The 143,341-nt window shown below is 45.4% G+C and overlaps 3 protein-coding genes and 3 pseudogenes across 3 annotated transcripts in view; 3 read left to right on the forward strand and 3 right to left on the reverse strand.

Moving 5' to 3' along the window:
- The window catches only part of LOC103346840 (uncharacterized), a 14,373-nt gene extending 10,497 nt beyond the window's left edge, over nucleotides 1-3,876 (forward strand). Inside the window, exon 2 of the mRNA XM_070047158.1 lies at nucleotides 3,244-3,876. Within this exon, the coding sequence (XP_069903259.1) occupies nucleotides 3,244-3,726 (483 nt within the window). The 3' untranslated portion in view covers nucleotides 3,727-3,876. The remainder of the gene's footprint in view (nucleotides 1-3,243) is intronic.
- Nucleotides 3,877-14,156: 10,280 nt separating this feature from the next.
- Nucleotides 14,157-14,480, reverse strand: LOC127489937 (U6 snRNA-associated Sm-like protein LSm3 pseudogene; annotated as a pseudogene).
- A 27,301-nt stretch (nucleotides 14,481-41,781) lies between these two features.
- Nucleotides 41,782-54,442, reverse strand: LOC138843582 (histone-lysine N-methyltransferase SETD7-like). Its single transcript, XM_070048206.1, has 4 exons — nucleotides 54,211-54,442; nucleotides 50,703-50,820; nucleotides 46,974-47,131; nucleotides 41,782-42,331 (listed from the first exon to the last, which is right to left on the reverse strand). Exons 2-4 carry the CDS (start codon nucleotides 50,739-50,741, stop codon nucleotides 42,151-42,153), a joined length of 378 nt encoding a protein of 125 aa, XP_069904307.1. The 5' UTR covers nucleotides 50,742-50,820; nucleotides 54,211-54,442; the 3' UTR covers nucleotides 41,782-42,150.
- A 21,182-nt stretch (nucleotides 54,443-75,624) lies between these two features.
- Nucleotides 75,625-98,415, forward strand: LOC108176236 (carboxypeptidase E-like; annotated as a pseudogene).
- Nucleotides 98,416-98,767: 352 nt separating this feature from the next.
- Nucleotides 98,768-107,375, forward strand: LOC127486013 (interferon-stimulated 20 kDa exonuclease-like 2 pseudogene; annotated as a pseudogene).
- A 20,636-nt stretch (nucleotides 107,376-128,011) lies between these two features.
- On the reverse strand, nucleotides 128,012-129,311 carry LOC100343368 (transforming protein RhoA-like). Its single transcript, XM_070047264.1, has 2 exons — nucleotides 128,619-129,311; nucleotides 128,012-128,512 (listed from the first exon to the last, which is right to left on the reverse strand). The coding sequence occupies exons 1-2, from the start codon at nucleotides 129,176-129,178 to the stop codon at nucleotides 128,464-128,466; spliced, it is 609 nt and encodes a 202-aa protein (XP_069903365.1). The 5' UTR covers nucleotides 129,179-129,311; the 3' UTR covers nucleotides 128,012-128,463.
- Between the last annotated feature and the right edge of the window lie 14,030 nt (nucleotides 129,312-143,341).

Consider the following 143,341-nt stretch of genomic DNA (forward strand, 5'->3'; position numbering starts at 1 on the left):
GATTTGGTCCTGGGACCTACAGAGTACAAACAAGGTTCATTTTCACAGACCTGGGCCTTCCCATAGTGTGAAGGGTCCCTGGCACCAGGTCAGAGCTCCCATTGTTCTTCCAGCCCATTTCAGAAGGGTGGTTCTTGGACCACTTAAAAAGATGCTAGCATTAGTGTGTGTGCTCAGAGGTGGTGAGAAGAGAGAGAATTATTTACTTCCCTGGAATCTTTCATCAGTGGGAAACCCCATGCTTTAGAATTCTGTGTTAGGACTCTGTGCAAATTTGTTGAAGCAACATGGGAATTTTCTCATTTCACATAACTGAAAACCCTGCAGTTGGTTCCTGCTGGCCAGTTCCAGCAACATCCTACATGCCCATTCCTAAACTATAGTTGCTGTGGGGAGTGCCATGTTCTGATTGGCTAGACCTTGGTCACATGCCCAGGGGTTCGCATGGGTGGTAAGCAGGGAGGGTGGTTTCCCCAGAGTGATGGGCTGCTGCTAACAGAAGTGGGACTGGATGTTAGAGTGGCTGGAGCAGGAAGTGTTCCCTAGAGAATCAGGCAGCCCAGGTTTAAATCCTGGCCTAAACACTTACTAGTTTTATGAGAACTATTTTTTCTTTTGGTATGTAGAGTAGAAATGTATATATCTGATATATGGAACCAAGTGCAAATTTTTAAAATAAATTGTGGCTTCCTGGGAGCTCACTGAACCTACACTGGTTCTGAATGCTACCAGTTCATGAATCATTGTTTGCTCGATTCAACTCTATTAAATTTTTTATTTTTGCCGGTGCCGCAGCTTACTAGGCTAATCCTCCGCCTTGCAGCGCTGGCACACCAGGTTCTAGTCCTGGTCGGGGTGCCGGATTCTGTCCTGGTTGCCCCTCTTCCAGGCCAGCTCTCTGCTGTGGCCAGGGAGTGCAGTGGAGGATGGCCCAAGTGCTTGGGCCCTGCACCCCATGGGAGACCAGGATAAGTACCTGGCTCCTGCCATCGGATCAGTGCGGTGGCCATTGGAGGGTGAACCAACGGCAAAGGAAAACCTTTCTCTCTGTCTCTCTCTCTCACTGTCCACTCTGCCTGTCAAAAAAATTTTTTTTTATTTTTAAGGTATTTTAATTTCTTTTTAAAGATTTATTTTATTGGGCCGGCGCTGTGGCTCACTTGGTTAATCCTCCGCCTTGCAGAGCCGGCATCCTATATGGACACTGGGTTTTAGTCCCGGCTACTCCTCTTCCAGTCCAGCTCTCTGCTGTGGCCAGGGAGTGCAGTGGAGGATGGCCCAAGTCCTTGGGCCCTGCACCCACATGGGAGACCAGGAGGAAGCACCTGGCTCCTGGCTTCGGATCGGCACAGCACCGGCCATAGCGGCCATTTGGGGAGTGAACCAACGGAAGGAAGACCTTTTTCTCTGTCTCTCTCACTGTCTATAGCTCTACCTGTCAAAAAAAAAGAGATTTATTTTATGTATTTATTTGAAAGAGTTACAGAGAGAGAGAGAGAGAGATAGAGAGAGAGAAAGGTCTTCCATCCAATGGTTCCCCAATTGGCGGCAATGGCCAGAGCTGCGCCAATCCAAAGCCAGGAGCCAAGAGCTTCTTCTGGGTCTCCCATGTGGGTGCAGGGGCCCAAAGACTTGGCCCATCTTCTACTGCTTTGCCAGTAGAAGTCGGAGTTAGAGAGAAAGGGAAAGACAGAGAAAGAGAGATGTTCCATTCGCTGGTTCATTCCCCAGATGGTTACAATGACCAGCGCTGGTCCAGGCTGAAGCAAGGATCCAGAAGCTTCCTCTGGGTCTCCCACGTGAGTGCAGGGGCCCAAAGCTTGGGCTCTCTTCTGCTGCTTTCCCAGGCCATTAGTCTGGAGCTGGATTTATTTTTATTTATTTGAAAGGGAGAAATGGAAAGATTGATCTTCCACCCACTGCTTTACTCCCCAAATGTCCACAAATAGCCAGGGCTGGGCCAGGCCAAAGCAAGGAGCCAGGGAATCTATCTGGATCTCGCAAGTGAATGGCAGGAATTCAAGAACTTGGGTCATCTGCTGTTTCCCCAGGCATGTTAGCAGGAAGCTGGATCAGAAGCGGAGTAGCCAGGACTTGAACCAGGATTTCAGTATGGGATGCAGGCATCCCACATGGTGGCTTGACTCTCAGTGCCACAAAGCTGCCCCCATGGGCATGTTCTGACAACCTCAAAAAAAAATTTTTTTTTTTTTGACAGGCAGAGTGGACAGTGAGAGAGAGAGAGACAGAGAGAAAGGTCTTCTTTTGCCGATGGCAGGAGCCAGGTACTTATCCTGATCTCCCATGGGGTACAGGGCCCAAGTACTTGGGCCATCCTCCACTGCACTCCCTGGTCACAGCAGAGAGCTGGCCTGGAAGAGGGGCAACCGGGACAGAATCCGGCGCCCCAACTGGGACTAGAACCCGGTGTGCCAGCGCCGCAAGGCGGAGGATTAGCCTAGTGAGCCGCGGCACCGGCCAACCTCAAATCTTACATCTACTTTTTGGGCTATCTTCAGTATCCCCCTGAATTTCCATCTACTTTGTACTGTTGTATGAGGAGGCACCAGGTTAGGCATCCAGTTACTATGTTGAACATCTGTAGATAGCATAAGCCTTTCAGTTTAAAGTTATCTAAGCAAATCTGTCTCTAGTCTTTCCCACTCTGACAGAACTGCTCATGATTCAACTTTTATTTTTAAGAAATTAAACAAAGGTTGGATAATTATCTAGTGGATAATTCTAAATATGATGAGTTATATTTATCTTTATTCCTCAAATTCCCCATATTTCTACTAGGAGACATTGGAATAGTGTGTGTGTGTGTGTGTGTGTATTTGGAGGCTGGGCCTCATAACTATGACAATCTTTCCTACATCTAATATTTTAGATTATACTACTGAAAGGTAGAGTAACATTTAGTAACCAAATTTATAGGAATTAAGCGCTTAAGGTATTGCAAGAACCTGATATATGTATATATTTTCTGTTAACATCTTAAAATAAGTTTTGGAAGTATAGTTTTATCCAAACAAACTTGATTTACTGACACTTAGTAAATTGAAATACTTTTTCTGGCCCTTGTTTTACAATTTAACAATAATGAGACTAGTATGCATATCCCATAGGCAGCACTGACAAAGACAGTTCTATAGAAGGGAACAGAACAAAGTATAAGTGAAGAAGTACTGAGGCTCATACAAAGGTAATTCAATGTCTCAATCTGTATAATTGGAATAAAAGTTTCAGTTTTCCTCTTTTTTAAAAAAAAAATTTCATTTTCAGATCCAGTTATGGGACACAGCAGGACAAGAGCGATTCAGAAAGAGCATGGTGCAGCACTACTACAGGAATGTCCACGCTGTTGTCTTCGTGTATGACATGACAAACATGGCCAGTTTCCACAGCCTGCCATCTTGGATAGAGGAATGCAAGCAGCATTTGCTAGCCAATGACATACCACGGATCCTTGTGGGAAACAAATGTGACTTGAGAAGTGCCATTCAGGTTCCCACAGACTTGGCACAAAAGTTTGCCGATACACACAGTATGCCTTTGTTTGAAACTTCTGCTAAAAACCCCAATGACAATGATCATGTGGAAGCTATATTTATGACCTTGGCTCATAAGCTTAAGAGCCATAAACCATTAATGCTTAGTCAACCCCCTGATAATGGAATTATCCTGAAGCCTGAACCAAAGCCTGCAATGATGTGCTGGTGCTAAATATCTCTTGATTATACTACCAATTTTGACTTAAAGAAATACTTTTGAAGTATGACAGTGATAATCGTAAGATTAACTCTCAAATATAATGGCTCATCCTGACACTTTAGTATACATCATTGTCATGCTTTTTATTTTGTATCTACTTAAGAAGTTTGTCACTGTGACAACACAAGGAAAAAGTTGGTTTCAGATGTCATTGAAATGATGAGTTGAATCAGAATATTTTTTCTTTGTTTTTATTTTTTTATTTATTTTTTTTTTTATTTTTGACAGGCAGAGTGGACAGTGAGAGAGAGAGACAGAGAGAAAGGTCTTCCTTTGCCGTTGGTTCACCCTCCAATGGCCGCCGCGGCCGGCACGCTGCGGCCGGCGCACCGCGCTGATCCGATGGCAGGAGCCAGGAGCCAGGTGCTTTTCCTGGTCTCCCATGGGGTGCAGGGCCCAAGCATCTGGGCCATCCTCCACTGCACTCCCTGGCCACAGCAGAGGGCTGGCCTGGAAGAGGGGCAACCGGGACAGAATCCGGAGCCCCGACCGGGACTAGAACCCGGTGTGCTGGCGCCGCTAGGCGGAGGATTAGCCTAGTGAGCCGCGGCGCTGGCCTATTTTTTCTTTGGAAGTCCAGTGAAGGAAGCTTCAAATGAGAGCATGGTGGGATTTTAAGAATCAGTACCTGTTCATTCTGTGTTCCTGGGACTGAAAAAAAAAAAAAGTAAGAAGTTAGTACACACCTACTGTTACCTTCCTTGGGAAGTGTTCTTTTAGGATAGAAATTCGTATTTGCCTCTTCCCTGAGTTCCTTCTTTGTTTTATCAAGGTATTTCGGTATGTTATTATGGAGTCAAGACTTTGGTCTAGTGGGGAGAAGAAGGCATAGAATATTTTCTGTGTCTCAGTACATAAAGAATGACTTTTCTACTGGTTCTAGAAGCTTGATAGTTCTAATTGATCAGATCAGATCTATAAAAATCATTATTTTCAAAAGAATAAATTATTATCTTTACTAAGTTCTAGTAAAATATGCAAGTATAAGTCAGATTTTAAGCCAGATGAAGTGGCAAGGAAAGATGCTTTGTATTTTGTTTTGGTGTCTTTAAGTGAGGAGAACAAATTGGGAGTATTTGGAGGAGTTGTGATTTGGAGGAGAGGTCAACATGAACCTGGCTCCTGGCTACCACAGGGGAGCTTATTTTTAGGTTTTAGTAATTTCAAGTCCTGTATCTCATTCTCTCCTCTTCCCCAATCAATTTAATGATTAGATGCTAAATTAACAAATCAACTTCTAGTTGGATTATAGCTCTGAGGGTGTGCCTGATTACTATGAGTTGACATGTGTTTCTGTAATAGTATTGTGTTATATTGATTTTTTTTAAAGTGTTTAAATTTTGTGGCCACAACGAGCTATTCCTCCTTGGTATGGGAAATAAATTAGATATTGAAAAATATCTTGTCTGTTCCTTGGTAATGGGAAGCATATTTCCAAGTTTTTTTCACCCTATATACTTTCATTGTGAATTGAAGACTTTGCACATAGAAAATAGCACACTTGCTGTGAAGCTATTTACATAAATGGAATGTAAGCCATGTCTTTCACTGAGGTGTGCACCTTCCCAGTTCTGACAGATGGCTCTCCTTGATCATTTCAGAGGAAATGAAGCCAAAAGATGATTGTACTTAGCGTATTTTCACAACGTGGGAAACCAGCTAAACATTTAATCTAATCTAGTTTAGGGATCTTGTTCTGGCATTATCGTGGTCTTGACTGGAACACTTCATTAGAAAAACCAGGTAATTCTATTAAACAAGCTCACCTGACACTAATAATTATAAGAAACAATTAGTTTTAAATATTAGAGTTTGTATTGGCTTAACATGCATCTAGGGAGAGAAACCCATTTTTCTTAATCATGCCAGAATTAAAAAGTAAAAATTGTTTACTTTTATCTAAATTAACATTGGTTTGTAACTATTTTTATAGTCCAACAATGACTGCTGTAGTAAATGTGAAAGGTATAATAGTTTTTCTAAAGAAGGGACTGTTGTTTTTCAAAACATTTTCTAAAGTGGAGAAGAAAGTTTACAGACTTTAGAAGCATACTTATGTTTTTTTCAGTATTGTTACCATGATTTTAAAAAAATAAATCAACTTTCTTTTTCTAAGAAGTTAATAGTATTCTTTACAGTTCTGCAAGAGGAGTTATTTTTTCACTTTAATATTTATTAATTTAAAAATATTTGTATCTCATTTGTAACAACTTATTTTAATTTTTTTGTATGTATCTTTTTATTCTTAAAAAGAACATACTTAGTTCATGGGGATAAAGCTTTTAGGTATATTCCAAAATATTTATAAAACACCTCATTGATTGTTGAGAAATCACTTCCAAAATGGTGGGACATGCCTATTTAATTTTTTTGAGCACATAATTGCACAGTTTATGTACATATATATATATATGAATTTATTTTATCTGTGACCTTTAGTTGAAAATATCAGATGTGTTTTGGAAAAGTCAGTTAATTTGAGAACACCAAAGGAAACGACCCCAGAGCCTGATGTGCTGATTACAATGCTTTATGGAAAGTACGTTGTTGATAGATGTTTCCTCATGAAGTCTCAACGGAAGTTACGTTTGTTGTGGAATAGTGTCATGGTTACATTTTCCCCATGAAGTTCAATAAAACAGCTTTGCCACAAAGAAATTGTCTTATGTCCTTCATTTGCTTAGGGGCATACAATCTTTTCTCCCTTGGATTTTTGCATATTATATAATTTAAGGGTACTTCAAAAGATTTATGAAACAGTTAAAACTTAAGTCTGTCTCAGTGCATTTTTTGAAATCCCATGGATAGTGTTTTCATGATACACATTTTCCATGAACTTTTTCAAAACTCTGTACATTTTAAAAAAGAAATTAAGAAAATTGCAACTCACTGGAAATTTATTTTCCTCTATTACATTGGGGCAAAAAACGAGTAAAAAAATAAAACTAGATACTAAAATTAGCTGATAGGGTAGCTGTTGTGTTTGTGAGGCTTAGTGATCCAGAATTTAAGAATGCTTCAGTGCAAATGGCAAATACTACAAGAGGTGATTGACATCTAGACACAAAAGGATTTAGCAGGGGGCCGGGGCTGTGGCATAGCAGGAGGAGCCCAAGGACTTGGGCTGCAGCACCAGCATCCCATATGGGCGCCAATTCGAGTCCTGGCTGTTTCACTTCCAATCCAGCTCCCTGCTGTGGCCTGGGAAAGCATTAGAAGATGGCCCAAGTCCTTCAGTCCCTGCACTCTCGTGGGAGACCTGGAAAAAGCTCCTGGCTCCTGGCTTCGGATTGCACAGCTCCAGCTGTTGCAACCATCTAGGGAGTGAACCAGCAGATGGGAGAGCTTTCTCTCTGCCTCTGCCTCTCTCTGTAATTCTGCCTTTCAAATAAATAAATCTTTAAAAAAGCAGGGAACTTGATCGGAAGAGGAGCAGCTGGGACTTGAACCGGCGCCCATATAGGATTCTGGTGCCGCAGCCCAAGTCCTTGGGCTCCTGCACCAACATGGTAGACCTGGAGGAAGCTCCTGGCTCCTGGCTTCAGATCGGCGCAGCTCCAGCCGTTGTGGCCAGCTGGGGAGTGAACTAGCAGATAGAACACCTCTCTGTCTCTCTCTCTTTTTTATTTATTTATTTATTTATTTATTTATTTTTTGACAGAGTGGACGGAGAGAGAGAGAGAGAAAGGTCTTCCTTTTCCATTGGCTCACTCCTCAATGGCTGCTGTGGCCGTCGCACCATGCTGATCCAAAGCCAGGAGCCATGTGCTTCTCCTGGTCTCCCATGCGGGTGCAGGGCCCCAGCACTTGGGCCATCCTCCACTGCACTCCCGGGCCACATCAGAGAGCTGGACTGGAAGAGGAGCAACCGGGACAGAATCCGGCGCCCCAACTGGGACTAGAACCCCGTGTGCCGGCGCTGCAGGCAGAGGATTAGCCTATTGAGCCGTGGCGCCGGCCTAGAACACCTCACTCTCTCTCTCTGCCCCTGCCTCCCTGTAACTCTGCCTTTCTAATAAATACTTAAAAACAAAACAAAACAAAAAAAAAGAGAGAGAGAGAGAGAGAGAAGATGGTAGGGCAGAGATGGGAATGTGGCAGCTCAGGAAACAATCATAAATAACACAATGGTAGAAAACCATGCAATGTTTAAAAAAAAAAAAAAAAAACAAAGAAAGGAGGTATCAAGCCATGGGAAGAGACAGTATCAAAAGGCTACAGACTGGTTGGTTCCCACTCTGTGACATTCTAGAAAAGGCAAAACTGTGGGGAGTGTAAGAAGTTGCCAAGGGTAAAGGGGAGGGAAACACAACTGGATGGAGCACCGAGGAAGAAACTGTTGTGGTGGAATCTTGTCCTTATCCCCTGGTCAACACCCACACAGTGTGCACCACCAAGAGTGAGCCTGTCGTGCACTTGGGACTTTGATGGTGATGTTGTGTTAGAGGAAGCTCATCGACTGCTGTGGACAGCAGGGGAGGCTGAGTGTGCACAGAAGGGCTGAGGCTCTGGGGAAACTCTGCTTGCTCTTCAGCTGTGCTGTGAACCTACACCTGCCCCTAAGATACAGCCTATTTTAAAGAGACTGCAAGCTGCCCACCCAATTTTTCTGTGCTCTCTTCTGTTAGTTTCCTAGGGCTGGCCATAACCAAGTCCCACAAACCTAAACCAGAGAGATGGATCACATCCAAGTTCTGGAGGCTGGAAGCCTCGGCAGAGTTGCTGTCCTTTGAGGGTTGGGAGAGAGAGTGCCTCGCATGTTTCTTCTGGCTTCCTAGCCTTGGGCATTCTTGGCTCATAGATGGTTGTATTAGAACATTTTCCATTGCTATAATGAAGTGCCTGAGGCTGGGTACATTATAAAGAAAAGAGGTTTATTTAGCTCATAGTTTCTGAGACTGGACATTCAAAGTGCACGGCACTGGCTCTCAAGAGAACCCCTGGCTGCCCCCCTCACAAGTGATGCAGACAGCATCATGGTGGGAGCACATGTAAGGACAGCTCCTGTCGGGGGCCAGGAAGCCAGAGAGCAGGGAGGGGCCTGATTTTTCTTTGATAACCAACTCAGTCCCCCTAAGAACTACCTAATTCCTCCCAAGAACAGTGCTCCCGTGATCCTGTCACCGCCCACTAGGCCCCATCTCCTGTAGAATTCGCACCGCTTCCCAAATGGCCACACTGGGTATCAGACTTCCAACACACGAACCTCTGTGACACAAGCCACATGCAAACCATAGCACTGAGGTTCTTCTGGTCAGTTCACACTGCCTTCTCTCTGCAGGCACACCCTGCTCACCAAGCCTTTGGGATGTGACAGTGGACCCATATGATTGGGTCACCTGGTGATATTGGAGGCATCTTAGTTTGTGGTGTTCACACGATGATGGAATTGCCTAGTGACATGTTCAGTGACACACGACTGTGTTTTTCTGTCTCTGTGTCCTGATTTCCTCTTGTAAGAACACTGGTCATACTGCATTGGGTCCAATCTGATGACTTCACTTTAACTTGGTGACATCTGTAAGTACCCCATCTCCAAATAAAGTCTCATTCTGAGATGCTAGGGCCCAGGACTCCAACATGCCATTTTTTGGGTGGAATACAATTCAGCCCATAACACCTCCCTTCCTTTTTTCTTGGTAACAGACCCCTGGGTTTGTCTGGCCTCCACCAGTTGCCTTTACAGGTAGGTGTGGACATAGGGTACAACACTGGCCAAAGAGATGTAAGCAGATTTCTTCCAGGGCTGCATGTTCCTCTGGCTGCCTCTATCCTTTCTATCCCTGTCTGGCATGGGAGGGAGCTTAGAGTTGGCCTGGACTGGATGCCCAGACATTACAAGATGACTTGAAGAATGGCATCCCACAGCCTCTACTCCAGCAGGGATTGCTTTCTTTCTTTCTTTCTTTCTTTCTTTCTTTCTTTCTTTCTTTCTTTCTTTCTTTCTTTCTTAGATTTATTTATTTATTTATTTGAAAGTCAGAGTTACACAGAGAGAGGAGAGGCAGAGAGAGAGAGAGAGAGAGGTCTTCCATCCGATGGTTGACTCCCCAATTGCCCACAATGGCTGGAGCTGCGCTGATCCAAAGCCAGGAGCCAAGAGCTTCTTCTGGGTCTCCCACGCAGGTGCAGGGGCCCAAGGACTTGGGCCATCTTCCACTGCTTTCCCAGGCCATAGCAGAGAGCTGGATCTAGAACCAGCATGCATATGGAATGCTGGAGCTGCAGTCTGGGGCGTTAACCTGCTGCGCCACAGCACCAGCCCTGGGGACTGCTTATATCAGGACTTTGGTGAGCAAAATAATCCCATACTGAGGGGATTTGGAGAACCCTCAGCTGAACTCAGCCCTAATGGGAAGAAACCTTTGGATGAAAGACAAAGGAGACTTGAGGACATTGGGATGAGGGCTTTTGAACAGAGATTGCACCAACTCTGCCTGGGGACTGCTGTGTGGGCAGAGCCGCCTCATGCTACCTGACGCACCTGCCCTCCATGGGCTAGAACTTTGTGGGAGAGCCCGAGTTAGTGCCATTCAGCCTCTCTCTCCACCTGCCCCAAGGAAAAGCTCTCTTGTAGGGAGTTGAGTGGGAGCCATAGAAACAATCATTTGCTAGGCCACGTCCTAGGAGTGGCAGAGCAACAGAAGAGAAGGGACTTGGGCCCAGATTCCATGCAGCTGCTGTCTTGGCCTGCACCTCTGTGTAGTGTGATTTGGGGTTAATATGTCATCTGAGTTATCCTAGGAAGCACCTCTAGCTTCAAACCAGCAGCCCACTACACAGTGACAGTACACAGGTTTACTCCTGAAAGTAAAACAGTGTTTGTATAAAGTCTGACATAGAATCTGCATACTTTTGTGATCTCTTCTAGTCCATCTCAGAAGAAAAGGACTCGGGGCCAGCATCGTGGTACAGCAGACTAAGCTGCCTCCCGCGAAGCCAGCATCCCAGATGAGCAGCAGTTCGAGTCCTGGCTGCTCCACTTCCTATCCGGTACTCTACAAGTACTCCTGGCAAAGGAGCCGAATATGCCCCTAGTGCTTGGGCTCCTGCCACCCACGTGGGAGACCCACTGGTCCCCATCTGAGCATTTTAAAAGAATTTTCCATCCTGTACAAAAATCTTGCAAACTGAAATTTATACCAGGCTTTGGATCCATTTATTAAAAATAGAAATGCAATACTAGTTAGTTTGCAAGAACAATATTAGGAGGTGGCACCCCAGTGAATGAATTCCAGTACAACTTTCCTGTAGCTGGGGCGTGGATTGGATGAGTCAGGACTGGAGTTTCCTGAGTCTGGCTGACGTTTGGGTCTGAGGATCTGTGTAAGGGTGGGTTCTAGCTTTGAAGGTCATTGATGCAAGCCTCAGCATAAAATGGATTTAGAAACAGACCTTCACCCTTGCTTTTTCATGAAGTGTGAAATGAAGATTCTCAAAATAGTGAAACATTTAATCCCACTGCTTTTACTGAAAAATGAGTATACTTCAAAAAGTTCATGGACAAATGATATTATGAAAAAAGTATGAATTTCAAAATTTTTACATCAAAATGAACCATTTGGGGTGGACGTTTAGTGCTGGGGTTAAAATGCTGTTTGGGACACCTGCAACCCGTATCAGAGCGCCTGGTTTGGATCCCGGCTCCTCTTGTCCAATCCAGCTTTCTGTTAATGTGCACCCTGGGAGGTAGCAGGTGACAACTCAAGCTTCGGGGTCCCTGTCACCCATGTGGGAGACCTGGTTCACTCCCCAGATGGCTGCAACAGAGCTGCCTGAAGCCAGAAGCTTCCTCCAGGTCTCCCCCACGGGTGCAGGGGCCCAAGGACTTGGGCCATCTTCTACTGCTTTCCCAGGCCACAGCAGAGAGCTGGATTGGAAGAGCAGCAGCCGGGACTAGAACTGGTACCCATATGGGATGATGGCCCTGCAGGCGGAGGATTAACCTACTGCACCTCAGTGCCGAGCCCTGGATGGGATTCTTGACTCCTGTCTTTGGCCTGGCCCAGCCTCGGCTGTTGCAGGCATTTGACAAGTGCTCTGCAGATGGAAGATCTTTCTCTGGGTCTCTCTGTTTTTTTGTCTTTCAAATAAAGTGGAAATAAATAAAAATGTTTAAATAAACTTGTCTTTTAATTCTATTTTCCACAATTTTTGTGAGTACCTCTGTGTTAGCAGCTAAATAGACAGACATGTGTGTGTGTGTGTGTGTGTGTGTGTGTGAATAAAAAAATTTTTAGGAGTAAGAAGAAATAAAATTATCTAAAAATTATTTCATCTCTTCCTTTTAAATTTTGTTTGGGTGTTTCTTAATGTACTTAATATGGCTAGTAGTTTGTAATTATTTTTATTTATTTTTTATTTAAGAAGCAGAGAGACACAGACAGAGAGAGCTCCTATCTGGTGATTTGTTCCCCAAATGCCTGAAATCGCCAGGTGAGGCTGAAACTGGAAGCGAGGAACTCAGTCAAGGGCTCCCACCTGAGGAGCAGGGACAAGTCAGGAGTTAAGTCATCCCTGGTGCCTCCCAGGGTCCTCATTAGCAGGAAGCTGGAGCCAGAGCTGGGAATTGAACCCAGGCATTCTCATGGGGACGTTGGTATTTCAACCAGAGTCTTAACGGCTCTGTCAGACACCTGCTCCACAGTTATCGTTTTATTTTATTGATTGATTGATTTTATTTGAGAGGTAGTTACAGACACAGAGAGGGAGAGACAGAGAGGTCTTCCATTTGCTGGTTCACTCCCCAAGTGGCTGCAATGGCCAGAGCTGGGCCCATCTGAAGCCAGGAGCCAGGAGCCTCTTGTGGGTCTCCTGCAAGGATGCAGGGCCTGAGCACTTCAACCATCTTTTGTTGCTTTCCCAGGCCATAAACAGAGAGCTGGATCAGAAGCAGAGTAGCCGGGACTTGAACCAGCGCCCATATGGGATGCCAGCACCACAGGCAGAGGCTTAGCTTAGTATGCATTGCACCGGCCCCTACTGTTTTAGATGAATCCATGCAAGTACATTGGGATTCTTGCTGAACTATTCTTTCTGAGAAATGTGTGTGATCTAAAGAGCTTGAAGCCTGCTGACATAAATGCATGGTCAGTGGTCTGTGAAGGCTGCTTCACAGACAACAGGTGTCTTCAGCTTTGTGGGTTCGTGGTTTTATGACCTGATGTCTCTGTGCCTTTTCAATGTGTGGAACGAGGCAGAGGCAGGAGCCACTGCTTGAGAATTCACAGAGCATCTTTCTCGCTGGGGCAAGAGGTGGAGGAGGAGCCAGTAGTCTCATCAGTTCTGTTTATCGTAGCCTGGGTTGTACACATCAGTCTCCCTATCTTTGCAGTCAGCGTCTTATATTTGGATGCTGTTTGTTTTCTACGCAAGCAGCTTCTTCCCCAAAGTATTTGGCGTTTGAAAATCACTCATATCCTTAAAAGACGCTTCTTGATTCTTTACCAACTTGGCTCCAAGGACTTTAGAAGGGAAGCGATTTTTTTTTTTTTGACAGGCAGAGTGGACAGTGAGAGAGAGAGAGAGAGAGACAGAGAGAAAGGTCTTTCTTTTCCGTTGGTTCACCACTTAATGGCCGCTGCGGCCAGAGCGCTGCGGCCGGTGCACCGCGCTGATCCGAAGCCAGGATCCAGGTGCTTCTCCTGGTCTCCCATGAGGGTGCAGGGCCCACGGACCTGGGCTATCCTCCACTGCACTCCCGGGCCATAGTAGAGAGCTGGACTGGAAGAGGAGCAACTGGGACAGAATCCATTGCCCCGATCAGGACTAGAACCCAGTGTGCCGGTGCTGCAGGCGGAGGATTAGCCTATTGAGCCGTGGCGCCGGCCAGGGAAATGATTCTTGACATGATGGTTGAGTCAGGCTTCGTGAAAGCCAGCAACTGTGCCTAGTACGATGCCACAGTGATGTCCCTCTGAGACTGCCGGGAACGTGCGCCTTCTGAGAGTTTTGTTGCATGAAAGTGCAAACAGAGACCTTCTGCTTTGGACTTCCTGACCAAGCTTAACAAAACAGCATTTCCTAATTTTAAAAAGGCAAGGAATTTAAAGTGTTGAACTTGTTTTCTTTTCTTTTTTTTTTTTAAATAAAGTCAGAAAGGAAACATCAACTTTATTTTAAAGGAAAAAAAAATCAGAGTGCATTTATACAATGGAGCAAACCAACTCCAGAAAGAGTTCTACATGTCTCCCACGTTGACTGGAAGGGCTGAGGGAAAATAGAACTGTCCTTCAGCTTCAGAGGTTCTAAGTTGCAAATCAACTCATTTCAGGAGTGGAAGAATCCCTGGGTCATCTCTCAGTATCAAATTGTACACAAATTTCTCCTGTGAATGTCCTGTCCCTTTAAAGAGGCAGTTGTATGAAGTCTACTTCCCACACAGGGTCAGTTCTTTGTTTCAGTCACCTCTCAGTGGAGGGGCAGCCAGCACAACACCACCTGTCCAGACAAAGCGCATTAGGATGTTCCGTTTTGTTGACCTATGTCTCTCTTCCCATGTTTCTGCACCAATTTCTGTGGCCGTCACTGTTCCTTCCACATCTCCCAGCATCACGTTTCAGTGCTGATCATAAGCATAATCTGCCTTGAAGCTCTCAGCACTTTCTCATTTTCACATCGGTTTGTTCACCCGGGCTGAGCCTGAGGAGTCCCAGGGGCTCTTCAAAGGTGTTGGTAGTTTGTTGCTGCTCCGCGTCGTCGGCCATGTTTCAAATCCTGCCCTGAATGCCTTTTATTTTCCTCTTGTGTCCTGATGACAGCCAAGGTCTGGTTCTGCCAGCTGAATCTCAGCAAGACGCTTACACCACGTTACAGCTCTCTCAGACTCAGTTTCCTCACCTGCAAAGTGGGGACAATGACAACTGCTTCCTTAAGATGCTTGTTTATTATCAGATTAGCCTGCAGTAATCTTGCAGTCATTTGGGGAGTGAACCAGCGGATGGAAGATTCTCTCCCTCTCTCCTCTCTCTGCAACTCTGCCTTTCAAACAAATAAAAAATAAATCTTAAAAAAAGAATTGCCGGCACTGCAGCTCACTAGGCTAATCCTCGCCTGCGGTGCCGGCACACCGGGTTCTAGTCCCGGTTGGGGCGTCGGATTCTGTCCCGGTTGCTCCTCTTCCAGTCCAGCTCTCTGCTGTGGCCTGGGAAGGCAGTGGAGGATGGCCCAAGTGCTTGGGCCCTGCACTCACGTGGGAGATCAGGAGGAAGCACCTGGCTCCTGGCTTTGGATCGGCACAGCGCTGGCTGTAGCGGCCATTTGGGGAGTGAACCAACAGAAGAAAGACCTTTCTCTCTGTCTCTCTCTCTCTCACTGTCTAACTCTGCCTGTCCAAAAAAAAAAAAAAAAAAAAAAAAAGCATCACTGACTCTTCTTCTCCTTTTGAAATAAATACATAAGTAAATAAATAAACATAAAAACATCTTGAAATTTAATCCCCACTCATGGGGGCTCAGCCCTCAAGGTAGATTAATCCACTCCTGGATCAACAGATAAGTAGGTTAATGAGCCATCTCAGCAGTGGCTCTGCTGTAAGAGCAAGTCCTCCGCGGCTTCCGTGTTCCAAGAAGGCCTGCAGAGGTACCAGCACCATGATCTTGGACTTGGCCAACTTCCAGAACTGTGAGCCAAATAGAACTCTGTGCCTTATGAAGGCCCCAAGCTTCGGGCTTCAGTTCTAGCAATAGAAAACGGCTAAGAGAACAACTCAGCAGAAACAAGGGAAAAAGCTACGGGTCCTTCCCAGTGCGGGTTTGCTCAGATCACATCCTGTTGCCTAGGGACTTGCTGTTTCCGTCCCAGATGACACAGTCTTATTTCACAGGCAGGAAGCCAGCGTCTCCTGGAAGCCGCTTTTCCTCTCACCCTGTCTTCATCTCAGAGTCTCCAGACTTCTCATGTCCTCCAGGTTTTTGAACCTGCTGTCCAGGTTTTGGACTTAGGACCACTGCAGATGTCTTAAGCGGGAAGTGGCTCCGGGCTTGAGTCAGTTTCTATACTGAACGCGTTGCTGGGCTCTTTATTCTATTCTAGCTCCTGCCCTCAGCAAGGTCTCTGTCTGTTAAGAAGGCTCTGTGTTGGGGCTGGTGCTGTGGCACAGCGGGTTAACGCCCTGACTTGAAGTGCTGGCATCCCATATGGGCGCCGGTTCGAGACCCAGCTGCTCCTCTTCCGATCCAGCTCTCTGTTGTGGCCTGGGAATGCAGTGGAAGATGGCCCACGTCCTTGGGCCCCTCCACCCATGTGGGAGACCCGGAAGAGGCTCCTGGCTTCGGATCAGCACAGCTCTGGCTGTTGAGCCTTCAAATGACTCCATGAATCATTTTGAGACCAGGGAAAAAAACTGGCTCTAAAATACGAAAACAAAATCAATAAAGTAAGCATTTAATGAAATATCTACAAATTAAAAAGTATGTTGACATTAATGAGTAAAATATTAATATTCATAAACATAGTAATTACATTTGAAAACCATTAGTGGTGGGCTAGATTATTTCCCTCCAAAGGATTCTTGCTGAGAAACCATAACTGATTATAAATTAAGGAGTTTACTTGTAGATAAATCATTCAGAGTCAAAATTATTTTGCAAAATATTTTAAGAAGGGGTCAGGCATTGTAGCACAGCAGAGGAGACACTGCTTGGCTGCATTCCACATTGGAGAATCCATTCCACTTCCAATCCAGCTTCCTGCTAATGGGCACCCTGGGAGGTGGCAGGTGATAGCCTAAATACTTGGGTCCCTGCCACCCATGTGGGAGACCCAGATGGAGTTCCGGTTTCCTGGCTTTGACATGGCCCAGTCTCAGTTGTTAGCATTTGGGCAGAGAATCAGTGGATGGAAGATCTCTCTGACTCTGTCTCCCTGCCTTACAAATAAATAAATAAAACTTCGGGGCCTGCACTGTGGCGTAGCAGGTAAAGCTGTTACCTGCAGTGCAAGCATCCATTTAGGTGCTGGTTTGAGTCCCAGCTGTTCCACTTCCGATCCAGCTCTCTACTATGGGCTGGGAAAGCATTAGAAGATGGCCCAAGTCCTTGGGCCCCTGCACCCATGTGGGAGACCCTGAAGAACCTCCTGGCTTCGGTTTGGCCCAGCTCTGGTCGTTGAAGCCATTTGGGGAGTGAACCAGTACATGGAAGGTCTCTCTCTCTCTGCCTCTTAAATAAATATTTAAAAAAGTAAATAAAGCTTCTAAAAATTTGCTTACTTACTCATTTTTTTTTTACAGGCAGAGTGGACAGTGAGAGAAAGAGACAGAAAGAAAGGTCTTCCTGTACTGTTGGGTTACCCTCCAATGGCCGCTGTGGCCTGCGCACCGTGCTGATCCGAAGCCAGGAGCCAGGTGCTTCCTCCTGGTCTCCCATGCAGGTGCAGGGCCCAAGCACTTGGGCCATCCTCCACTGCACTCCCGGGCCACAGCAGAGAGCTGGCCTGGAAGAGGGGCAACCAGGACAGAATCTGGCGCCCCGACCGGGACTAGAACCCGGTGTGCCAGAGCCGCAGGCGGAGGATTAGCCTAGTGAGCCGACCTTACTTACTCATTTCCATCTAATTGAAAGGCAGAACAACAAAGAGAGAGAGCGAGAACAAGAGAGAGCAATCTTCTATCCATTGATTTTCTTGCCAAATGTCCACAACAGCCAGGGTTGGACCAAGAGCCAAAACCAGGTGCCTGGAACTCCATAGGGGTCTCCCAGTTAGGTGGCAGGGGCCCAAACACTGGAGCAATATCTGATTGTCCCAGCACCATGTTTTAAGCAGCCCAATCTTTCCCTGTTGATCTTTAGTAACTAAGCACTCTATTACCAGTAAAGGCCCCATATATGCACGGGTGTTTCTGGACTCTTTAGTGCCAGTGTTCTGTCCGCTTATTTCTGGGCCAATATACACATCTTTAACTTTAGAGAGAGAAAGATCTTTTACCTGCTGGTTCATTCCTCAAGTGCCTACAAAAACTGGGACTGTGCCAGGCTGAGGTCAGGAGCCAGGGGCTCCCACGTGGGTGGCAGGAATACAAGTACTTTAGCCATCACCTGCTGCCTTCCAGAGTGTGCAACAGCAGGAAGCTGTAATTGGAACCAGAGCCAGGTGTCCCAAGTGTCCCAGGTGTCCCAAGTGGTGTCTAAATGGTTGCGCCATGGGCCTGACCCATCTTCAGAACTTTATGTCATGATATTTGCAATGGCAAAGTCCTCATCATACTCTATCCACAGTCTTCATAATTCATGAGCCTTTATTCTTCTATCTAAATTTTAGATTTGACTTGCCAACTTCTATGAAAAATCCCATTAGAATTTTTGTTGAAATACTTTTAATTTATCAGTCAACTTAGAGGAATTGATATCACTTTTTTAAAAAATGTTTATTTATTTATTTGAAAGAGTTACAGAGAGAGAGAGGGAGAGACAGAGAGAGATCTTTCATCTGCTGGTTCACTCCCCAGATGGCCTCAATGGCTGGGGCTGGGCCAGGCCAAAGCCAGGAGCCTGGAACTCCCTCGGGGTCTTCCACAAGGGTACATGGGCCCAAATACTTGGACCATTTTCTGTTGCTTTCCCAGGTACATTAGCAGGGAAGTGGATCAGAAGTGGAGCAGGCGCTGGCCCTGTAGTTAAGCATCTGCCTTTGGCATGGCATCCCGCATAGGCGCTGGTTCAAGTTCTGGCTGCTCCACTTCTGATCCAGCTCTCTGCTATGGCCTGGAAAAGCAGTAGAAGATGGCCCAAGTGTTTGGGCCCCTGCATCCTCGTGGGAGACCTGGAAGAAGCTCCTGACTCCTGGTTTTGGATTGGCCCAGCTCTGGCTGTAACGGCCATTTGGGGAGTGAACCAGCAGATGATGGAAGACCTCTCTCTTTCTTTCTGAAACTCTGCCTATCAAAAAAAAAATCTAAAAATAAAAAAGCAATACAAAATATTAACAGAGCAAAAGTTTGGTTAAACAAACAAACAAACAAACAAAAGAAGTGGAGCAGCCGGGACCTGAGCTAGTGCTCATATGGGTTGCTGGCACTGCAGGCAGTTGCTTAACCCACTGTGCTGCAATGCCAGCCCCCAAGGAATTGTTATCTTAACATATTGATTCGGCTGGCTCCACGGCTCACTAGGCTAATCCTCCGGCTTCCGGCGCCGGCACACCAGGTTCTAGTCCCAGTCGGGGCGCCGGATTCTGTGCCGGTTGCCCCTCTTTTAGGCCAGCTCTCTGCTGTGGCCAGGGAGTGCAGTGAAGGATGGCCCAAGTACTTGGGCCCTGCACCCCATGGGAGACCAGGAGAAGTACCTGGCTCCTGCCATCGGATCAGTGCAGTCCGCCGGCCGCAGCGCACTGGCCGCGGCGGCCGTTGTAGGGTGAACCAACGGCAAAGGAAGACCTTTCTCTCTGTCTCTCTCTCTCACTGTCCACTCTGCCTGTCCAAAAAAAAAAAAAAAAAAAAAAGTTGATTCTTCCTGCCCAAAAATATGGTTAATGTTTCTAATAATTTAGATTTATTATTTTTTGCTTGAAGAACTGGATTTATTTATTTCTAGGAATTTTATTTTTGCTGCTCTTTAAAGATATATTTCAACATTTCCACTTTCTAATTGTTGTTGATGTATGGAAATACAATTGGTATTTGTATATAAAGTACAAATACCATTGTATTGAGGAACCAAGTGAAGCATTCATTCTAATTATTTACTTGCATATTCTTTTTGGTGTTCTGCATAAATAATCATATCAGCAAGTAAGAGCCATTTTTTTTCATTCTTTGGAATCCCTACAAAATTTTTTTAAACTTTATGTTATTGCACTGGGCAAGATAATCAAGCTAATACTTTTTTAGGATTTATTTATTGATTTATTTGAAAGGCAGAGTGACAGAGAGAGAAGGAGAGAGAGAAAGAGCAAGCTTCCATCTGCAGGTGCACTTCCCAAATGGCTGCAATAGTCAGGGCTGGGCCACACAGAACTCAGGAACTGGGAACTCCACTGCATTCTCCCACGAGTGCAGGGGCCCAAGTACTTGGATCATCATCTGCTGCCTTCTCAGGTGCATTAACAGGAAGTTGGAATGGAAGCGGAGTAGCCAGGACTTGAACTGGTGCTCTGATAAGGGATGTGGATACATCACATATGGGTGCTTCTGCACTACAGCACCAGCCCCCGACCCACAGTACAGATGACAGCTCACATCCATGTCTTGTTCTTGTTCTAAGACACCATGTCTTGTGCTTGTTTCACCACTAAATATGATATCTGCTATAGATTTGTCTTAAATGCTATTTTTTTTCCTTTTTCTATCAACTCTCTCCAAACTCACTGAGCTCATTTTGAAATTATAGCTATTACTTGCCCCTTACCGGGCCAGGTGTTTTATGTATTATCTTATTAATCTTCATAATAACCCTCATGAGGTACATTTATTGTTTCTTTAGAGAAGTGAAATAGCTTTTCCACAATAATATTGCTGGCTGGAATGAGGTGATGATGTAAATGCAGTGCTGGAGCTGCCTGCTTTGCAGCCCCTGCTCGTTCCAGAGATCTTTGCCTCCTTTACCTTGAGTTACAGTTGATCCCATACAAGGAATGGATGGAGGTGACAGAGCAGTCAAAGACGGAATGGAGGAGGGGTGCGGAGAGAGCACGGGAGAGAACAGGAAGTGCGGAGAGCGTGAACTGCCCCACCCCAGCACGTGACGTGAAGTTTGTATGGAGCAGGCATCTGCCTTACAGGCATCTGCTTCTCCTCCAAATGTCTTTCCCTGAGACATCCTGGGCTATCTATAGCTTGGGAATCCCACCAGCTGTTGACTGCCGATGGTGACACAGCACTTTCCACTACTTTCTGCTCTCATCCAGTCGCAAGTGCGCCTCTGCTTTTTTTCCACCAGCTTGGCTCCCCCGATGGCCTCTTCCTGGAAGTGACTCACCCTTCCTGCACGTACTGTGCCAACACTTGCTCTTCTGTTGCACCACACACTCCTGTTTAGCCTTGCGTTACTTTTGAAGAAGAGTCATCAATAGAAGATGGAGATTCATTCAGTGCAAGAAGATTTACTCATTTATTCAATGCAAATATGTATTTTTTTTTTGACAGGCAGAGTGGACAGTGAGAGAGAGAGACAGAGAGAAAGGTCTTCCTTTGCCGTTGGTTCACCCTCCGATGGCCGCCGTGGCCGGTGCACCACGCTGATCCAATGGCAGGAGCCAGGTACTTCTCCTGGTCTCCCACATGGTTGCAGGGCCCAAGTACTTGGGCCATCCTCCACTGCACTTCCTGGCCACAGCAGAGAGCTGGCCTGGAAGAGGGGCAACTGGGACAGAATCCGGCGCCCCGACCGGGACTAGAACCCGGTGTGCCAGCGCCGCAAGGCAGAGGATTAGCCTAGTGAGCCGCGGCGCTGGCCGCAAATATGTATATTTATTTTTAAAGATTTATTTACTTGAAAGGCAGAATTACAGAGAGGGAGAGACTTAGAAAGAGAGAGAGAGAGAGAGAGAGAGAGAGAGAGAGAGAGAGATCTTCCATCTGCTGGTTCATTCCCCAGTGGCCTCAATGGCCATTAATGGGCCAGGCCAAAGCCAGGAACCTGGAACTCCACTTGGCTCTCCTATGTGGGTGCAGGGACCCAAGCACTTGGGCCGTCTTCTGCTGCTTGCCCATACATTAGCAGGGAGCTGGATCGGAAGTGAAGCAGCCGGGACTCAACTAGCAGTGACATTTTGACAGCAGGGACTTGATTTTAGAGCACCGAGACTCCATCTTGAGAGAACCCCCCCCATCATGAGACTATGGCCTGAAACTAACTCTGGTCTAAAACTGAGACAATAACAGTACACTACATCTTGTTTGGCAAAACATAGAAACTCTCTAGCATGATCGCTCAAGCTTAAAACAGATAGGTTTCACCTGGATTAATGTTAAGATTGTAATTTGTCTATGTCCCACTTATGATTTAGGTCAGTACCTGGACTAATGCCAAGACTGTACTTGTATTGTCAAGATTGTAATTGATATTAGTTTCCCATATGCTTTAGGTCAGCTTGACCCTAGTAACCATGAATTCCCCCTGTCCCTAGCAACCATGTGTTTTCCTCCCCTCCTTGTGGTTTTTGCCTTTATAAACCCTGTTGTTTGAGCTTCAGGGTCGAGAGTTCTTTAGAGCATGAGCCAGCTCTCCACTACCAGCAAAAAAGGACTATCAATTTTTTTTAGATTTTTTAAAAAAAATTTGTTTGAGAGGTAGAGTTACAGACAGTGAGAGGGAGAAGGGAGAGAGAGAAAGAAAGGTCTTCTGTCCGCTGGGTCACTCCCCAAATGGCCGCAATGGTCGGAGCTGTGCCAACCTGAAGCCAGGAGCCAGGAGCTTCTTCTAGGTCTCCCATGCAGGTACAGGGAGAAAGAGAGACAGAGAGAGAGGTCTTCCATCTGCTGGTTCACTCCCCAGATGGCTGCAATGGCTGGAGCTGCACTGATCTGAAGCCAGGATCCAGGAGCTTCCTCCAGGTCTCGCACGCGGGTGCAGAGGCCCAAGGACTTGGGCCATCTTCTACTGCTTTCCCAGGCCACAGCAGAGAGCTGGATTGGAAGAAGAGCAGCGGGACTAGAACTGGCACCCATATGGGATGCTGGCACTGCAGGCGGAGCACCAGTCCCAGGACCATCAAATTTTATCATTGTGTTCTGCTCCTCTGTTTGCCCTTGCCTAGGCACAACAAAACCAGCACTCATACATGTTGCTATTGTTGCAGGTGGCAGTTTAATCTGCTGTGCCACAATGCCAGCTCCCAAAAATATATATTTTTAAATATTTTAAATTATTTATTTGAAAGGAAGACTCAATCTGGGTCTCTCATGTCTGTGGCAGGAATCCAAGTACGTGAGCCATCATCATCTGCTGCTTCCCAGGGTGTGCACTGGTAGGAAGCTGAATCAGGAGCAGAGTTGGGACTCAAACCCAGGCACCCTGATATGGGATGCAGCCCAAGCAGCTTCTCCTTTTTTAAAATTTATTTATTTATTTTAAAGTCAGAGTTACACAGAGAGAGGAGAGGCAGAGAGGTCTTCTATCCGCTGGTTCTCTCCTCAAATGGCTGGAGCCGGGTGGATCCAAAGCCAGGAGCCAGGAGCTTCATCCAGGTCTCCCATGTAGGTGTAGGCACCCAAGGACTTGGGCCATCCTCCACTGCTTTCCCAGGCCATAGCAGGGAACTAGATCGGAAGTGGAGCAGCCGGGACTTGAACTGGTGGCAGTATAAACTGCAGGCCGCAGCTTTTATCCCGTGCACCACAATGCCGACCCCCCAAGCAGCTTCTTAATGGATCCACTAAGCACTGCCCCTTACTCTGTAAACACTGATTGAGTGTCTCTGATGTTTCACAAGCCCTGCAAGGGACTAAGGACCTAGCAATAAGGTGACAAAGGCTGTACTTGCACACAAAAAATAACTGTAGACTGGAATAGGGGACAATGATGAAATAAAGTGGTGCTATGACAGAGGGTAAGTGAGGGACAACTTCTAAGACAGGATGGCCAGGGAAGACATTGCTAATGAGGCCATATGAGTTGAGAGCTGAAGGCTGAGGGGAGGGCACTGGGCGGAGGAATCAGCAGGTGTCAAGGCCTGGAGCCAGGAGAACTCTTGGCAAGTCTAAGGAACAGAAGGTCTGGCTGGAGCGCAGAGTTGGGGGAAGGGACTGAATGAGATGTGGAGGTAGATAGGGCCAGTCCATGAGAAATAGTTTGAATGTTATCCTAAGGCTGCCATGAAAAGCCATTGAGGGTTTCAGGCAGGCAATAGCATGATCTGCTTTCCCGTCTGAAAAGATCATCGTGGTTGCTGCGTGAGAGGTGGCTTGCAGGGTAAGATGGGAAGGCAGCATGCCAACGATGTGTATCTCCTTTGCATAGCTTTTCAGCAGCCTCTCAGCCACTGCCTGCCTCCCTGCCCTGGCGGCTCACCTGCCACCCCAGGTCTGCAGGCCAGCCCAGCTGCACAAGCTTCTTGGAATGTGAATATTTTGGTCATAGGAAGGCAAAGAGGGAAACGGCTGGTAAAACAAACCTGTGCAATGGGTGGGGCAGTTTTTATTTATCTTGTTTATAAAGAGAACACAGAGCTCACAGGGCAAAGAGCACAGGCTCGGGTCCAGATCTATCGATCTCAAATCGAATGTGCTCTTTCATGACTTTCCATTACTCTGGGCCCTGCACAAGGCTGGTCCTGGTCACACTTTTCCTGGGGTGTCTCTTGGGAAACCATTCTTCTAACTCTGGATCCAACATCCAGCGACGTGAGCAATTATGGCTGACCAGGCACTGCAAGGGGTGCTGGGTTATCAAACCTGATGGACAGAAGTTTTCTAAAAAGACAAGAGAAGAACAGAATAAAGTGCATTGTGTTATACTAGGAAATACTGTTCCAACACACAGAATAATAAAGTGGAGAGCAGGTGCCCCAGAGGATATGAAAGGCACTCCATTAAAGCGTGGGGAAAATATTGGAATTCCATTTTGTATGGATATAGATGATACAGAAAGACACAGAAGTGCAGCACCACTAATGTTTAATATCCAAATTAACACTGGGCATTGGGCTTAGACCTATGGAAGTCTCACATCCTGATTCTACAACACAGAGAGGTTAACCTCACTTTTCATCACTCTCGGTGGACTATGGCAATATGGGTTTAGTAGGAGCCTGGTTGGGGCAGATGCAGTGGTCAGGATGCTGCTCAAGACACTGGCATACCATATCAGAATGTCTTGGTTTGAGTCCCAGCTCCACTCCCAATTCCAGTTTCCAGCTGACGTGCTCCTAGGGAGGCAGTAGGTGATGGCTCAAGTGCTTGGTTGCTGCTACTCATGTAGGAGACCCGGATTCAGTTCCCAGCTCCTAGCTTCAGGATCCATTGTAGGCACTTGAGAAATGAACCAGCAGGTTCAAGATCTCCCCCTCTCTACCTCTCAAATAAAAATAAATAAGTAAGTAAATAAATACAATTACAAAGAGCCTGATTAGGTGGATTGACTATAATATTATTTTAAATGGTAGACTATTTGTAATAAGATGGGGAATGTTAACATTTACTTAGAAAAACACTGCTTAGTAATTTTATTTTATATTATATATAATCTATATGTGTACTATAGCCAGAATATGGCATTATAGATTATATAAGTATTCAACATAAGTATATTTTTCATGATTAATCAACAATCTCTTTCATTTGTCCTTTTGTGTACTTTTTCTTTTTAAAGATTTATTTATTTATTTATTTGAAAGAGTTACAGAGAGAGAGAGAGAGAGAGCGAGCAAACTTTTATCTGCTGGTTCACTCCTCAAATGGCTGCAACAGCCAGAACTTTTAACTATTTGAAGCCAGGAGCCAGGAGCTTCTTCCAGGTCTCCCATGTGGATGCAGGGGCCCAAGCACTTGGGCCATCCTCCGCTGCTTTCCCAGGTACATTAGCAGGGAGCTGGATTGGAAGTACAGCAGCCAGGATTTGAACCCATACCCATCTGGAAAGTCAGCACCACAGGCGGCTGCTTTACCTGCTACACTACAGCAATGGCTGGACATTTTCTCATGTAACCAGTTTAGATAGAAATCCTTCCAAGTGAGAACTCACCATGATGTTTTCTACTGTGAAAATTAAAGGGGATCACTCATGGAAAGTACCCAGCACGATGCATGCTGCACAGTGAGAATTCTATAAATATAGTTTTTGTTTCTCCAGAAATTTGGAAAAGACTGGGTGAGGGGTTCAGTCATCTGACTGCTTCTGCCTGAGGGTCTCTCAGGAGACATTCATGACCTTGGGACATGTTCCTTGGCTTTGTTGTTCTGATCTTTAAAGGATTAGAACCTGGATATTTTGTGAGCACACTGTGAATAGCTCCACTTTTAGAACAGACTCATTGGGCCTAGCACTGTGATGCAGTGGGTTAAGCCACCACCTGCAGCCTTGGCATCCAATACAGGCACTGGTTCAAGTCCCAGTTCAAGTACCGGATGCTCCACCTCTGATCCAGCTCCCTGCTAGTGCACCTGGGAAAACAGCAGAGGGTGGTCCTAGTGCTTGGGCCACCAGCCCTGGAGGTTGCAGTCATCTGGGGAGTGAACCAATGGAAGATTCCACCCCCCACCCCGCCTCTCTCTCTCTCTGTAACTCTTTCAAAATAAATAAATTAATTAATAAATTTAAAAAATGTTAAAAAGAAAAAACAAAACAGACTCATTGACCAACTTCATAAGATCAATGTACAAAGGCAGAATCCTAGCGCAGTCAGATAATGGAGACTGGGGCTGCCATTGCGGCACAGTGAGTTAAGCCTTTGCCTGCTATGCCAGCATCCCATATCAGATCACTGGTTCAAGTCCTGGATCCTCCATTTCCACACCAGAATTCCTGCTAATGTGCCTGGGAAGACACTGGACAGACAGTAGATGATGTGCCAAATGCCTGGGTTCCTGCACCCACGTGGGAGATCCAGATGGAGTTCCTGGCTCCTGGCTTCTGTCTGGCCTCAACATAGCTGGTTCAGGTTTTTGAGGAGTGAACCAGTGGATGGATGATCTCTCTCTCTCTCTCTCTCTCTCTCATGTGTGTGTCTGAATTTCAAATAAATAAGTCTTTAAAAAGAGAAAAACCTCCAAATAGTGGAGGCTGCAGCTGTCATGGGGATAGAGGCGCAGTACCGGCACAGAGTAACATCTCTGCAAGCAGGGTGACAACCAGAGAATTGCTTGCTGAGCAGGGAATCCGAACAGGGGCTTGTCACTTATATATAAATGGTATATTTAATGATACTTGTCCATTCATTTTATCATAGGGACTAGTTGCCAGTGGGCCCACAAAATTGAAGGAAGGCAATTGCTTGGAGAGAATCAGGACAGGGTTAGCTGCAGCTTGGACTCCCACACCTTATATCTAGAGTGCCTACCTCTGCTCTTGATCCAGCTTTCTGCTAATGTACCTGGGAGGTAGCAGATAATGGCCCAAGTACTTGGGTTCCTGCCACACATATGGGAGCCCCGGATGGACTTCGGGCTTCAGCCTGACCCACTCCTGCCTGTTTTTGACATTTGAAGAGTGAACTAGTAGATGGAAATGTTTCTCTCTCTGTTTCTCCTCCTCTCTCTGTCTCTATGCTTTTCAAACAAATAAATACATACATACTTTAAAAAAAAAAAAAAGGCACTGAGGCTGGTGCTGTGGCATAGCAGGTAAAGCCACTGCCTATGATGCCAGCATTCCATGTGGGCGTCAGTTTGAGACCCAGTTGCTCCACTTCTGATCCAGCTCCCTGCTAATGCAGCTGGGAAAGCAGCAGAGTATGGCCCAAGTGCTTGGGCCCCTGCTCCCTTGTAGGATACCTGGAAGAAGCTCTGGGCTCCTGGCTTCAGCCTGGCCAAGCCCTTGCTGTTGTGGCCATTTGTGGAGTGAACCAGCAGGTGGAAGATTTCTTTCTGTCTCCCTGAAACTCTACCCTTCAAATAAATAAAAATCTCTTAAAAGAAAAAATAAAAACAAAAAAGGCATTAGGACAGGTGATGTTTGCCTCTGTGGCACTAGTTTTTTGGCATGTTTATAGCTAATAACCTTCTAGGTTTCTAATTTTCTCTAATTTTTACTGTGAGAATTTAAAAACCCAAAACACCTAGTACAAGATAACAAACCTCCTCCTCTCTGTGACTCAGCTTCCTCACCTGTACCTATCTGGTTGTAAAACAGTCCCAGCCGCTTCCCCCACCGCCCCGATTATTTTGAAGAACATTCAGAGCACCCTGATTGTTGTCTGAGCTGTTTTATCCATTCAAGTCCCGCTGGTCTGACAGTCATTGTTGTGCTTCTCTGGTGAGTTTCTCTGCTCTGATCCTGCGGTGGCTCCCAAGAGGCATTTTTGTGTTCTTGAGGAAGCCAAGGCTCTGATGATGACCATTATCAGTAAGCAGAGTGGACTCCGCTTACTTTGAGTTCTTCTGAATTCCCCGGGGGCATCAATATGAGCACCAGTTACTGGGCTGCTCTGAAAAGTGGGAACGCCTTGGGGGGACCTGATCCCCAGGCAGGCTGTCTGTAAACGCGGCCCAAGAACATGCACGTTCAACAAATTCCCGGAGGATTCCTCTGTCCCACTCGGAGAAGTGACTGGCCGAGAACATTTTCTGAAGTTAAGGTACACAGGTAGAGCCGTGGTGCTGAAAAACTGGAAAGGAGACTTTGGGCAAACAAGCTGCATTTTTCGTGTGCTTCTCTGTCCTCTTCCTGGCCAATCTCACTGTGCACCGGGTCAGAGGCCCTGAGCTGGAAACCTGTGCTCTCCAGTGACCTCTGTTGTGGGGGTAGCGGCCCCCAAATTACGTAGTGAGGATTGGGAGCCCTGGCTGGGCTCAGGGAGACCCCCCAGCTAGACTTGGTGCAGATTCCTGCCTTCCCAGTGTGTAAGAATGCGACAAGGAGATGTAGGGAGAGGAGAACAGAACAGGGTTTACTGAAAGTACACAGACGTGAGCATGGTGACCTCAAGAGAGAGAATTGTCCCCCTAGCCTGGCTGGGGTCATCCCCTTATAGAGTAGGGCTGGTGCTTAGGGGGCGACCTGATTGAGGATCCAGAGGAGACAGGATTTGGGGCAGGGCTGCAGTGCACCTGGTGGTCCCCAGGAAGGTGTCACAGCGTCTGGCACGTGATGGAGAATGAGGCAGAGGTGCATGATGAGGGTTGGGTGTGCTGACTCCTCAGCCCTGTTGGCTCAGCATGGGAGATGGGGGGATTTGGGTGGTGCCTGTAAACTGGGTCTTGGGAGATCCTGGCTCCTCATCCCTTCCTGAGTGCAGCCTCACCCACATCAGCTTCCACGGAGGAAGGTGTGTGACCTTTGAAATAGCTACTGACGGTTCAGAAGTCACTTGTTTCCAGGTTTCTGGCTGTGTTCTGCAGGGTGGTGGGTGCAGGAAGTCTGTCTTAGATCACTGCTATTCCTGTGCCCACACATGTGCACATGCATGTATATACAGGGGATCTCAAAAAGTTTGTGGAAAGTGCAATCACAAGATAAATTTAGGGTGGGCATCCAGCCTGTTGGCTGAGTGGGTACTGAGTGGGGTACCTGGGATTGATGACCAGCTCTGCTTCTGACTCCAGCTGCCTGCTGATACGGGGACCTGGGAGGCCACAGTCATGGCTCAAGTAATTGGGTTCCTTTCACATATGTGGGGGATCTGGATTGAGCTCCTGGCTCCTGGCTTTGGCCTGGTCCAGCCTGGGATGGAGCTGTTGAAGATTATTTGGGGATGTGAACCAGAGGTGGGTGCTCTCTTATCTTTCTATGTTAAAAGGAAATAAATAGGGGCTGGCTCTGTGGTGTAGTGGATTAAGCCATCATCTACAGTGCTGGCATCCAGTATGGACACCAGGTGGAGTCCCAGCTCCTTCACTTCCAATACAGCCCCTTGCTAATGCACCTGGGAAATGCAGCAGAAGACAGTCCAAGTGCTTGGGCCCCTGCCACCCATGTGGGAGACCCGGGAGAAGCTTCTGGCTCCTGGCTTTGGCCTTGCCCAGCCCCAGCAGTTGTGGCCATTTGGGGAGTGAGCCAGCAGATGGAAGATCTCTGTATTTGTCTCTCCCTCTCTCTCTGTAATTCTGACTTTCAAATAATTAAATAAATCTTTAAAAAAAAGAAAGAAGAAAGAGAAAGAAACGAAGCATGGAAGGAATGAAGGAAGGTGAAACAAGAAGGAAGAAAGAAAAAGAAAGGCAGGCCAGTGTTGCAGTGCAGCAGGTCAAGCCGCCACTTGCAACACCAGGATCCGATGTCAGAGTGTTACAGAAACCTGGGGTGGGAAAACGCCCTTCGTTCAAACAGGCATCAGACAGTGGAGGATCAAAGCAGTTTATTAATTAATCCTGCTGATTCCAGGCTCAGCTGGAATCATTTCCTGAGAACTGAGCAACAATTCCAAGTTTCTAGAATATTTATGGGTTCATCAGCATCATACCTTAGCTACTGCAGCACTGGTGGGTTTAAATTGCAGCCTGCGTGACTTAGGACCACACTTCCAATGGTCAGTGGGTCCAGTATGTATATAAAAGAGATACAAGGAGTAGATTTATAGGACAGATTTATGACTGGAGTTTACAGAAGCAGAACTTAGGACGTCTTCCCTCCCTAGACAAGATCACAGTGGGCAGCTGCTTCACTAGTTAATTGTGAGCAGTCACTTTTCGAGGTTTGTGTTGGGGGGTGGGTTCGCCTTTCTTTCTTTGTCTCTGGCTGTGGCTGGCCACATTTCCTCTACAAGAGCTCTGGCTTGAATCCTGGCTGCTCTGCTTCCACCCCAGATCCCTGTTCATGTGCCTGGGAAAGCAGCAGAAGACGGTCTAGGTGCTCAAGTCCCTGCTACCCAAGTAGGAGACCCAGATGGGTTCCAGGCTCCTGGTTTCAGCCTGGCTGAGCCCTGGCCATTGCATCCATCTGGGGCAGTGAACCAGCGCATGGAAAATCTTTCCCTCTCTTCGTAATGCTGCCTTTCATTTAACCCCCTGCATCCCCCACCAACACACAAAGACTTCCCTGATTTGGAGAAATTTCATCTTTGCCCCAGAGAGGAGAAACCCAGGAAGGTTTCTGCCCAGCAGGTTTAATTCTGTCCTGTTGGTGCCCGCCTTTAGCCCCTCATGTCAGCAACCCTGCCTCTGCCTATGACACATCCCAAGTCCAGCTACTTCTCCTCATCTTGGTTCCCCCTGCACACCCTCCCACCACCTCGTAGACCCTGTTTCCCACAGGGTCCCCTGTCTCCCGCCAGTCTCTATGCAGCAGTCAGGGTGACCCTGTCACATGTGGGATGAAGCTCTTGCCACTTTCTGTTCAGAGCCCTCCTTTTGAGGGCTAATAGCAGGAACTTGGTGTTTTTAGGGGGCCGGTGCTGTGGAATAGAGGGTAGAGCTGCCGCCTGCAATCCTAGCATCCCATATGGGTGCTGGTTCCAGAAGCGACTGCTCCACTTCCAATCCAGTTCTCTGCTAATGCACCTGGGAAAGCAGTGGAAGACGGTCCAAGTGCTTGGGCCCCTGCACCAGCGTGGGAGACCCGGAGGAAGCTCCAGGCTCCTGGTTTCTGATTGGTCTCTCTCTCTGGCCATTTCGGTCATCTAGGGAGTGAACCAGGGGATGGAAGATCTCTCTCTCTCTGCCTCTGTCTGTCTGTAACCCTGCCTTCCTAATAAATAAATACATCTTAAAAAATAAAAACATAGGGTCTGGCACTGTGGCACAGTGGGTTAAAGCCGCAGCCTGAAGCACCGTCATCACACATGGGTGCTGGTTCGAGTCCTGGCTGCCCCTCTTCCGATCCAGCTCTCTGTTATAGCCTGGGAAAGCAGTGGAAGATGGCTCAAGTCCTTGGGCCCCTGCACCCACATGGAAGACCCAGAAGAAACTCCTGTTTCCTGACTTCAGATCAGCTCAGCTCCGGCTGTTGCAGCCATCAGGGGAGTGAACCAGCAAATGGAAGACTTCTCTCTCTCTCTCTCTCTCTCTCTCTCTCTAACTATTCCAAATAAATGAAAATAAATCTTAAAAAAATAATTAAAAATAAACATAAAAACATTAAAAAACTGTTTTTAGGACTTGTGGTCAACAAAGTTGAACCAAGCTGATTTTTCTTTAAAAACAAAAGGACTTTTACCCTCATTGGCTGGCTTCCTCTCATGCTCTGAGTTAGTCCTTAAAGTCTATTGGGGAACCCCTGTGAAATCAGACTCCTGCTCTCCCTCGGAGCTCATCAGCTGCCCCCTCCCCCTCCCTCCACACCAGCTGCTGGACCCCCTGAGGTTCCCTGGCCCTGTCATGCTCCTGCTCAGCCTGGGATCTCTCCAGAGCCTCCTCACTTCATTCTCGCCCTCCCTCAGGAAGTGAGGTCTTGCTTGACCTTCCAAAAATCAAAATCCAGCACCACCCTCCCTGCCCCCCCCAACTTCATCCACACCACTCGCCCTGGCAGCCACAGTTACTCACGTGCTGGTTGATGATCAGCTTCTCCACTGAAATGTCAGCTCCACAAAGGCGCTGCCTCGGGTTTTGCTCCACACCGGTTTGTTAAGGGCCTAGGAGAGTGCAGCCTGAGGAACGTGTTGAATGGATGAACACTTCTTCCAGCAAGATGCACTTGCTGGGTCATTTATGAAACAGTCCAGTGTGGGGCTGGACTTGAGCACAGCGGCCACCGCTTGGGACACCTGAGTCCCAGACTGCAATGCCTGGATTCAAGGGCTGCCTCTGCTGCTGACTCCAGCTTCCCCTGAATGCACACCCTTGCAGGCAGCAGGTGATGGCTCAACTACTTGGGTTCCTGCCACCACATGGGAGACGTGGTTGAGTTTCTAGCTCCTGACTTCGGTCTGGCCTAACTTCACCTGTTGTGGACATTTGAGGGGCGAACCAGAGGATCGAAGATCTGTCTGTCTGCCATGCAAATATATAACATGGCCTGTCCACGTCCATCCCCTGGTGCAGAGAATGGAGGACTGGGAAGGGCAGGTCCTGAAGTCAGGCCAGGCTCCCTGGGGCAGGAGTCCCCCCAGGGGACTTCTTGGAAGGAGGCAGGTTTTGGTTGTGTCCCAAATGATGGCATCGCAGAGCACAAGGGTCAGTGAGCCCGGGTCATGGGTCAAACAATCTTTATTCCTCCAAGGTATCATTGTCACTTTAATTTACAAAGAAGGAAACTGAGGCACACAGGCACACAGTGACACAAGGGTGGGGCTGGGATTTCAATCTAAGACAATCACCAAAATTCTCTTAAATATTACAATCCACTGACTCCCTGTCATTCATTCATTCTACAAGAATTTATTGAGTGCTTACTTTGGAGCTGATGTTAATGCCAGGTTGGTGAAGGAAGTAGACTAAAAGCCTAGTATGTGGTGGAGGGAGGAGAAAGTCCATGATACACAGGTGACTCAGTTCTGTAGTGTGTTGGAGGTGTGGCAAAAACAGAAAGGCGGTAAGGTGGGCTACAGATGAGGAAGGGGACGAGGGTGCTCTGATTTAAGTGGGGTGGCCAGGGATGGCCTCATTTTCCTGAGAACCTGCAGGAGGTGAGGGAGGGGGCCAGGGGGTGTTTGCAAGGAAGACACACACACAGGTCCAGGGAGGGGTGCCGGTCTGGTATTTGTGGAGATGGTCAAGGAGGGGTGGTGGATAGGTGTTACAGCACAGCTGGCAAACTGCCACTTGGGACATGGCATCCCATATCAGAGTGCCAGGCCAGGGTTCTCACAATTTTGCATTTCCCATCCAGCTCCCTGCTAATGCTCCTGGGAGGCAGCAGATGATGGCCCAAGGATTTGGGTCCCTGCTATCCACATGGGAGATCTGGAAGGAATTCCTGGCTCCTGGCTTCAGTCTGTCCCAGCCCTGGCTATTGCAGCCATTTGGAGAATGACTCAGAAGATTTCTCTCTCTCTCTCTCCCTCTCTCTCTCTCTGCCTTTCAAATAAATACATCTTAAAAAAAAAAAAAAGAAGAGGCACTGCAGCACAGGTCAAGCCTCCACCTGCAGTGCCGACATCCCATATGGGTGCCGGTTCTGGTCCTAGCTGCTCCTCTTCCAATCCACCTCCCTGCCAATGGCCTGGGAAAGCAGTAGAAGACGGCCCAAGTGCTTGGGCCCCTGCACCTGCGTGGGAGACCCGGAAGACGCTCCTGACTTCATATTGGCCCAGCTCCGGCTGTTGTGGCCATTTGGAGAGTGACTCTGAGGGTGGAAGACCTCTCTCTGTCTCTCTTTCTCTCTCTCTCTGTAACTCTGCCTCTCAGATAAATCTTAAAAAACAAAACAAAACAAAAACAAACCCACTGCCACAACAGAAAATGACTGATCTAGTTAAGCTATGGACAAAAGACCTGAATAAATCTTAAGAGGAAAAGACAGCAACGGGGTGCGTGTGACCGGGACAAGGAAGCAAGAGGGAAGGGCAAGGGACATGCAGCCACTCTGTCTTCCGAACCCTGAAGTGGCCTGCACTGCAGGTTTGTGCCTGTTTGCCAGGGAGCTGTCTGCAGTCCAGGCTCCTGGGGATAGCGCAAAGCTTTCCATGGCCACTCAGCCCACCTTGGTCACCACGGAGAGCCAAGAACGAGGCTCCATCATTAAGGAGGTTGTGTGTGCTGCAGTCCGGGCAGGAGAAACAGCCAGGGTGAAGCAGCCATGGCTGACACCAGGCAGCAGGTGGATAGGGACTGGACTGGGACAGAATAGCTGAACAGTAACATGCTGGGCAGCTGGTCTGCGTGTCACAGCGACAGGCACAAGAATGGACAGCAGTTAGGGGATCCACAGACCGCCTGGCTGTGAGACTGAACAAGGCAAAGGAAACCTGAGAGAGTAAAGGAAGCCTGAGCTCCATGAAGGGGCGCACGGCAGGAGGGGCGAGGGCACCCGTGAGAATGGCAAGGTGAGCAGCCCAGAGCCCCCTGGGCTGCACACCCTGCCTCTACACTCTCCAGCTCTGTGGCCCTGCTGCTGAATGGCAAGCTACTCTGCAGGTCTGTGCCTCTGTTTTCCTTTCTGTAAAATGGGTGTGACTTAGTGTGTGTTCTGTTGCTATCCAGTACTGGAGACTGGGTCATTTACAAGGAGAGAGGTTTCCTTTGGCTGCCAGCTCTGGAGGCCGGGAAGGCCAGGGCAGCGGCTGGTGCTGACTTCACGCTGCTTCAGCTCAGGGCCTGCAGGTGTGCTGGGAGACAGAGTGTGAGGACAGCCTGGCTTTATAACAACCCACCCGAGGTGTGGGCACTAGGGTACAGCATGCTCAACAGCTACGTGGGACTCCCACATTCCTTATCGGAATGCTTGGGATCTAGTCCCTCCACTTCTGATCCAGCATCTTGCTAATGTGCCTGGGTGGCAGCAGGTGATGGCTCAAATACCTGGGCCCTGCCACCCTGTGAGAGATGCGGATGGGGTTCTAGGCTCCTGAGTTTGGCCTGGCCCAGCGCTGGCTATTCCAAGCATTTGAGGAGTGGACCAGTAGATGCAAGATCTCCCTCTGTCTCTCCCTCTCTCTCTGTCACTCTGCCTTTCAAATAAATAAAAACGAATAAATAAAATTTAAAAAAGAACTAAACAGGGGCTGATGTGGTAGCACAGTGGGTTCAGCTTCCGCTTGCTTTGCCAACATCTCATACTGGGGCACCAATTCAAGTTCTAGCTTCTCCATTTCCAATCCAGATCCCTGCTACTGTGCCTGGGACGGCAGCCACAGAAGGCTGGAATACTTGGGCACCCACGTGAGAGACCTGGGTGGAGTTCTAGGCTCCTGGCTTCAGCCTGGCCCAGCCCAGGGCATTGCAGCCATTTAAGGGAGTGAACCAGCAGTCTCTTCTTGCTCTCTGTCACTCCGACTTTTCAATGAAGTAATTAACAAAATTGCCTTTTTAAAATTAAAGAACCTAAACAATGTGCTCTATTCATAAGGGAGAGGCAGTGCTGGGAGGATCAGTATGGAATTCTGCCAGAAAGGCCGGTGTCCCTCACAACCGAAATCACCTCTTCACCGCCCCTCCCAACAAGACTGCAGTGACAAGCACATGGCCACAGGAGTATGGAGACAAACCAAACTCCCTCTGTCGCACGGTGCTAGCAGTGCCTGGACCCTGGAGCGGCTGAGGAGATGACACGGATATTCTAAATCACTTCAAGTTGCCTGGGGAACCCCAGATAATTGTGTCTTTGAAGAATGCCCTTCACAAATCACTCTGGGAATTTCTGTAAATTGGTTTTTGAATTTTAAAAATCATTAATTTATTTGAAGACACTAAACTTCCTTCTTCTGTGAAGAAAATAAGCAAAACAAAATCCTTGGGCTGGTGCAGCACAGTGCGGCAAGACTCGGCCTGTGGTGCTGGCATCCCCTGAGGGTACCAGCTCGATCGAGTCCCGGCTGCTCCACTTCTGATCCAGATCCCTGCTAATGTGCCTGGGAAAAGCAGAACAAGATGGCCCAGGTGCTTGGACTCCCGCGCCCACGTGGGAGACCTGGAAGGAGTTCCAGGCTCTTGGCTTCGGCCTGGTCTAGCCCCTGGCCATTGCAAACAGAAAGAAAAATCTCTTTCTCTCTGTAGACATTTGGGGAGTAAACCAGCGGATGGAAGATATCCTTCTGTCACTTTTTCTCTCTCTGTAATCTGTAACTCAAATAAATAAATAAATCATATTTTGTTTCTTTCTCTGTAATCTGTAACTCAAATAAATCATATTTTGTTTGTTTGTTTTTAAATAAAGGAGTGAACAGCTTGGGGCCTTTAGCAGAAGGTCCCTGTGACAGGGAAGCATTGTTGGACTCCCTTTGACTTGGGCTTTTATGCCTTGGGAATGTGGCAGAGTGGGCTTTGGGAACACTGACGGTGATTTGGGCAGAAATGGGAGGCTCCTGGCCCCTGAGCCCAGTTTCATCGCAGGATGCCTCACAAGCTGCCTCTATCTCCTCCACGCCCAGGGAGTGTCCCTGACCATCCCCTTCACACGCAACACCCTTAACGTGTGTATGAATTCTATCAGACACCTAGAGTGGCCAATCGCTCTGGATAGACGGCTGTATGCGGAGTCACGCCAAATATACAGCAAGCTCCAAACAGTCCTCTCTCCTCCTCACTCTTACTATACTGCACTGAATATGGTAGATGGCCAATATTTTTAAATTATTGCAATGTGAAGTTTGCTTAATAATTTAAATGTATGAGGGGACACATGCCCAGAAAACTATTACTGCTTTTCTGCCCTGGATGACCAAAGGAAGACAACGACAGATGATTGTATATTTTGTTTAATACTTGCATTGTTTCTATAGCGCAATTATAGCAATCTTTAAATTTACTTTTCATTACAAATATTTGTCAAGTTTTGTTTCAGAAACATTTTTCCTACTCTCTTGCACATGCACCCAGACACACTACAAAAAACTCATTCATAACACAGTAAGGGCAAACAGTATTCATGTAAACATCTTCCATTAATTTCCCATAATTTAAAAAATCATAAAATTATAGATATTGAATAAGGCTCATAGATTTAGTTCAAATTCCACAAAAGACCAAAAATGCTCCTTAACTGTCGTGGGGTTAACTTTGGGTTGCAATAATGCTGAAAGCATCCCCTGGCTGCCACTCTTTAACCACACCTCACAACCTTGTAAGTGCATTTCCAGATAGAAAGAGAACATAGAAAACCCAGGAGGAGAAACTTCTGAAGTAGGGAGCTCAGAATCACAGACATGACATTCTCCTGTAAGCAGGCATGACAGGGTCCCTGTGGTTTCCCAAAACAGGAATCAAGGTGAAGTACAGTGACCCAAAATGTAACCCAGTCGATATGTTAAGATACACTGGTGTGTGTGTTCATATTGCTAGTATACACAGTGAAAATTTGTCATAATATTTATCATTTCATTATATCTAGGACCAAAGTGGGAAAAAAAAAAACACGCAAGTTGACATCCTTGAAAGGAGTTTTATTTTATTTTATTTTTTTTTCCTGTAACCTAAGAGTTAGGAGAGTCGGGAGGTATGTCCTAGGGATGTGAATGGTTTTGCTCCTGAAACGACTTCTAAGAGCTGTGTGTGAAGTCACAGAGGAAGCGAGGGTGCGCAGGACCAAGGCCGTCTCTCTGTCTGGTTGGAAGTCGGGTGCTCAGGTGCATAGTCTTCCAGAGCCCAGACAGGGAGTGAGTGGGCTGTGCTGAGAAACCGGCCCCCCGCAGGCGCCTGCCGCTGCCTCGCCTCTCGGGCAGGCAGCCAGCGCTGGCAAAGCCGCGAAGTCCCACCCTGGGGTCTGAGCCCCAGCTCCACTGAGGGCAGCCTCCCTGATGTGTGTGGCTAGGCAGTGAGGGTGGCCGCCGGGAACCCCAGCTCCAAGGCTCCCACGGCCGAGTCTGGCTTCTGATTCTGCTGCCCTGCAAAGAAATTGTGCTCCGGGGAACTGCACCAGCGTCTCTAATGCCTCTGACTCACTCTGGGGCCCCTCGGGGGCCCGCAGGGATGTCGCTAAAAGGTGAACACACCTCCGTTAGCACCTAACTTACCACCAGGAAGCGGCGGAGGCACTGGGGAAGCCCACGAGCTCGCTCCACACCTCGGGGCAACCGCCTGGGGGCGCTGCCTCGGGTCGGAGTGATTTGTAGGCTTTTGATTTCTAAAAGTCAAAATTGATCTGCATTGTATCTCAATAGACTCCTAGAATTCTCACCAAAATTTGTGCAATCTGTTTAAATAGCACTGGAGTAATTCAGCTTCATTTAAATATAGTCATTCTACCAAGAAAATATTTCATACAAACATCTATTTACATACAAACACATTAAAATTTGCGAAAAGGGCTTCCACCCCTGTGATCATATGGCATGAGAGAGTTTCATTGCTTTGAGTATGTATGCACACATTTGGCAAAAGGAAATTATTGAAATTTAGTATTTTTAAAGTAAAAAAGCCTCCAAATTCCTGAAAGTTCAAAGAAAAAAACAAACAAACAAAAAACTATCGAGGTACCTCAAGTGGTTGCAATTTTAATAGATTTTGTGAACCTTTGATCTGTGGCAAATAAACATTACAACTATCAGTCTTGCAACGTAGTTTTGCTTGTTTTTCTAAAACAAAAGATGTCACGAGTCTATTAAATCACTACTCTTAAGACAGAAACTCGAGGCAACTGTTTTAAACCCAAAAAAATGGAAAACTGTACCTCTACCCTCTTGGAAGATTTTAAATGCATTTCGAGATGAGCGATTGAAATTTCTGTATATTCCATGAAAATTACTAAAAGCGTCAGTACTGTCTCCCCAAGATAACCCTGTAGCTCACTGTTCACAATGAAGGAGATTTGGATCATCACTTTTCCACGCTGTGCATGCCGACGTGTGGTCTTCTTGGCCTTTTTGGGTTGTTGGAGAGAAGGAAATCGATTTTCAAGCATGAAGAACCCCAGGGCCAATAGCTTTACAGTCCCAGGCAGGTTCAGAGAGGTCGTGAAAACAAATTTCCTTCCTGGTTGCTCAGGTTGGGCTGTGGGGGTGAAGCGGGTTGAAACAAGAGTAGGTCCTACAAAACCCAAGTCCTCCTCCTCTGTGGCCTTCGCATCTCATCCTTCCTGTGAGTCGGACATTCAGTCCTCCTGTGGCGTTTGTGAGTCCATTCAATGTCCAGCTGGGACATGCTCCTCCAGGTTACGTCCTAGTCCTAACTCTACCATGAGATAGTAGTTCGTTCTAGAAAAGATGCTATGGGAAGATCTAGTCATGCAGGATTGGACTGAGACAGCTCTGAGTGAATCTCCAGGACAATGCTGTTGTTTAGGAGTGCATAGACTCACATCTCCACTCCCCACCACGTGGGCTCCTGCACATCCCTGCGGTGACCCGGATGCGGAGTCAGCTGCTTCCTGACACAGCTCCTCCTACAGTGGGTGAAAAGCTCGTCATTCTGAGGCTGTTCCACTCACACTTTGGTTCAAACAAGGACCACACTGGTCTTTCCCCAGCAGTCAACTCCTTCTGAAACCCTGGCCCTCTCCACTTCTTTCCCTACCTGCACAACACAGCAGATCTCAGGGCCCCTCAGTTCCCACCTGTGCAAAGTGGAATGTGCGTGCATGAGGGGAGGTGTGGTGGGGGACAGCAGGTGTGACAGCATCACTCAGGGGTAGAGAGCAACTGGAGGAAGGTTCGCACAGAAAGGTCTGGAAGAGAGAGGAAGAGAGAGAGAGAGAGAGCAAGTGAGTGCTGGAGACACAGACCACAAGAGAGGAGAGCAACTTGCCTGGAGAGTTGGGAATGGGGGAGTCTGGCTGGGCTAGGGTTCCACCTAGAAACTTAGGCTTCCTTGTGTGGGAGGAGAGAGAAGAAGAAAGATCCGGGGCTGGGAAAAGGCGAGCAGGAAGTGTGGAGAATCAGGCAGAAAGTCAGAGAGAGGCTCAGCGTGGGTGTCCTCTTGCCTCCAAATTACCTGGAGGTCATAGACACATGGCCTGGTTGTAAGCTGAGTGTTTTCATTCAATATGTATTTGGAAGAATTGATCATTTTACTTCGGGACTCCTAACCATCTTCAATCCCTTTGATCCAAAAATTTTGTTCTAATTGCATTTCAAGGGGATCACTAGAGTACCCTTCTGGGATAGAAATTATATCCCAGCATGGCCGTGACCATGGGAGACCACAGACGGCTGTGTCACAGGTCTAACCTGCACCCTGCTCTCTCCGACCTCTCTCCCTGGCCTGGCTCTGAGGACCCCTGACTGGGCCTACTTCCTCCTGTCACTCACTTTGGGATACCTTTAAATAAAAACACCTATCAGAATCCAAGTCCAGAGACTCCGTCCGTCTGCCACAGATTACAGAACAATCTCTTTCTACAGAATAGAAGCGATCCTACCCTGCTGCCTTTTGAGCTAAAAACCCCATGCAGTTCCTTTTGCAGGAGCCCTTCCTGGAAGCCCTGAAGACTCCCTCTTGTACTGTGAACCATCAGCTTAAGCATACAAACAGGAATCCAGCTGGATCTCCCCGAATCCCCCACCACCTAGCTCCAAAGCACACAGCCGGGCATCCAGGAAGCCTGGCCTTGAAAAGACTAGATGGACCGCTCGGTCACTGCCTTGAGGGGTGAACCCTGCAGGCCGCAACCCTTTTCCCCGCCCCTGGGATACCTGACCTCCAAGTTGCCGGCTGCCCTGGATCACGCTCTTCTATTAAAGGCTTCCTAAGAGCACTGTCTTACCAACAAGAGCTAGCAAACTCTCTTTTCCCTGTCTCCTGATTCCTCCACCGCTCCCAGCCATACTTCTCCCATCAGCAGGAGCTCACTGTGGGCTACAGCTTGGAAGGCCAAACCGACTGGCTTTCAAGGCCAAACCGACTGGGGGCGACAGATGGCCACTGCTGACGGCTGCAGGTCAGAGCAAGCCCTTCCTGAGACCTCATCGCAGCATCTAAAGAAGACGCAGCTCCAAATCGGTGGCATGTGGTGCACTGCTTATTGAAAACCAAGCGTTCCGGATTCATTCAGAGCCATCCCAGCTATGTTATCAATCTAATGTGCTAAACTAAAAAACAAGGGTTTTCTCCTTATTTCTGCAGTTGTGATTACACATGGCTTGCAAAGATGGCTGAAAGGCTATTGATACTGCTGCTGTCAACTACACAGGTGCTAACTCTCAGTTTATAATGCTTTGAAGCAAGTCAGTTTTGAAATTACAATGAGCAAGAGTAAGGTTTGATTTGTACCTAGAGATCAGTATGTCTGCCTTAACAGTATTGATTTAAAACTTGTTGTTTGAATTCTGTGTTAGAACTCAAGTTTGCTATTTGACTTTTGAGTTCAATGCACTGTGCCACAAGCCAGACTGCGCTATGTTATGTACATTTAATGTGTCCCCAAGGAGAAAAAAAATGACTAACACTATTGAAGATATTGCAAAATTGCCACAGTTACTGCTTAGAAATACTAATAGTCCTCTCTTCTTTCTTAAAGTATATATTACAACTCTCCCATAACTTAATGCAAACGAAGTAAATTCATTTCTTCCCACATCTTAAAGCAAAGATATCTTTGTTTACATGTGAGAATAATAATTCTATAATAACAACTCCCGGCTCTATGAGCCAGTACTTTATATTAGGGTGTAATAATGAAACAAAGAGCCAGAAAGACCTACGCACTCCCAGTGACACAAAATCTGTTTGGAAGGTTTCTCTCATCATCCATCCGGGAGGATAGCTAAGACAGGGAACAGGACTGAGAATTGAAATGACCCAAAAAGAGGGCTTCTGTGTACTAGGAAAAAAACAAAGCCAGTCTATTGCAAGATACAGATCAAAGGTTAGAAGGCAAATTATACTACATTTAGAGAATACAGATGTAATCATTCTCTATTTCCCACACGGCGCAGATGCAAGTGTGAGAATGCAATCTGCATTGGCCGGAGGGAAAAAAAAAAAAAACAAAAAAAAAAAAAAACAAAAAAAAAAAAAACAAACCACTGATGACACATGACCGAAAAGCCCCATCTCCCATTTTCAGTCTGATCATTTGGCATCTCTGAATTTGGGACAGATTTAGACCCGAACCACCACCAAACGTCACGCCGTCGTAGGTCGAGTGCTCCACGAAACCTCTCAGTAGGATGTTGCTGCAAGGCTAGCTAATTTTAAATCTGGTATGAGTAATGCAGTCAGACCTAGTTAGTGTGCAAGAGCGTCGCTGCTAACGCAGCCCGAGAGGATGTGATGGTGCAGCACGAGCAGTCCCTGGCTGTCCCATTGTCGGAGAATCGTAGTGCATAGATCCAAGTTTCTTGTGCCAGGTCTCTGGAACCCCGGGACCAGGCCTTTCACTTTTGCTGGGTGGCCTGGAAGGCTTTTAGCTCCACCTGGTACCACTCGGGGGCTTCAGGCCCACTCTTGCCAGGGGGACTGTGGTCATAGCCGTAGGCGACCGTGAGCTCCTCGTCAGCCTCCACCGCTCGCAAGGTGCGGATGCATTTGATGGGCCCAAAGCGGGGGTGGACAAACCTGAGCAGGAAGAGGCACATGGTCATTCCTGGGGCCAGGCTGGGGCAGAAGGCAATCACCTACGTGCTCCTCCCTGGCCGCCACAGGTGTGGATGCAAAGTGCAGTCCGCAGGGCAGCTGGCTTCCACTCCCCCGGGACCTGGTGGGACACAGAGCCCCCCAGCCCTACTCTAGGCCCACGGGGTTGCAGCCTGCATTGTAACCACACTCCCAGGTGATGCACTGGCATGTTCAAGTTTGAAAAGCACTGCTCTATGTTTTTGAGCACACATGGCCCTCTGTATTTTGTAAAACCAGCAACCAGGGTCAACCACAAACATCTCTCCTTAATTAGAAAATCAGAGCCAGTGATCCCATCAGCATTTCAGCTCTTCTGGTTGGCAGCAGATGCTAACATGGCTGGTAGCATCAGCTTACCTGGCTGTACCTCGGGGTGAAGGCTTTGCTGGTGTCTTAGGACTGAAACAACCCTGCTTCTTTCTAAAATCCCAGCTTTTGGATCTTCAAAACAAAAAATCCCATCTTTCCCCCCATCTACATAGAGGATGCATAAAAGCAGATGAAGATTTCTTTCCAAGAGGCAGGTCTGCACTTCTCTGCCAATCTGCTTTTTTAGCATTTCCCTGGGAAGCACCCTGCAAAGGGAGCAGTGTCTCATCCCTGTAACAAACTCTCTCGCAGAACCAGAAGTGGGGTCAAGGCCATGACCAACGTCAGCTGCTGCCAAAGGCTCTCAGTCAGCCCCAGTCCCCAGCACAGCCCCCCACAGGAGAGGCTGGTAAAAATAGACTGAGCTCACCCGCAGATGCTGAGATGGAAAGGAACCAGCTTGGCTTTGTATGCATCTGGTCAAATACATCTCTTTCATTTCCAATCACCTTTTGAACCAGAAGGTCAGTTCCGGGCCCTGACGTGGAGCGGCAGGGAGTGTGTCTGTGGCTCCCAGACACATTTTACCATACAGTATGCAAAGGAACAGCCTCTACTCAGTGCCACACGGGGTGCTCTGTCCATCTTACTTTGGTTTCATGTTTCCTGGAAAGTCACTTAACTTGGGGTCAGATGGCTGTGGGGTGAGTGCTGGTTCTACACATGAGAACTGTGTGCTCTTGGGCAGCCTGCCTTGTATCTGAATCACACTGTTGTCACCTGCAAGATCCTGGCAATACTTACTGTACAGCATCTCCGGGGTGAAAGATGGGGTCACAAATGGCAAGCACTTCACATGGCGCCCGGTACAAAGTGAGGACTTAGCTAGCGCTCATCACTACGTGTGTGAGCATGTATATGAGTGTGAGTGTGCATGTGTGTAAGCTTACATGCATGTGAGCATGCATGTGTCAACATGTTTGCATGAGTATATGAACATGCACATATGTGAGCATGTCTGTGTGTAGACATCTGTGAGAGTGTGAGCATGCAAGTGTGTGAACACATACATGTGTCAGAATGTGTGCGTATGCATGAGTATGTGAACATGCATGTGTGTGAGCACACAAGTGTGTGTGTGTGAGTGTGCAAGTGTACAGAATGACCAGGCTGTGCTCCATTGCAAAGAAGATGCCTGACCCAGGGACTCAGGAATTCCTCATTAAAATTACAACTCTTTGTCTTTAAATTAAAATATCTCATCACAATTTACACCATATTTCTAGTGCAGTATAAAAAATAGCACTCCTGAAACAGAGCTCTGGGTAGCCTTCCAAAACATTGAAAATAGTCCTGTGTTGAATTTCTGGGCCTAAGTCTTCTCTGAGGATTCCCTCATATTTTCATTTTCTTGCTCATTGTCATTATTTTCGGAGGGTAGATAATGGGCAGGCTGAAAAGAGCGAACTCGGTTTCAAGTGATGGTTCTTGAAGAAGGCACCAAGGCGCAGCAATGGCTAAGAGCACTTAGGCAGAGTGCTTAGGAGGCCAGTGTTTCCTCGCCTGGGATCTGGGAAGATGGGGCAGTGGCCTCAGGAGGGGTAGGCAACGCAGGACTCACAGTGGGCAGGGCACCTGCTAGCGGTGCTCAGTGAATGTGAGCTGCACGGTCAGCCGCAGAGTCAAACCTCTGTGCCAAGGGGCTTGGCTCCTTGTCGGCCCCTCACCCACACGCACAGCTGGGAAATTAGCTCCCGGATGTCCCATGTGACATTTTGCACAAGACCACAGTTTTGAGGGTACTTCAAAAAGTTCATGGAAAATAGAATTGAAGATATGTTTATTTTGGTGCAAAATATTTTGAAACTCATGAATATGAAGTGGTCTGGAAGAACGCATAGAAAATGTATATTAGGGGCCGGTGCTGTGGCATAGCAGGTTAAAGCTCCAGCCTGCAGTGCCGGCATCCCATATGGGTGCCAGTTTGAGTCCCGGCTGCTCCACTCCCAATCCAGCTCCCTGCTAATGTGCCTGGCAAAGCAGTAGAAGATGGCCCAATCTCCCTGGCACCTATGTGGGAGATATGGCGGAAGCTCCTGGCTTCAGATGAGCTCAGCTCTGGCTGTTGTGGCCACATGGAGAGTGAACCAGCGGATGGAAGACCTCTCTCTCTCTGTCTCTACCTCTCTCATAACCCTGTCTTTCAAATAAATAAAATAAATCTTTTAAAAAAATTTAAAAAATGTATATTAGGAAAAAAACTACACATAGGTTTCAAAATTGTTTGCACAAAACAAGCTTATCTTTTAATCCTGTGAACATTTTGAAGTAGCCTCATAAAACAGCTTACAGAGTATTGCTTTAGGTTAAAGCACATATAACAATGCCAATGATTTCAGAAGTGAATGTCATGAATTGGTATTTGGCTGTTGTTCATGTAGTCTTTCCATGATCTCAGATGACTAATATTTGGTCACACTGAACTTGCAAACAAAGAAAGCAACAAAATCAAGACCTCCTGAGTACAGATATGTAATTTTGCATAATGAGACCTTCTCTTGGGTCCCATGGTCTTTTTCTTTTGGTGAGAAAGATCGTGTCCTTGCAATGAAATCACAGGACGGGCCGGAGCAGCTTAAGCAGCAATAATGCTGTTTAGTTACTATTGCTTTAAAAAGGTTGCTGTTAAGCTGAGCACAGCTTGGAATGATGCTCTGGCCTTATCCACATTGGCCATGGGTGCCTTGGGGTTAGTAACCGTGTCAGTTTCACTCCACATGACACATGTCCTTTGCCCTTTAAACAGAAGATGCAGCTCCAGTGCTCGTTACTGGCTGCCAAGCAGAGCAAGGCGCTGCCAGATGATTTTTTCAGCCATCTCAGAGATGCGAGAAGGAACATTCTTGAGGAACCTCCAAATCCTGGCAATTTTCCTCCAGATGAAGTGCACACGATCTGCTCTTGCCTATGCTAACAAGTGGGATGACTGAGGGCCGCAAGCTATAGCTGCACAGAGAGGGTTGCACACAGCTCATCAGCTCCCAGGCATTATTGGCATCCTCCGGCCAAGCTAAGGAGAAAGATGGCGATGGTACAAAGTCCCAGCTGTATGCTTTTGAGAACAGCCAGAGATGCTTGGCTTTGGAATGAGAACATCCAGGGAGCACATGAAAACTACTCAACTACTTGGAGGGCTACCTTGTAGAAGACAGGTTGACACAGGGGGCAGGAGAGAAAGGGACACAATCAGTGTTGAGGGCTGGATGTCATTTGGGCTTACTATAAAGAACTTGCTAGTCCTCTGAGCCAAAGCTAATTTCATATCTGTTTCATTTGCTGGGACAGCTGCCTCTGCAGATAATAACAATCCCCCCTAACCTGTGGAGGTTTCCAAGCAGAGATTCAATGAGCAGATGGAAGAGAAGGCTCAAACTCCAACAGAGGGTAGGAGTCAGATTATTAATATTTTTAACGACCACCTTAAGACATAAGTCACACATCATACATTCACCTTTGTGAAATGGACAAGAGTATGGTGCTTAAATATTCAACAGTTGTGCCACCATCCCCATGATCTAATCTTACAAAGTCTAATCCCCACAAAGTGAAATCCTCTACCCATCAACAGACACCTCTCATCGCCCCCCTTCCAGTGCTAGGAAAGCACGATCTACACTCTCTTCAGATGTCCTATTGTGGACATTTCCTGTAAACAGCGTCACACAACAAGTGCCACTCTGCAGCTGGATCCTTTTGCCATGTGTTATGTTTTCAGGTCTCATCTATACTGCGGCATGTGCCATTCTGTTTTGTTACCAACTATAGGGACTCGGATTTGACCAGTCTCTTCCAACACTGAGACCTCATGCCCTGGGCTTAGGTTTGATTTTCCTCCCTGCTTCCACATCATGAAAGAGTTCTGTAATTGTCTCCAGGAGCAGAATAACTTTGAGCTTTACCATTATTCCCAACAACACTATGCTTAATTTTCCAGAATGAGAAAGTTGATGGACAAAGAAGGCAGCCAAAAAGACAGCAGCCACTCAGTATGGAATTTCCATAGCATTTCTCCCCTTTGAAGCCCTTTGTATTTCTTAACTTGCCAAGGCTGCGAAATGGGGCTGTTTGGGTTCTGAGCTTCGAATCAGCACCCTGTGGCATGAGGTGGAGGACGCTCAGTGGTTCTGATGGGGCAGGAGACATCTTTTCCACACCCCCCACCCCTCAGGGCCCTGTGGCCCCAGAGCCACCCCAGCACTGGCGTCATACTTACATATCATAGACGCAGTTTGGAGTGAAGGAGGGATTCGCCTTGTGTCCCAAGGAGGCACAGTACTTGGATACGTGGTTATAGGGCTCAGGCACATCAATGACCGTTTCTTCATCGAGGGAGAGGGTGTTCCCATTAAGGACCCAGTCCCTGCTGTCAACCTGCAGAGAAGAAGATAGCAAGTGTCCAAGAGGCTCCTCCTCCCAGGGGCTCAAAAACATTGGAGACACTAACTCGTATGTCCTTCAACTTCATAATCTTAGTGTCAAAGACATGGAAAACTTAATATGGGCTGGCATTGTAGAGCAGCAGGTAAAGCTTCCGCTTGTGGTGCCCACATCCCACATGGGCTCCGGTTCAAATCCTAGCTGCTCCACTTCTGATCCAGCTCCCTGCTACTGCACATGGGAAAGCAGTGGAAGATGGCCTAACTGCTTGAGCCCATGCCACCTACATGGGAGACCTGGACAGAGTTTTTGGCTCCCGGCTTCCGTTTGGCCCAGCCTGGACAATTGCATCCATTTGGGGAATGAGCCAGTGGATGGAAGATCCCTCTTTTTCTGTCTCTCCCTCTCTTTTTCTAACTCTGCGTTTCAAATAAATAAATAAAATAAATTTAAAAAAATTAATGCAGTTCTCCACATACTGATGGTGCAAATGACATATATGGGCAGTTCAGTTTACTATTGATTGACGTTTTTATGTCCCTTATAAAGACAGACAAAAGTATAACCAGATAAGCTGACTTAAAAGTAGACAAGGGACCAACCAGTGCTATGGCGTAACGGATAAAGCCACCACCTGCAGTGCCAGCATCCCCATATGAGTGCCAGTTTGAGTCCCAGCTGTTCCACTTTTGATCCAGCTCTCTGCTATGGCCTGGGAAAGCAGTAAAAGATGGTTCAAGTCCTTGGGTGGGCCTCTGTACCCATGTGGGAGACCACAAAGAAGCTCCTGGTTCCCGGCTTCAGATCTGCACAGCTTCAGTCGTTGCAGCCACTGGGGAGTGAACCAATGGATGGGAAGAACCCCCTCCCCCCACCTCTCTGTAACTCTGCCTTTCAAATAAATAAATAAATAAATAAATAAAATCTTAAAAAGTAGACAAAGGCCACTTGTTCTTTTCCTGAATGCCTGGCCGAGGAGCTATTGTGGTGATGTCCCTCACCAGCAGGGACCTTGCTAAAATTCTGCCCCCCTCCAGCCCCGACACTGAATTTGCCTTCGTGATCAACCAGGCTGCATCCTGCAGCTCTCCAGGGCCCCTCTGGCGTGCTGGGAGCATCTCTGCTGTGCCCAGCCATGCCCAGGAACGCCCCAGGCCCCAGGTTGGAGTGGCTGAAGAAGCTATGAGCATCTCCATGGATATAGAGGAGGCCCCTCCCGGGCGGGGGGGGGGGGGCAGCACAAATGTGCAAACGAAAAAGTGGGCAAAGAAAATGAGGCAAAAGAAGAGGCAAAGTAAGAGCATCCGGTGGAACCAGGAACAAAGGGGTTGCAAGACGTCCTGCATCTGTGCCCCAGGTGGGCCATCAGCGTGACTAGCAGACAGTCCCCGATGAGGACCAGTGTACTCTCCTACCTACAACAGGATTCGCCACCCGCAGGGCAACCATGAGGCTTTCTCTCTCCAAAGTACTCCCAGCCAGCACCCCCAGGACCTGGGCATGCCGGCCCAACAGCCTCCTGGTGCCAACAGGACTGTATTTTCGTACAGAACTGCTTACTCTTGGAGGCGGACCATCCCTCCTGCCTCTCCATCACAACCATGCCTTTATCTGTATGTGACAGTTACTCAGTGGGCACTCACTGAGTGACGATCACGTGTCAGATATTGTTCTAGGTACCAGGGTCCAACCCAGCAGTTGTCAAGAGTGCACAGAATCCTCATGGATCTTACGATTCCAGCCCGGCCACGTCATGTCAGGACGGGACCCTTGGTCTCATGCACCTTACACTGTTAATGGCTGTTGCTTTGGTCTGGATGTGTTGGTTCCCCGGAGGGTTCAGGGTGGCAGTGCTGAGGTGTTGGGAACTTTAAGAAGTAAGGCCTAAACGGGCCCTGCGGTGGTTTGCTCTTGGAGGACACGCAGGCCCAGGCTAGTTCCGGAGAGAACGGTTGTTAAAGGGAGCCTCCTTTTGTGTGTGGCTGATTCTCTTTCCATTTCTCTGTCATGAGTGGTGCAGCCCAGAGTCTATCACCAGGATGTAGGTACCACGTTGTTCAGCCCCCTGTAGCCACCAGAGTCACAAGCCTCTTTGCTTTGTAAATTACCGAGCCTCAGTGGTTTTTTATTTGTTGTTGTTGTTGCTAGCAATGCAAAATGGCTCAAGACAGTTAATGAATTTTTCCTATCTCCTCCACAGAATCTAAATTTCATGAGGGCCAGGAGGGAGTTTCATTCATCTTTATAATACCACACTGGGAGCGCCTGCACTGTTTGTTACTGGATTTGTGACCTTGGCCAAGTTGCTTAACCTCTTTAAGCTTCTGTTTCCTTTCTGTAAAATATTTAAATAAATAAACTCAGGCTAAGCATCCCTAACCTGAAATCTGAAATGCTCCCAAATGCTAAACTGTTTAGTGCTAACACAATGCCACAAATGGAAAATTCCACACCTCACCGCATGTGACAGGTTGCAAAGAGTGGGTGCACTGAAGATGTTCTATAAAACACCTCCAGGCAAGTGTGTAAGGTGTATATGAAGCATACATGAATTCGCTGTTTGGACCTGGGCCCTACCCCAAAACACCTCATATGTATATGGGAATATTCTGAAACCCAGAACACTTCTGGTCCCAGGCATTTCAGGTAAGGGACACTAATCCTGTAACATAGCATTATCTCAGAGTTACTCACTTTGTTTTTTGTTTTCCCAGCCAAAAGCAAATTTATTCAAAGGGAATAAGTGTGCAGAGGTGGCTGATTGCCAGCGTGTGCACAGAACTCCCAGAACTACTTTCAGAGGTTGAACTTCCGGGACTTTCTGGATTGTTCTATAGGGACCCCAGCTACCTGGCCACAGCCCAGTTTGAGCAAAGCACCATCTTTTGCTGTGCAATTGCTCTGAATGTAGAATAATGTGACTATCTCCGGGCATTTCCCCTGCTGGTGCAAAGGCGGGGGCATCAATGTGGGTGCCAGACACAAGCTTAAGTCCCAAACTCCTCCAAGTGAGATAAGGGTGAGGCTCCCCAGCTGAACTTTGCCTTTAAGCAGACTCTTAGGAGGCGAAGAAACAAAACCAAAACACATATATGTTGGACACAGTATCAAGGCTTGTGTCACTTTAATTTTCTGATTTTAGTCTTTTTTTTTTTTTTTTTTGGCACTAGAACCCCTTACTCCTGACAAGATGTAGGCTAGTGGATGGATTCACACAATCAGAAGCAGGGGCTTCCCCTACACAGCACCCTGCCCAAGCTCATAGATTAATTATCACACAGTCCGACTGGAGCTTGATTCTTTTCGGACACTGGGTATGGTCCAGCACAAAGCAATTATTGCCTGATTTATGACATCATCACACTTTCTATAAAACAGCAATGGAACTTGTAAAAAAATATTAAGCCTCAAAAAGAAAAAAATAAAAGAGGAAACTATCCAATCAATTTTATAGAAATGCCAACCCATTTGTTCCTTAATATTTCTGGTGAATATGAAAGTAAAGAATGCTATCTGGCACAAAGCCCTCAGCCAATCTCGTCAGCTTCCTCTCCCACCCTCTCACCTCTTGGTGTGTAATTCGGACTCCATTATAAAAAGACATGGCGGTATTGGGGCCCACTGCCACTTTCGAAAACAGTCCTTCTCCGGCGCTGGAAATGAGAGATTCTGCAACATAAACCCTACAGAGAAAAAGAGGGTTGAATAATGACTTTCTAGTTTGATAAGTCACTTTTTACATCAACCAACAAAGGGCGTTGTGGCTACCAAAGCCAAAATATCAGCTTATAATAATCCAACAAAGAAGGAAGGAAAGTAAAATTATAAAGTTTTAGCACTGGGAATGGCAGAAGTGGCAGTTATGTCTCTTTTAAGAGTGGTGTTCAAAATTTGCCAATAAGATTATTGCATATTCATAAAGCTGCCTGGCACTTGACACGAGGGGATCTCTTTTTTCTTGGTTGAATTTTATCTTTTTAGTTACTGACAATTTTCATGGTCCTACTGGACAAGTAAAAGAACTTTCCAATATTCATTAAAACTATATTCAAGTTTGTCAGTGCCAGCTAGGAGGGAAAGACTGTTCTAATTAAACCTCAAGATGAATCTTTGACATGAAAGAATGACAGTTATTAAGATAAATAAAAATTTGCATCAAATTGAGAAGTTTCTGTACTGCAAAAGAAACAGGAAAGTAAAGAGGCAACTGACAGAATGGGAAAAAATATTTGCAAACTATGCAACAGATAAAGGTTAATAACAAGAATCTACAAAGAGATCAAGAAACTCCACAACATCAAAACAAACAACCCACTTAAGAGATGGGCCAAGGACTCAATGGACATTTTTCAAAAGAGGAAATCCAAATGGCCAACAGACACATGAAAAAATGTTCAAGATCACTAGCAATCAGGAAAATGCAAATCAAAACCACAATGAGGTTTCACCTCACTCCAGTTTGAATGGCTCACATTCAGAAATCTACCAACAACAGATGCTGGTGAGGATGTGGGGAAAAAGGGACAAAAAAAAAAAAAAGATAAATGAAACGAATACTTCCCAATAAAAGGCTATATAATGGGCCTCAGCTATTTATAACCCAAGGTCAAATGCAGCTGTTGCTTCTTTTTGTAAATAAAGTTTTATTAGAACACAGCCATATCATTTTGTTTAGCATTGTATACAACTACTTTAGTGCTACAAAGGCAGAGTGGAGTAATTACAACAGAAATCAGATGGCCTAAAACACCCAAAATATTTAGTGTGTGGCCTTGTCCAGGAAAACCACTGATTTCTAACAGAAAACAGCATTCACGATTATGGAACTGAATTTATTAAGGCAGTAGATGTCCCGGCACCTGGCAGGAACTGGACATATAATTTTTGTTACATGGACCTTAGGCTTATTTTGTGAAATGAAAGATTGAATTATTGCTTCCAGCGCTCTACTTTCCCTGTGACAGAAGTACAGGAAGGAACTTCAAAACATTTGTGGAAAAATAGCATTAAAAGATAAGTTTATTTTGGTGGAAAACATTTTTGAGCCCCATGCATAGCTTTTTCACAATACAAATTCTTCATGAACTTTTGGGAGACCCCTAGGACATCCTGCCCCTGCACCATGCAATCTTGGTGGTGGTGGTGGGGGAGTGACATCCCTGCCCTTCTGACTTCCTGCCTGCTCCCCAGTGGAGCCCAGCGGAAGTGACTGCATGCTGTGTGTCTGGTGTTGAGAGGTGAGGCAGGTCTCTGCCAGCCCCACTACGCCCACCCCCAGAGTTCCCACTGTTTCCAGGAGGAGAATATGCCCAAGGGGACAGCGGCTCCTGTAGCCGGAATCTTGGAATGAAGACATGTGAAACAGACCTGAACCCGACTTGAAGCCTGGAGTCCAGCCCAATCCAGCTGAGCCTAGTTGGTCCCAGTCAAAAGAGGCTGAACTCCAGCCAACCCATAGGACCAGGAGCATAAAAGAAAATGTTTGCTTTTGTAAAGCAGCAGTGGTTAGCAAGATACTGTTAGGCAGCGTCATCACAACAATGATAACAGGAAAGACGGACACATGCAACTATGGACTGTGTTGTTTGAGGCTAACAAAGAGACCAGACATCCCTCTGTAACTGGGCCAGAGTCTCATGTCCAGAAAAGAGGCCACTTATTCATTGTGACATTGTAGAGTCAGTCCTGTTAGTCAAACAAGGGAAGAGCCCTATTTCTGAGATGGTAATAGAAATAGAAATGGAATGGGAGGCAATACATGCTTATTACAAAGAGCAAAGTCGACAGAAAACCCACCTTGGAGAGTTCTTTACTATAAACAGACCCAGTGCTACCCAGGCAGGGTAGCAGAAAAAAGCCATGGGGAGCGGGACCTCAGCTGTGCCGTAGGCGTGAGAGGAAATGGCACAGGCTGGGCACTCTGGGAGTGAGCTTCCAGAATCAGAAATATGTCCCTTACAAGCTGGAATCTTTATGTGTCTCACACCTCCTTTGTTTCTCTTCTGTCCTTTCTTAAGTGGATAAAGAAATTATCTTGGGTTCCAGACCCCTCTGCTGGGCATGGAAGATAAGGAGGGCTCTGGATGTGTAGGGGACAGCTTTAGCGAGTGTGACGTGCTCCCCAGGGGACAGAGGGACTGCTGCATAAACTGCAGCCCTGGAGCCCTAAGAAGGGTGACGCAGGGTAGGCAGGAAGTTCATTTAGGTCTGCTGAGCTGGAAGTCACAAGCCCCCATTTGTAATACTATCCTCCAACTTGTGAAACAAAATGCCCCCTTTCCAGGGTTGCATCTGCTTCATCCGGGCCCTAAAGGGAGGATACCATAAAAATATGGACATTAAGCTCCCAGGTGGAACTTGGGGAGGAGGTGCCATATAATTCCTAGGTGGCTTCATGCCTGTAGAGGCACCATCCCCTCCCTCTTAAAAGAGGCCGTCAACTGACAGGGTCGGTCTCTCTCTCTCTCTCTCTCTCTCTCTCTCTCTCTCTCTGCATAGACCAGGGCTGGAGGTGCTGCCAGATGTCCTCTGTCTCCCCTCCCTCCACCCCTCCTCCCTTCTGGCAATCCTCTGGCCCAGCACCCAGTCACGATGGGTCTATCTCTATGGGCAGTAACCCACGCTTATATGTGTGTTCACTTTCTCACCTTTGAAATACATTTTGCTCCTATTTTTTGTATCTTATATGTGTCTGTACTTGCAATGCTTGTCTCTGGGAAGCAAGGACCTGGAGGGAAAAATTAAAGCACCCTAACCCACATCAAAGGCACACGTGGACAGGGCGTGGCAGGCCCATGTTTCTTCCCAGCCAGACTTGCATCCCGGGACTGCCACTGGGCTGTGCTGGGCTGTGCTGGACAGGTGGAGAAATCCTGCTACAGGGACAGATTCTGCATGGAAGCAAAACGGCTCTGCTCAGACTATGTGCGTATTTACTTGGAGGACTTGCAGAGGAAAAAGGCACATTTGCAAGGAGCTTGGTCTGGGCAGGAGAGCCCCAGAGGTAGGCTAGTTCCCCCGACTGGGGCGGTTTCACCTCACACAAATGGTGAAAACCACAAGGAGGAAAGTACCTCTCTGATTCATAAGGGTCTGGAAGCAGAGCGTTGCTGGAGATGCAGGAAGAAGTCGACTTGTCGGAGTGGTACACGGAGCCTAAAAACAAACAACAATGTCAGTCCAAGTGCACAGGGCAGTGAAAGTGTTTTCTCTATCCCTGAGAGAAAAAAGAGCTAAGTAGCGAAAAATGTCATTCAAGTTACACCAAGCAGAATGAAATTCTTCAACTTAAGCGACTAGCTTTCAGAGTCACTCTTGGGTTTTATTTTTAGGTCTTAACGAATAGCCATCAGCCATATCTCTTAAAATCTCCATTTGCTACTGTTGAAATCCTTACTTAATGTATACTAAGCTGATCTTCTGTATATTAAGATAATCGAAAATGAATCTTGATGTGAATGGAAGGGGAGAGGGAGTGGGAAAGGGGAGGGTTGTGGGTGGGAGGGACGGTATGGGGGGGAAGCCATAGTAATCCATTATTCGTACTTTGGAAACGTATATTCATTAAATAAAAGTTAAAAAAAAAAGAAATAATAAAAAAAAACAATTCAAAAAAAAAATCTCCATTTGCTTTTGGGTTTTCTTGAGTCAACTGATTTGAAAGATGCTTGGGTACTTAACATTTTTAATCAAGAAAAGGCTTTATCATGAAATTTTGAGATCTCTTTGGTCAGATCAAATTGGGTAATGCATTTAATTTTTTTTTATGGTCTGCAGAATTCAACAACTGAGCCCAGGCAGGAGTCCCTAGCGCTCAGAACAGATGTTCAGCCTCACTAGAACTAAGGGCAGCACTGCCTTTGCTAACGCATTAATGAAGTCATCACACTCCTCTGAAAGTAGTGCCAGAGCCAGTGAGTAATTTATTCCCGAAACTGAGGTACACAACTGTCTTAGAATAACCATTGGCTCTCCTCAAAGAATCAGCCCTAGAGAATCCTCACCGAGCACCACCAAGACATCCAGTGCTCTGAAGGCTAACAAAGAGGGAGCTGAGATCGGCAATTAGAGGGCTTGCTCCTGCAAAGTCAAGCATTGGGAGCACTAAGGCATCACTGATAACTCTACTAATCAATCCCTCAGGGGTCTCCAGTTCCTGTTTCTGGGTTTTTTGTTTGTTTGTTTGTTTGTTTGTTTTTTTAACAACCCAAACCCAAATTAATGCTTCAAATTGAAAGTTAGAAAACAACCCTAGGGTCTAACTAGGTGACAGTCCATGCATTTCAAAAGACAGGATTTGATGGGGTTGTACAGGGAACGGAAGAACCGAGTTGGACGGAAACAGGCAGGAACTCAAAGGTGCCACCTAAGCCAAAGACCAAAGGAGGAAGCATGTGCCCACGCCTCCAGAGCTGGCGCGGTTGGAGCTACGGTGCACCTTCCTGGTGGGAAATGGAACCAGGAGGTGACAAGGCTACTGTGGAAGGCACTACCTGACACAATGAGGGCTTCACACTGCTCCCTTCCCTCTCTTTGTGCCAGACCACAGGACTCTTTGTGGTCCAATCCAGACAGAAGCCTGCAGGGGGCAGACACCGCTGCACTTAAGGCAGGGCAGAGACTAGATGAGGCACAATTCTAAGAGCAAATTGGTGACAGACATGCACACAGTCCAGGTATGGAATTTCGTGTGAATGTGTGTGCTTTAAGATTTACTTATTTATTATTTGAAAGGCAGAGTTACAGAGAGGTAGAGAGGTAGAGAGGTAGAGAGGTAGAGAGGTAGAGAGAGAGAGAGAGAGAGAGAGAGAGAAAGAGAAAGGTCTTCCATCCACTGATTCACTACCCAAATGGCCACAATGGCCAAAGCTGGGCTGATTGGAAGCCAGGAACCAGGAGCTCCCTCCAGGTTTCCCATGTGGGTGCAGGGGTTCAAGGACTTGGGCCATCTTCTACTGCTTTCCCAGACCATAGCAGAGAGCTGGATTGGAAGAGGAGCAGCCGGGACTCAAACCAGTACCCATATGGGATGTTGGCTCCGCAGGCCATGGCTTTAACCCGCTATGCCACAGTGCCAGCCCCGTGAATTTGTTTCTAAAAACCTTTTTAACAACCCAACTGTTGTGTGGACTCTCTGTTCCACCATGTGGAAACTCTCCTAGGAACCCCATGTACTTCCTGAGATGAACACTCTCATCAGAGCCGGGCTGCATGCCCCAGGGCTGTCAGGGACCAAGCAAGGACGCACAGGAGCCGTGGATGGGTACCCTCTTTCCAGGGTGTGCTGACCCCCACTCTACCCCCTGGCACGTGCACAGGGCACATCCTTTGCTTCTGCTCCTTTCCTGTGTCCAGGACTTTATCCTGGGCTTTTGACTAGATCCATTCCTTCTCTTGGCCAACGCCAAGTCTTGGAGGGGAGCTCAGCCTTCAAGATGGAGCGGGGTGGGCCAGTGAAAGGAGTTCCTGCCTAGGCGAATGAAGAGGTGAGAAGAAATTCCACCCTGAAGCTTAAGTGAGAAAATCTGCTGACGTAAGCAGAGAACTAGATGCAGTTTGCCGCTCCACAAGCACCAAGAGAAAGGGCTGGCAGGAGAAGCCGGGGCGGAGGTGGGGCGTGCTTTAGGCGAGCTATTTACATAGTCTCTTTCCTCTCCCAGCCATCAGTCCTCATGGCCACATGACTCCTGTGGGACCCTCATTCTCTGGCTGATCAGTGGGAGGAAGGACTGGGACAGAACTAGGCCTACACCATGCTTCTTCAGGGTTACCCAAAGCAGCAAGGCTCCTGACCCTTTCGATTCCAAGTTGTGTGAAGTTTCCTTAAAATTACCAAGACCTGCTAGAGTCCTGCCAAGAAATCCTTTTTTTTTTTTTTCTTTTTGGTCTTATATGACAGTGAACAAGGTGTTTTCTATTTGCAACCAGGAGTTAAAGAAAAGTAATTGGAGGGGCCGGTACTGTGGCACAGTGGGTTAACGCCTTGGCCTGAAGCGCCGGCATCCCATATGGGCACCAGTTCTAGTCCCAGCTGCTCCTCTTCCAATCCAGCTCTCTGCTATGGCTTGGGATAGCAGTAGAAGATGGCACAAGTCCTTGGGCCCCTGCACCCACGTGGGAGACCTGGAGGAAGCCCCTGGCTCCTGGCTCCTGGCTTCAGATTGGCGCAGCTCTGGCCATTGTGGCCATCTGGGGAATGAACCAGTAGATGGAAGACTTTTCTCTCTGTCTCTGCTTCTCTCTGTAACTGTCTTTCAAATAAATAAAATAAATCTTTTTTTAAAAAAAGAATAAATAACTTGCTCAAGACCATAACACAGTAAATGTTAGAGAGCTGGGACTCTGATTAGGCAACTCTTAGGTTCAGGCTCTTGGCACCAAACATGCTGTCACTTTTGAAGTTTTAAAATTGGCATCACCAGCTGGGATCCTCCCCATCCCAAGTCACCTTGTTTCTAAACACTGTAACGCTGTCTCCTTTCACAGCAGATGTCAAGAGCACAGGCATTAGAATCTGTAGTTCAAAGATTACTGCTTCCTTTTTAAAAATACACTTTTCATCTTGGAATAATTTAAAATATACAGAAAAGTTGCAAGGATAGTACAGAGAGTCCTTGCTGTTTCTCCCAGTGTTAAGTTCGTACATTCCCATGATACATTTGTCAAAATTAAGAAACCAACAGAGACATTACTATGAACCAAACTCCAGACTTTATTCAGATTTCACCACTTTTTCCACTAACGTCCTTTTTCTGTTCCAGGATCCAATCCAGAAACCCACATTGCATTTGGACTGCCTCAATTTCTAACTTGGAAAAAAGAAAAAAACCTGAGACATTTAAAGCAACTGAAATTGGACCTAAATACAATGCTAGCTTTCCCATTTTTGGACACTCTTTCTTTGGAGACTCTCCTTCAGATTCCAAGTTGCTAAATATTCCTTAAGCCTGGAAGATGATAGATTTGTTACCTTTTCCACTTCTTTCTCCTTGTAATCTAATCCGGGTCATAAATGGTTTGCAATGACTCAGACCAAGTCATACAGCTTTCTTATGCTGTGCCACTTGGAATGCAAAATTTTCATTTTTTAAAAAATTTTCCTGATTTTCTACAGTAAGCATGGGATATAAAAGGGATATAAAAGGGATCTTCAAAAAGTTCATGGAAATGCATAGTATGAAAAAACTATCTGGGGATTTCAAATTTTTTGCACCAAATAAACTTATTTTTAATTCAATTTTCTCATGATTTCTCAGGAAGTACTCTTGTGGAATTGGTTTTAAAAAGATGGAATATTCTATTGAGGTCGGTGGGTTCATCCTGGCTTTAAGGGTAACATGTATTAAAATTGTTAAGGTGTATGCCAGTATGTGTGACTGGGAGAGTACATGGAATTGATTTTGGATTTCTTGGGATTCGTGAATGGTGGAGTTTATGAGAGATTTTCAGGAAGTGCTTTCTCAAAGGATGGGCACCAGTGGCCAAAAACAGAGGTAAAGATCCTTAGTAAATGCTGGTCGTTGAAGTCCAGCAGCCTGGTGCAAATGCAGAATGAGGCAAAGCAATCCTGACTGATGAGTCCTTGTGTGTGTTTTCCCCTCCAATAAACCTTTTATTTAAGGAATACAAGCTTAATGCATTTCACGAGTACAACTTTAGGAATACAGTGATTCTTCCCACCAGAGCCGCCCTCCCACTCCCACTCCCATCCCTCCTTCTCCTTCCTCTTCCTCTTCCATTTGCAGTCCCATTCTCCACTAAGATCCATTTTTGTTTAACTTTGTACACAGAAGACCAACTCTACACTAAGTAAAGAGTTCAACAATTAGCACACACACAAAAAAAAACTGTTGCTCAACAGTCCAGACAATGGCTGTTCAAAGTCATTGTATCTTGAAGTTAATTTCAGTTCTTCTTCTTTATCAGCTGCATAGTTTGCAAATAGTTTCTCTCGATCTTTTGGTTGCCTCTTCACTCTCCTCAGTGTTTCTTTTGCATACAGAAGCTTTTCAAATTGATGTGATCCCATTTGTTAATTTTGGCTTTGATTGCTTGTGCCTCTGGGGTCTTTTCCAAGAAGTGTTTTGCCTGTGCCAATATCTTGCAGGGTTTCTCTGATGTTCTCTAATAATTTGATGGTATTGGGTCATAGAGTCAGATCTTTAATCCATGGTGAATGGCATTTCTCTTGTGCACATTTTAGAATCTTTTATTTGTTTTACTGTGGGGAGTTTGATTACAGTGTGTCATGGTGAAGATCTTTTCTGGTCATATCTATTAGGAGTTCTATGTGCTTCCTTTACTTGGATGCCCTTTATTTCTCCAAATTAGGGAAGTTTTCTGTTATTATTTCACTAAAAAGGCCTTCTAATCATTTCTCACTTTCTACACCTTCAGGAACTCCTAGGACCCATATATTGGGTCATTTGATAGTATCCTCTAGATTCCTACAGTGTTGTTTATTTCTAGTTTCTTCTTCATGTTTTTCATCTAACTGTATAATTTCCTGCGTGTGTCTTCTGTGTTGGATAATTCTTTCTTCTGCTTCATTGATTCTATTGTTCAGGCTTTCCACTTCATTTTGTTTGGTTCTATTGAATTTTTCATTTCTAGTATCTCATTTTGATTTCTCTTTTTTTTTAAACTTTTTTTTGACAGATAGAGTTATAGACAGTGAAAGAGAGAGACAGAGAGAAAGGTCTTCCTTCCGTTGGTTCACTCCCCAAGTGGCCGCTGTGCTGATCCAAAGCCAGGAGCCAGGTGCTTCCTCCTGGTCTCCCATGTGGGTGCAGGGCCCAAGCACTTGGGCCATCCTCTACTGCCCTCCATCCTCCCCTGCCCTCCCAGTGCCACAGCAGAGAGCTGGACTGGAAGAGGAGCAACCTTGACTAGAACCTGGTGCCCATATGAGATGCCAACACTGCAGGCAGATTAACCAAGTGAGCCATGGCGCCGGCCCCTTGATTTCTCTTAAAGATCTGAATTTTGGGGCTGACGCCATGGCTTACTAGGCTAATCCTCTGCCTGCGGTGCTGGCACCCCAGGTTCTAGTCCTGGTTGGGGCACCAGATTCTGTCCCAGTTGCTCCTCTTCCAGTCCAGGTCTCTGCTGTGGCCCAGGAAGGCAGTGGAGGATGGCCCGAGTATTTGGGCGCCTGCACCTGCATGGGAGACCAGGAGGAAGCACCTGGCTCCTGGCTTCGGATCGGCGCAGCGCACCGGCAGTGGCAGCCATTTGAGGGGGGGGCACCCCCTCCCATCTCCCGCTCCCTCTCCCATTCCATTCACATCAAGATTCATTTTCAATTATCTTTATATACAGAAGATCAATTCAGTATATATTAAGTAAAGATTTCATCAGTTTGCAGCTGGTACCTGTTTCTTACACGAATTTCATTTCCTTCAGATATATAACCAGAAGAGGTAAAGCTGTTTTAGGGAACTCCATGCTGTTTTCTATAATGATTTACTAATTTACATTCCTACCCACAGAGTACAAAGGCCCACTTTTCTCACACACTCACCAGCACTTGTTAGTTTTTGTCTTTTTCTGATATTAGCTATTCCAGCAGGAACGAGATTACACCTAGCTTTGTTTTGCATTTCCTTGTGGCTAGTGGTATTAAGCATTTTTGCATATATTTGTGGGCCACTGATATTTCTTCTTTTGGAAAATATTTATATCTTTTGCCCATTTCTTCTTTTATTTTATTTACTTATTTTAAAATTTATTTGAAAGGCAGAATGGCAGACAGAGAGGAAGGGAAATAGATCTTCAATCTCCTCCCCAATCATCTTCAACAGCCAGGGCTGGGCAGGGTACAGCCAGGACCCAGGAACTCCATCCAGGTCTCCCACATGGGTGGCAGGGACTTGAACCGTTACCTGCTGCCTCCCACAGCGCACAGTATTGTCAGGAAGCTAGATTGGAAGCAGAGGTGTGACTTCATCCCAGGCACTCAATATGGGATTCAGAGGGCCCAAGCCATGGCTTAACCTGCTGCTCTCAATGCCCATCTCCTTTTGCTCATTTCTGAACTGGATTTTTTATTTTTGTTGTTATTTGAGTTTATTATATATTCTGGATATCAATCCTTTGTCAGATGACTAATTTGCAACTGTTTTCTTTCTGTCAGTTGTCTCTGTTGATTTTTAAAAAAAGATTTATTTATTTATTTGAAAGAATTATAGAATGGGAGAACAGAGAGAGAGAGAGAGAGAGAGAGAGAGAGAGAGAGAGAGAGAAATCTTCCATCCACTGGTTTACTCCCCAGGTAGCTGCAACAGCCAGGACTGAGCCAGACCAAATTCAGGAGCCAGGAGTCTCTTTAGGGTCTCCCACCTGGGTGGCAAGAACACAAATACTTGGGCCATCTTCTGTTACTTTTCCCAGGCCATTAGCAGGGAACTGGACTGGAAGGGAGGCAGCCGGGATATGAACTGGTACCCATATGTGATGCCGGCATTGCAGGCAAAGGCTTTATTGGCTATGCCACATCTCTGGCTCCCAGTCTGTTTTTACTTTGCTGTGAAACTTCTTAGTTTTATATAATCACGTTTGTCTACTTTTCGCTTTTGTTGCCTTTGCTTTTAGGGGTCTCATTCAATAAATTGCTTGGCATTTTGAAGTGTTTCTCTTGTTTTCTTCTAGTATTTCCATAGTTTCAGGTCTGATATTTAAGTCTTTGATTCATTTTGAGTTGATTATAGTATGGGATATACTATACATAGAAAGAGATGGGGGTCAGGCCGGCGCTGCGGCTCACTAGGCTAATCCTCCACCTGCGGCGCTGGCACCCCAGGTTCTAGTCCCAGTTGGGGCACCGGATTCTGTCCCAGTTGCTCCTCTTCCAGGCCAGCTCTCTGCTGTGGCCCGGGAGTGCAGTGGAGGATGGCCCAAGTGCTTGGGCCCTGCACCCGCATGGGAGACCAGGATAAGCACCTGGCTCCTGGCTTCGGATCAGCGCAGCACCGGCCATGGCAGCCATTTTGGGGGTGAACCAACAGCAAAGGAAGACCTTTCTCTCTGTCTCTCTCTCTCACTGTCTAACTCTGTCAAAAAAAAAAAAGATTATTTTGGTGCAAAAATTTTTGAAATCCTTGTATAATTTTTTCATAACGTGTTTTCCATGAAATTCTTGAAGAGACATTGTTGGAAGAAAATACAGCATTTCTTAATTTGAAATTGAAATACATGGTGAAAGTATCTATACAGATAGAACTATATAGGCTTTTGTTTGTTTGTTTGGCTTGGCTTTATGCAAGTTCACGTGGAATTTTTCTGATCATTTTAAATACATTGTTTTTAAAAGTTTTATTTATCTCCATTTTATTTGAAAGAAAGAGATAAACGGAGAGAGATCTTCCATCTGCTGGTTCATTCCTCAAATGCCTACAACAGCCTGGGCCAGGCTGAAACCAGGAGCCAAAAACTCAATCCAGGTTTCCTATGTTGGTAGTAGGGACCCAACGAAATCATCATCTACTGCCTCCTAGAGTTCACATTAATTGTAAGTTAGATTGACAGCAGAGGGGTGGGACATGAACCTGGTACTCTGATATGAGTTGTGACTGTCCCAAGAGATCACTTAACTGCTGCACCAAATGGCCTGCCCAGAAAATAAATTCTTTTCTCTTGCTAAGCTTTGGGTATGGTTATTTATCTTTTTCTGAGTTGTTAAGCCATTAGAAAATCTTTTAAAATAAGACTGATATTTTCAATGATTTTTATCATCAAGTTTGAAAGCAGACAGTTCTTTGTTTTTTTCACAAAGAAATGTTTCAGTAAGGATCTTTTTGACAAGGTATCTTAAGCCATCCAGATTGGAATCTTATATGGTTTTAAAAGAATCACAACCACCATAATCCAAAAGCTGCACCTATGAAATTTATATTCATTAAATAAAAGCTTTCTAGGCCAGCGCCGAGGCTCACTAGGCTAATCCTCCGCCTTGTGGCGCCAGCACCCCAGGTTCTAGTCCTGGTTGCTCCTCTTCCAGGCCAGCTCTCTGCTGTGGCCCTGGAGGGCAGTGGAGGATGGCCCAAGTGCTTGGGCCCTGCACCCGCATGGGAGACCAGGAGGAAGCACCTGGCTCTTGGCTTCCAATCAGCACAGTGTGCCAGCCATGGCAGCCATTTGGGGGGTGAACCAACAGAAAAAGGAAGACCTTTCTCTCTGTCTCTCTCACTGTCTAACTCTGCCTGTCAAAAAATAAATAAATAAATAAAAGTTTTCTAAAACATAATCACAAACTTATTAGCAAAAACAATGACAATGTTCAGCATAAAATTTTATGTTGGTGTTAATGTTTACTTTGGAGGCACATGAAATTAAATATTAGTTAATATTTAGTAATATAGTAATTCTCTATTTCTTCATTGAAGTCAGGTGCCTTGTATTTTATTTAGCAAAATATATCAATATTTTAAATTTTGAATGGCTGTAGAATGTTTAAGTAATAGAGATCCATTAGTGGACCCCTAAGGGGAGGGACAGTTGGAACACAGTAGAAACTAATAAAAAGTATTGTATGTTCAGAAATCTCAGGTCTTTGTTAGGGGCTAAGTTTATCTGTTTAGTTATCTACTTGAACTTATGGTAGATTTTGCCTTTCATTTTACTGCTTTCTTCTCTTTATAGAAACAAATTTCTCTAAAGGTCTCATCTTAGTCTCCAGAGAAATAAATAAGAGTAGCAGAAAATGGATGAGACTGAGTGGCAGATAAAATTAGAATAATTGCAGTCAGTAAAAAATCTTGAAAGTACTTTAATGAGGAAGCCACAAACAAAATATGATACTGATACTCTATGAGGATCCATGATTACTCATAATTTATTCATAAGTGCATTAAAATGTAAAGCCATGCATAATTATTTAATGTATATTTAAAATTTAAATATAGAATTTAGAAATGAGATGAGCAAAACACTGCATTCTGAATAGTCTGGAGCATTTTAGGGTTATATTCCAGGAAACTCTATAATATTCTACTGTCTCCCTGCCTCGGATTCTATATGCGTTAGCAGATACTGGTTTTGGTCATGCAGTTTGGCACATAGAATGAGTCTCACATCTGAGGCCATTTAACTGCCCTGCAAATGATCCCATGTCACTTGAGTGCTTAAATTGGTTGGAATAACCAACCATAGGAGAAGAACTCAAGGCTTTGTGTTTTTTTTTTTTTTTTACTATCTATTTAAGAGTAATATTCTCTCTCTCTCTCTCTCTCTCTCTCTCTCTCTCTCTGCTTCTCTGTAACTCTACCTTTCAAACCAACAAATAACTCTTTAAACACAATGCTCCAAGGATCTTCTGGGAAGAGATGGTTCACAGTGTTTACATTGTTGGTTTTGTTGAAGGTGGTTAACACTGCAACCTCTTTATCTGCTTGTTATAATGCATCTGTCCACGCTCTAACTGACGTTTTCCACCCACACAGGTTCTGATGACATCACTTTTACTCATCCTCTTATGTACTTAGTTTTGCATGGATGAGCTGTTCATTCGTGGGCACAGAGTTGGTTGGTAGCAATAGACGAGTGTTTTTCCACTACTTTTGTAATCACGTCTTAGGTGTCTGGTGAACTGTTTTCTCACTGTTTCAGAGAAAAGGAAAAAATGTCAGCTGACCTTTATTGAGAACTATTACATATAGGACCTCCTTAGAAACTTCAGTTCCAACAGTCAGTCAAACAAGAGTTGTAGGCCCTGTTCTGATAGAGTTAACGAGATGTTTCAGAGATTGCCTGTCAACTTTAGGGTGTGCCTCTTAGCTTTCTGCTTGTGGGGGAACTAAAGGCTTCCCAGCAGCTGTCTTTCTTTCCTTCTTTTTTTTTTTTTAAGGATTTATTTATTTATTTGAAAGGCAGAGTTACAGAGAGACAGAAGCAGAGAGAGAGAAAGAAAGATCTTCCATCCGCTGGTTCACTCCCCAGATGGCTGCAGTGGCTGGACTTGGGCTGATCCAAAGCCAGGAGCCAGGATCTTCTTCTGTGTCTCCCAAGTGGGTGAAGGGGCCCAAGGACTAGGGCCATCTTCTACTGCTCTCGCAGGCCATAGCTGTGAGCTGGATTGGAAGTGGAGCAGCTGGGACTCGAACCAGGGCCCATATGGGATGCCGTTGCTGCATGTGGCAGCTTTAGCTGCTAGGGCACAGCGCCGGCCCCCCCTCACCGCCTCTCCGTCTTTCAATAGCTCTGAATGAAAGAGTCTGTGCTTCGGCTCTCCTGCATGCTCCCTCTCTGGACCTTCCAGTTCCTGATGCTGGTTTTGTCCTCTGGAGCTTTGCAGGATGAATCAAATCCTTTTCCACACAGCCACCTTCAGCAACCTGAAGAACCTTCCACCTTAAGGAGCTTGATGCTGCCCACAAACCTTCCCAAGCTATGCAATGAACTCTTCATGGAAATGGCTCTGAAACACAACTCACAACCAAATATGCTAATGTCGGAATCAGCTGAGACCCGAGCCGGAATCACTGTGTATGAACCGGGTCCATTCATGCTGCCTTCTCCCCTTCCAGTGGCAGCTCATTTAGCTCTGCTTATTCTTCACCCCTTAGATAAGTCTATCTTTACATTTTGTCTTATTTTGCTCTATAAGAATATTAATTAAAGACAGCAGAATCTGCTGAGAGAATTATCTAAAATAACTAGAAATATTCTGATACCGTAAGCATTCTGATAAGCATTTGATGTAGACAGTAGCTATTATAGTACTTTTAAAAAAATAATGCTTGGTCTTTCTGGATGGCTAATAGCTACAGAAAGATTTCAAGTCATGAAACTATCATTAAAACAATCTCTATCTTAGCTAATATCTCTTCAATCATAATCTTATTGTCATATATAAGAGAACATTAACTTATAGAAGCAGCTAATTTAAAATTAAAATTTCCAAAAATAATTCTGTAATATGTCTCTGCAGAATCGTTGTGTGATGCATGCCATTTTGACTGCCCATTAAAAAAAATATCAGATGCAGGCTTGGCCTCTGGCCTAGTGGTTAAGATGCCTGAGTCCCACGCAGTGCGTCTGGGTTAAATACCAGGCTCTGCTGTTACTTTCAGCTTCCTGCTCGTGTAGATACCAGGAGGCAGCAGGTGATGGCTCGAGTAGGTGGACCCCCGACGTACACCTGGGAGATCTGGATTGAGTCTCAGCTTCTGGCTTTGGCGTTTGGGAAATGAACCAGCAGATGGGAACTCTTTTTCTATAGCTCTTTCAAGTAAATAAAAGTCTTAAAAATAATGTGAAGACTTCATTTTTAAAATGTTAATTTAGTTGTTTTAAGATATGATTCTGAAGGAAGGAGAGGAGAGAATATGATGCTTTTTTACATTGTAATTTCTTTTGCAACAATTTTTTGTTTTTCTTGGCTATTTCTTGGTTTCTTTTCCCTCCTTCTCTATTTTTCTCCTCATTTCTTCTGGAGAAAAGGAATCTATTTTTATAACCATACCCAGCCTCTTCCATTGTTTATTTGACCCCTGGAGATTGGCAGTTCCTTGAAGAATACGCTCAGCGTTTTAGGCTGCTCGGATGTGCTAAAACATGAGCCAGTTAATGACATGCTTATTGACAAGTTCTAGGAAGCTTGCAGAGTTCAGTTTTCTGTGGGGCTGGTTCATGGGCTGTAATAGATTAGAATGTCAAACAGATGGAAACAATTAGTTGCACTAATGTCTTAACCCCAGGTTTACCAGTGAGGGAGGAAGATCATTGATTAAAAGGCCCGTCTGTTTCAGAGATGTTTCCGACTTGCTTGCATTTAGTGGTGCGTAATTCAGATCAATTCAGCAGTAAGCTTCTTTGGATAGCCGTTCACTGTTTATTGCTCAATTTCATTGCTCATGTGCTTATCATGACGTTATTGAGAAATGGAGTTGTATTTGGGATACTATTGCTACCTAGTACTATGTTTAGTATGAGTGGATTTCAAAAAGTACCGAAAAATGGAATTAAAATAAAAGGTTTTTTTGCCAAAAACATTGAAATCCATACATATGAGGGGTCTTCAGACTTCAGACTTCAGACTTATTTAAGAATAAGTGTGTCATGAAAAACGCCTTTATAAATTTCATAAATTTTTGCACCAAAGATAAACCTATATTTTATTTTGCAAAAGCTTTTTGAAGTTCCCAGGTATATTACTTGTGGCAGGAACATGTATTTTGAAAGTGCCAACAGCTTTGAGAATTGTGTAATCGGGGGCTGGCGTTATGGCATAGTGAGTAAAGCCACCACCTGCGACATTGGCATCCCATATGGGCACCGATTTGTGCCATGGCTGCTCCACTTCCATTCCGCTCCCTGCTAGTAGCCTAGGAAAGCAGTGGAAGTTGGCCTGTGTTTGGGCCTCTGCACCCACATGGGAGATCTGAAAGAAGCTTCTAGCTTCAGCCTGGCCCAGTGCTGGCCTTTGTGGCCACCTGGGGAGTGAATGAGCAGTGGAAGACCTCCCTCTCCCTCTCCTCCTCTCCCACTCACCCCCTCCTCCTCTCACTGCCTCCTTCCCCCCTTCACCCTCTCTGTAACTCTGAGTTTCAAATAAAAAATAATATAAAGAAATAAATCTTTTTAAAAATTGCATAATTAGTGAGTTAAATATATACCTTCCAAATTTGTTAGGGTACTTACATTTTGACTAAAGCTTGATGTTGGAGGAAGAACATATCCATTTCAGTGTGAGACTCCTTTCTATTTTCAGAAAGAAAGATGGGGAAATTCTGTTACTAAAATCAAATTCTTTCTTAAAATATCCTTAACCTACTTTTTTTTTTTTTTAAATGATGATGCCGTACTTCTTGCATAGAATTTCACAACTCACATTTTTTTTTTTTTTTGACAGAGTGGACAGTGAGAGAGAGAGACAGAGAGAAAGGTCTTCCTTTTTCCATTTGTTCACCCTCCAGTGGCCCCTGCGGCTGGCGCACCGCGCTGATCCAAAGCCAGGAGCCAGGTGCTTATCCTGGTCTCCCATGTGGGTGCAGGGCCCAAGCACTTGGGCCATCCTCCACTGCACTCCCGGTCCACAGCAGAGAGCTGGCCTGGAAGAGGGGCAACCGGGACAGAATCCGGCGCCCCAACTGGGACTAGAACCTGGTATGCCGGTGCCGCAGGTGGAGGATTAGCCTAGTGAGCCGCGGCGCCAGCCACAACTATTTGTTACCTCATTTCCCTTTAGCGATTTTTCCCTCTGGTGTTTTCTTGCCATATGGAGGTCATTGAATGACTGACTCTAAGATTTAACAGCGGTCCTTGGGGCCAGCGCTGTGGTGTAGTGTGTAAAGCCGCTGCCTGCTATGCCGGCATCCCATATGAGCGCTGGTTCGAGTCCCAGCTGCTCGGATTCCCATCCAGCTCTCTGCTATGGCCTGGGAAAGCAGTGGAAGATGGCCCAGGAGCTTGGGCTCCTGCACCCACGTGGGAGACCCGGAAGAAGCTCCTGGCTGGCTTTGGATCAGCGCAGCTCTGCCCTTTGCAGCCATTTGGGTAGTGAACCAGTGGATGGAAGACCTCTCTCTCTTTCTCTCCCCCTCTCTGTAACTCTGACTTTCAAATAAATAAATCTTAAAAAAAAAAAAAAGGCAGTCTTCAAAGCTAACTGATCAGTTGCTGTATTTAGTGTTTAGCCTGCCTGCTATGTCCAAGAGGAGAATATATTGGAAAAGGAGGTAGACTAAGCATTGAGCCAAATAATGGAGTGATATGGTCTCTTTCATGGTAAAGATGGACAACGGCCCGTTTCTTCCAAGTTCAGCCTACTGAGTCCATAGACCTATGCATTAGGAGCTCTCTGATGTCTTTAAGCTATAAATTCTCTTTACCATTTGGGGACATTATTAGCTTGCCTTTGGCATTAAACTTTATCCACGTGGATGTGGGTTTTTGGGGGTGTAAAATATGAGCTTTTTATTTTTATTTTTTAAATATTTATTTATTGGGACCAGCACTGTGGCATAGTAGGTTAAGCTTTTGCCTGTGGCACTGGCATGACATATGAGTGCTGGCTAAAGTCCTGGTTGTTCCTCTTCTGATCCAGTTCTTTGCTATGGCCTGGGAAAGCAATGGAAGATGGCCCACGTGCTTGGGCCCCTGTACCCACATGGGAGACCTGGAAGAAGCTCCTGGCTCCTGGCTCCTGGCTTCAGATCAGCCCAGCTGAGGCCACTGTGGCCGTTTGGTGAGTGAACCAGCAGATGGAAGATCTCCCTGTCTTTCTCTCTGTCTCTCTCAAAACATTTGTTTATTTATCTGTCTGAAATCTCTGAAAAATTTATTTATTTGAGAGGTAGTTACAGACAGAGAGGGAAACACACACACACACACACACACACAGAATCTTCCATCGGCTGGTTCATCCTCTAGATGGCCATGGCTAGGGCTGGGCCAGGCTGAAGCCAGGAGCCAGGAGCCAGGCGCTTCATCCGTATTCCCATATGGATGACAGGGACCCAAGTACTTGGACCATCTTGCGCTGCTTTTCCCAGACCATTAGCAGGGAGCTAGATGGGAAGAGGAACAGCCAGGACTTAAGCTGGTGCCCATGAGGGATGCCGTCGTCACAGGCAGTGGCCTTACACACTATGCCACAACACCAGCCCATGAGCATTTTATTTTTGAGGCGTCAGATGTTTCTCTTTCTTAAAGTAGAGGTCTTTTATTGGATCATGGTAATACCACACATTGGCTCCTACCGGGATCTGGTTTCTGTAGCTGGACAATGCTTAGCTCCTACCGGGATCTGGTTTCTGTAGCTGGACAATGCTTAGCTTCCATTTGTCAGCGTGCTGAACTGTTCTTTCTCCAGAGATGTCATCCACATGCTCTGACATCCTTGTTGCTAATCACTGTGGCTTGCTGCTTCGATGCAGCTGAATTTGAAGCCAGGTCAATGTCATTCCCTTCAAGGGCTAGCTCATCTCTCTGAGCTTGAGATACCAAACAACCAACACCTGGCCTCAACCGAACCTTGCAGATACGTTTTTCACCCAAGAAATTCTGGCTTTCAGCAAGAGACCCATTCTCCTGATGAAGGCAGTGAGGGGGAAGTGAGTGCACACAGACCTCATCCAGTAACAGAGGCCGGTGTAGCACCCTTGATCGTGTTTGGTCCTGGACTCCAGACAGCGCGCAAGGTAGTCAAGGCCTTTCTCCTTGCCTGCCACTCGTCAGCCTGCAGCCTCTTTTTCTTTTCAAGGAGCCTGATCCTACGTGGATGTGACTGAAATCTCAGTTACCGTGAGTGTGTCCCTTTAGGGCCATGGAGACATTTCCTGGAACACGGACAGTCTCATTGCTTTGCTGACAGTGGTCTTTCTCGCAGTAGTTGTGGCAAAGAATGGACCTTGCTTTAAGTTTCTTTCTTTTCTGATTGATTTATTTTTTGATCTTTATAATATATAAGTTGGGCAAATTGAGAGTTAATTTGTACTTCAAATTCTTTGCCCACTGGAGTTTGGAATTAGTGTTGTTATTTCTTCATGAAAAGTGTGGAGCTAATTTTAAAAACTTAGAAATTATTCTTATTTTGTTCTGATGGGAAGGCAGATCCAACCAGGTCCATTACCTGTTCTGAACAGCATATAAAACTATAATATCCAGCCCCGCTAGGCTGGGTTGCATTTGTCAGATGATTGCTCTGTGTCACGGGAAGTCGCTGGAAGATCACGACATGACATTGTGGGGAGATGGATGCAGGGAAATACTCTTTCTGCCTAGCCACGCACCCTGTGCAAATAGGACTCCTCCTCCATTGCCAGATCAGCACCTCAGGATTACTGTGCAAGAAGCAGAGGTGAGGTCAAGAGTGAGCGAGACCACATATGAATGCACAGACAGCCGTCCCCAAGTGTCCCGGGAGCCCGGCTTCTTGCTGCCTTTTGCTCCCATTGCCAGGAGAGAGATGCGCTAGCTCTGGACTGCATGCATTGCCCAGCGCCTCCACCAGCAGTGACGCACCTGGCAGCTGCAGCCCTGTGAAACCTGGGGTTTGTCCTTCTGTAAACACCGTAAACAGGAAGGCATACGTCAGCCATCTCTCAGCCTGCTGTAAACCTGCCTTTTGTAGCTGCAGAAAAGAACATTAGGTGGTGATGAAGAGCTCTCCCTTTTTAAAAAAAAACATTTCAAATAAACGGAAGGGGCACGGACAGAGAAGGGGTTCCCTCAAAACCCAGTGTCTTCCATTCGATTCCTATTTGTGGATTAAGGATGCTGCAGGCAAAGTTTCTTTGGAGCTCATTGTTTAGAATGTACAACAAAAATAGCCTCCGAGAGCTGCTTGCCAGGAGAGAGGCTTTGCCGTGACCATGGAGATTAATCTTCTTCGTGGGAAATCAGCTGTTCACAGCACCGCCACAGAATGGCTCTTCCTGCCTGGGTGTTCCGTGGAGCAGCCAGTCCTGGGCTGTTGCCCCCTGATGCCCAAGTCCCTTGCACTGTTCCAGGAAGGTTGTCCATGGCTGTGGCCGTGGCTGGTTGGGGTGGGGGAAGCCAGACTTCTTCATTTATTCATTTACTCGTGAATTTACTGAATCATTGTCTGTGGCACTCTCACTATGTTCCAGACTACGCTGGGTACAGGTGACACACGAGTGAGCTAAAGTTGACGCCATCCCAGTGCTGAGGGTCCTAGCAGTTCTGGGGGGACAGTAGGGGAGCCAGATGGCCCCATCATTAAATGTATGTTTACAGATTGAGGTATGAGAATTGGCAAAGGGGCTGGAACTAGGTGACAGTTACTCTGAGGAAGCTGTATGTGTGCGGTATTAGGATCTGAGGGCAGGGTGTGTGTCTGAGCAGAGAACATTCCAGGCAAGAGAGGAGGGAAGGCATGGGACCTCAGGGGTGACAGGAATACCCCAGGCCAGCCTGAAGAAGACAGGCATAGAGGTTAAAATTGATTAGGTTTGTGAGCTGTTAGACCACGCCTTCGGCATGCCCCTGTGTGACCTCATGCCCCTAACTGGCCACACCTGAGGGCCCACCGGCCAATCAGGTTAATTAACCACTCCCCTTTGGAAGTGGGTTAAAAGCCTGGGACAGGGTGTGTCCAGCCATTTACCTACTGGCCTCTAGCCAGTAGGGGGCTGGCTGCAGCCCTGGGCCTCCAGGGCACGTGCCCCCCACCCCCCCATGCTTCCTGGCCTAGATGCTTTTCCACGTGGCTGATTCCTGGTACTTGGTATGAACCCAGATCTACCTCTCTCTAGTAGGTAAAGCCCTCACTCTCCTATGCATCTTTTTTTTTTTAAGATTTATTTTATTTATTTGAAAGAGTTACAGAGAGAAGTAGAGACAGAGAGACACAGAGAGGTCTTCCATCTGCTGGTTCACTCCCCAGATGGCCGCAGCAGCTGGAGCTGAGCTGATCCGAAACAAGGAACCAGGAGCAGGGGCCCAAGGACTTGGGCCATCTTCTACTGCTATCCCAGGCCACAGCAGATCGCTGGACTGGAAGAGGAGCAGCTGGGACTTGAACTGGCGTGCATATGGGATGCTGGCACTGCAGGCCAAGGCTTTAAGCAACTGTGCCACAGCGCTAGCCCCTAACTTATGCATCTTTTGCACTGAATAAAAGTTTAAAATGTACCATGCTGCCTCATTCATGTATGCCAGTATTCAGAATTCTCTGAATATTAAGCAAGAACCCACACAGGCTTATTAATATTGGGAACTTATTAATAAGCATATGGTGATATTGTATGGCACCCCAAATTCCAATAACATGTGGCACCTCAGATGGGACTTTCAGGGAACTTTAAGGGACTACATTTTGATACATATTTTAGGGGGCCAAATTCCGATATCAAGACCATGTAGCAGTTAGAGATCTTGTAGAGAATTTTGTGTCAATTCTGAAGGCAAGTGGGAGGTTAGTGATGGGTTTTCATGTACCGGTGACCTGATGAGTGCTGTGTTTTGTAAAGATAACTCTTGCGGGGCCGGTGCTGTGGCACAGTGACGCAGTGGGTTAACGCCCTGGCCTGAAGTGCTGGCATCCCATATGGGCACCGGTTCAAGACCCGACTGCTCCACTTCCCATCCAGCTCTCTGCTGTGGCCTGGGAGAACAGTAGAAGATGGCCCAAGTGCTTGGGCTCCTGCATCCATGTGGGAGACCCGGAAGGAGCTCCTGGGTCCTGGCTTTGGATGGGCGCAGCTCCGGCTGATGTGGCCAATTGGAGAGTGAACCATCAGATGGAAGAATTCTCTCTCTCTGCCTTTCTTTCTCTCTGTGTGTAACTCTGACTTTCAAATAAATAAATAAATCTTAAAAAAATAAAAAGATAACTCTGGCTTTGAGGAGAAAGGGGCCTGGAGACAGTCCTGAGAGGCAGGTGGAACACTGCAGCTTAACACCGTGGGACTGGCTAGTTTCGGATCCGACATTCCTTGGTGCTCCCTCCTCTTTGAGCAGTGCTCAGGTGCTATGGGTGCTCCCCCAGACCCTGTATTCCTTGCGTTTGGAGACACACCTTATTTGCTCTTGGGGCTTCTGTAGTATCCTGGACACCAAGATTTGCGTCTACTCTGTGTGTCTTACAAAATGCCGTCTTTAAACAACGTGGCTAAGTGACTATGAGTTTGGTATTTCTTCTTGAAATGATTTTCAAACACTTGCTCCCAGAGAAGTAATAGGCAATGTTCAGTGTGCTCCTCTCCACTCCCGGGTTGTGGGCCAAGCTCAGAGCTGCACCAGCCTCTCCCGCCTCCCTGGCTGCTTGCTCTCCTTTTCTTTACATACAGGGCTACTGCAACTCCTCCTGTGCCTCAATGAAATTAATACATTGGGGGGAGGTGGTATAAAGTGCATGAGAGTCACAGGAAGGAGAGAGTTACTGTCACTTCTGAACTCAGAAGCCAAGGAACTGCTTCCTCTCACGCCTTCTCGTTTGTTCTCGCACCTTCTGGGCGAGTCTGGTTTTATTAAGAATCTCTCCGTCCAAGTCAAATCCGAGGGGGTATAAATAGCACTGCTCCTACCCCCATCTGACCCGCAGATGAAGATTAGCATAAACTCAGCCGGAGAGGTCAACAGGAGGACGAGGACCTGGGTTCTGGGTTAGTAGCCACTGAAATCAGACACTCAGAATCTCAGGCGAAGAATCTTTAGATACCGGGGCATTCACAGGAGAAAAGGAATTCCGGCTATTTTTCTCGTGCCAGGAGCAGGCGGTCCCAGATGGGAGAATCCTCGGACTGCAGAGGCTGGGCCTGTGGGCTGGATGAGCGTGAAAGGAGCAGAGCGCCAGGGTTACCTTGGGCCACTTCGCTCTGCCTTCTCCTTGCTCCTGCAAAACCGCGTCGGAAAGCAGCAGAGACAGGCGACTGCGATTTGTGTTTGGGTGCCGAGCCCTTCAACACAACCTGTGCTCTTCAGGCAGCCTTGGAGCCATAATGAAAACACAGTCCCTGCCTTCCATAGTTCAGTGAGCTGTTGTAAAGAAAAGCTAGATTATGTGTGCTAAAGCACCATGCAATGACAAGATAAAATGGGGGAGTAATAATACCATGATACCATGGAAAACAAGCGCAGCAAACACGTAGCTCTTGCTTATTGCCAGGCACTGTTCTGAGTTTACATTCACGATTTCACTTAGTTCTCACTGTAACCTTTTGAGGGGAAAGTCTGTTGCTATCTTTATATTTCAGATAGGTGATGAGAACCACGGAGACCTGGAGGAACTCTAAGTAAGCCATCCAGGAAGGACTGGTGCTAGGATTTGAACCCAGGCTGATTCCTTTTAACCACTATGGTTTAGAGGGAAAAAAAGCCACAAAAGCATAAACTTTTGCCCACACTAGAAGACCAGCATTTGAATCCTGGCTTCACGGGCTGTGTTGTGTGGTCAGACTCTTAGGCAGCCTGGCTCTCAGCATGCTCATCAATGAAAACACTTGTAGATGTTTGGTGGGGATCAAATAAGAAAACATGCCAAATATAGTGTTTAGCCAACAAGAGTCATGTTAGCAGCTTATTAATAGATTTTGGTGGTGGGGTAGTTTGGTCAGACTGTCACTAAAAAAGAAATACCACAGCCCAGGTGGATTGAACAACAGGTTTATTTTCTCATGGTTTTGGAGGCTACAAGTCCAAGATCAAGGTGCCACTGAGTGGGTTTCCACTGAGTGCTGAGGGCTCTTGTCCTGGCTTGCCATCACCTTCCTGCCATGTCCTCACATGGCCTTTCCTGTGTTGAGGGGAGGGAGGAGAGAGAGGGAGGGAAGGAGGGAGGGAGATAGAAATAGAGAATAGAGTTATCTTTTGTCTCTTCTTCTAAAGACATCAGTCATGTTGGATTATGACCTCACCTTTATAACCTCATTTAACCTAAATTACCTCTGTAAATGCCTTATCTCCAAATTACAGTCACACTGGGCACTAGGCCTTCAACCTATGAATGTCAGTGGACACAGTTCAGTCCCTAGCAGGTGGGAAGCTGAGGAGAGAGGGCTGGGAGAGAAAGGATGTTTCTAGAGTTTTAATGTGTAAGGTAGATGTCTCAGGCATCGCCTCAGGGAGGAAAGGAAGCTGTGGCTATGTGTCATCCGGCAGTAGGGAGAAGAGATCGACACCAGTGTGTGCTATTTGCTTTCTCTTTGGTATTATGGAAAACGTCTTTCTATTTTCTATTTTTGATCTTGCCAGGTGAGCCTGAATTTAAATACATTGGGAATATGCACGGTAATGAGGCTGTTGGAAGGGAACTGCTCATTTTCCTGGCCCAGTACTTATGCAACGAATACCAGAAGGGGAATGAGACAGTCGTCAACCTGATCCACAACACCCGAATCCACATCATGCCTTCGCTGAACCCCGACGGCTTTGAGAAGGCAGCATCCCAGGTGGGTGCCCGGCTGGTCAGGTGGGGCTGGCCTTCCTCGTGATCCATGTGCTTGTACATATGTACACATCTCTAAGTAATGCTGTCATCTGGAGTTTCCACAAGGCTCACTGGAGAGTAAAAGTGGTACAGAATTCAGCTGGCTGGTAAGAAAATAAGCCAGAATGTGAGGGGTTAAAGAATTTCTTCTTCAGCAGAGACTGAATGAGAAGTTTTGTTAATCAGTTAATTTTTAATAATGTTTTGCTTGTGTTGTTAAATAATTCCGATTAATTCATCCTCGTTTATGACTAGATAAATTTCCTTCTAAAAATTTGCCAGTATGAAAAATACTGCTCTGTATTGAAGGGGAATCCCTCGGCTAGGTCTGGATGAGTCAGGGACACAGCGCCCTCTACTGAAACCAAGGAGGAAGAGCTTCTGGCCAGACCAATGTTTTAATAGCTGTCTAATCTTTGGTTAATCATGAGAAAAATTTAAAAAAAAATAAATAAAAAAAAAAATAAAACAGAGGCCAGCCCCGTCGCACACTAGGTTAATTCTTCGCCTGCGGCGCTGGCATCCCGTTTGGACACCAGTTCTAGTCCCGGTTGCTCCTCTTCCAGTCCAGCTCTCTGCTGTGGCGTGGGAAGGCAGTGGAGGATGGCCCAAGTGCTTGGGCCCCTGTACCCACGTAGGAGACTGGGAAGAAGCTCCAGGCTCCTGGCTTCAGATCAGCGCAGCTCCGTCTGTTGCGGCCATTTGGGGGGTGAACCAACGGAAGGAAGACCTTTCTCTCTCTCTCTCACCGTCTGTAATTCTACCTGTCAAATAAATAAATAAAAATCTTAAAAAAAAAAAAACAAATAAAACAAAAAATAACTCGCCAATAAACTAAAAAAAATGTGATATACTTTGGCTGTTAGAGAGCTAGAAATGAATGGTATTTAAGAGAAGCTATAGAGTGTATTCTCATTTTGATTGGACAGGATTGGGGATATAATATTTGCGGTTTTCTTCAGTTTGAAATAATTTTCCTATTGTATGGGAACACAAGTAAAGCTTTTAATTTTTATTTTTTAAAGTAAATATTTTTTTTGTGTAGCTGCAATTAAGAAAATCCAGGGACCCAGTAGTTTGACATCTACTCACAGAGTAAATTTCTGTAAATAAGTATAATATTGATATGCTTTCCAAAGTTATAGGAGAAAAATTCTAGTAACAAAACTAAGTTATTTGATGTCTTAATGTGATATTGATCTTATAAGACAGATGAGTAAAAGATTATCATTGTTGTTTGGTGTCTTACAGATTTTTATTTCTCACAGTCTAAGGTATATAGGAGTACATGACTTAAAATTCCATCATAGACTTGAAGTAATTTAATCATAAAACAAAATTCACAACATTAAACCGAGTATCTTGGAAATTCATTAAGTTTCTAGGTTGTAGCACAGTGAAAAGAAGCATTTAAATTGGACAGAAATTCCTCAAATCGCAAGACTCTAGAACTTTTGTTCTAGAGCTTGTTTTTCTTCTTGAGGACTACTGGAAGGAGATGTGTTATTAAAACATGAATTATTCATGTTGGACTTATTTTAAGCTTCTAATCTTATTTAATGATTCTTTTAAATATTTAAAAATAGTTTGCTGTGATTTAGAGGCAACGAATATTTTAGTTAAATCTAAATACAGAATGTATGCTATTATTAATTAATATATACTGAATTTTTTGAAATTGAATGACACATACCTCTTAAATACTTATTAACACTTAAAATATGATTCATCGAAAATATTTTCAAAATATCCAAACAAGTACCTTAAATCGATACCTTCATTCTTTTGTAAGTAAAATGGTGAAAATTGCATTATGGGAGGATATCATTGAAATGAATACTTAATCCTTATTTTAAACTTATTTTAAAAACCATGAATAGAGACCTTATAGTTACACAATGCCGAATAACTGAGCATCTTTGTGATTTTTTTTTTTTTTAGCCTGGTGAGCTCAAGGATTGGTTTGTGGGTCGAAGCAACGCCCAGGGAATAGATTTGAACCGGAACTTCCCAGACTTGGATAGGATCGTGTACGTCAATGAGAAAGAAGGTGGCCCCAATAACCATCTGCTGAAAAACCTGAAGAAGATTGTGGATCAGAACGCAAAGGTCGACCATACGTGTCGTCGTCGTTTTCCGGGCTGTGTCCTCTAAGCTAAGGCAATGGGCCCTCACGTGTTTGTTCTTCCTGAAGGATGCAGGCATGCGGCGGGCGTCTGCCCTGTCACCTGCCGTGGTTTCAGTTACCCACCACCATCTCAGTCCAAAACGATTAAATGGGCAATTCCAGAAATAAACAGTTCACTAAGCTTTACATTGCGAGCTGTTCAGAGTAGCGCGATGGAACCTCGGGCTGTCCCACTCCATCCTCCCTGGCTGTGAGTCGTCCCTAGAGCATCCACACTGTATCTGCCACCCCACCATTCAGTGGTGTCTCTGTTAAAGAGATCAGCTGTCATGTTGTCACAGGGTTTTGTTCAAGTCATTCTTGAACAGTTTCCGGGATTGGGACCCCGATGTGTGAGAATAGTGACGTTGGCTATTTTATTACAGTATATCATTATAGCTCTATTTTCTTGTGAGTTATTGTTAATCTGTGACTGTGCCTGACTTACAAATTAAACTTTATCAGAGGGATGGATGTCTAGCAAAAAGCATCTTATAGAAAGGGCTTGGTAGTACCTGCAGGCATTCACTGCAGGTCTCAGAAAAGGGGCGAAGACTGTCACGTGTGGAGTAGTTAACTCTGACATGAAAGTCATGGCCAGTGGGCTGGTGCTGGATGTGAGTCCTGCTCTCTGGAATTGGGTTCAGGGGTGGGGACAGAAGGGAGGAACCCAGAATGGGCATCTCAGTCACCACAGCCCTGGATCTGTGTCCCTGTAAGTTCTCTTCAAGGTCTCCCGGCACCATCGCTCTAGCTCCAGACCTTTGGTGGCGCTCCATTCTCAGTTTCACCTGCTCGCTGGGTCCCTTTGCCCAGTGGAACCCAGGGCCGCAAGCTTAGCTTCTCTGGAAACAACGATTTTCTCTTAGAGTCACTATTCTTCCATTATCCTGATCATGAAAACCTTTGATTTTTCTGCTCCCCGCCCTCACCAGCAGTGAGTTCCCACAGCTCCCACCTCTGCAGTCTCCTTTCCTTTGCAAAGACACCCCACAGCTTTAATTCAGGTCCCCACGGTCTGCTCTGCTGGGTGAGACTCCCACTCTTTGTGTCTAGCCTCTTTCCATTCTATTGAGTTTTCTCAGATTGCTCCATAGTGAACCTCTCCACCCCCCCCCCCCTGCCCCAGTCACTCTTTTGCTTCAGACCTTGCCAGTGGTCCATAAAGTGAAGAATGCTGACAGAGTGAAAAGCCAGTATGGGAGAACAGTGTGATGGTGAAACTCGGAGACCCTGACTCAAGTTCTGGCTCTGAGATTTGCTGTGTGAACTTTGAAAGGTTACTTGACATCTCTGTGCTTCAGTGTCTTCATCGGGGATGTGGAGACGGCAGCAGTGTCCATCTCATAAGATGCTCATAGAGACTGAAAGAGTTAACACGTGTAGGGCGTGAGGTCGGGAGCCAGAACTCTTATCATCTCCGTGTAATTTCTCAGCGCTTCCTGTTAGGGAGGTACTCAGGACTAGATGGACACATACTCACTCAGCACTGGGTGTCTTCAAACCAACATTGTTTTCAGTGCTGCAGAGAAGCTGAGCCCACAGGAAGAAGCGCAGGAGGCAGCTCTCAGTTCCTGCTTGGTTGCCGCAGGCAATTCTTGCTCTAAGTGGGAGGGGGAAAGAGCCATTTCCCCACCCGTTATAGCTTCAGGGTCATTCACAAGTCCCTTGGCCCCTGGAAGCTGCCAGCTGGCTCACCCCTTAATCTGGCTTGGATGCTTGGTACAACCACACCCTCTCCTTGTTCCCGGGATTTTGTTTTCTGACAGTTCAGTGCCTGGCTCTGAATCGTCCCCAGGCCTGGGATCCCTTGCCTTTGCTCCCAGGTCCCCCTCGGGCAATGTCCCTCTGCTCTCGAGGATGCGTCCTGAGAAGCCTTGCTCTGTGTTCTCCAGGGCAGTGCTCACTGTCCTGGGAGCATTCCTCCTCTCACCAGGATTTGTTTATGTGGCTGCGTTTCTCCATGAGTCTGTATCTCACCCCCTTGTTCCCAGGGCCTGCTATGAGTGCAGGTGCAATCCAGTCCCACAAGCAAAGCTAAAAAATGTAGGATGTGAAAGTGCAGTCACGAATAATCCAGGCTGGGACACTGGGGAGAGGGTCCTCAGTCAGAGGGTCCCGGATTGTTGACCTAAATTCTCGACATTCTGCTGCCTGTATTTAGGATTCCTCCCAGAAACCTGGGCTCAGCCTACAGGCGGAGGCTGGGCTGCCTCTGGGCTGCCAAGGGCTAGGCTCTGGCAGGACCTTCTAAGTGAGTGACCAGAGCTTCCCTGCCTGGGAGTCACAGACACACTCACTGCTTCTCAGCCCGCTCTCCCCCCAAAAGTACCTTTTCCAGGGAGAGGGAGAGCTGGACAGGCGGAGGGCCAGCAAAGAGGGTACAGTCCTGTTAGTATGACTTCAGCAGAAACAAAACGCTGGCCTCAGACTTTCCCATCTTTGTCTTTGTTGAACCTGCCTTTGTTACATCTGAGAAGCAAGGAAAATAATTTCTGGCACCTGTCATGGAAGAATTGTGAACTAAACTCGTGTTGACCAGATGTTTGGCAACTTTGTGCAAGTGACATTATTTCCAGCCTGCACCACCTTCTCCATCCCAGCTTTAACCGGGATAATATTTGTGTAGTCTCTAGATAATTTTGTATTTCCAGCTTAGGCAATATTTGCTTAAATGATGCATGCTCATTGGTATTATTATTTTTTAAAAAATATTTATTTGAAAGCAGAATGACAGACGAAGAAAGAGAGAGAGAGAGAAAAAAAGAGAGAGACAGATTTTCCATTTGCTGGTTTACTCCCCAAATGCCTGCAATAGCCAGAGCTGAGCCAAGTTGAAGCCAAGAGCCTAGAACTCTATCCAGGTTCCCCCTATGTGTGGCAGGGACCCAAGTACTTGGCTTATCACCTGCTGCCTCACAAACATGTTAGCAGGAAACTGCATTGGAAACAGGGCGGGGAGTTGAGGGCAGAACTCAATCCCAGACCCTCCAAAATGGGATGCCGGCTTCCTAAGTGGTGGCTTAACCCGATTGTACCACAATGCCTATGCCGATGGTATTCTTTTAAATAAGAACTTTTATTGAGGGGCCGGTGCCGTGGCTCACTTGGTTAATCCTCCGCCTGCGGCGCCGGCATCCTATATGGGTGCTGGTTCTAGTCTTGGTTGCTCTTCTTCCAGTCCGGCTCTCTGCTATGACCTGGGAAAGCAGTGGAGGATGGCCCAAGTGCTTGGGCCCTGCACCCGCATGGGAGACCAGGAGGAAGCACCTGGCTCCTGGCTTCAGATCAGCGCAGTGCCAGCCATGGCTGCTATTTGGGGGGTGAACCAACGGAGGGAAAACCTTTCTCTCTGTCTCTCTCTCTCACTGTCTATAACTCTACCTGTCAGATTAAAAAAAAATTTATTGAAAAAAAAAAACAAAAAATCAATGCCGCTACTTTTTCTAGATAAATGCAAATTAAACAAAAATACATGGAAATCAAAGTTTAATCCCCTTCCTGAAACATAAAGCAAATGTGTTTACTGTATACTGATTCTTCAGTAAAGCTGTTTATAATTGGGGGATGGTATTGTGCATGTCTTGTGCCTTGTCTCCGTTTCCCCAGTTTGTCAGTAAGAATGAGGGAGTGTTAAGACCCAGCAGGGAAGAGACAGTTGGCAGGGATTTCATAAGCGTCACTATATATCCCCTCCCACTCCCTTCCCTTCGCCCCTGATACCTCTGTCTGTGCATATCACCTAGAATGCTTTGGAATCGCAAGGTTAGCTCTGCTGTTTGCTGGGCCAGCCTTCCCCTGTTAGAGATGCAGATTCCAGCTGATACGGCTCCATGGAGCATGGAGTCTGGGGTGTGTGCTGTGGCCTTGGTGGTGGAAGGAGTTGACATTCTCCGCGAGCCCCTGGTGCTCCAGGGGTCCCCCCGAGACGGGCTGCGAGGCCGACACTGTCCTGGCCCCTCTGAGCCTCTCTGCCTAGAGCTTCCTCTTGCTCTTCTTCCTGCTAGGTCATTTCTCACCTGCTCTTGAACTGTCGGTCCAGCTGCCTCCCCTGTCATCCAGGCTCAGTGGATGAAAATGCATCCCATAATTTGTTGAGTTTATACTTACCTTTAATGGTTACCGTTGTGAAGAAACCTAAATCAAATGAGGAACTTCAAACAGTCCATGGAAAAATCGGGGAGCAGCTGTTTGGCCTAGCACCATGCCTGGGTCCCACATTGAAGTGCCCGAGTTTGAGTTCTGGCTCCTGCTGCTGGCTCCAGCTTCCTGGTAGCATGCTGGAAGGTGGCAGTGATGGCGCAGGCGATTGGGTCCTTGCCACCCATGTGAGAGACTCAGACTATATTCCCAGCTCCAGGCTCCAGCTCTGACCCAGCCCGGCCTCAGTTGTTGTAGGCATTTGGGGAGTGAACTGGAGGATAGGAGGTTTCTCTCTCTCTGTCTCTGAAATAAAGAAACAAAAAAATTTTAAAGTTTATATGTGGGGAGCAACTCGGACTAGACTAAGTTACTGGAATTAAGACTTATTCTATGCATCTGCTTTCCCACAATATGGCGCTGAGAAGGGAAACAGCTTCTACACAGCTGCCTCCAGTTCAACCAATAAACTGTGGGACCTGCTCCTGATTGGAGGAGAGCAGCGTACTCAGCCTGTGGGTAGCAGAGTTGGGATTGGTGGAAGAGGACTATAAAGGAGGAGAGAGACGGCATGCACCAGGAACATCTAAGGGGAACACCTGTGCAGCCCCCGAGAGAGCCGGCCGGCGGTGTGCCGCTCCCCCACAGAAGTGGGGAATGTGGCAGGGGGAACCGCCCTTCCACGGAGGTGGAAGGGTCGGTAGCCAACCCGGGAAGGACCAGCAGCCAAGCCGGGAAGAACCAGCAGCAAACCCGGGGAGGGCCGAGCAGACGAAAGAACAGCGCAGGGTCCTGTGTCGTTCCTCCACGAAGAGGGGGAGTGACATAATGGTGCCGTGACTCGGATATGAAGCCTAGGCAGGGTTTAGTGTCGTTCCTCCACGAAGAGGGGGAGGGACATTTATAGAAAAGTAGAGTTAACAGATATGTTTAATTTGGTGTAAAACTTTTGAAATCCATGCATAACCTTTTTATGGTATGTATTTTCTATACATTTTTAATACCACTCCTAGAGTTTCAACTTATTTTGGGAGCCAAAGTCATCTAATGATACAGCCTAATATTTGAGCTGCATTTACAGTCTTTAAATGAAGTTCAAAGTTAATTAAGAATTTATTTTTATTTGAGAGACAGAGACAGGCGCACATAGATATTCCTCTTCAAACGCCCTCAGTAGCTGGGGCCGGGCTGGCAACTTAATCTTAGTCTCCTACATGGCTGGCAGGGAGCCAAGTCCTTGAGCCCTCACCTACTGCCTCCCAGGGTGCACATTAGCAGGAAGTTAGAAATGAGAGCAGAGCCAGGACTTAAAGCCAGGCACTCTGACGTGGGATGAGGGCCACTCAAGTGATATCTTGGCCACCGCAGCAAATGCCTGCCCCCAAGTGCAGGCTGTAAAGATAGGCCACAGCTGGTTTTAGGTTACACAAGGGGCTTGATCTTAGGGGTGTCTTGGTGTCTTCTCGGTGGGCCACTTAAATGTGAGGAGTTCTCAAAAAGTTCTTTAGGTAGCAAAGTTATGAGTAATTTTAATTTTCTTGTTTGTGACTGTCTCCTCTACAGTTTGTGCAGTGAGCATTTGTTAATAGTGAGGGGAAAATCCACCAACCAGACAAATAGCAAAAATAATACCCTAATCTTTTTGTAACCAACATACAATAAGTTCACGAATTTTTGGAGTATGGTATGATAATACAGCAAACACATTGTGGGGTGATCAAATCAGGGTATCTACTGTTTCTCTTTCCTTAAACATTTACCATTTCTTTGCATTGTGAGCCTCTGGACTCCTTTTTTCTAGTTTTTTATACAACATGCAATAAGTTGTTGTAAGCTATAGTCACCCTGCCATGTTGTAGAACATTACAACTTATTCTTCCAGTTAGCCATGTTTTGCTACCCCTTAACAATATTCTAAATCACCCTTTTCCACAGTTCTGAGTACCACATGTGAAGAATAGGAGCGTTTTCTGCAGTGAAGCTGACATACTAAGAGTAATGTGTGTCTTCTGGCTCCTGCTTTGGATTGGAATCCTCACCTGTGTGGACTTGTGCATGGTATTTCACACCCCCAGCATCAGATTCTCCCCTGGGAAGTGGAGCTCCCTGTCTTTGTATACCCAGTGAGGTGTTATGAAGTGCAATAAAATAGCATATATGAGAGCTGTTCATAAGCCAAACTGGGATACACGAATACATGATCTCACCCTGACCACCAACCCATATGGATGCCTTTAGAATTGCTGTCCCAAAGAACAGTACAGATCACATCTCCAGGGACAGCTTTTTTCTTTTTACCACAGAAATACTTGGAGTTTTAGAATCTCCCCCACTGCTATTAAAAGCTCATCATATAAAAGTATCAAGCTTTTGGCTCCAGATTAATTTTTTGGTATAAATTTTTCTCCTTTGTTTTGCTTCCAAGATATGAGGGGATGTTAATCATTCAAAAAACTCAACATGAATTCCTGAAATGTGTGCTTTTGTTTGTAAATTTAAGATGATCATTCCAAAGTAAACTGAGATTTTATAGTTACCTCTAAAATGGACCCAGACTAATATTCTTTTATAGGGACAGTGTTTGAAGTAGTAGAAGAAAACTGGAAAAATAGTAACTAAAGTTGGAAATAAAAATCTACCACGTGTTTGAAGAACCTTAGATGAGGAACTCTGCTCTGCAGCCCAACTGTTATCTTCTCTCCTTATCTTATTCTTCTCTCCTTATCTTATTCTTAACTATTACGAGCCGAGATGCATGAGCTATGACAGATCAGCTAAAGCTGTCCCGACATTTGTAAGTGATTTGCAGGTTTGTTTTCAATTTACCAAAGAGAGAAAAACGGACAGAACTTGTAAAGAAATTTAAGTGCTATTGAAATATTTTTTATTACACATCTGAGAAAGATAGATATGGGGGCTGCTGCTCTTACAGGAAACTTTTTTCCAATGAAAACAACCGCAAAGTGGTTGAAATAGGACCAGGTTCCAGGTTTTTTTCTTGACCTTTCCTATGTCTTTGCTGTCATGAGAGCGTACCAATGACTCCAATTCATAGTCCTTTTCCTCTCCAATCTTTCATATAGCTTGCTCCTGAGACCAAGGCTGTCATTCACTGGATTATGGACATTCCTTTTGTGCTCTCTGCCAATCTCCATGGAGGAGACCTTGTGGCCAATTATCCCTACGATGAGACCAGGAGTGGTAGGTATTCTTGCCTGTCCAACTGGTTCATGGTTTGCAATGACTATGCTCAGTGAGGGTATATAGGATGACTTGTGTGATACTCTTTTAGATAACCAGTCATTAAGTGATAGACATATGTATTGTTTAACAGGAACATCCCCTAATAATTTCATTTAGCAGTGGCACATCTGTTGGACAGAAAAAGACTGTAATGTTTTTTCAAAGCTTAGGTGAATAGAAACAGGATTTTTTTCAAAGGTGTATTTGTTTAACTTGAGAGGGAGAGGAAGAAGGAGAGGAAAGGCAAAGTGGCGGAGGGGAAGAGTGAGTGAGTGAGAGAGAACCTTCCTGTTCACTGGATCAGTTCCAAATGCTTGCAACAGGCGGGACTGAGTGAGTGGCTGGGGCAGAGCCAGGAGCCAGGTGTGCAAGTTCAGTCTCCCACGTGGGTAGCAGGAACCCAATAACTTGAGAGATCAGTGCAGCACTGCTGCCTCCAGTGTCTGCATTGGCAGGAAGCTGGAGCCAGAGCCAGGGTTGAACTCAGGCATTCTGATGGGGCAGCCAGTGTTCCAATGGCTAGGCTAGATTCCTGCCCCCGCCCCCAAACATGATGCCGATAGAATACTTCTGAAAAGAAAAGAAGACAGAAGTCAAAGTTGGGTCGCTCCTGGTCACTAGTAAAAGGGAGCGATTACAGAAATTACATAGGCTTGTGCGCCAAGGACTTCCATACAGAGACAGCCTCCTGGTGCCTGGGCAGGGCGCCGTGACTCTGTGTATCTTGGTGTGCACTCTTTCTGGGGATGCCAGGAAGGGGAAGTGTCGCTTGGTCTCCTCCATGAGTTTCAGTTGCACCTCAGGTAGCGCAAGCTTTAGATAGTTAGGCAGGAACTCAAGCACTTGAGGCATCACCTGCTGCCTCCTAGGGTGTATATTACTAGGAAGGTGGAATCAGAAGTGGAAGCAGGCCTCAAACTCAGGCAGTCCAGAATGTGATGTGAGCAAACCAAGCGCCATCTTTATAGCTGCACCAAGTGCCCACCCCTCCATGAACTTTTTAAGGTTCCATTGGACCTTAGTAGGAATTGAGTCTTTTACCTTGTTGTCTTTCTTGAAGCCCATTCCAGAAACAGGGAATGTGGGTAACACCTGCCTTAGCACCCTACCTCAGCAATGCATTAAGCTAAATGATCGCTTAAGAACCTAGGAGAGATGGTGCTTTAAGGGTAGTGACTGTCTTTTCTAAGTGTGTTTTTCAATCACTGATGGTAGGAAGTTTCCTACAAACTTCCTCAAATGCACCAGTTGGTGTATCTTTTGCTTGGCCCTCAAGGAGGCAGAGTGGCCTGTGTAGAGTTTTAATCACCATGAGAGTATTTTGATTTTCCATTTGGTGCTTTGGCAGGGATGCAGGACTTCAATTACCTCAGCAGCAACTGTTTCGAGATCACGGTGGAGCTCAGCTGTGAGAAGTTCCCACCCGAGGAGACCCTGAAGAGCTACTGGAAGGATAATAAGAACTCCCTCATCAGCTACCTTGAGCAGGTAAATGCAGTCCCCAGCATGCCCTGGGAGATTCAGGAGCATTTACACTGGTGTGCAACAGTCTCCCAAGAGGTGTTCAGCCCAAGGCATCCATCTGCCCCAGAATGAGGCTGTCTTATATGGAAGACAGGTGCTGGCCATGGGTTAGTTAGGCTTTCACTTGTCATAGCTTTTGTGCTTCATGACTATTCACTGAGAATGTCTACACTGGAGAGTTGTGGAGAAGTGAGGTAGAACCTTGTTTTCATCTGTATTATTCGAAACGAGCAATCCCGGACTCTCACCTTCCCTGAGCCCCTTCGGTGTGTGGCATCCCAGGAGGCCAGGGGCTGAGTAGGGAAAGTGAGGCCCACAGGGTGCACTTAACTCTTGAACTCATGCAAGTGTAGCAGCAGGACTGCGAGTGAGTTTGTCCTTGACCGTATGTCCTGCATCCCTCGCTTGTCTCAGCCTAGCTCAGCTGCATCATGGGTAATCACGATCACGGCAGCTTACACTGGCTGGGCACTTACTGTTTCCCAGTCATTATCCTAAATGACTGGCATGTAACAATAGTGGCACTTCGTCCTCATGACAACCCTGTGAGGGAAGTTACATCAGTACTACCACTACCACCACCTCCACCACCACTAACACCACCACCATCACCTTCCTCAGTGTGTGAATTAAAGATGAAGAATCAGCTACACAGGGAGGTTACACAGGGAGGTCCTTCAGTCGGAATTTGAATCCAGAATCACTGTGCTCTATGCCTCTTATGACATAGCTGGGACAGTCACCAGAGAGTCACTGATGCAGCCCTTCTGGTGAGATCCATGTAGAATCGCAGAGGTTCTCATCCTCTGCCAGCACTTCACTGCTTAAGACCGGGACAGCCCCTTGCTGCCTCACTCCCTGTATAGGCTGTGACATTGGTATTGGGCAGGGGCAGTGGAAGGACGTAGACGCCATTCCTTGCCTGAGTGCCTAGACAGTATTTGAATTCCGTTCTAAATGTGGTCATTTACACCTAAAGTCCAGTAGAGTGATGTCAACATCCATGACAGTAGAAACACACATTTATTAAGCTAATCTGATATGAACAAAGGCTATTAATATTTAGTCACTTACATATATACATGTGTTTGTATAAACATATATATATATAAAACCAATTCATTTTCCAAAAATCAAAGTCAGCTTAGCAACTCTTCTACACATGTCAAACATCCTTACAGCCCTACTAACAAGGACTATCATGGACTAGAGCCACTGGAATGGACCCGATTACAGAATGCCCATTCCACAGGATTTTTTTTAAAGTTTTTATTTATTTATTTGAGAGGTAGAATTACAGACAGTGAGAGGGAGAAACAGAGGGAGAGGTCTTCCATCCATTGGTTCACTCTCCAAATGGCCGCAATGACTGGAGCTTTGCAGATCTGAAACCAGGAGCCAGCTGCTTCTTCCTGGTCTCCCACGTGGGTGCAGGGGCCCAAGGACTTGGACCATCTTCTGCTGCTTTCCCAGGCCACAGCAGAGAGCTGGGTTGGAAGAGGAGCAGCTGGGACTAGAACCGGCGCCCAAATGGGTTGCCGGCGCCGCAGGTGGAGGATTAACCTACTATGCCGTGGCGCTGGCCCCATTCCACAGGATTTTTTCAGTCAGTGGATTCCTGTTGCAAATTAGCATAAAAATGTTTGAACCACAAAAGCTAAGGATAAGCAGCCATGTTCCAAACCCAAGATCAGGTTTGGTGGGAACCCTATAGGTCTTCTTTGAAGACAGCTGTGTTTAGATGGATTTTCTAAGATCAAGGTTAACTGAGGCCGGCGCCACGGCTCACTAGGCTAATCCTCTGCCTTGCGGCACCAGCAGAGCGGGTTCTAGTCCCGGTCAGGGCGCCCGATTCTGTCCCGGTTGCCCCTCTTCTAGGCCAGCTCTCTGCTGTGGCCCAGGGAGTGCAGTGGAGGATGGCCCAAGTGCTTGGGCGCTGCACCCCATGGGAGACCAGGAGAAGCACCTGGCTCCCGCTTTGGATCAGTGCAGTGCACCAGCCACAGCGTGCCAGCCATGGTGGCCATTGGAGGGTGAACCAACGGCAAAAAGGAAGACCTTTCTCTCTGTCTCTCTCTCTCACTGTCCACTCTGCCTGTCAGAAAAAAAAAAAAAAGGTTAACTGAAAAAAATTTTGGAGGAAGAAAAAAGAGGGATTTTTGCTGCATTCTCCATTTAGACATCAAAGAATGTCTCCTTAATGCAACACTTCTCATTTTGTTTATACATTTTTCACCAAAAATTTACTGAGCCATTTGCACGTCCCAGGCACTCTGAGGCATGAGGGAAAGATGTGTTGGTTTCATCAGAAACAAGAATCCTGATCACTAGAGGGGAAGATAAAAACTAAAGTGGAAGTTAAGTACAGTCGTGGGAGTTCAGAAAAGCCTTCCTGGAACTGTAAGATTTCCCATAGTCGATGTCCATAAGATCATCATTCTGATTGATGATTAAAAAACAGGTTCACTGGCTATGTAAGTTGTCTCTTAGTTCTTGAGACAGAATGCAATAGGAAGAAAAGGAAAGCACGGATTTGTGCCATCAGGAAAGGGTGGTATATTGGCCATATTTACGGTGGCATGTGCGCATGCATCCAGTTCATTTTATAGTTACATCAGTTTATGTAGAAATCAACTAAAAAGAGGCCGGCGCTGTGGCTCACTAGGCTAATCCTCCGCCTGCGGCGCCAGCACACCGGGTTCTAGTCCCAGTCGGGGCACTGGATTCTGTCCCGGTTGCTCCTCTTCCAGTCCAGCTCTCTGATGTGGCCTGGGAAGGCAGTGGAGGATGGCCCAAGTGCTTGGGCCCTGCACCCGCATGGGAGACCAGGAGGAAGCACCTGGCTCCTGGCTTTGGATCCATGTAGTGCGCCAGCCGTAGTGGCCATTTGGGGGTGAAAGGAAGACCTTTCTCTGTCTCTCTCTCACTCTCTAACTCTGCCTGTCAAAAAAAAAAAAAAAAAAAAAAAGAAAGAAAGAAAGAAAGAAAAGAAATCAGCTGAAAAGAGGGATGAAGTTATGTACTCTGTTGGAAGTCACTTGGACAGAGGTTTGCTCTGTGATACACATGACCTGCCCTGATATGGTGCTGGTGTTAGGGGTGCGAGCTGTGTAGCAGCAGATACAGTGGTCTTTTGTAATGAACAGGCTCATACAGCTGACACCATAAACACTCCGTTTAGGGAATCCGAGGCTGATGAAAGATCAGGGAAGACTGCCAGGAGCTCTGCCTTGATGTGGTGTTCTTGACAGTGGTGGTGACTACTGATTGAACACCTGGGCATAAATCTAGGCTGGGACCAGTTTGCACTTCATGGAAAGTAGGTGATTAGTGGCGCTAACTCTGGTTGGTTGGGAAGGAATCTCTTGCAGGGTTTTAAAGGAATGTTTGCAGGAATTGAGACCTGTGAAGCTAATTAGGTAAACGGTGTGCTGAGGAGCAGTGTCTCCCACTCAACAGCTTTGGAAAGGTCTATTATGAAGATTCTCAGGGGATCTTGCAGGACTGGTTCATGGGTACCTGTATCAGAATCATCTGAGTCCTTAAAAATGAATTTCTTGTCTCATGTGGAGTCACACTCTTTTAAAAACTCTTCTTTTTTTAATGTTTATTTATTTGAAAGGCGGAATTAGAGAGAGAGAGAGAGAGAGAGAGAGAGGCAGATACTCTATTCACTGGTTTACTCCCCAAATGTCTGCAACAGCTAGAGCTGGGCCAATCCAAAGCCAGGAGCTTCGTCCAGGTCTCCCATGTGGTTGTCAGGGACCCAGGGGCTTGGGCCATCTTCCACTGCTTTCCCAGGTGCATGAGCAGGGAGCTGGATTGGAAGTGGAGCAGCCAGGACTCAAACCAGGACCCATATGGGATACTGGTACCACAGGCTGTGGCTTTACCTGCTACGCCACAGCACTGGCCCCTCAAAAACTCTTTGGGTGATACCTAAGTACATAAGAGGTTAAAAGCTACTGATACAAATAGTCCCAGCAACAATGGAGAATCTCCTGGATGCCTTTTAAACTGTGGTTGAAATTGAAATGCCCTAGAATCTGGGTAGAGATGATTAGAGGGGCAGGGGTCATGAACAGCCTCTCTAAGTTGTGAGTGAAACTTGAACTTCTGTGATTTCCTTCGCAAAAGCCATGCAGTGACAGTGTTTTCCAACCTGAATTCATGTGGGGTTCTGACAGCCCATAACCCTTCTGTTGGTATTTATTACTGCAGTGGAATCATTTAAACAGAAAAGTTGGCATATCAGAAAAAAGAATAAAGAAAAAATAAAATTGAAAGGATAAAAGAGAGAAAAATGCTGCCCACAATTGGCATAGTAGAGGGAGATGCTTTCAAAAATATTTATTCATTTATTTGAAAGGAAGAGCATTGGAGAGAGTGACAGCGAGAGAGAGAGAGGGAGAGAAAGAGAGAGAGAGCGAGAGGAATGGCTGCAGCTGCCAGGCCTGGGCAAGGCTGAAGCTGGGAGCCTGAACTCCCTATGACTGGCGGAGGCCCAGGCACTTGGGCCACCCTGTGCTGCCTTTCCAGAGCACTAACAGGCAGCCAGGTCTGAACAGAACAGCGTGGACCTAGAAGAGCACTCCAACACGGGATGCTGGTGCCACAGGCAGCAACTTAGCCAGCGGCCCCTGATACTTACCTACTTACCAGGGTGTTGATTTGTACACTGTAGTAAGTCCTGTGACTTTACAAATATGAAAAACTTTATTTATTTATTCTAATCCAGAAAGTACTTCAAGGTCTTTAAGGTCTTTCTTTAACTCAGAACAAGATACAAATTTTCAGGAAGCTACTTGTCATTTCCTTTTGGTCATGCTTTGATTTTTTTTTGCAACTTTTATTTAATAAATATAAGTTTCCAAAGTACAACTTTTGGATTATAGCAGCTTCCCCCCATAACCTCCCTCCCACCTGCAACCATCCCATCTCCCACTGCCTCTCCCATCCCATTCTTTAGCACGATTCATTTTCTTCTTCTTCTTCTTCTTCTTCTTCTTTTTTTTTTTTTGACAGGCAGAGTGGACAGTGTGAGAGAGAGACAGAGAGAAAGGTCTTCCTTTTTCCATTGGATCACCCCCCAAATGGCCACTATAGCCGGCACACTGTGCTGATCTGAAGCCAGGAGCCAGGTGCTTCCTCCTGGTCTCCCATGCGGGTGCAGGGCCCAAGCACTTGAGCCATCCTCCACTGCCTTCCCGGGCCACAGCAGAGAGCTGGCCTGGAAGAGGAGCAACCAGGACAGAATCTGGTGCCCCAATCGAGACTAGAACCCAGGTGCTGGTGCTGCAGGTGGAGGATTAGCCAAGTGAGCCGTGGCACCGGCCAAGATTCACTTTCAATTATCTTTATATATAGAAGATCAACTTAGTATATACTAAGTATAGATTTCAACAGACTGCACCCACACAGATACACAAAGTATAAAGTACCATTTGAGTAGTAGTTTTACTGTTAATTCACATAGTACAACCCATTAAGGACAGACATCCTCCATGGGGAGTAGGTGCGCAGTGACTCCTGTTGTTGATTTAACAATTGACACTCTTACATATGACATCAATCATCATCTGAGTCCCTTGTAACTGACTAGTGAGATGGCATTGGTACATGCCACCTTGATGGGATTGCATTGGAATCCCCTGGCATGTTTCTCATGCTTTGATTCTTTAACACTCAGGATCGACAGTATTTCGCTAGAAAATAAGGAATGCTTGGCATGGAACATTTGGAAGGCCACTTATTACAGGAATGTTTTGTTTGTTCTTGACTTTGATAGATACACCGAGGAGTTAAAGGATTTGTCCAAGATCTTCAAGGTAACCCGATTGCCAATGCAACCATCTCCGTGGAAGGAATAGATCACGATGTTACATCTGGTGAGTGCCTGCTCTGACCTGGAGCCCAAGGTACAAAAAAGCCTAATTCTCATTATTGTAATTACAATCTTACACTCCTGGCCTCCTTGTCTCTTTCCACTGTCTCTCCCTTACTTTTGACCTAGGCCCATTGCATTTGTGGGAGCAGGTCAGGCACAGTGAAATGCAGGGTGGCTGCTGTGCCTGGAAGTCGGGGTGCAGCAGGTGGTGCCCTTTCTTCAGCTGTGTCTCCCCAGAGCTGCCCAGGAAAGCAAGGGGAAACAAAGCTGGTGGGAGTTAGCATACTAGTGCCTTTCCTAGTCTCTGCAATGAGCTGTGAAGGGAACTAGAAGGGTAGGGTAGAAGGTAACTGCTGGTGTAGAGTGTGTCTGGAATTTGCGTTCATTTCTTCACTTACTCCGTATCATAAATGCAGAGTTATTCAAGGTGAAACTGGAGGCTGTAGGATTCAAGTGGGATGTTATTTATTTCTTGGTTTAAAGCCCCACTTCCAGTTTCCCAGTTTGGGAAAAATGTTCTATTTTCCTGGCACTTCTCTGCACTCCTGCTATTAAACTCCTGTCAAGTTCATTTTAGGTTAACTGTCATCTGCTGGGATCATTGCGACATTTTTTTAAGTCATAAGGTTTTTATAATTTTTCTAGGTCTTACGCGTAATTAACCTTAATTTCCCAAACTGGTGTATATATCACTATTTCTTAATCTTCACATTCACTGCTTGGATTTGTTTTTTAAATCTATAACATCTGTCCTCTTAAATGCCATTTACTCACACGCCCGGCAGTATTTATCAACACCCCACTGAGGGCAGCATGCCTCCAGAATCTGGGCCAAGATATGGTCCTCTTACCTCTTAGCAGGGGTAGAACTCCGGCTTGGGGCCCTCTGGCTCCAGGACACCTCTTCTATCTGTGAACCATTGGCTGCCATACAAATATTACTTTCTCTTCACTCCATCATATGAAAAGTTTAGGAAACTCTGACCTAGGGAATCAAAGGGAATGAAATCTGAGGACTGGACTCTTGGATACTCCAGGTTTTCCTGGTTTTGTGGTTTTTTGTTTTTTTTTTTTGTTTGTTTTGTTTTTTTTTTTTAGATTGATTTATTTATTTGACAGAGTTACCCAGAGAGAGGAGAGAGAGAGGTCTTCCATCCGATGGTTCACTCCCCAATTGATTGGCCACAATGGCCGGAGCAGCGCCCATCCGAAGTCAGGAGCATGGAGCTTCTCCCAGGTCTCCCATGTGGGTGCAGGGGCCCAAGGACTTAGGCCATCTTCTACTGCTTTCCCAGGCCATAGTAGAGAGCAGGATTGGAAGTGGAGCAGCCGGGTCTCCAACCGGCACCCATATGGGGTGCTGGAGCTTTAGGCCAGGGTGTTAACCTGCTGTGCCACAGTGCCGGCCCCTCCAGCTTTTCAAAGTCAAGGTGATGAGGAAGAAAGAACAAACAATGGCCTCCAAAGCAGAAGGAAAACAATATGCATTGTCCTGGAAGCCTGGGGGTGTTTCATGAAGGAGGGAGTGATAAGGAATGCCAGCAAGAGCAGCCTTGTGAATGCATCGCTGGAGTTAGCCACGTCATTAGGGGCACAAGTACCATGCATTTTATTCCAGGTTCTTGCTTGCCTAGAGATAGGAATTCAAAGCAGAGACATAAACACGGTACACATGTGAGAGATTTATTTAAGGGAGAGGGTGAATATACATTCATGCCAGAGTGTGGGGGACCCTACATGGAGAAATGCCCATCAGGAGTGGGCCAGAGGGTTGCCTATGAGGAGAGACGGGAAGGAGGCCAGAGGGCAACCCATGAACATGGCCAAGGGCAAAAGAAGGGTGTCTCCACATGTATCTGTTTTACGGGGAAGTGCCCTAATAGAATATACAAGCGAGGTGGAGTTTAGTGTGTATGAGGCTTCCTGGGAGTTCCATACCTCCTCCACCTGGAGCTTAACTTCCATGTGCCCATTATGGCATCTCCTCCTTCCTGGTCTCAGATGAGACACTGGAGCTTCATGGGAAAGTGAGCATACTGGATTGACAGGTAAGGGAGAGGAGTTACAATGCCTATGTGGAAATATTCTGGCTCAACTCTTCCTGACACCCTGCCCAGTTGCCCTATACCGGTGTGGATAGCTGTGACAAGATCTGTTTCCTGTGGAGTGCATAAGCAGAACCTGATTGGAGAAGTCCAGGAGAGAGTAGGAGGAGAATCATCAGTAACAGAGAACACGGACAGATCTTTCCAGAACTTTGGTTATCAACAAGATACAGGAGGCACTGTCTGAAAGGAGATGTGGGGGTCTAGAGACAGACGGGAAGATGTGGTGATGGGGGCTTCACCTGCCCTGGTTTGATCTGTTTTCACCGTGAGATAAGATGGGAAGTATGCCCTGAGAGAGCGGGTGAGGAGGATGTGTGGCCCGACTCAGGAGAAGGAGGAAGTGTGGCTTGTCCTGGAGGACCTCCTGCAGAGAGTGTAGCTCCTACCACAGCCTCAGCACCACCCTGCAGAGGCAGAAGGCCCCTGTCTCGGGCCCACCCAGAGCCAGTGCAGCGGATTGTGCGTTTTGTCAGGTTTTCCAGGAGGCTGGTATCCACCTAAGTTTGAGAAGCCTTGATGTAGGAAAACAGGAGATTGGAAGAACTCAGGAGACCCACCTGCTCTGAAATCTTTAGAAATCAGAATTTCTAACTAGATCCTTGGGAGTTGTGGGGATGCCGCCCTTGGGCTGCACTCTGCAAACCCCTGACCTGGACCTGCACCATCAGGTCTTCACCTAGCATGAATCAAAACGTGCTGCCAGGTGCTCTGACCTCCCCGCTCAGGACTTGATAGATGTCTTTTTTTTTTTTTTTTAAGATTTATTTATTTGAGAGGCAGAGTTATAGAGAGTGAGAGAGAGAGAGAGAGGGAGGGGTCGGGTCTTCCATCTGCTGATTTACCAGCTAGGCTGATCCGAAGATAGGAGCTTCTTCCAGGTCTCCTTCGTGGGTGCAGGGCCCAAGCACTTGGGCCATCTTCCACTGCTTTCCCAGGCCACAGCAGAGCTGGATCAGAAGTGGAGCAGCCGGGACTAGAACTGGTGCCCACATGGGATGCTGGCACTGCAGCCTGATGCTTACCTACTGCACCATAGTGTCGGCCCCACTGTAGACGTCTTTTTACCTGTATTTCTCCTGGTGTGATCAGAAGAGCCATGCTCTTAGATGTCTGCTAGATAACAGTAATGTCTGTAAAGCAACTGTAAGAAATGAGCATATTGGGAGAGCGTCTTTCCCTTTTCAAGAGAACTTCTTCAAATTCCCTGTATATTTATTTTAAAAATAGGGATTGGAGTCTAACCAAGCAATGGTAGGTATTTCTTAGATGGCATAACTATGCGATCCACATGTGTGCCTTGTGATTTGATATTTTGTTTTCCTACAGCAAAAGATGGTGATTACTGGAGATTGCTTGTACCTGGAAACTATAAACTTATGGCCTCAGCTCCTAGCTATCTGGCAATAACGAAAAGGTAGCAGTTCCTTATAGCCCTGCTGTTGGGGTGAGTAAACTTAAGAACTTAGCATGGCAATAATAGCGAACCTAGTAAAAACTAAAAACTAACCATTGCCAGGCATATTCGAGTGACTTACATTTAATATTCATAATAAACCTATGAGGTGGGTAGTATTAGCCCCATTTAATAGATGAGAACACTGAAGCCTAACAATATTAGATGATCTGCCCCAAATCTCATTGAATGACTTACCACCAGTGTTACCATTTCTCAGTTTCTTAAAGATACATGAAAAATTACAATTTTATTTGCTAACCTGAATTTCAGTCTACATGGAATTTTGTTCCTTTCTGTCTTTATTTCCGGTGCATAGCACAATGCTTCACTCACCAAATATTTAAAAAAAAATGATGCCAACTAGATGATTTGGGGCTTTAACTAAACATTTGTTAAGCATACACCATGAGCAAGGCCCCTATGCTAAGTACTATTGAAACGTATATTTTATTCAAGCAGATACCATTAATTTTGCTAGAAAGGAGATGGTGATGAGACCACAGTATTTCCAATTTAAAGGCTTACCTGAAATAACTGTATTGTGTTTTATTTGTGCACCCAAAGTTTGGAGTATAAAAGTTTGTTTTCGGCAAACAAAATATATCGAGTGTTTAACTTATGCTTTGGTTTTGGTTGTGTGTGCGTGTGTATTAGGTTGTGTATACATTAAAATAAGGAGGCAAATTTTCAAAAAGTGCAAAAAATAGCCCCAGGAACAGTCTGTAAAGGTTCAACCATTTTGATCCTTAACTTTTCTGGCTGTCTTGGTTCCGGGATGTGTAATCACATTCCAAAATAACCAGGGGTGCAGGTGGCCACATTCAGAACTCTTGGTTTCATGTGGAGTGGGGCCTGAGGGTTGGGGCTGAGTGTTGCGGATTTTGAATAGGCTCTGTGCAGGAGGCCGCCTAGACCTGACGAAGCTCCCACATGACAAGGGCAGTGGTTTGGAGATATGTGTTTTCATTCAGTTTTTCAACAAACTCAAGATTTTGGAAGGTAGAATTTGATGGCTGGGGACAACAGCACATAGAACTGTATTCTCCCATATGTCTCCATCTAGTAAGAGAAAGTCCAAGCTGGCAGGAAAAGCTCATTCAATAGATAAAGGCAGAATATTAACTCCAAGTGACACCTTTTTATGAGGGGAAGAGACTGGGGCAGGAGATTTTCTTGAACTATACCTGCCTTTGTTTTTTTTTGTTTTTGTTTTTGTTTTTTTTGATAGGCAGAGTGGACAGTGAGAGAGAGAGACAGAGAGAAAGGTCTTCCTTTTTGCCATTGGTTTACCCTCCAATGGCCACGATGGCCAGCGCACCGCGCTGATCCGACGGCAGGAGCCAGTTGCTTCTCCTGGTCTCCCCTGTGGGTGCAGGGCCCAAGGACTTGGGCCATCCTCCACTGCACTCCCTGGCCACAGCAGAGAGCTGGCCTGGAAGAGGGGCAACCAGGACAGAATCTGGCGTCCCAACTGGGACTAGAACTTGGTGTGCCAGCACCACAGGTGGAGGATTAGCCTAGTGAGCCACAGCACCAGCCCTAAATCTGCCTTTAAAGTGATAAGAGCAAAGCACATTTCAAACATAATGACTTTTGATTTTTCTCCCTGAGAATATCTCTTGTTTATTACAAGAGATTTTTTTGAGGATCTACTTTAATTTAGGTGACTGAGTTGAGATTGTTATTTAAGCACTGAAACTGTTCATTTTTATGTCTATTTTTAAAAGCAATTTGATAAAAATAAGTTCTTGATTTTTCTCCCTTAGGTTGATTTTGAACTGGAGTCATTTTCAGAAAGGAAAGAAGAGGAGAAGCAAGAGTTGATGGAATGGTGGAAAATGATGTCAGAAACTTAAAATTTTTAGAAAGGCTTCTAATTAGCTGCTTTTAATCTGTCTGTATAATGTAGTATGATGTAATGTGGCCATTTTATTTTAGGTTTTGTGCAGTTATTTAATATTGATTTTTGATCATTTAAATATTAAGCAAAATACATAAATAGACTTTTAGGCAAAAATATAAGAACTTTATTTCACTCTCTTATAGCATTTGTTTTCCCACATCTGCAGAAAGGACTGTAGAAAAGATTTATGTCATCTAGTCATCTTAGACAAATGCAGTATTCCAGGTGTTATTTACAATACAGGACTTTTTGAGTAATTTTAGCTTTTAAAATTAGTAGACTTATTTTAATGTAACTGGTGAGCCTGTCACATAATGAATGCCATTGAAAAGATCAATGGACGTTGCTTGGAGTTGTGAGCACCCTATCGCAAGACTTCAGTAGCTCAACAGAAATTATTATTTGTCTATTGTGCTGACTAGCTACATAAGCATGACCTTGTTAATGCATTTTTGATGGAAAAATACATACATGTTTACCAAGAGATTTTATGAAAGGAATAGAGACCGACTTCTTGCTTGTACACATAGGGGCACTATTATATCATTCAGCCTGTTAACACTACCTAAGAATTTAGCATTTTCTTTTGGTTGTAGATTGACTCAAAATTGCATTCTGAATGAATAAAGGTTACAAAAAATCTTCCTGGTGTGTATTTTGATTCTTCATTGTTTTTGGTTTAGAGCTGAGTTCTTATAATGAAAAAAATATATTCCCTTAATAGTGACTTCTTATTTGTTCATCTGCATTTTAAAATGTGTGGACTGCTATATGCCAAGCAAGGTGTTGGCATTGTGTATATTATCATGCTGGACAAAAGGTTCGGATTCCATGGATCTTATGGGCTAGCTGTGGATACAAACTTTAAACACACAGAAAAATTAATACGTAATTAATGCATTCTGGTGAGTAAATCAATGGGAAAGAATAGAGTGTGGAGAGTAAGAATAATAGACAAAATTAAATTCCACTGGGTACAGGAGTGAGGCCTTTTATGCACATAAGCCCAGACTTAAAATATGAGTAGATGGGAGCCTGCAGAGTGACTGAGTGTGTGTGTGCATGTGCGTGTGTGTGTGTGTATGCTGGTGGTAGTATGATTGCTCAATGTCGCAGGTACACATTTTTGTTAGGATAGTGCTAAATGTTGTAGCAGTGAATCTTCAGATAGTCAAAGGATCTTCCAAAAGTTCATGGAAAATAAATATTATGATAAAATTATGCATGGATTTCCATTTTTTTGTACCAAAATAAGCTTGTCTTTTAATTCTATTTTTCCATGAACTTTAAAAAAAAGACTGTTATATGTTAGCTTAGAACATAGTATATTTCTTGGTCCAGGGACCTGTACTGGGAAGAAGATAGATAAGGTGCCTTTTTACCACACAGTTGGGGACACATCCTGAATCTACCATCTCTTTTTTCTTTCAGAAAAAATTTTTTAATAAATATAAATTTCAAAAATACAACCTTATATTATAGTGGTTTTTCCCCCCATAAACTCCCTCCCATCCACAACCCATCCCATCTCCCACTGCGTCTCCCATCCCATCCTTCTTGAAGAATCTACCATCTTCTGCATGTGCCCACCAGGACTGCATCAGTGGTCATCTCTATTGCTCCCAGCGGAAGAGAGGAAAGAGTGTGGTGAAGCATGGAGGGGATGTTTCACTGGCCAGGCCTGGGAGAGGGATAGATTACTCCTGCTCATGTCACATGCCTGTGATTACATTCCTCAGCCACAATAGCTGCAAAGGAGTCTGGGAAATATAGTCCAACAGTACATATAGGTGGGGGAGGAGAATGTGGACTTTGATGAACCTCCAGCAGTCTGCTGGCTAGAAAGATCAGCAAGTACGAAGGAATCAGAGCAAAAAAGAATGTTTCTGGGGGACTAAGGACAGAATGAATGGATCAGGGAGATGTGAGATATGGGAATTAAAACCTGGGAGGTGCACAGGAAAGTATCATGTGGACCTCATAGACCAGATGTGAAGATTGAGGATTGAGTTCTTAGAATTACTGAGTATCTGTAAGCTAGAAAGGGACATGATGTAACTTAGGTTCTAAGGAGTATTCTCATTGCTGTGGAGAGAGTAGAAGCAAGAGCACAGAGCAGATAAGAAGCTATTACAGGAGTCCAAGAGAGAGGTGACTTGGATCAGGTGGTGGCAGTAGTGATAAGAAGAGAGTTTATATGTGAATATTTCACAGGTAGAGTTGACAGGTCTTGATAATGGATTGGATGTGGTGACAAGGGAGAGGCAGCTGTCGGAGATAATACTGTGTTTCCAACTTCAGCAAGTGGGTCTGTAGTCTATGGCTCACTGGAGAAGAAGCAGATTGGGAAAGGTGAGAAAATAGTAATTTCAGTCTAGGAAATGTTAAGTTGGAGGGCCTATGCTTGAGAATATGCAAATAGAGGTGTGTGGTTGGATCTTCCATGTGGGATGCTTGAAAAAGGGGGCTGGGATGGAGGTGGAAAGTCAGGTGAAATCAACATGCAGATGTTTCCTTTTAAATCAATCATTCAAACTGTGGCCCTTTAAAGAATGAAATGGACATAGCTGATTATGGGAGGGCATTAGGTATAATCTAGCATTTTGGGGGCAAAGTTTGGTACAATGGTCATCTTTAAGACCACAGGAATATACAAATTCCCCTAGGAGGAACTCAGAGCGAGAAGAAAAACAGGATCTGGATTGAACTCCAAGGAACTTCAAAGTTCGCTCCTTGTAGTTCTATATAAAACAGGATATATTAGGTTGTGCTATAATGAGAAGCAACCCCAAACCTCAGTGGTTTAACTTACTCATTTGTTTCCTATGAGAAGTCTGTAACATCCATGCAACTCTCCAGGAAACTTGTTCCGCACATAGTGACCCAGCGATAGGCTGTCAGCCTTGTTACCCAGACAGCTAACCCAAGGTTCTCTCAGTCTCATTCTGGTCACACAAAGATAACTGAAGTCACTGCTGCCCATAGCAGAAGTGTCCATGGGCAGAATTAGTCACACAGCCCTGTTTAACCACATTTGTTGGGCAACCGTATTGCTGCCACAGTCCTCTCTCCTGGTCGCTAACAAGACTTTGCTCTCGGTTTTCCAAACATAGGGTTCACTCCACAAGGGGCAACTTAACGTCACATCAAACCATGGTTTTGAGTTTCAATTTTGGGATTTCTGAGTGATTCCACACTAGTGTCTATATCAGCTCTGAATGTGCCTACTCCTGCTCCAGACACTTAGGAACTAAAGAGAGAGAGAGAATAGTCAATGTGTCTATCAAACACAATGTTCACTTGAAGTGGTGAAGAATGAGCGGTACAAGCACTCATCAGTATGCAGCAACTCTGAAATCTTGCCAAGTAGATATTTTATAAGCCTCCTGTTTGGGGGATGGAAAATGTTCCTGATCTCAGAATTGAGTCTACACTCTGTGAACAGCTTCCTTCTCTTACTGGTTTTCATGGTCTGACTTTGCACTTTTCTTTAAAAAATTTTATTTATTTATTTGGGAGGGATGGTGAGAGAGAGAGAGAGAGAAGAGGGAGAGAGAAAATATCTCCCATCTATTTGTTCATTTCCCAACTGCCCACAACAGTTGGGGCCAGGCTATGTAAAAGTCTGGAGCTGGGAGCCCAATCTGGGTCTCCTGTCAGTGGCAGGGACATAGCTACTTGAGCTGCTTCCCAATTGCACATTAGCAAGACGCTGGAACTAGAAGCTGAGCTTTCAGCTGGATTCAAACCCGGGCACTCCAACGTGGGATGCAGGCACCCTAAGCAGTATCTTCAGTTCAGCGTGACTTTGCCCTCTTCCTCATTCATTCAGGACCTAGGTTGATCCTAGGTTGATGAAGGTCCCACTCTGCATAGCTGTACCATCTAGAAAGTGGGACTTCCCGATCCACTGAGGAAAAGACTAGAACCAAGAGCAGAATTGGCATTGCCTTAGTCTCACATGCCAGCATTGCTCCTATTTCCTTTGCCAGGACTAGTCACATGGCCTTGCCTAACTGAACAGAAAGCAAGGAAGGTGAGGGAGCACACACAACGTGCCTCTCTGCCAATGAGCCATACAGACCAGCTGAATTACCCATACAGCTGTTGGAAGGAAGGTATTAATTCCCTGCAGTCTTGCTCTTGCAACCATTTGGTGAGCTATATGGCCTTGTGTTCTTACAGTGTACCAATTTTGTCTAATGGGGAGTGCAGGTTAAGTGCTCTTGGGAGGGAAGCTCCTTTTCCCTGGGTTCCTGTCTGTGTAGAAGGACCTCTCCTAGAATAAGACTCTTGGCCTCTAGTCCAACTCCTCTCTCATTCCTCCCTGTAGAGAAGTCAGTCACCTAATTATGAGGAGAACATGGTGCCTTAATTGGGTAGAACAAGTCTATCAGAAAACTGTAAACTTCCCCTTCCCCTCCCTAGAGCCAGCTCCAAACTCTCTTAGGTACTGGCATAAGCTTTTGGGTGCCTGGGGACAAAAGTGGTAGTTGACTGGCACAGAGTACTAATGGGCTCTTGGTCCTCAGATCTGATATCACTTTCTCGAAATAGATTATCAAGAATACAGTTGACAGCTTAACTTGTCTTTACTTTTCTACTGGTTCTGAACTCAAGAACAGGAGAAATGGACGCTGAATCTATACCTTCCTTAAGAGATATAATTCATTAATATTTTAGATGTGGCCTTTGCAAAAGCACCTGTCTTACTGGAATACTGTCTTTCTCTTAAGACAGTTCAAGATGATGCTTACGTTTTTTTGGAAATGACATCAAATTGTTGATTCGTGTAAATTTAGCATAGATGAAAACTCTGATTTAGACTTTTGGTTTAGAACTGAAGGTTAGAGCAAGCAAGGACTTGGGCAATATGTAACTTGAGGATTAAACAAATCTGAATTGTGAAAAAGAGGGTCAAATTTATTTTATTTTCTTTTATTTAGGATTTCTTTATTTGAAAGGCAGAGTTAGAGAGAGAGGAAGAGAGAAAGAGAGAGAGAGAGAGAGAGAGAGAGAGAGAGAGAGAAATCTTCCAGCTGCTGGTTCACTCCACAATGTCCACAATGGTTGGAGCTGGGCTGTTCCAAAGTCAGGAGCCACGACCTTCATCTGGGTCTCCCTCGTAGTGCAGGGGCCCAAGCACTTAGGCAATCTTCTGCTCATTTTCCATTTGCATTAGCAGAGAGCTAGATTCATTTTAATTCATATTTTTATGTCCAATTCTTCACATAAACAGAGATAGAGTATTTGCAGAAAGGGAACTATGAGCTTTGAAATTCATATTTTATTTATATACTCAACCTCTGAAATCTTTCCATGATTTGGTGTTGTGGGAGGCTAAAAACCTATCATTCACTCCAACATATTACTCAACTTCTCTTTTTCAAAATTCTCACGAGGATTGTCTTCTGTGGTTAGGACTGGATGACATTTCAAATTTTTGCCTGAAAAATGTCAGGATACAATATGCCCAGATTTTTTTGTGCTTTACCTTATAAATAAACTACATCCTGACTTTGCTATTCTTAAACATCATCTAACATACTTACAAATGCTGTGATTCCTTACCCTTTATTTCTTTCTACTATACAGTGATAATTGAATCCACTTATCATGACTTGAGTTTCTACGATAGATTATAATGATAGTTTTATGTGATTAATTTAAATCATTGCAAAATTCCTGAGAATGAGTCTTTTCAAAGACAGGACTAAGATTTCTCTTTGCTGGAGTAGGAGCCATGCCTGTGGACCAAGCTGAAAATTGTATATGGTCTATAAGAGAAATCAGGGCAAGTGTTTGGCCTAGTGGTGAAGACGCCATTTGGGTTGCAGATATTTCATAAGGAGTACCTGGCTTTGAGTTCCAGCACTGCTAATGTGCACCCTGAAAAGCAGCAGGGATGGTTCAAGGCCTTGTGTCCCTGCTACCCATGTGGGAGACCCAGATTAGGTCCTGACTCTTGGTTTCAGCCTGGCCCAGTCCCAGCTGTTGTGGGCATCTGGAAGGTGGAATAGTACATGGAAGCTCTTTGTCTCTATGTGTAAAAATAAAAAAAAGACAAGAGAAGAAACATCACCTTGATGAAACTTACTGGAACACCTCATGATGCCAGGGGGCCCAAGGCAGTAACTTTGCAGAGTGCTGTACTTTCTCCTACTTCTTTTTTTATTGGACAGGTAGAGTTACAGACAGTGAGAAAGGTCTTCCTTCTGCTGGTTCACTCCCCAAGTGGCTGCAACAGCTGGAGCTGCGCCGATCCGAAGCCAGGAGCCAGGAGCTTCCTCCTGGTCTCCCATGCGGGTGCAGGGACCCAAGCACTTGGGTCATCCTCCACTGCTTTCCCAGGCCATAGCAAAGAGCTGGACTGGAAGAGGAGCAGGCGGGACTAGAACTGGCACCCATAGGGGATGCCGACACTGCAGGCGGAGGATTAACCAAGAGAGCCACGGCGCCAGCCCCCTACTTCTTTTAATCTAAAGCTGTCTTAGTTCTTTGAGGATGTTCTCTTACCTTTTCTTTTCTCCCTCCTTTTCTTTTGAAGATTTATTCAGCAAATACAAAACGCTCACCCCATGTTTTCCCCCAGGAAGGTGGCCTGTGGTCCTCCCCATCATTGCTGTCATCACTGTCACTATCACCCTTACCTTTACTGAGAAGTGTCTTGTGCTACCCTCTGTGCCTGACACTTGAAATGCAGTATTTAGAAACTACAGTTACAATATCTTAAAGTTAGTAGTGCTGGAGCCAGTGCTGCAGCATAGTGGGTAAGCGGCCACCTGCAGTGCCAGCATCCCATATGGGCACCAGTTCAATCCCCACTGCTCCACATCTGACCCCACTCTCTGCTATGGCCTGGGAAAGCAGTAGAAGATGGCCCAAGTCCTTGGGCCCCTGCACCCATGTGGAAGACCTGGAAGAAGCTCCTGGCTCCTGGCTGTGAATTGGGGAGTGAACCAGCAGATGGAAGACCTCTCCCTCTCTCTGCCTCTTCTCTCTCTGTGTAACTCTGACTTTCAAATAAGTAATAAATCTTTTCTTTAAAAAAAAGAAGTGCTACAGTCTTCCTATGTAACAGATGAAGAAAGATATTCAGAATTTAATTAAACTGCTCACTTCACACAGCTACTAAGTGGCAGAGCGAGAGTAAAATTCATGTCTGCCTGCCCTTGTGCCAATCCTGGCTCCACTGTACCTCACGTCTTTCGTATGACCTAGAAAGAACTGTAGTCTTAATTAAATATACCCTGTTTATATATATATATTTTTTTTAAATTTTTATTTATTTATTTACTTTTTTGATAGGCAGAGTGGACAGTGAGAGAGAGAGAGACAGAGAGAAAGGTCTTCCTTTGCCGTTGGTTCACCCTCCAATGGCCACGGCGGCCGGCGCACCGCGCTGGTCCGATGGCAGGAGCCAGGTTTTGACTTCCAATATGTGGGTTGCTATACTTTGGGCTTTGGAGTAGTATTTATTACTTATTCTGAAGGAAGGCCATTTAAAGATAATTTAAGAACCCTTTTCAAATCAATTCAACAAAATTTTTTTGAATAGTTTAAGATTTATTTATTTATTCGAAAGGAAGAGATACAGAGAGGCAGAAAGAGAGAGAGGTCTTCCACCCGCTGGTTCACTCCCCAAATGGCTGCAATGGCTGGAGCCGCACTGGTCCGAAACCAGGAGCCAGGAGCCTCCTTTGGGTCTCCCGCGCCGGGCGCTTCTGTTCCCAGTGGGGCCGGTCTAGGAGAGCCTCATCCGTAACTCCGCAGTGGGAGTCAGCCGGGATGGAGTGCCCCATCCTGTCACCCGTGAGCCGCTCCTCCCAGCTCCGCTCCTACCATCTGCTGTCCTCGCTTCTGCATTGCTGCTGACTCCGGGCTTTGCGGAACGGCCTCCAAAGGAAACACCAAGCACCGATGTTTTGTCAAGAAGCGGCGGCTCTTGGAACGGACAGGCTTTCTGGAAGGAAGAGAACAGCCCCCTTCGCCAGGCTCCTCCTAAGTTGCACTCGGACTCTCCGGAGACACGGGAGGCTCCTGCAGTGGATGGCGCTGGGAATACCCTTTCCCTCTCAAGAAAGGAGACAGGGGCCTGTAGCACTGGGTCAGAGCAGTCCCTGGAGAAGAAAGCTGCGTGTCTGTGTCCTGGCTGCCCCCCGCCCCTCCCCAGAAGGCCTGTGCTGTCGCTGGAGGGAGTTCCAGAGTGCCTTTCCGAAGATTAAGAGCCGCCCCACTGGCTCCCGGAAGAATGCCGCCCAGAGCCCACGCAGGCTCACTCAGAGAACAAGTTCTCCCGGAAGTTGCAGAGGAAGATGGTGGCAGTTGACTGTGAGATGGTGGGCACAGGACCCAAGGGGCCCGGCAGTTCCTTGTCTCCATGGAGCATTGTCAGCATCGTAGTGTTGTGGTACCCAGAAACAGCTATGCCCTTCAAGACTGCTCAGAGGCAGATCTTGAAGCTACCCACTGGGAAGATGTGGTGAGGTGTGCCATCCCCAATGACTTCAAAGCCCTCCAGGACTTTCAGCCCTAACCCGGGACATCTCCCATATCCCCTGCCCGCCTCAACTGGAAAGCCAACTTCCCAGAGAAAGCCACCATGTCTCTGAGGCAGCTCACCCAGAAGCTGCTGCACTGGGACACACAGGTCGGGAACAGCCGACATTCCCCTGTGGAAGATGTTCAGGCCACCATGGAGCTTTACAAGTTGGTGGAAGTCGAGTGGGAGCAGCAGCTGGCCCAGAATCCCCCAAAATACTAGCAGTGGTGGGAACATTGGTGATGTGAGCAGGCAGAGGAAGCCCCCAGGCAGAGCCAGGGCAGTGGGCTACGGATGGACGCTCCACCAGCTCTGCACCGTTGGAAGCTAGATTTTTTTGGGAAGAGAAAGGCGCCACCCTAGACTTAATATCCATTGAAACTTCACCTGAAAAAAAAGAAGAAGAAGAAGAACCTCAGGTGAGAAAACGCTGGTAAATGTTATGAAAAACCAGGTATCAGAAGAGGGGTGGTGTAATACTGAGTCTCTGTTAGGTCAAAATGAGCCCAGGCACTTGCAGGTGACTTGAGCTTGCTGGTGGTATTTAGTGGAGCGTGGTGACAAAGAGATAAGGCAATCCTAGACTTCATGATGATAATTTTAGTATCAACTATAGTAGTATTCCTTAAAAATTATTTTTAAATGATTATGTTTTTCTATTGATGCTGCTTAATCAGCAACTGCTGAATATATATTTTATTGTTATTAAGAGGCAGAGAGACAAAGAGATCTCTTATCTCTTAGCTCTCTTCCCAAATGACCGGGTTAAAACTATAAGCCAGGAACTCAACCCAGGTCTCCCATGAGAATAGCAGGAACCCGATTACTTGAGCTGTCATCGCTGCCTCCCAGGCATGCACTAACGTGAGCTAGAGATGAGCATTGATCTCAAGTTCTTCCATGTGGAAATCGGCACCCAAATCAGCACCTTAGCCTCTAGACCAAACACTACCCAGTCAACCACGGAATATTAAGGTCAGAATGATAATGTGAAAAAAGAGAGAGAAAAGCATAGTGGGCTTATGTCGCTTCCCCTCTTCATGGAGGAACGACACTAAACCCTGCCTAGGCTTCATATCCAAGTCACAGCACCATTATGTCGCTCCCCCTCTTCGTGGAGGAGCGACACTGAACCCTGCGCTGTTCTTTTGTCTGCTTGGCCCTCCCCGGGTTTGCTGCTGGTTCTTCCCGGGTTGGCTACTGTCCCTTCCACCTCCGTGGAAGGGCGGTTCCCCCTGCCACTTTCCCCACTTCCACGGGGGAGCGGCACACTGCCGGCCAGCTCTCTCGGGGGCTGCACAGGTGTTCCTTCAGATAGATGTTCCTCTTAGATGTTCCTGGTGCATGTTGTCTCTCTCCTCCTTTATAGTCCTCTTCCACCAATCCCAACTCTGCTACCCACACGCCGAGTACGCTGCTCTCCTCCAATCAGGAGCAGGTCCTGCTGCTTATTGGTTGAACTGGAGGCAGCTGTGTAGAAGCTGTTTCCTCCTCTCCTAGCACCATATTGTGGGAGAGCAGATGCATAGAATAAGTCTTAATTCCAGTAACAGTCTAGTCCGAGTTGCTCCCCACAGGCTTATACCTCAAGACTTGTGAGAGTAGTGTCTACCTTGCATTGTTAAAATCTGCCTGGATCGGTTGGTGCTTCTGAAGGGTTATCACCTAAGCATCCATGTGGAGACGACAGTGACACAAAGTGGAAGGACTCTGCCCAGACATTCTGGGTAACTAGGATAAATGTCTACCTTTAGATAAGAGGGTAACTCAAACAGTTCATGGAAAATGGAGTTAAAAGATAAGGTCATTTTGTCCAGAAATTGAGATACAAGCCTAGTTTTGTCGTAACTCAAATTTTCCATGAACTTGAAGATCCTTTGTATGCACGGTTAGAAAGCTTACTGGGAAATCAACATGATGGAACACTCATTACTCTTCCTTTTTCATTTTAGAAACAGAGTTTACCTGCTATAATTGCTACAAAACTGGGAGCAATGTGGTCATTTTCTCATTTATTTTCTATGTAATTTTTCAGAATTAAACCATTATTAGCTCTGTGATGCAAACTGATCAAGCTGAAATCCTATTCATGGACTTAAGAAAGAAAACTGGCCTGGTGGATATAATTACTGAATTACTAAGAAATCACTGGCTGATGAGCGTAAGACAAAATACAGCACCCCACAGAGTGTGTAAATCAGAACATGAATAGCCAAACCAGTGGCCGAGTTTGTCCTTTTGTGAGTTTGAAAATTATAATAATGCACTCTTCTTATTGTCCTGACTACAGGACTTAAAATTTTCAATGAACCCTCTGGCTAAACTGTTCTTCCCTCTTACAATGACACTAATATTTATTCTAGAAATTACTGAAGATTCAGCTTTGCCACTGCTGAGCCCACTTCTATTCCCTACCCTTACAATGGTGCAGCTGGCAAAAGTCATTTGCCTACCTCTCCCTTCTGCTCCAGAAATGTCACTGCAGCTTTTCCCCTGGGTTTATTTTAAACTTTCGATTTGAAGAGCAGGATGGTGAGAAAATGGCTTTGAGTCTAAGCACGGCTTCATAGATGCGTTTGTGATGGCTTATCTGGCTTCATGAACCACTGCTCTAGGATTTGGGTCTGGGTAGGGAAGATTAAACTGGGAGGTGGTACAGCTTTCTTTGCTTAAATCCTAAAGCACACTCCTTGCACATTGAACACACAGAGGCATTTCAAAGCCAAGTGTGTGTGAAATTGAGGTAAGAAAGTACCAGTTCTATGGGTGCACCTTAAGCTCCAGGCTGCCACATGTGCTCTTTGTCAAGGCGCAGGTGCCAACAAGTAGGACTGATGGGAAGATATGAAGAGAAGCGCTGGAGGCTGGATGTTTGGTTGCATCTTCTGCTAGGTGAATGGTCCAGCAGGCTCCTGCCTGCACAATCCTGGGTGTGCTGGTCCTTTCTTTTATTCATGAATGCAGAAGTGAGGATATGGGCCCCATAATCACAGCCCCAGCCTCCAAACTCCAGCTTCTCACATGGGCTGTGGCGAGCCCTCATGCACCTAGGCTGGTGGTGGTATGTGGCTTACAGGTACATGGGTGGCATGCCAGGGACTGCCATCCCAGATTCTCTGGAATGACATCAAAACATAAGAAAAACAGAAAAGCAAGAAAGTCATTTCTCTTTTCCCATTCAGGAATCACTTTCAAACCCAGTATCATTATTTAGGAGTTTTTATAACGTAAAACATGGCACCCGATTTCACTTGCATTTCTACTTTGTTTTCTGATCACCTGTCATGTATGTTCTTTTTTAAAAAAATATTTTATTTATTTATTTGAGAGGTAGAGTTACAGACAGTGAGAGGGAGAGACAGAGAGAAAGGTCTTCCTTCTGTTGGTTCACTCCCCAAATGACCGCAACAGCCGGAGCTGTGCTGATCTGAAGCCAGGAGCCAGGAGCTTCTCTGGGTCTCCCTCTCTGGGTCTCCCTCACTGGGTGCAAGGGCCCAAGGACTTGAGCCATCTTCTACTGCTTTCCCAGGCCACAGCAGAGAGCTGGATTAGAAGAGGAGTAGACAGGACTAGAACTGGCGCCCATTCGGGTTCTTCCCAGTTGCTCCTCTTCCAGTCCAGCTCTCTGCTCGTGGCCCGGGAGTGTAGTGGAGGATGGCTCAAGTGCTAGGGCCCTGCACCCGTGTGGGAGACTGGGAGGAGGTACCTGGCTCCTGGCTTCAGATCGGCGCAGTGCGCCGGCTGTAGTGGCCATTTGGGGGGTGAACCAACAGAAAGAACACCTTTCTCTCTGTCTCTCTCTCATTGTCTATAACTCTACCTGTTAAATAAACAAACAAACAAAAAAAAGAACTGGATTCCATATGGGATGCTGGCGCCACAGGCGGAGGATTAACCTACTGCGCCACGGTGCCAGCCCCTGCCATGTGTGTTCTATTCATTCAAACTTCCACACTTTTCCTTAGGCTCTCTTTCTTTCTCTCTCCTTCCTCCTTTGCATGCTCTACACTGACTCTCTAGACATCTCTGGCTCATAACTGCATTTAGCCAGGAAAGTGACTGAGGTCAAATCGTATAGACTCTCCTCTTCCTCCTTTTTCCCACAGGCTCTCCCTCAGTAAGGGACCCTCTAAAGTAGAGCATCTTCCTCAGATCCTGTAGCTCTCGGGGGAGCTTGCTTTCTAGAGAGCTCCCCCTCCAACCTGTTCACCACCTTATAATTCTCCCAATCCAGTCCCCAGTACCAATAGCCAGGTCCTGGCTCCAGGCCAGGCGGAGGCCTCCCTGAAATCAGGTCTCCTGCATAAACAGAGATTGAGTAGAGTTAGATTGTTTCCCTCACTGTTGACAAATACCTGAAATTGCAGCTGACTAACTTGGAGTCACGGAGGAATCACTTGGATTAAGAGCATGGGAAGTAGAAAGGGCCCTGGGTGGGCTCAGAAGATATGAGCAGTAGGTGGAGCTGATCTCATAGAGGGGCTGGCTGCTTTGGGAACCTCAGTCTGCTTGTATGAGGGTACATCGAAATGTTGGTGGAGAGTGGAATAAAAATATAAATTTATTTTAGTCCAAAAATCCTCTTGAAATCCATGCATATGAGGAGTCTTCAAAGAGTTCATGAAAAAAAAGAAGATATTTCAAAACTTTTTGTGTCAAAAATCAGTTTATCTAATTCCACTTTCATGAACATTTTGAAGTATACTTATATTTAGCTTGAAGGTATAGAGCTGCCATGATGATATTTTTAAAGGTCCTTTTCCTAATAATCTTTTGACTTTTCAAAGGAAATTTCTTTTGGAAAGTAAGAGGGTCAAAATGGAAGGTAATAAAAAAATCTTTACCTTGTGCTGTTGAGTATATTTTGGTTAAAGTATACGCTCAGAAACAGCTTTCTGTTGCCCAGAAAAATCTGTTCATGACAAATGCTGTTGTTCCTTACAGCCTGGACGTTGGCCCCCTGCGCAAGACAGAGAATCAAGTCCATGGACTTGTGACATGTCTTCCTGCTGCCACACCCCTCACAGAATGGATCTTGGGGTCATAAAGAAGCTCCAGCACGAGATATAAGAGCCTTGGGGAGGAATCAGTGAACATTGGTGCTGATATTGGAAGCCAGGAGCAAGGGCAAGAGGGAGAGAGCAGGATAGTGGGACAAAGGAGGTAACAGACAGGGATGCTCTTGTTGGCATCAAATCTAAACCATGGGATGATGCTCTGAGTCCAGCTATATCCTTTGAATCAGGAGGTAGACCTCTGTCAAAAGCTACACCCATATCTGTGTGTCTCTGTATCCAGCTAAGCCTAGGAGCTATTGGCACCTCATTACCAGTCACTTCCACTAGGCAGACCAGAACCTTGGTGGGGTCTCTGAAATCAGAGGACATGGAAGAGGATTGCTGCTCTCCCTTTAGTTCTCTGTGTTAAATATGAACTTACTTCAAAGAGGTAGTGGCTAAATGGAGTTAAAGATAAATTTATTTTGGTGAAAAATATTTCAAAATCTCTGTTTCTCATAACACACATTTCCATGAACTTTTTGAACCCCCTGCATATGCATGGATTTTGAATCTTTTGCATCAAAATATAATTTTAATTCCATTTTCTCTAGCTTTTCAAAATGTCCTTATAGAATTACTTTCTGTTTTTAAGAATGCCAGAGTTTTAAGCTGAAATACGCTGTCTTAAATCTCTCCATAGTTTAGGAAGCATGTTGACATAGTTTCTGGCTTGTTTATCACAGTAATGCTGAGGTACAGATGGGATTACATGAGAATTCTATGCTGTTGATATGGATGGGATCATGATGATCTATCTTTCCATACGTTTGTGTGTGCCCAGTAATAGAAAAATAGTTCAGATGCCATGGGGAGATTTGTGCAGGATTTCTGCAGAGAAAAGTTATCTTGAATTTTAAAAGGGACATTAACTTCATCAGAGTTGTTTTGCTCAAGGACAAAAGTGAGTGTATACCAGTGTCCGAGTGAGAAAATGACACTCCTCCCTGGCTGTTTATGGTGACTTGTAGCTGCAAGCATTCCTCATGGTATAAGCACCCTTTGTGGAGTTCAGATCATGTGATCTTTGAGCTTCAAAGCATTACCATTTACATGTACTTCTGATAATTTTGAATGTCAGGTTTTGTCCCGGCCTTGCAAGGTTTTTTTTTTTTTTTCTTTTTCCTTTAAAGGCCAGTGCTTAGGAAACAAGGCCATGGGAGGCTGCTCAGCCAGTGACTAAATATTGCAGGATGCCAATGGAAACCTCAACCAACAAGGCCTCCACTGATGGGAGGTAGCTTTGGGCTCTTGACATTTGCTGGAAGTCAGACTCCAGAAGGAATTCCTCCCACTCTTCTTTTTTTCCCAACCTTTCCACGTGTACATATGTTTGTGATCTACAGAAAGTGCTTAGCACAGTGCCTGGGTCATAGTAAGTACACAAGTGCCATGTGCTAAGTCTGTCTCTGGTTTATTACAGGCTTTGGCATACTTTTTTTTTTAAGATTTATTTATTTATTTGAAAGTCAGAGTTACACAGAGGAGAGGCAGAGAGAGAGAGAGAGAGAGAGAGAGGGGTCTTCCATCCACTGGTTCATCCGCTGTGCTGTCTGAAGCCAGGAGCCAGGAGCTTCTTCTGGGTCTCCCGCCAGGGTGCAGGGGCCCAAGGATTTGGGTCATCTTCTACTGCTTTCCCAGGCCATAGCAGAGAGCTAGATTGGAAGTGGAGTGGCCGGGACTGGAACCAATGCTCATATGGGATGCCAGCAGTGCTGGCGGCGGCTTTACCCACTACACTACAGCGCCAGCCCCTTTGGCATACTTTTGAAAGAGAAGCACAGTATTGTGGAACAGTAAATACTACCGAATCGGTCAGAATAAGCCTTGGCTGTAACCTAAGGCCTTGAAGGAATTTAGACAGGAGAGAAGGGACTCAGGTTGTAGCCCGCTGAGAACACCAGGGAAAGAATGCTGCATTCTTCCCTCTCCAGCCTGTTTAGGATTGGATCAGCATAATTTTCTGTGGAATCTCCTTTCTAGACAAGCAGAGTCCATTCACCCTGTATCTGTGCTGTCAGGTATTTCTGCCCTTGAGTTCTAAGACCAAGTTGGGAGGGTGGGGGCAAGCAGCCAATGACAGGCCAGTGTTGTGTCATAGTGGGTTTATGTGGGGAGCAACCCGGACTGGACTGAGTTACTGGAATTAAGACTTATTCTATGCATCTGCTCTCCCACAATATGGCACTGGGAGAGGAGAAAACAGCTTCTACGCAGCTGCCTCTTGCCAACTTGAGTGATGACCTCCAGGAGCTGATCCTGCTCCTGATTGGAGGAGAGCAGCGTACTCGGCGTGTGGGCAGCCGAGTTGGGATTGGCGGAGGAGGACTATAAAGGAGGAGAAAGACAACATGCACCAGGAACATCTAAGGGGAACATCTAAGAGGAACACCTGTGCAGCCCCCGAGAGAGCTGGCCAGCGGTGTGCCGCTCCCCCACGGAAGTGGGGAAAGTGGCTAGGGGGAACCGCCCTTCCACGGAGGTGGAAGGGTCTGTAGCCAACCCGGGAAGAACCAGCAGCAAACCCGGGGAGGGCTGAGCAGACGAAAGAACAGCGCAGGGTCCTGTGTCGTTCCTCCACGAACATGGGGAGCGACAGGTTTAACTATATGAAAGTGCTGGATTGAGTCCTGGCTGCTCTTCTTCTGCTGCAGCACCCTGTTAATGCACCTGGGAAAGCAGCAGCAGGTGGCCACCCACATGGGAGACTCAGATGGAGTTCCAAGCTCCTGGTTTTGGCCTGGTCCAGCCCTGGATGTTGTGGTTATTTGGGGAGTGAACCAGATATTGGAAGATCTTCGTCTCTCTATAAGTCTGCCTTTCAAATAAATAAATAAACCTTAAAAAAAGCATATTAAAAAAGGGAAAAGTTGCAGATTTAGTAGCAGGACAAGGACTGTTTCAAAACCTACCTTTGTTTTATATTTTTATATTAAAATTGTTATATATAATTTTTAAATTATATATATGAAAGGCAGAGTCACAAAGAGGCAGAGGCAGAGGCAGAGAGAGGTCTTCCATCATTTGGTTCACTCCCCAAGTGGCTACAATGGCTGGAGCTGGGCTGATCCAAAGCTAGGAGCCCAGAGCCTCCTCCAGGTCTCCCACATGGGCGTAGGGGCCCAAGGACTTGGGCCAACCTCTACTGCTCTCCCAGGCCACAGCAGAGAGTTGGATTGAAGTGGAGCAGCCGGGACTCGAACTGGCGCCAATTGGGATGCCAGTACCACAGGCAGTGGCATATATATATATATATATATACACAGTTTGAGAGACAGAGAGAGAACACTCCCATCAGCTGATTCACTCCTCAAACTCCTGCACTGGCAAGGACTGAGCCAGGCTAAAGCTGGGAGCTGAGAACGCAATGGCAAGAATCCAGCTACTCAAACCATCACCTGCTGCCTCGTAGCGTCTGCACAGGCAGGAAGCTGGGATCAGGTACCTGAGCCAAGATGGGACCCAGATACTCTGATGTGAGATGCAGGTGTCTTAACCTGTGTCTTGAGTGTTAGGCCAAATATCTGCCCCTCAAAATTGTTTTCAAAGCTCTTGGAGAAGGAGAGTTTAGTGAGAGAAGTGAACACTCTTCATCAGGTTTTAGCTGTAGAAGTGTTAGGCAGAATCCTCCTCTAGGCCACCACAGTCCAATGGGCAATGTTCCCTACAATTACCTGTTAAAGTGCCCTAACATGATTTCTCATTGCTCTTTTTTTTTTAACATAGCCTTCCATTTTTATTTAATAAATATAAATTTACAAAGTATAAGTTCTGAATTCTTGCAGCTTTTCCCCCCATAACCTCCCTCCCACCTGCAACCATCTCATCTCCCACTCCCTCTCTCATTCCATTCTTCATCAGGATTCATTTTCCATTATCTTTATATACAGAAGATCAGCTTAGTACATACTAAATAAAGATTTCAACAGACTGCACCCACACAACCACACAAGATATAGAGTGCTGTTCGACTAGTAGTTTTATCGTTAATTCTCATAGTACAACACATTAAGGACAAAGATCCTACATGGGGAGCAGGTGCACAGTGGCTCCCGTTGTTGATTTAACAATTGACACTCTTATTTATGATGTCAATAATCACCCAAGGCTCTCGTCATGAGCTTCCAAGGCTATGGAAGCCTTTTGAGTTCACAAACTGTAATCTTATTTAGACAAGGCCATAATCAAAGTGGAAGTTCTCTCCTCCCTTCAGAGAAAGGTACCTCCTTCGCTGATGGCCCGTTCTTTCCACTGGGATCTCACTCACAGAGATCTTTCCCTCAGGTCATTTTTGGCACTGTCTTGGCTTTCCATTCCTGTGAAACTCTCATGGGCCTTTTAGCCAGATCCAAATGCTTTAAGGGCTGATTCTGAGGCCGGAGTGCTGTTTAGGGCATTTGCCATTCTGTCTCATTGCTCTTTTCTATGCTGAGATTAAGATGCCAGAGAGCAGATGCTGAGGGGTAGCATGAAGAATCATGGGAAGGAGTCAGGCTCTGGAATGAGATGAACCTGGGTTCAAATCCAGGCTTGACCACTGATAAACCATGTGATGTTTCATAAGTTATTTATCTCCTTGAGGCTTAGTTTTATAACCCCAAAGCAAAAATAAAAACATATCCCTTGACTAGCTGTTATGATAATTACTTGAGATAAGGTACACAAAATCTCTACATATGGAAACCAGGGTTTTTTTCCCTGGGCAAATTCATGATTTGGAGAAAGCAGTCTTCTGCCTTTTTTTATAAGCCCTATGAAAAACTAAAACACAATTAAATATGTTTTAAGACCATGTAACCAGCTTAATTTACATAAAAACTAGAAACATTTTTCACATAGTTGGGTAGTGAAAAATCTGGCCAAACCAAAAGAAAATCAAGTAGAGGGTAGAGACTTTTTCTTTCTCTTCCCACAATAAGGAAATGGAGACAGAATCCTGTCTGTCTTGACGATACTTGGTAATTCAAGGATAATGAGATGTCCATTTTGCATTTAGCTCCAGTTTGATCTATTTTTGTGGAAATGGATTCAGGTTGGTTTTAGAATTTTTGTCAAAGATCAGCAATTCATTTTCCTGCAAGCTCATAGAATCAGGTAATTTTAAAACAGAAAACTCAGAAGTGAGATGAGAGGGTTATTCTGGGACAAATTAGTGATAGGATAGAACAACTGGTAGTAATCACAATGTACGTACCGTGATGAGGACAATAGTTAGCATTACTGAAGAAGTTACTGTTCAACAGGGAATGTGTTAAGAACATTTCGTACATGTCCTACGTTATGGCCAATACAAATGTTCATCCTGTTTTAATATCCATTTCAAAGACAGGGAAACCAAAGTGCTGTGGTCTCTACTAACAAGTCATCATCGAGCATCTGTGAGATGTGCCGTTATAAGCCATCTATGAATGTTGTCTGTTGGGGTAATGTGGATTTGCTCATTGTTTCTACAATAACAAATTATTTTGCCAACCCACATTCCTGGAATATTCCTACAGATTAGGTTTTTTTCAACCTTGACACTATTGACATTTGGGGCTAGAGGACTTTCTCGTGTGTTGTCGGATGTTCAGTAGCATCACTGGCCTTCACCCACTAGAGGTCAGTAGCACCCTTTATGTGTAACAATGGAAAATCTCCTTATATACTGCCAAATGTCTGCTGGGGGACAAATTGGCCCCTGGTGGAGAACCTCTGCTTAGGGTCTTTAGAAAAGCTTCTTATTTCATCACAAAAATAATTACATACAGTTGAATGATAGAAACGTATTGCTCAGTTACTGACCCTCTAAAAATTGTGAGCAGCATCACGTTCAGGAACATCAGTCAATCCCAATGACAATGCCCTCTCCCGTGCTTGAAAAGTAACTCCTTGCCTCTGAAGGTAGTTTTCCATTGGCAGTATTTCATTTGAAGCTCATTAACACATGTATGTTGATGCTGAGTCAGGAACTATCATCTATTGCAAACATGGTCTACCAGTTTTCCATCATTGCTGCAACAAATTACCACAAACTTGGATGGCTTAAAACAATAGAGTTTTTTTTATCTTACAGTTCTGGAAACTCAAAATATGAAGCCAAGGTATAGGCAGGGCTATGGTCTCTGAAGACTTCAGGCCAGGACCCTTTCTTGTGTCTTCCTAGTTTCTTGTGGTTGCTGGAAGTCCTTGGTATTCCTTGGCTTGTGGGCACATCACTTCAGTAGCTGCCTCTGTAATAAAATGGTATTCTTCTGTGTCTATGGATGTCCACCGAGTTTCCCTCTTTGAAAAAGACACTAGTAATTAAATTAGGTGCATCTATAGCCCTTTGGTTATCTTTAAAATATTTATTTATTTGACAGGCAGACAAGTCAGGAGCCTAAAGTTGCATCCAAGTCTTCCACGTGAGTAACAGGGGCCCAACTACTTAGGCCATCTTCCATTGCCTTCCCGAGCTTATTAGCATGAAGCTGGATCAGAAGCAGAGCAGCCAGGGTTTGAACCTGTACCTCAGTATGAGATGCTTGTGTTATAATTTGCGGCCTACCCCACTGTGCCAGAATGCAGACCCCTACTCATTTTTTTTTTAAGATTTATCTTTATGTATTTGACAGGCAGAATTATAGAGAAGGAGAGAGGAAGAGAAAGAGAGAGAAAGATATCTTCCATCTACTGGTTCACTCCCCTGGTAACAGCCAGGACTGGGCTAGTCCAAAACTAGGAGCCCAGGTACATCCATAACTTGATGACATTTGCAAAGAAGGTAACATTTACATGATCAGAGATTAGGACTTAAACATATCTGGGGACACAGTTCTGTCTGTTACACTGAATAAATATTAAGGGGTTCTGGGAGACAAAGTGGAAGTTCTATGGTGTTACCTTCCTGGCTTCTCTGTTGTCTGTCCTCCTCCTTTTTTGTCTCTGGCAAGGGCACTTGGCACTGGATTGAGGGTCCACCTAGATAATCCAGGATAAGCTCCTCATACCAAGGTCATTAATTTAAGTACTTCTGTAAAGATCACTTTATTTTTCCAAATTAGGTAACATTCTTGGCATTAGGATATGGACGTATCTTTCTGAAGGGCAGCATTTAGGCCATCACATAGATGATTGAATTTAAAACAGAGTTGTGGGGAGCAGCCCGGACTGGACTAAGTTACTGGAATTAAGACTTATTCTATGCATCTGCTCTCCCACAATATGGCGCTGGGAGAGAAGTAAACAGCTTCCGCACAGCTGCCTCCAGTTCAACTAATAAACTGTAGGACTTGCTCCTGATTGGAGAGCAGCGTACTCGGCGTGTGGGCAGCCGAGTTGGGATTGGCGGAGGAGGACTATAAAGGAGGAGAGAGACGGCATGCACCAGGAACATCTATGGGGAACATTTAGCTGAAGGAACACCCGTGCAGCCCCCAAGAAGAGCCGGCCGGCGGTGTGCCGCTCCCCTGCGGAAGTGGGGAATGTGGCCAGGGGGAACTGCCCTTCCACGGAGGTGGAAGGGATAGTAGCCAACCCGGGAAGAACCAGCAGCAAACCCGGGGAGGGCCGAGCAGACGAAAGAACAGCGCAGGGTTTAGTGTTGCTCCTCCACGAAGAGGGGGAGCGACATAATGGTGCCGTGACTCGGATAGGAAACCTGACTCGGATAGAAAACCTAGGACGGATAGGAAACTTAGGACAGATAGGAAACCTAGGAGGGAAGAAACGGGAAGAACTGGGAAAATATCGGAGAGAGAGACTAGCAAACAGCCTAGGGAAAAGCCGGACGAAAAAGGAGCCGGAAGAAGCTATTGAAAGCCTAGGCATAGACTCGGATTCGGACTACGGGGGGAAGCTGGGAGAAATCTCTAAGGGCGAAAGCGAAAGTGAAAGCTAGAACAAACAGACTCCGACGCGGACTGTGGGGAGAGGCCAGGAGAAATGAGGGAGGAGTATTGTTGGAGGAAAGCTTGGGGAAACATACCGGGTAGAGAAAAATGTTAGGGAAATTGAAGCCGCGGGGGGCAGGCCAAGGCGGAAACGAAAGCCACTTTGGGGTTCTCAAGTTAGCCCGGGAATAGGGGGCGAAAAGTTGAAGCCAGAAGCTGAAACGTGAGCCTGGTTGGGATCCGTCTGATTAGCCCGGGGAGCAAAGGACGGGAAGCCAAACCGTGGGGCGGAGACGTACGCTGGGTTGAATTCGCCAGGCTAGCCCGGGGAACTTGGATTGAATGCTAGTGGTGGAGACGCAAGCTACGCTGTGTTACTCGCAGAAGCCGCCGCGTGCAGAGAGAGCACGGGGCGTGAATAGATAGGGAACGCTGGCGTAGGCCGTGGTTCAGACGCGAAAGGGTTAAGCGTGGAGACCGCGGAGCGCGCAAAGCCGAGCCGCGCAAAGCCGGGAAGCTGCGCAGATGAGAGAGGCGCGCGGGCTGAAGCGGCGCAGAGCCGGGAACCCGCCGGCGGGGCAAGGTGCCGGAAAGCTGCGGGGATAAGAGAAACAGAAGTTTAGAAGTAAAAGAGAAATAGGAATGTTGGCAGACAGAAGTAAAATGGGAGAAATAGAAATGCCCGGAGATAGAGAAATAGAGAAAAATAAGGCCTCCCCTCAACATGCCAATGAGAAAGCTTGGATTCGGTCTGCCCAATTAAGTGAGGCGATGAGCACCTGCGGGCAGCTAGCAGCTTATGCGCCGCAGGTCACCGAAGACAGGCACGAATTAACATCAGTAAAGCTTCCCCACAATGCAACAATTAGGAGGCTTGGATTCGGTCTGCCTGATTTAAGGCGGTAAGCGCCAGCAAGCAGCTCGACCAGAGTATGAGCTGCAGGTCACCGAAGATAGGCACAAACCAACACTAATAAGTCTCCCCCACAATACGGCAATGAGAAGGCTTGGATTCGGTTTGCCTGATAGGTTTTGTAAACACCTGCAGGCAGTTCTAGCAGAGCAGAGCATGCGCTGCAGGGCACCGAACACAGGCACGCATCAGCGCCTAAAAACCTCCTCACAATGGCGAAGAGAGGACCCGGATTCGGTTTTCCTGATTGATAGGACTTGTAAGAGCCTGTGGCAACTCTAGCAAGTAGAGCAGAGTGTGTGCCGCGGGACACCGAAAACAGGCGCGTATCAACGCTAAAAAAATAAAAAGAAAGGGGGATCTGTGGGGAGCAGCCCGGACTGGACTAAGTTACTGGAATTAAGACTTATTCTATGCATCTGCTCTCCCACAATATGGCGCTGGGAGAGAAGTAAACAGCTTCCACACAGCTGCCTCCAGTTCAACTAATAAACTGTAGGACTTGCTCCTGATTGGAGAGCAGCGTACTCGGCGTGTGGGCAGCCGAGTTGGGATTGGCGGAGGAGGACTATAAAGGAGGAGAGAGACGGCATGCACCAGGAACATCTATGGGGAACATCTAGCTGAAGGAACACCCGTGCAGCCCCCAAGAAGAGCCGGCCAGCGGTGTGCCGCTCCCCTGCGGAAGTGGGGAATGCGGCCAGGGGGAACTGCCCTTCCACGGAGGTGGAAGGGATAGTAGCCAACCCGGGAAGAACCAGCAGCAAACCCGGGGAGGGCCGAGCAGACAGAAAGAACAGCGCAGGGTTTAGTGTTGCTCCTCCACGAAGAGGGGGAGCGACAAGAGTAGACTTTGACTTGTCTGCAATGGATTTGGTGTAGTCCTGTCTGAAGTGGAGTAGATCAAATTACCCACCAAGGTTATTTCTGATTGACTTAATTTAAGAATTCTGTGAGCATGTCAGAGTTTTGGTTTTCAAGACCTTGGTTAAACAGGAAGAGATAACTGTAGGCAAATCTATCTTGAGTAAATCATACACCAGGGACTCTATTTTCAATAGATTTAAATTCATAAACATTTTGTATTCAGGACACTATGCAAAGGTACTTCAAAAAGGTCATGGAGAAATGAATTAAAAGATAATTTTGGTGCAAAATGTTTAAATTCATATATACTTTTTCAAAATCCATGCATACTTTTTCCATAGCACACATTTTTCATGAACATTTTCCTGTGCATTTTCCATGATCCTTGAGTATATTCATACTCAACTTTGGAATAAGCAATTTTTTTAACATTTAGAAATTTATTAAATGATGTAAATTTTGAAATGGATCAAGTTAAAGCCTGAATTGGTATTTACTTAGCATTAATCTTCCCAAATCATTTGTGTTATATAAGTCAGATTTGGATGGTTAGATTTAAAAGATATAGGGCCAAAAACAACCCACAATATATGACATATTACCACAGAATATAGAATATATGAAGGATTCTTGTCCTAAATTTATTAAATGATGTGAATTTTGATATTTCTATTAAACATTAAATTATTAAATGTTGAAGATGGGCCAAGTTAAAGCCTGAGCTGGTATTTTTTGACATTAATCTTCCCAAATCATTTGCTGCTTCTTGTGGCACCGAGAGCTGCAGGCTTTTGAATTGTGTGGTCTAAGTACTGGGAGAGTCTTAACAAACCTCCACACCTTCTTTGGTCTGTTTGGCTTGTGGAGGCAGTGAGGTCCCAGCATGTTGGAAAAGAAGTAGGAGCTGGCTGTTAACGCCGAAGGAAAACCCTCCCTGGCTGTCTGGCCAGCTTACCAGTGCAGGAAAGCAGGCAGAGCGTGAGGGTGCTGCTGACCACCACAGCTGGGCTATTTCTCAAGGAGGGAAGAAGAGCAAATGAGGCCAGCATCAGGTTTCATACCCAAGGCTGTGTCTGAGATCCTGAAGGCCCAGTAGGCACGTGGGAGGATGGAATCTCAAACTCAGCAGTCAGGGAACTGCGTATTCTCAAAAATCTTCTGTCTGTACCTCCCAGCAGGTGTATTTATGATTGAGTACGTGCTGAAGAGAGATTACCTAACAAATGTTTTAACGCTACTAAACCAATACAGGAGAAAACATTTGAAAGTACTGTGGAGAGATGAAGCAGAAAATTCGACACTCCACTTCTTAGTTCTTACAAGCTGCAATAACAACATACCATAGACTGGGTGGCTTATGAACAATAGAACAACTTTTTTTTTCTCACATTATGGAGGCCGGGATGTGCAAGATCAAGGTGCTAACTGATTCAGCATGGTTTAGCACAATTTTCTTGCTCTGTCCTCATATGGTAGAAAGGGTATGGGTCTCTTTGGGACCTCTTTTATAAGAACACTAATCCCAATCATGAAGACAGAGCTGCTTCAAATCACAGCCTCAAAGTCCAGCCTCTTAATACAGCCACACTGGGCTTTAGGGTTGTAATACATGAGTTTTTGTGGGGACAGAAACACTCAGAATTACACTTTGTATTGACATATTAGCCCCTTTCTTCTTCTGTACATTACTGAAATCCACTGTCTTGGGGGTACCTGGAGGGTTTACTATTCACTAAATTTTGACTTATGAGTATTTTCATATACATATATATTTGTCATGATTTTTAAACTCAATGACATTCAATTGATTTAATAAGCTGTGACATCACACAAAGCAAGTACGCTATCTTCACAAGGAAACCAACGCTTAGAGAAGTTAGACTACCTGTATGACACCACACAGCTAATGAGTGCTTAGAACATGGCTCTCCTGCCAGTGGTTAGTACAGTGGATGTCTCACCACAAGGTACCATTCCTCTGACAATGGGAGAGCCTGTCTGAGGACATGATGCAATCAGAATTATCTTTGGAAAATGGGATTTGTGGTGGGGGCCATTTGACAGTATTCTCTCAGACAGAGAAGCTACCTCATTCTAGCAGAAATGAAAAGGTTTTTTTAAAAAATTTTTACTATCTGGGATTTTTTCTAAATATAGAGGATTACAGCATTTCTTCATGAATTAAGGCTTGAAAGTCATAGGGAAAGTATGATTACATTTATTTTACAGATGAAAAAACACAGGCTTAGAGATGTTACGTAGTTCACAGTGGAGTCTGGACTTTGCCTATAGCTTCTGGAGAGAAATTTGTATCATAACTATCTGGAATGTTTTTATTTGAGAATGTGGCTGGCCATGACTGATAATCTTCAGATGAGAGCAGACCACACCAGAAAGCTCAGCCATGTGATTTTAGAATTGGGTCTTTGAATCATGTGGTATCAGTTAACCTGGAGGCTGAATCTCAACTATAGAGGCAATCAGTCAATCCATCAGGCTTACCTAATAGGACCACATAACAGCTCTGCACACGGGGAGACCTGGGTCAGCTTCTCCAGTTGGCAGCACTGCACATGTGTTTATCACCACGAGTGCCGAGAAGGCAGTATGTGCTAAGGGCATGTGGAATCCTCTGTTCCCCTGCATTACAATTGGTCATCACCAGGTGTGTAACAGCCTTCCTGATTACTGTGGGCCTTTCTCGTGAATTAGCAAGCCCAAGGGTAGCTTTGGGAAACTACTGACTTTTAAGTTGGTGCAGAAGTCAGAGAGAAATCTTGTATAAATTTTCCCTTTTTACTTTGTAGCTGGACTGTAACTCCTTGCAGTGGGTGTCAGAAATGATCATGCACTCAAACTATAGTTTGGCTAACTCCACGTTAGTAACCAGAGCCAAAGCCTGAAATGGAACCCAAATGATTGTAACACAGGTGACACACAAGTGCGCATACAATACTACAATACTTTTTTTTTATTTACAAAATAGTGTTAATCAATCACCATAGTGCGTCCTACCAGGAATATCCAAACCAGTGTAGAAATTGCTGAAACAAACTTCAGTAGAAACGACAGTAACCAGAGCATCTGGAAAGTGGGGTGTAGTGGGAGGTAATAGGAAGGAGTCAGTCGGCTGGGGCACAAAGTAGCAGAACCCAGTGAGAACTAGTTCCTAGTTTTTGGCTTTGGCTTGACACAACTCCAGCTATTGCAGCCATTTGGGGAGTGAACCAGTGGATGGAAGATCAATCTCTGTCCCTCCTTCTCTCTCTGTAACTGCCTTTCAAATAAATAAATCTTTTTAAAAATTACTTTTAATTTTTTAAATTACTTTAAATTTTAATCATACTTTCTATAATGCAAGTATATCATAAATAAGTGTATTTCACATTTTATTTGATTTGCATATTAAGCTATATGTTCATCCTCATAGGCTGGCTTTAACCAATAATACAATCAGCTAATGATAACAGAAAGTAGATGATCATATTGTCAATTCATATGCTACTCAGTGGAAAAGCAGTGATGTAGATTGCAAATCTCAGGCTTCAGTTGAAATTCTTGTTTGTTTCATCCATGACCATTTGATAGCCAGGCCAAATTTCCTTTACCTGAACATCTGCATGGGTCATTTTCACCTAAGAGAAGCAAGATATTATGACACTCCCTTTGCAATTTGTACTTTTTTAGGCAAGACAGTGATTCTCAAGTTAAAAACATTTAGAATCAGATCACATGATAAAGTTGACAGCAAAACTCATTAAAGGAAGAGAGAGATTCTAATACCACTTCAGTAGGGGAAAAAACCTATGTGCACTTAATCTGTTCCACTTATTATATAAATTTTTCAACAGTTATTTTGAAAGTTTCTTTCATTTTTAAGATTAGAGATCAGATACTTAAAAAAGCAAATTGATAGTTTATTTTTTTCTACAACTAACAATTTATTAGGAGCAAATAAACAAATTGATAGTTTATTAAGTTGTCCTAGAGACTTAAATGTCTTTGAAATCTTACAACCATGCAAAGATGTGCATTTGGAATCATGGGATCTGCATGCCAAACTACTTCTGGATATTCAGTTTTGCAAAAAGTTAAAGCCAGAGAGATGGTTTTCATATCAAATGGTTTCATAAGAGCTGAGTTGGTTCCAAAGAGGACCTCTGCTCTCGGCAGTAGTATCAGGCCTATGTTATCTGCTTCGTGACTTGTAATTGCTGATATGTAGCTCACAATTAGTACACAAGGCCTTAATATAAGTGATATAATTGATTTTCAGAAAAATCATTTTTTTATTCATTGACCTCTTTTGAAGAACTGGAATTTTTACCATTCCAAATACTCTGAATTAGAACTAAGCAACTATATTTTACTCACAATTGTGTGCAAACTAATAAGTGGAATAACCCCTGTCTCATCACGAGCTACAGTGAAACATTTTTCACTGTAAAATTATTTTTCTACCTGAACAAAAAAGAATTTTTTTAGTTTATAGTCGTCCAAAAATGACACAGGTTGAAACACAAAGTCTGGGTAGTAAAAATGTATTAAAAAATGCTACAAAAACCAGCAATTGTATAGGGAACACTTTTATGAAAGCAATTTCAGAAAATAAGTGAACACATTTATCTTTAAAATATAAAGTCTTTTCTCACTCTTTTTTTTTTTTGGGTGGGGGGGACAGGCAGGGTTAGACAGTGCGAGAGAGACAGAAAGTTCTTCTTTCTGTTGGTTCACCCCCCAAATGGCCACTATGGCTGCTCGCTGCAGCCGGCGCGCTGCGCTGATCCGAAGCCTGGAGCCAGGTGCCTCCTCCTGGTCTCCCATGGGGTGCAGGGCCCAAGCACTTGGGCCATCCTCCACTGCCCTCCTGGGCCACAGCAGAGAGCTGGACAGGAAGAGGAGCAACCAGGACATTATCTGGTGCCCCAACCGGGACTAGAACCCGGGGTGCCGGCGCTGCAGGTGGAGGATTAGCCTAGTGAGCCGCAGCGCCGGCCAAAAATATAAAGTCTTCTCTGTCTCTCTCTCTCACTGTCTAACTCTGCCTGTCAAAAAATATATACTCTACTTTGATATATTTGTGATACTCTACAATGCCCAATGAATTGCTATACATTTACTTCTGATGATACAGCAATCATTTATGCACTTACTGTTGTAAAAAAGTACTCAATTTGAAAATTTAAAAGTATTTCTTGAACTTTTATAAGTGAAAGAAAAACAAAGAATCTCTTTATGTTAATATAGCATGAAATCGCTGTATCTGTTTATTTTGTAACATGAGCATTTTTAAAAGAAAAAATGTAATCAGAATTTTTAAGTTTACCTCTGTTTCGGCCAGTCACAAAACTTCCAGTGAAAAAGTTCACCTTGTACATCTTAGACATGTATGTAGACAATAGCAGAGAAGGTTGTGGTGGAACCAGACACCCAGAACCTCATTTCTAGGGGACAGCAAACTACAGCTAATGGACTAAATTTGGCCTGGGGCCTGTTTTTGCATAGCGCTAAGAATGCTTTCTATTTCTTTAAAGGGTTGTTAATAAAATAAACCACCAAAAAAAGAATACACAACAAAGAATGGTCTGGAAAGCCTAAGATACTTATGATGTGGCCCTGTACTGAACAAGTTTGCAAACCATTTCTACCAGTGTTTTACAGAATTCGGAACGGAGCTACAAACCAAGATAATGTTTGTTTATTCCCACCATGAAGATATATTTTAAATCTTTATAAATCCTATCTGGTTGCTTAATAATTTAGACTAACAGTGACATTGAAATCTGTCCTCCATTACCACCTTTCTTGCCATTTCAGGTTTCAAAAAACTTCAGCACTGTTTTTGGGGCTGAAACTACCTTTATTTTATTAGTAGTTGGAAAAATTAACAAGTACAGGGGAAAAAATTAGTCCACTAAAGCGAAGCGGGAAATCAAGTTCCACCTTTAAGATTGGCAACTTCTCTGTGAGGGAACCTAGACCCAGTGAAGAGAAAAAGCGCTGTGAATTACAGCCAGAGCCTGCAGGCCAGGTGAGAGAGATTATAGCACCTTCCACAGATTCTAATTGCCTCAGGTGTGAAAACAAAGTCCTATTGACTTAGCTCATCTCTGGAAACAGGTACTGATATAGGTAGAAAACAAGTGATGTGGTTATCTTTTACCAGAGATAGTAACACAGTGGGAATTTCAAAACTGAAATTGAAACTTCAATCTCAATTTTTTTCAAACACTACTTTTTTTTTTTTTTTTTTTTTACAAGCCAATACACATTCTGAAGGCTTGGCAAATATCGGTATTATGCAATCCAATTATACCAAAACCACATTTAGCCTGGGGTAGATATATTTATTTTTGGTAACATACATTAAGTGGCACTAATTACACAGGAACCATAAGGTAACAAACCTGAAACCACAGAGCTGTAACTCTGCCACAGCCGCATGGACTTGGGTTTTCCTGGCTGAGTCCCCACTCCCCCCCCCTTTTTTTTTTGAAACAAACTGGATACCCAGAGGTACACCAATGAGATCTGCTAAGGAGCAAAGCTCCGCAGTGGTAACGCATCAGAGTACCCTGCAGCTGCCAGGTGGGATGCTGGTTTTAAAGTAGTTCCAACCTCATTCACAAGAGACACCTGCTTTCTCTTTCAAGAAAGAAGAAGTGAAGAAATTCACAGCACCTGCTGTGTCAGGCAGGGTTAGGGTACAGGACAGTGGCGGGGGGGGGGGGGGATGGTGGTGGTGGCCGAGTTGGATATCATTGACCATGGTTGACTTCTAAACGCTGTAGCAAGGTGACTTCCGGTTTGCAGTCTTTGGTAAACCACTGATAAATGAAAAAAAAAAAAAAAACGCCAATAAGCAGACAGGAAGCCCGGCGAACACGCCACTCGCACCGAGCCGCAAGGTTTCACAGGACCAGGCAGCCCCACCTCTTCTTGCCGCGTCTGGCGTGCAGAGCAGCCCTCGTGGCCATCTCAAACACCTCCCTCACGCCCTCTTTGGTCTTCGCCAAACACTCCAGGTAGCCGAAGGCACCAATCCTGCTGGCCACGTCCCTGCCTGCCTCAGGCCGCACGGGCTCCTGCTTCCAGGCCGCCAGCGCCCGCCTGGTGCCCGCGTCGTTCCGCAGGTCCTTCTTGTTCCCCACCAGGACGAGGGGCACGCTGGGGCAGAAGTGCCGGACCTCCGGGGCCCACTTGGCCGGCACGTTCTCCAGGCTGTCCGGGCTGCTGATGGCGAAGCACAGGAGCACGACGTCGGTGTCCGGGTAGGACAGCGGCCGCAGGCGGTCGTACTCCTCCTGGCCGGCCGTGTCCCACAGCGCCAGCTCCACCCGCCGGCCGTCCACCTCCACGTCGGCCACGTAGTTCTCGAACACCGTGGGCACGTACTCCTCCGGGAAGTGGTCGCGGCTGAACACCACCAGCGGGCTCGTCTTGCCGCAGGCGCCGGCTCCCACCACCACCAGCTTCTTCCGGAGGGCGGCCATGGCGGAGGGAGGCGCCGCGCCCGCCGCAGGCCCAGCCCGGGCGCCAGTCCGGGGCGTCGCGGAGGCTGACGAGGGAACGGACGTGCGCGAGCCGCTCGGGAGCCCTGCAGCTCCGGGAGCGGGAGACGTGGCGCGCTTTCCCTTCTCCCCGCCAAGTGAGGGCAGTGTGAGGGCGGCGCGGAATGGCCGTGTGGACACGGCGCGGTGCGGTGTGTACAACGGCAAGAATGACCGGAAGCTGTGTGTGGACCTCGTATTTATAACAACCACGATGGCGAAATGGAGATGGTGCGGTGCTGGTTTGCACAACAGCAGGAATGACTGGAAGCTGTGTGTGGACCTAACATGGCAGCGTGGACACATGGCGCCTTCTCTTTTCCCTGTCAAGTGAGGACAGTGTGAGGACGGCGCGGTGTGGAGACGGCGCGGTGCTGGTTTTCACAACGGCAGGAACGACCGGAAACTGTGTGTGGACCTCGTTTTTGTAGCAACCGCAGTGGCAGCTTGGTGACGGCACGCTTCTGGGTTTCACCTCCAGGTAGGAACGCGGGCTGTGCAGGTGGCATGGTGCCACCTTGTACACCAGCAGTGTGGATACTATACATGCTGAGGCAACCCGAGTTTAGGGCCTTGAACCCTGCTCTGAGAATTAAGTTAGGTCGGGTTGGGTTTCTACTCTCTGGCCTGCTGGCTGTGCGAACTTGAGCAAGAGTTTTTACCCCAGTGGTGTCCTCAGGAAACATACTCATGCAGAAAGGGAAAATGGAAACTGCTTAATGATGTTTGAGAATTTCTGATGCAACAGTTTAGTTTTATACATCCCTATACATTTTTCCATAATACATCATTATATTTTTAAATTAAAAATTCATTTCACAGGAGAAAGGAGGAAAGGGTAAATGCATCCCACTTATGTCAGGATATTTTAATAAGTTTTTTTTTTTAAGCAAAAACTCCATCCCTTGTATACCATAATCTGAAATTTCCTCATCCCAGCAAAGACACTCAAGGATAGAATTTTGATGGGGAGGTCCCAGTAGAACAGAAACTCCCCCCACGGCAGATTTGAGTCTCTTGTGCTCAGTGTTATACCTTCCGTACCTGGAGTGCTTCTGGCCCAGAGTCTCAATGACTTAGAAGGACATCCTTTTGCAGACAAAGGAGTCTATGAAGATCTAGGCATTTGGTATTAACTAGTTGAGACAAAGGGTTAAATGAGGTTCAGAAATGGAGTTTGAAAGGGAGAATCTGACTTAAGGTCTAAGTGATAGAATTCATTGTTGCCAGATCTTAGCATGCCACCCTACTGTCTGTTTTTAATACATACCACTAATGTCATAGAGCAGGAGCCATTTCAAAAGGAAGCCATGAGGGTGTTGTAATATGTATGCAGTCAAGACGTAGTGCAACACAAATCTAGGTGTAAACTATATAACAGACAAAAGAAATGTAAGTCAAACTAATAGGTGTCTTACATCTGTTACAAAAAGGGAAAAATACTAATTACAGAAACACTGATTGTAAAATGACTTTTTTCTTGGAAAGGGACAAGGAATGATTATACAAATCATGTTTATTAATATTTGTTGAACTTTGAGTTCTAGACATCTGATAAGGATGGAAAAGTTAACTGAATCGCTAAAAATACAGATCAGCATAACTCATGAAGTTTAGATCATGTCTCAGAATTTACATTACTAAAGTAGTAATCCCATGGGATAATTTGATTTACTATATCTATGAATTATATTTATAATAAGCAATAGTGTGGAATGGTGTGACAATCAAGACTTGGTAGTAGAAAAGTGTGTTTTGGTGCTGTGTTGTCCATTGTTTGAATAGCTTTGGGCAAGTCAATCTGGGTCAGTTTTGTTTTCTGTAAAATGGGGACAATAATACATACCTTAGCAAGTTGTAGTGAGGACTATATGAAGTAGGTAAAATAGCTGGATCAGAAGTGAAACAGCTAGGACTTGAACTGGTGATCATATAGGATGTTGGTGTTGAGGGTGGTATCTTAACCCACTGGGCCACAATGCTGGCCACTGATGAAGCAGTGAAGCGCTATTAATCAGTTTCCATAAATGATACAGTTTGTGTTAGTTTCTGAGACCAAATCCATTTCTAAATGTTCTGCTCTTTAGAGTTACTGTGTAATTCATGTCATATTTCCTGTTTGATCTAATATATGTAATATTTTGGCATTTCTTTCTTTTTTTTTTTTTGACAGGCAGAGTTAGACAGACAGAGAGAGACAGAGAGAAAGGTCTTCCTTCCATTGGTTCACCCCTCAAATGGCTGCTATGGCCGGTGTGCTGCACCGATCCGAAGCCAGGAGCCAGTTGCTTCTTCCTGGTCTCCCATGTGGGTGCAGAGCCTAAGCACTTGGGCCATCCTCCACTGCACTCCCGGGCCACAGCAGAGAGCGCTGCGGCTCACTAGGCTAATCCTCCGCCTTGCGGTGCCGGCACACCGGGTTCTAGTCCTGGTTGGGGCACCAGATTCTGTCCCGGTTGCCCCTCTTCCAGGCCAGCTCTCTGCTATGGCTCGGGAAGGCAGTGGAGGATGGCCCAAGTCCTTGGGCCCTGCACCTCCATGGGAGACCAGGAGAAGCACCTGGCTCCTGCCTTCGGATCAGCACCGTGTGCCAGCCGCAGCATGCCAGCCACCGCGGCCATTGGAGGGTGAACCAATGGCAAAGGAAGACCTTTCTCACTGTCTCTCTCTCTCACTGTCCACTCTGCCTGTCAAAAAAAAAAAAAAAAAAAAAAAAAGCTAGTGGAAAATTAGCGCTACTAAAGCAGGGTACTGAGGATTCAGACCCATCAGGCCTGGAGGTTTTCTCAGCCTGTCAGGACTACTCAAATAGTCTAAATGCTTGGGTACTCCCCAAATTCATATGTTGGACTTCTAATCTCCAAGGAGGAGGTGGGGCCTTTTGGAGATGATTACATTTAAAGTGTAGCCCTTATACATGCACATTTACAAGAAGAAACAGAAAGCCACCTGTCCCTCCCGTCACGTGAGGACATTGTGTAATGGTGCCTTGTAGTAACAGGAAGTGAGCCCTCACCAGAGATGAAAGCCGTTGCTACCTTGACCTTGCACTTCCCAGCCTCCAGAACTGTGAGGAATACCTGTTATAGCACCCCAAACAAACTAAGACACCAAACAACTGAAGTCCTAGTTAAGGGCAAACAAATCATGGAATGGAAGTTTTAACCATCAAGCATAAGCCTCTCCTCCAAGTTTCTAAGTTTTAACAATTTCACCCTTTTCCCTTTGTTCCCTCAAGCCTATGGATAAAAACTGTTTCTTGCAGTTGCTACCTCTTGTCTGTACTCTTTCAGTGAAACTATTTAATAGTTTTTTATTTAGTTAACTATGTTTTATTTGAAATTATATGGTTTGACTTTCAGCATTTTCAGTTATTGATAGCTGTGGTCCGACAATACTAAATGGAAAATCCAGAAATAAGCAATTCATATTTTAAATAGCATTGTATTTTTAATAATTGTTAATTTTGTTAGATTTTTTTAGAAATCTCTTGCTGTGACTAATATGTAAATGAAACTATCACAAGTATGTATGTCTAGTGAAAATTATCCATGGTATATATATGGTACTATCCATGATTTTTGGCATCTGCAGAATGTCTTAAAACATATCCTTGGTTGATAAGGACTATTGCATCTCTGTGTAGTTGATACTTTTTGAATGGACACTGATATAGTTCTCTTATACAACATTTTTCAAATGCAACTCCATGGGCTTCAGTCTTATAATTCTATCCTGTTTTTTAAAACTTGAATGGAGCTTAAGTAGTGTCATCTTATATTCCTAATTATTTTGTTAGGCCTTCCAGCACTGTCCATAGGTTAGCTTGTCTTCATTGGTGTCATGGATATCAGAATGTAGGACTTGGGAATCTATTGAAGATTCTTGCACAGGGGCTGGCATGAGAAAAGCAGTGTTTAATAAAGATTTATGAAAGGTTTTATGGATGGTGGAGAAAGCTAGGGGAGAGATCACAAAAAGGCAAATTTCTGTGTTGCAAGTTATGTTCAATATAATACCATTTGTGCTGGGGTGGTGTAAGTGGGAATAAAAGTGAAGACTCAATCAAGAGCTATTGTGGAAGAAGAAATCTCCGTGACAGTGGACTTTAGACGTGAACTCTGGTCCTACCTGCCAAGCTACTACCGTATGGTAATGGGAGTCAGGGTTCTCCGTGAGATCTTGCCCATGCCTACCACTGTGTTTGCATGCACAGAGTATTTGCCGAACAAAACAAAAAATAAGCCATTCAGTAAGGTTGAACTCAAGAATCAGATTTCTAGGCCAGCACCCGAAATTAATTTAGGGTATTTCATAAGCTAGGCCATAGCAGAGGCAGCATACAGAAAGCACTGGGATTTTCTCAGTATTTTTGTCACACTCTCAGATTTCAGTAGCTCTTGTGAGATCCGATGTTTGTCCTTTGGTATTTGGAGTAAGAATTGTAGTGAAAACATTACTTGATACTCCTGCTTCAACTTTAGTCTTAGGGAGATTGTATGTGCCTGAATCTGGGGGGCTGGACTTGTATAAAATTTCTGATCTTTCCCAAATTGTGTGCTTCTCGCTGCTGCTGGTGGGTCTGGAGTATGGTGTGTTCCCTGCATCTCCGCAGGGACAGAAGAGCATGGCCTTCCATCCGTGCAGTGTCTTGGGTTGGTGAATTTCTTGCTTGTCTTCCCCACACACTCCAACCAGCAGCATTTGGCTTCACATAGCTATCTTTGAAGGATGTGGGACCACTGGGTTTCCTGCTCTTCCGTCATTTTAGGTGTTGCCTACTGGTGATAATAAGGGGTAATTTGCAGACAGATTTGGTGGTTTTCCCATGTAGGATTCCCCCCAAAGTAAATACCAAGGTTTGGGGGCTGACTTGAACTTTGAGAAAAGCAGATAATTCATCCAAATCTACCCATACGTCTTGGTAACTGGATTCTTCTTATAGATGAGTTACAGTTTATTTCATCTTTACTTCTGATGGTTCTGGTTTATTTTCATATTGCCCCACCCTGACTTGCACAAAGTCTTAATGAACTTTTTTACTTGAAAAAATTTAAAATTTCTCAGTGATACATGAATTTACTGCATTACTCTTCATTTGCAAACATTTGAAAGTTGGATTATTTATTGGATACATTTAGATTAAACTAAAATTAATATTTTAAATATTTAATGTATAATTAAATATTTAAAATATTTGCTTAGTATTTAATCAAATAACAGTATTTTAGAGTTTTAAAATTTTATTAGTGGGATAGGAAGAAGTGGGAAAGAAGGGAGATTTTTGTAAGTGCGGTGTTTAGTTCCGAGGAAGTAAGGTGCATGAGGGTGACAGTTCTTCTGTGCTTCTGAGAAGGGCAAGGTGGTATTCTGCGATGAAGCATGACAGATGGAAAATTATTTTACTCTGGGCTCATATGAAGGCTGCATATGATGAACACAAGTTCACATTTGAAGATTTCTGAGGCAGCCAAGGTTAAGATTTTAAGGCCACTTAAGATTTTAACTGATTTCTTAGAAGGATGACTTCTGCCCTGTGATTTATATCCTGTAGTGTATGACTGTTTTTCTGTTAGTAATCTTCCGGTGAGTTTTTTTTTCTGACTTTCCTTCAAGACACTTGTTTCTACTACTTGGATCATGCTCTGGGTCACAAATTCATGTCTTGAGAAGGCTGTTGCACAATCTCAGACTTCAAGAAATAATTCTGTGTTTCTGTTTTCTTATATCTCTGCATGTATATGAGTAATTTCCATAATAAAATCAAAGCACTTTTCTTTTTGCGAGAGGTAAGAATACATCAATCTGAAGAAATAATAAATGAGTCCCTGCCAGTTGTGCCTGTTTTCTAAAGTAGAGATCTCATCATGACTCATCATCCTGTCTTCCACGAATTCCATGATTCTATAGACGGAATGTGAATTCTCCAAATTCATATATTGAAATCTAATCCCCAGTATGTTGGTATTTGGAGGTTCTTTCTTTCTTTCTTTCTTTCTTTCTTTCTTTCTTTCTTTCTTTCTTTCTTTCTTTCTTTCTTTCTTTCTTTCTTTCTTTCTTTCTAGCATTTTTGAGATATGTCCATGAAACTTATTTTTATTTTTTAACCTAGAAACATTTTATTTAAGGCGTACAAACTTTATGCATTTCACATTTACAAATGTTGGAACATAGTGATTCTTCCCCTCCTGACCTTCCTTCCACCTGCTTCCCACCCTTCCTCAACATCCTTTGTTAAATTTATTCCAAGGCATTTGATATTTTTTGTAGCTATTGTGAATGGGATTGATGTTAAGAGTTCTTTCTCAGTCATGGCATTGTCTGTGTATACAAAGGCTGGTGACTTTTGTGTGTTAATTTTATATCCTGCCACTTTACAAAACTCTTTAATAGAGTTTCACTAGCCACTTAGTGGAGTCTTTTGGATCCCATATATATAGAATCATGCCATCTGCAAATAGAGATTGTTTAACTTCCTCCTTCCCAATTTGTATGCCTTTGATTTCTTTTTCTTGCATAATGACTCTAGCTAAAACTTCCAGGACTGTATTAAATAGAAATAGTGAGAGTGGGCATCCCTTTCTGGTTCTGGATCTTAGTGGGAATGCTTCCAACTTTCTCCCATTCAATAAGATGCTGAGCATGTGTTTATCATAAATTGCTTCGATTGTGTTGAGGTACCCAATTTGCTTAAGGTTTTCATCATGAAAGGATGTTATATTTTATCAAATGGTTTCTCTGCATCTATGGAGGTAATCATTTGGGTTTTTTTTTTTTTTTTACAGGCAGATTGGACAGTGAGAGAGAGAGACAGAGAGAAAGGTCTTTCTTTTGCTGTTGGTTCACCCTCCAATGGCTGCCACGGCTGGCGCGCTGTGGCTGGCGCACCACGCTGATCCGATGGCAGGAGCCAGGTGCTTCTCCTGGTCTCCCATGGGATGCAGGGCCCAAGTTCTTGGGCCATCCTCCACTGCATCCTCCACTGCACTCCCGGGCCACAGCAGAGAGCTGGCCTGGAAGAGGGGCAACCTGGACAGAATCTGGCACCCCGACTGGGACTAGACCCAGTGTGCTGGCACCGCAAGGTGGAGGATTAGCCTAGTGAGCCGCAGCGCTAGCGGATTTTGTTCTTTAATTTATTAATGTGATGGTTCACATTGATTGATTTGCAAATCTTGAACCATCCCTACATGCCAGGGATAAATCCCACTTAGTCCTGGTGAATGATCTTTCTGATGTGTTGTTGGATTCTATGGGCTAGTATTTTGTTGAGGATTTTTGTGTCCATGTTCATCTGAGAAACTGCTCTATAGTTCTCTATTGTATCTTTTTCTGGTTTAGGAATTAAGGTGATGCTGGTTTCATAAAAGGAGTTTGGGAGGATTCCCTCCCTGTCAATTATTTTGAACAGCTTTAAAAGAATTGGAGTTAGTTCTTTTTAAATGTCTTGTAGAATTCAGCAGTGAAGCCATCTGGCTCTGGGCCTTTCGGGGAGGTCTTTATTACTGATTCAATCTCCATCTTGGTTATTGGTCTATGTAGGTTTTCTATCTCTTCATGGCTCAATTTATGTAGGTTGTATGTGTCCAGGAATCTATCCATTTCTTCTAGGTTCCCTGATTTTTTGGCATACAGCTTTTTGTAGTAGTTCCTGATGATTCTTTTTATTTCTGTGGTATTTGTTGTTACATATCCTTTTTCATCTCTGATTTTATTTATTTAGGTACTTCTCCCTCTTTTTTTAATTATGACTAAAATGGCAATTTTTACTGGTGAGATGTGTTTCTTGTAGGCAAAGAAAAGATGGGTCTTGTTTTTTAACCCATTTTGTATCAGTGTGGTTTATTTTTTCGAAAATCAGCTTTTTGTTTCTCTGATTTTTTTGTATTTTTTTGTTTCAATATTGTTTCTTCTCTAATTTTAATTATTTCTTTCCTCCTACTAATTTTGCATTTGGTTTGTTGTTTTTCTACGTCCTTGAGATGCATAGATAGCTCATTTATTTGGTACCTTTCCAATTTCATCGTGTAGGCACCAACTGCTATAAACTTCCCTCGTAACGCTGCTTTTGCTGTGTCCCATAAGTTTTTTTTATTTTTTTTATTTGACAAGTAAAGTTGTAGACAGTGAGAGAGAGAGAGAGAAGAAGACAGAGAAAAGTCTGCCTTCCATTGGCTCACTCCCCAAATGGCTGCTATGGCTGGCGCTGTGCTGATCTGAAGCCAGGAACCAGGTGCTTCCTCCTGATTTCCATGCGGTTGCAGGGGCCCAAGCACTTGGGCCATCCTGCACTGCCCTCCCGGGCCACAGCAGAGAGCTGGATTGGAAGAGGAGCAACCGGAACTAGAACCTGGCGCCCATACGGGATGCCGGCACTGCAGGCGGAGGATTAAGTGAGCCCCAGCCCCATAAATTTTGATCTGATGTATTGTTGTCTTCATTTGTTTCCAGAAATTTTTGATTTCTCTTGATGTTTTTCTGTGACTCACTGTTCTTTCAGAGCCCTGTTGTTTAGTCGCCATTTGTTTGCATGTTATCTAGAGATTCTTGAGTTGTTGATTTCCAGGTTTTTTCCTTTGTAGTTAGAGAAGATGCATGGTATGATTTCAATCTTTTAAAATTTCCTGAGACTTGCTTTATGGCCTAGCAAATGGTCTATCCTAGAGAAAGTTCCATGCACTGGTAAGAATGTGTATTCTGCCACTGAGGGGTGAAAAGTTCTGTAGATATCCTTTAGGTTCATTTGGTCTATAGTGTGGATTAAGTCTGTTGTTTCCTTGTTGATTTTCTGCCTGGTTGATCTGTCCATTGCTGAAAGTGGGGTATAGTAGTCCCCATTACTGTTGCATTGGAGTCAGTGTCTCCCTTTAGATTCATTAATATTTCTTTTAATTAGCCAGGTACCGTTTAATTGGGTGTCCATACATTTATTATAATCACATCTTCCATGTTGAATTGATCCCTTAATCATTACATATTGCCCTTCTTCATCTCTTCTAACATTTTTTATGTTAAAGTCTATTTTCTCTGATATTAGGATGGCTACACAAGTTCTTTTTGGTTTCTGTTAGCATGGAATATCTTTTTCCATCCTGTCATTTTTAGTCTTTGTTTATCTTTGTTGGTAAGATGAGTTTCTTTTAGGCAGAAAATAGATGGGTTTTGTTTTTTAATCCATTTAGCCAGTCTGTATCTTTGAATTGGAGGGTTGAGGCCCTTTATGTTGAAGGTTACTATTGATGAGCAACAACTTGGCCCTGCTGTTTTTGCTCAAATATCCCTATTGTTTACTTTGGATTTATATTATACCTTTACTGGGATATTTTCTGCTTCTCATTCTTTCACAGTGATAACCATGTTTCTGTGTTTTCTTTGTGTAGCACATCCTTAAGCATGTTTTGTAAGGCTGCAGGAGTGGCAACAAATTCTTTCAATTTCTGTTTGTTGCGGAAGGTCTTTATTTCACCTTCACTCATAAATGAAAGTGCTTTGCATGGTACACTATTCTGGGCTGACAGTTTTTTTTTTTTTTTTTTTTTTTTTTTTTTTTTTTTTTTTTTTAAGACTTGGACTATCTCTTGCTTTACCTTCTAGCCTGTTGTGTTTCTGATGAGATGTCAGCTGTGAGTCTACTTTGAGATCCTCTGAAATTAATCTGGCGTTTCTCTTGTGCACATTTTAGAATCTTATCTTTAGGTTTTACTTGGGAGAGTTTGACTACAATGTGTTGTGGTGAAGATCTTTTCTGGTTGTGTTTTTAGGAGTTCTCTATGCTTCCTGTACTTGGATGTCCCTTTCTTTCTCCCAATTGGGGAAGTTTTCTGTAATTATTTCACGAGAAAGGCCTTCTAATCCATTCTCTGTTTCCACACCTTCAGAAACCCCTAAGACCTGTATGTTGGGTCATTTGATAGCATCCCCTAAATCTCCAACACTGATTTAGTTTTCTGTTATCTTCTTGCTGGTCACCTTACAGAGTAGGAAAAATGAAGTTTTGAAATAACACCTTTTTAACCCAGAGTTTTATACAACTTGTGTGATATTATTCAGAGAACCGAGTCTCTTGAGTCCACAGATTTCAGGTGTATTTACTATAAGCAACCATAAACCAGAGACATCCTGCTAGAAGTGTACCATAGATAAGGGTGCTTCCTCTTACCAAAGATCACTAGTCTACTTGCCTCATGCTCTGGTGCTATGGATTGAAGGTATGTGTTCCCTCAAATTCATATGTTGAAATCCTAACCTCCAATACAACAATATTAGACAGTGCAGCCTTTGGGAGATGATTGAGTGATGAGGGTGAAGACCACATGAATGGGATTAGTGCTTTTACAAAAGACCCCAGAGAGCCCACCAGCCCTCTTTATGCCATGTGAGAACATGGAGAACAATCATCTATGATGCAGAAAGCAGGCCCTTAACAGACACCAAATCTTCCCTGAAGAATATTTTTTAAACCACCCAGTGTATGACATTCTTTCATAGCAACTTAAACATAGATATCTAGACAACATGTTTATAAGGAGCTTGGATTAGGTGACTTGCCATACCTTGTTCCTCTGGGTGTATTTCCATAGTAACCAAGAATAGAATGGGGCCGGCGCTGTGGCTCAGTAGGCTAATACTCCACCTTGTGGCACCGGCACACCGGGTTCTAGTCCCGGTCAGGGCGCCAGATTCTGTCCCAGTTGCTCCTCTTCCAGGCCAGCTCTCTGCTGTGGCCCGGGAGTGCAGTGGAGGATGGCCCAAGAACTTGGGCCCTGCACCCTATGGGAGACCAGGATAAGCACCTGGCTCCTGCCATCGGATCAGCACGGTGCGCTGGCCGCAGTGCCCTGGCTGTGGCGGCCATTGGAGGGTGAACCAATGGCAAAAAGGAAGACCTTTCTCTTTGTCTCTCTCTCTCTCACTGTCCACTCTGCCTGTCAAAAAAAAAAAAAAAAGAATAGAATGGATCATATGCCAGCTGTCCTGATTCTGTCCCCTGCAGGTTGCAAATTAATATTTTACATGCCATAATTAGGAAAGTAAACATAGGTAGTGAATGAAAGATCCAGAACTGATAGATGTCCCCAAGATCCATGATTTTTAGCCACTGCATTTAATAATCAACATAGGTATTTCAGTTAACCAAATATTTTTTGACAAATGACTTAATTTTTTGTGAACACAAACAAAGCAAACATGGTCTCTACCATCAAGTTTAAACTGAAGAGAAAATATTGTAAATGAAACTTAATGAATTATGAAACATTCAGTGAAAGAGTTACAAGACTGAGATGAAAATTTTTTGAGAAATTCAGGAGAAAAAAAGGAAGAGGGCAAGGTTGGCTTCAAAGAATGTCATGCTGGCCGGCGCCGCGGCTCACTAGGCTAATCCTCTGCCTAGCGGTGCCGGCACACCGGGTTCTAGTCCCGGTCAGGGCGCCGGATTCTGTCCCGGTTGCCCCTCTTCCAAGCCAGCCCTCTGCTGTGGCCCGGGAGTGCAGTGGAGGATGGCCCAGGTGCTTGGGCCCTGCACCCCATGGGAGACCAGGAAAAGCACCTGGCTCCTGGCTCCTGCCATCGGATCAGCGCGGTGCGCCGGCCGCAGCGCGCCGGCCACGGCGGCCATTGGAGGGTGAACCAACGGCAAAGGAAGACCTTTCTCTCTGTCTCTCCCTCTCACTGTCCACTCTGCCTGTCAAAAAAAAAAAAAAAAAAAAAGAATGTCATACTGGGGAGAGATTCCAAGATGGCAGATTAGGGAAAGACATACTGCACTAGACTAAGGGTAAACAGTTAAAAAAAAAAAGTGTACTGAGGTGGTCATGCTCAAAGTCTTCACAGGTGAACTCAAAAGGCACATCTGATTATTCCTGAAGTCAACTGAGGATCTTAAATATCTCTTCAAAAACAAAAAGATTAGTGATGCTTTTGCTTTTGTTGTATCAAGACTGCTGCACCTTAAGGCAGACATGCTGTACCTGCCTCCTCTTTTGATTCTCTCTGGGAGCTGTTATTGACAATAAACTCCTTATTAGGTTCTTTTATTATAATCCTCTACACTCAAGCTAAATGGTTTTATACTCTACATAAGGGTAGCCTATCACCACCCACTATCTGGAAGTCTGTAAGATAAGTTCTTTCCATCTGAAGGGGCACACCACTTGCAGTTGGCTTTGTTCCAGTTTTGCTTATGCTAATTAACAAACTTAAATGTTTCAGAACTCAACAACTTCTAAGAACAACTGGCCATGCAGGGAACACAGGCATTGGTGGTGACCAAAAATTCTCCAGCTCATAAAACAAATTCATTAGATGAGATAGGCGAAGACTTCCAGACCCCGGGCAGGCAAGTCCTGTACTACGCCCCTAATCAACAGGAAGCAGCTATAGAAGATATAATGATTCGACACCCTCCAGCGTCCCTTAAGATTACGGTCTGGAATTTCTCTGAGGGGGGAATGATGCAGGCAGGCAGACAGGATAAAACTGATCAGATTTGTAAGCTGGAGACCATGCCCCCTGTGTGATCTCATGCCCCTGTTGATCTCACCTGGATGCTCACCTGTGGATCAGACGATGTAACCACCACCTTTGGGATAGATAAAGGGCCTGGAGCATGGTGGGTCCCTCCCTTTTTCGGTTGTGCACCCCTATTGCACTGCACCTCTGAGGGCAAGGCTTTATGGCCTCTGCCCTGCCTCTGCTTTCCTGCCTGCATGCTTCCTCATGCCAGCCTGCTCTTTGCATGGTATGGACCCAATCTAGCTTCTAGACTTCTTTCCCCACTAATTAAAGCCCTCTATTTCCTGTGCATTTCTCTCTCTCTGAATAAAAATCCTTAAAGAAACTTTTTAAAAAAGTGTAGGAAGTGCACTCTCACGGGAGAATAGGAGAGAAAACTGCACTGGAAATCCTACAAAAGGAAGAACTCCGTGGACCTGTGTGGAGGATGCCAACACACAGCACGAACACAGACAACTGCAGCAGCTCAGAGCCAGAGCAGGTGGTAGTTTGGAGACAGAGGTGAGACCAGACGGTAGCAACCCGTGGTGATATAGCTGTAGAGAGAGCATGGCATGAGTCCATTGTGGAGCCCTGGGGGTCAGTGGTTCCTAGCAGTTGCTAGCGGTTGCCCAGTGAAAGAGAGACAACACATTAATATTGCCCCAACTTCCCCACAGTATTGCCCGCTGCCCAGCTGAGAAAGGGCAGGAGCCATTTTGGGTTTGGGCAGCAGCTGTAGAAGCCTTTGTGTGTGTACACAGCAACTGGCTGAGACAGAACGTCTTCTCACCAGTGCTGGTGGCCGTGGTGGGAAGGGAGCAGATTCAGCCAGTGGCTCTTTACACGTGTGTGATTCAGAGATTCTAGTATAGGGAACAATCCTCAGTCCCCACTGACTTTGAGTCTGGCTTGGAGATGGCTGAGCAATCTTACCACTTGGGAGGGTAAGGCTCCCGTGGCCTCCGAGAATCAAGATGCCTATGTGAAGCCATCTTGGTGAACATCAGCCTCTGTTTACTAGACAGACTGGCAGGGCAGACAGAAACCTCTGGACCCAGCCACCGTGGGAACCTTGTGTGCTCAGACTGTAGGGACTCGGTAGTTACACGACAAAGTGCAGAGTGTAGCTGGGTACTGAGATTTACCATGCCCAATTTTTCTGTTACCGTGGATACTCGCCTCATCCTGGAGCAATGACCAGAGCTCCCTGGCCACACCCACACTCACCTCTTGGTATTCACAGAAAGTGCAGAGATTTCACTAAGCCACAGAGGCACAGCCCAAAGTTAAAAGCCAGCAGAGGAAAAATACAAAAATCAACTGCACAAATGCCTGAAAGCAAACACAGAAATTCAAGACACAAGAATAAGAAAGACAAAACATGATCCCCACAAAGAAACACAATAACATTCCAATATTAGAATGGGAAGATGAAGAGATTGAGGACATGCCAGAAACAGAATAAAAACAGTTAACCATCGGATTACTCAAAGGCACTCAGAAGCAAATCCATGAACTGAAGAAAACATATATGACATGAATGAATATTTTTCCTGTGAAATTAAGATTTTAAGGAGAAATCAAAATGAAATATTAGAAATGAATTTAATA

The sequence above is a fragment of the Oryctolagus cuniculus genome, chromosome 8, assembly GCF_964237555.1.
Source record: "Oryctolagus cuniculus chromosome 8, mOryCun1.1, whole genome shotgun sequence".
NCBI classification, from domain to species: domain Eukaryota; kingdom Metazoa; phylum Chordata; class Mammalia; order Lagomorpha; family Leporidae; genus Oryctolagus; species Oryctolagus cuniculus.

What these genes read in the sequence shown, in the direction of transcription:
- LOC138843582 (XM_070048206.1), bottom strand. Translation starts at nt 50,741, where the DNA reads ATGTCTTTTTATAATGGAGTCCGAATTACACACCAAGAG. An exon ending in TCCGAATTACACACCAAGAG is followed by an intron (nt 47,132 to 50,702) that starts GTGAGAGGGTGG and finishes TCTTCTCTGCAG; the next exon opens with GTTGACAGCAGGGACTGGGT. An exon ending in CCAAACTGCGTCTATGATAT is followed by an intron (nt 42,332 to 46,973) that starts GTAAGTATGACG and finishes CTTCCTGCTCAG; the next exon opens with GTTTGTCCACCCCCGCTTTG.
- LOC100343368 (XM_070047264.1), bottom strand. Translation starts at nt 129,178, where the DNA reads ATGGCCGCCCTCCGGAAGAAGCTGGTGGTGGTGGGAGCCGGCGCCTGC. An exon ending in GCCAGACGCGGCAAGAAGAG is followed by an intron (nt 128,513 to 128,618) that starts GTGGGGCTGCCT and finishes TTCATTTATCAG; the next exon opens with TGGTTTACCAAAGACTGCAA.